A 121,896-nucleotide genomic window follows, 5' to 3' on the forward strand; every position below is an offset into this window, starting at 1 on the left:
ACAGCAACCTTTTCATCAGGTTTACACACATGTAAAAAACAGATTGTCCAAAATAGTCAGAATTCATGCAACATTGTCAGATGACCATTACCTAGCGCGTTATTTACAAGAGACGTAACTAGTTATTTTCTAATTGTTAGAATATGAATACAATTAATTTATTTAAGCTTTGCTTCACTTGATACATTACTAGTTTTCTGCCATTGTCTATTTAATTAGGTTTCAAAAATACTAAGGAACACAGAATGGTAGTCTAACTGAAAATATCAGAATATCTCATGCAGAGTTCAAATTTTAATTTAAAATTCACTTGAAACACCACACGTAAATATACAGCATAAAAACATTTTAAGATTGTCATTGTATGTTTACTTGAAAAGTCACAATTCCACATTAAAAGAGGAACTGTCATAACTTAAAGACTTTCTATTCCCACCTCCAATACTGAGACGTTTAGAATGGTTTATAACTTTAAATTAACTTTTAATTTGATTCTAAAAAAAATCACGAAGTCATCCACTGATGACACTGTTATGAGACTAGTAAACTAAACAGCGAACACAGATGTGCAGGAAAAATGGTTACTGAAATGATCTCTTTGCTAATCAGCTAAAAAAAAAAGAAATTACATAGTGGGGTTCTTATCTTATGTTTTTCTTGAATATTATAGAATCGGTTCAGTTCAGGCAGTTGAAATCAGCGGTTGAAGTGTTATACCTTCAATACTTGGCTTCATGCGGCTTGCTTTGTTGTCGTTTTAAGAAGTACTTTTAAACACAGGCATGTTATTAGCATCGAAATATATATTCCGTTGTCAGTTTATCATTTTCTGATCTCAGTTTCTCATGGAAATATTATGTACCGTACTAAATGACATCATGGACACCTTTGAAGTTGTAATCTACAAAGCAAATTAGAGATTACATGGTAAATAAATAGCCACAAAGATATAATAGATTCATCATGTTGGTTATAATGTCAATCAGAACATAACGTATCCTTTATTATTTTTTTTTTTGCTTAATTTGATTATCGTTTTCAAAACATAGTAACATATAGACGAAAGTTCAAAACTTTTTATTTATTTCTTTGCCCCCTTTAAAAGTTTGCAAATTATTTTGAGAAGTACATCCATGGTAAGGCCCAGTAACATAGTATACTAACCTAAATTTAAATTGTCTACTTTAACAAACTTTTAGAAATTCATCCTAAATGATACATTATTATAACACATTTATTATCAGTAAAATTGAAACAAGATGATGTAAATTGCCCAACGAAACGTTGTGTCATGTCATCTTGTAACTGATTTATTTGTAAGTGGTGATATCAATGAGAATTTTGAAGCATTGTTTGAAATATGAACGTTCTGATGGTTCGGATGAACAGCGATACGAAAAAATGCGCACACCAGTCATCAACTCCATTACTCAGCGGGCGGTTCGTTTTTACCAACATCTTTCTTTGTTACAAAACCAGGTTCAACATTATCGAAAGTATCATCGCCGGTATCATAAAATGGGAAATTCAGAGATAGACACAAAAAAAGAATGTTTTGCTATCTTTTTTTTTTCATTTTATAAATGTTTTGTCATTTTTCCTTTAGGTCGATCTATATTTATTATAGCGCGTGCATTTGTTTTGAAGAATAGATTCTCTTTATTTTAATATTCAGTTTAAATATCACTTTCTGTGGATCTTTATATGGCCAGTTACTGGTGATTGAGATACTAATAAGCGGAATTTACGAGACACAAAATTAATGATGTACTATTGCTGTTGTAGCTTTATCTTTCCACGGTTTCGCGAAAGCGTAAATACATGGCACATAGTTAGCATGCAACTGTCGAGGCGCTTTCAGCAAAGGCCTAAATAAAAAATTATGAAAAGAGGAATGATTATAAATCCCCCCACACCCCCTGATTTGGATGGGGATTTACCCAAGGCAACATCTTATGGGGTTTCATGCGCGAATCCAGCCAATTTTCTCCGGGGTGGGGGGTACGACCGAACCCTTAGAAACTGTGTGTTTTTAATCACCAAATAACTTGATGTGTTGGATTTTTTGTGGATGTTAGGCGTTTACAAGTACAAGGTTGTCAATAACAGGCTGAAATAGAAAAGTAGCCGACCAGGTAGTGGGGTCGGGGCATGACCCCCCCCCTCCCCCACCCCCCATTCTGGGGCATTTTAGGAGCATTTAAGAACACCTTTTCCATTGCAATTTATATATAATTTCCCCATATTTTCATATTTTTATGAGCTCACCTGTTAAATTTGGGAAAAATAATAAAATTAAGTTTTCATAAAGTTAAAATACTTTGTTTCTTTGAGATAATTAACATAAATATGACTTACGTCAGGGTCGTATGTAGCAGCAGCCACATACACTTTGAATGTGGTCGTAATGTTGCCTTTTCGAAAAGCCATTTTCTTTCCTTCTTCTCTTCTTTCCTTTTTTAAGGGTTTTCTAGGTAAAATTATTTTGGTCATTAATAATTAACTTGCAATGCAAGCATAGATTATAATTGTATGATAGACCATTTGTTTTGAATGTTTGAAATTGTGTACACGCAAAGCAATTGATCAGACAAAATTTGACGAAAAATTATTGATGACTTCAAACTTTGAATGAAACATTTTTTGTTGTTTGTACGCAACCAGAATACAAAGCTTTCCTTGAATACAGTCCATATATGGTATATTCTTCAAAACACATTTGCTAAACAACACTGATATAAACATTTTGTCAATGCCATATTGCTAATTTAAATATGCGTATCCCTTATTTGTGGGGGGAATAGAAATGTTGCTTCCTGCACAAAACTCCCCCGAAAGTGTACCATAGGTCTTGGCCCGTAAGCCCGAGAATAGGGTCCTGGACGTTGAGGTGCCCCATAGCATCATGTATGCGTCCCCTTTTCAGGTTGTGAGTGCCAAAACATAACTTTGACCTCTTATTGGGTGTAGACCTTTTTTACAGTCGTATTGATCCGATGAGATTAGTTGGTTAGTCATGCCAAACGTTAGAAAATTTCGATTTTACGCTCTTGAAGCGGCACATCCGTTATCCTGATCTTGTTAGGATGTCCGGAACGGCTTGCAAAACAATAACAGTGTGGGGAATCACGTGACCCAAAATGGTACGGAACACGGAAATCAACATGGCGGATTTTTTACTTTTTTACCAATTTTCAAAGGTAAGTAAAAACTACAGCATCTATTTCGCTCGTTTTATAGCGCAGTCTATGTGCATTTTAATGCTCTTTCCAGCAATGTATGTGTCTTGTCTACGTTTCTTCTAGTTTCTGAGTTACCTTCGAGGTTTTGACCGAACCGATGATAAATTTCTGTAAAAACGCAATGGTACGATACACGTAATTACTCTTTGCACACAAAAATCTATGTAATTTGCAGTTTTTCGTACTTGTTTCAATTTGTAACTGTTAGATCTTTATCAAACAGTAACCATGCACAGTGTTTGTTAATGATTTTACGTGAATTCTTGCGAAAATTGGACAAACTATTGAAATGGTACGCGACACGTGCTATGATACGCAACACGTACTAATTGTTGGCAGTCTGATACGCAACACGTGCATGTGTCACCAATGGCGATTTAGCTTCAAATTTGCGTCACAATTAATCTGTTGTACCATTTCAAACGTGGTTTTCAGTTTTTAAGATCGTTCAGAAGAACAGCAATCTTTATTTATGTTTAAAGAGGTCAGCACGCTAAGACTTTCATGTTTCAAAATTACATAAAATCTATTAATCTTATTTCAAAAATGCGCAGATGTTTAGTTTTCTAATCTTGTATACTTTTCTTTTACAGACATGGCAAAACCTAAGAAGAAACGGAGTCTGACACTTGGGAAAAAGAAGTGGATAAAGAAGCAAAACAAGCATATCAATATCAAAGTAACTTTCCAATTGCTGCAATGCGCCAGGAAATCACCGGCGAAAAAACAAACAAAAAACTGCTTACGTCATCTGAATCCCCTCTACAACTTATATCCAGCAAACTGAAGAAAAAAGGCATTGAGGTCACCTGTCGCTTCCAAAAAAAAACAAACATACAATAACTCTCGATTAAAGTCTTCAAGATCATTTTTTGGACCTGTAGAGGAAAACAGTGATATGTAAAGACAATGTAGAGCACTTCTTCAACACTGGATTGCAAGTGTGAAGAGATGCATAATACAGACAACGTAGTCCCCGTTAATGTGACTGATGAAGCAATTAATGAAAATTTATTGTCAGACGTTTTCTCGGTATTATAAGAGGAAGATGGACTTGATGAAGTAATGATAAAATTTCTAAAATTGGCTAAAGATAAAAATTCCCAGTGAACAGTATAGTATTTTTTTTTTGGTGGATGGAGGTTGTTTGTTGGTTTGGGTGCACTAATACAACGCAAATGAGATACTCGAACAAAACTAAGATGTTTTGATACTTGGCTGGAGAATGTTTGGAGAACGGTTTATTCGTTTTATGAGCGGATACAAAAATAGGTTAGAGAACGTATTGGGAATGTCAGATCCAGGTATCTTTGATAAACTTTGCCGTACCAGATTTGCTAGTGTTCATAACATTTAGTAATAAATAACATCATCTAAAATTTAAACTAATTATTGAACTCTAAATAAATGTTACTATATACCTTTCTGACGCATTTGTAGTTGATAGTTCCGATAGTTTCTTCATGGAAACATTTAACAGAAAACGTTGTTTTGTTTTGCAGTATCATTGGAAAAAAATACTACACTACATTTTGTATATGGGGTCTGGTAAACCTATCCCCCTTGGCCAGGCCAACATTATCTGATACCCCCTGTACAGTATATTTTAACGTTATGGTACATCCCGAGACATAAAACAATCATACACAATAAATAGTCTTCATCGGATGACGTTTTAAACAGTTCACCCGCCACACCATGTTTGCGAACTGGGTGAACTTTTATACATGTATTATGACCCCATGTGTCTGTGTGATATTTTGGAGCGAATAAATCGTCTTTGTATATTTGTAATTGTTTTATAATACTCTTCTCGAGATTTTAAGGATTTTGTGTTACTATGTTTTTAGTTGGCATTTTTTTATGCTTTTTATGTGACGGTATAACCATTTTGACATTGTTTCTAGTTTCAGTTTTGTATATCCGTATATATATATATACTTGAAATTTGCTCAAGTATTATTTATGTGTGAGTAAAGTGTTATTTAAACAGGTGTTCAAGTTAAGTAAGTATTTTATATTTACGTACAAAAGATAAACAATTAATAAATAATTATAATAATTTAAACTGACGTTGTTTTTGGTGGCTATATTGTCCATTGAAACAGTATTCCAGATACTTACGAGCGGAAAGAGGCTTTGGAAGAACCAACACAAGATCCTACCTAGTTTTCTCACATAAAGAGGCTGGTATTAGTGGGGCTATAACATAAACCTTCTATCTTTTCAATTTCACTGTGATTAGAAACTTGAATAACAGTCCGGTTATTATTAACTTTTACTTCCTCCAATATCAGAGAGTATATAATATTTACATCCATACAAAGATATACATACAAAATATTTACATACAAAACAATACAAAGCAATATGCGCAAGCATAAAAAAGTCATGTGTAATATAGATATAACATTGAAAATCAAATATTGTCGTACAGCATTATCAAATGTCAATTTTTTCAATTGACAAAAAATCTATCAAAGCTCATTTTCATTATCTGTACAGAATCCATACAGCAAGCTTCCAACAATAAATTAAAACTTCTTAGAATTTCTTTTTCTTAATGTCATTGAGTCTTTCTATTCCCATTTAGTATGTCAATTTATATCACATAATGTCCTTTTGCATAAAATTTAGCCCCATGATTTTAATCACACTGTTTTCATATTGTTCAAAATTTCCCTACCATTTACTATTAAATCATCGGTTCTTTTTTCACTCAGTATCTATTTCACTTCCCGTATTTGTTCTCATTTAGTGTAGATTTATATCACATTCCCTTTCACATTAAGTACTCGAATTAGTTTTCTTTACTGCAATTGTATTTGTATCATCTTCCTTTAATTTTCGGTACTGATATCGTAACTATTTCTTTTCTCGTTCATAAGCACTTCTCAGTCCAGTCCCATCCTCTTCATCACTAGCATTTTATTTCATTCGTCCTAGCCTTCTCCCACCTTATACCCTTATACACAGAGCTCCTTCCTGAACTGCGTTCCTTGATGTACCAACAGTTCCCTGTTTTCTTTTCATAGGAAGTCTCTTTCTGCTTGCAGTATCGAACATGTGATTTCTTCACATTTCTTCACACAGTAATTCAGTGTTTAAGAAGTGTTCTACATCGCCTCTGGTATCACTGTTTTCCTCTACATGTCCAAAAAGTGATCTTGAAGACCTTAAACAGAAATTATTGTAAATTGGTTTTTGGAAACGACAGGTGACCAAATTCACTTTATTTTTAATTTGCTGGAGATGAGTTGTACAGAGGGGATTTAGATGGCGTAAGCAGCCTTTTTGTTTGTTTTCTCGCTGGTGATTTCTTGACGGATTGCAGCAATTGGAAAGTTACTTTAATATTGACATTCTTGTTTATCCACTTCTTTTTCCCAAGTGTCAGACTCCGTTTCTTCTTAGGTTTGGCCATGTCTGTAAAAGAAAAGTATACAAGATTAGAAAACTGCGCCGTTCTGAAATAAAATAAACATTTTATGTAATTTTGAAACATGAAAGTCTTAGCGTGCTGACCTCTTTAAACATAAATAATGATTGCAGTGCTTCCGAACGATCTTAAAAACTGAAAACCACGTTTGAAATAGTAGTAAATTAATTATGACACGAATTTGAAGTTAAATCACCGTTGGTAACACATGCACGTGTTGCGTATCAGCCTGCCAACAGATAGTACGTGTTGCGTATCATAGCAAGTGTCGCGTACCATTTCAATAGTTTGTCCATTTTTCGCAAGAATTCGCGAAAAAACATTAACAAACACTGTGCATAGTTTCTCTATGATAAAGATCTAACAGTTAGAGATTTAAACAAGTTCGAAAAGCTACAAATTACATAGATTTTTGTGTGCAAAGAGTAATAACGTGTATCGTACCATTGTGTTTTTAAAGAAAATTATCTTCGGTGCGGTCAAAACCTCGAAGGTAACTCAGAAACTAGAGAGAACGTAAACAAAACACATACATCGCTGGAAAGAGTATTAAAATGCACATAGACTGCGCTATAAAAGGAGCGAAATAGATGCTGTAGTTTTTACTAACCTTTGAAAATTGGTAAAAAAGTAAAAAATCCGCCATGTTGATTTCCGTGTTCCGTACCATTTTGGGTCACGTGATTCCCCACACTGAATAAGTTACAGCTGCCACCCAAACGGAACGGCTTGCAAAACAATAAGTTACAGCTGCCAGACAAACGGAACGACGAGGCAAAGAAATCATTACAAGCACTCCCATTATTAGGAATAAAATACTATACAGTACCAATAGCACAACATAAAGTCACATGGTGCATCAAACTAAAAGAAGCCAGACAAATTTCCAATTAAGCGAGACAATTTACCAACGCAATGATATTTTAACCAATTATTTTTCAATTTGACTTCTCTCCGGCAATATATGATATATTTTGTGTCGAATTGAGGTAAAATCCTACTCGCACACTATTGAAATACATCACAATATTACACGTAAAAATCTTTTTTAAAAAAAGGACGTAAATACTTTTGATTGTTGATATCCCTTTTGAGACAAACGTGACGTCATACTTCATAGAGAACATATATGTTAGAAACAATTTGCAAAGGAAATAGTCTTTTGCAGCTGGACGCTACGTTTTTTCTCTTTGATTCTGTCTAATAGCACAAATGGAAAACTGCAGTTATTTGAAAACGTTGGAGTTGTAATGACTTTAATTTCAAGATAAAAGGTTTCTTTAAAACGAAAGTATTGGATTCTTTTTTATGTAGGGATAACGCATGTTTTTTTTTTTTTTTTTTTTTTTTCATGTTATAACATCTGCAGATTCCCGAGGGATTGGTTGGTACCGGAGCCCGTTAGGGCGAGGGTACCAACGTATCCCGAGGGATTCTGCAAATGTTATAACACGAAATGAACATGCACTAACGCTATTCTAGCATAAAACGCGTAAAAACTGATAAATGGATACAATGTCTCTCAACGTCATTAATTTTCCACGAAATGCGCGGGAATGTCTGAGTTGTTTTTTACGTCATTTCGTTTTGAATTATTCGTTTTGGGGTCGAATGACGTTTACGCTTTGCCACGGAACGCGCATATATAAAAAGGTGTTATAACAGCACGCGAGCGCGAGAATCTCTCTGTTTACACACGTTTTCTGTCCTGTTAAAACACCCCCGAAAAGTGACAAGAACGGCAGTTTTGTGCTAGAATACTTCTTACAGTAAATACGGATCTGTATTGAAACGCATGAGAACGTGTATGTCGCATGTATTTCCAACGTCCTTTAGGGCAGTTCGTATAAATAAAAACAAATAGAACAATCGGCGAAAACGTTTACATTATAAGTGTTAATGACAACGCGCATCATATTATTTTATGTGTGTACTTATAATTCATAACGTTATATCAGACATTGTTTTCAACTAAAATATTCACGAAAAGATGCTGCGAAGAAAGGTAACGTAAATGATTAAATTAGTAGTAACATACGTTTGTAAACATCTACATGTAAACATGTAAGTTGAATTTGTGATGTCAAAAATATATTTACAAACAAAACCACACAAACAAATAAAATATGTAAATAACTACAAACGTTTTCAATGAAATTGTATGTAAACATATCGACAGCTGGAAAGTAGAGATTTTTTCCCAACGATTTTAAATCATACAATTATATTATCTTTTACTTGCATGACATTTCTTTTTCACTGATGTTATTCTACCATTTTATATGAAAAGCTGAAGGTAATAATTTAAATGATAAATTATAAAATCATGCATGGTGCAATATGGTTTAGATAAAACTTGTCATACAGGATGTATGCGAAATTGTTTGAAAAATATTCGAGTTGTAACGAGTTTATTGTTGGAAAGAGAATTCTTTAGAAGGAAATACTGGCTTCTTTTTGATACTTTCTACGGTAAATAAATACTAAGACATAAGTACTGAGTGTTCATGTTTGTGTTGAGGAGGCTAATTGACAAGGAAGAAATTTAATTTTACTTTGTATTAAGTAGTTAATAACGGATGACATTAATTACATCATACATCAGAAACAATACTTGCCATCGGGAGATACAAGTGCAGAAGGTATATATTTATCATTTCTGTATTTTTAATAAAATTAACACTTAGGTAATATGATGACATTTATGTTTTAATGACGATTTCACTATTATACTTTCAATTTAAGGAGGTAGGTTACCTTTATATTTGTATGTGCGCATGTCCAACCGGAAGCTTACGTGACGATTTACGACGACGTTTACGACAAACTTAATGTGTTAAATTATTCATTCTTCTGAAAACAAATCATAGACGTGTCTCCGATCTGACGCTTTATGGTTTAATAATGCAGAAATAATGAATAAATTGCCGCAGAAACGCTTCAAAACAATGTTGCCTTAAAATGACGTCATTGGCGTCATGACGTTACGTGTCAGTTACCGCGCAAAATTAATAGCTTTTATCTTGAAAGTACGTAATTCTGTGCATTTTCTTTATTCAAACTATTTTCAAATAACCATTATTTGCTGACCTATTTTTTATGAGTCTTTTGCTCTGAATAATGATCAATATTTTGCTTCTTTTATGTAGTTATATTGAAATGTAATGCAGAATGTAAGAAAATGGATGATGGTAACCAATGTTATTTGGAATATAGTTGAGTGAGAGGTTACTTGTTACGGCCATTCTCAAATAAAAAATCTAGCAGTTTGATTTGTAATACCTATTTTTCGGGTTCCGTTGATAATTTGTTACTTATATACTAAAACTAAGATCTAAAATTGTTCAAATTTTAGTAGAAAACTGTGGTTTCTTGAATTGAACTGATGTTACCATGGAAACGAAGCCCGTGACCTATGTATCTAAATGTAAAATTCAAAAGCGTTGACACTAGTCTACTTAAGAAACACAGCTTCGGCTTTTTATTTTCATTTCAACAATATCCATGAGAATAATAGTAGCATGCTGAACGATTTTTCCATGAAAAATGCCAGACGAGGGGTACTGCTGTAAGTATTCTAAGCTCTGAAATTTGTTCGAATAAATGCAGATAACACGAAAATATAACTTACGTTAGAAATAATATGTTTTAAAGCTACATCAACTAGAAAGGTAATCTTATTCAATATCATTTTATCAGAAATTACGACAAAAAGCAAGATATAAGCCATTTTAAACATCTCTGTTGCCATGGTTACTTTAAACTTTAAGAAAAACAGGGTACCATGTATAGTGCTTGGTATTTTGCTAATAATATTACCCAAATATTCCATGTTGGTCATTAACAGAATGGCACTGAAGCCGTCGAAAACCCCTATTTTTATTCATAGTTGTTTAAAAATGAGGGAAAATGCGTTACCATGGAAACATGAGCCCCGCGACATATACATTTTAAGCTTATATTAGAAAGCTAACGTGCATACTATTAAAATTATAGATTATGCTGACTTCTACGGATATCAATGAAACTAAATTACACTGAAAAGTGTTAAATATCCGTATTTTCCTTCTTCTTTCAACATGAAATACCCTTGGAGGGTCATGTTCTTCAAACCTGGATAAAAATTTAACTTGAAGGGACAGAGACAAACGAAACTGAGATTTTAGCAGTTAAAACTTCATATTACACGAAATACAAAAAGATGCTGCGGTTCAACTAATTTGAATTTACCCTTGTAACAAGGTAACCTACCTCCTTAATATGTATTAAATTTGTATAAGCTTCTTTTATTTATTGAATGTTGTCAGATCCTTGGGCAGTTTGTTAAATTCTGTCTGTTTCCCGTGTGCAAATCATGATAACATATAAATAATCTAAATCGCACCAAATACGACATATTAAAGCCTTTTGCAGAGCAAGTCATTTATGTCATATCCGGAGTATGATGAAACAACTGAAGTACAGGTTATAGGTCATTTAGTGACCCTAATGAAGTTAGGTTTTTGTCGTAACGATATGTGACTAAGTGATTTATTAGAAAGTGAATTAGTGATTTTTGACGTATCTATAATTATTAATCTATTCAATTTGGATGATGTAATCGTTTCTAAAAGGGTGAGATTTTATTGATTTGAATCACATTTGATAGCACTACATGAATTCATAAGATTTAAGCTGTACCTTCTGAATTCTATCAGAAATCGTAATCATATATCAATAAGGATTGTATCTGGGTCTCCGTTCATTCAATTATTATACACTTGTATATAGTATGTATCATATTTGACCATGAGTCAATTATTCTTACAGATATATTTCTTGTAGTTTGATTTTCATATAAACGTTTAAAGTTTCGTAGGGTCAGGTGCCCAAATATACATATAAATGGAAACTGTAACGGAAAATATTTTATGATCTGTTTATAAGTAATCAATTACTTATTAACAATGTAACGTTTCCTGCTGTCTATATAACGCAGATGTACTTTTAGTTCCATGAACTACAGGGTGGTATCATGGGATCTATTGAAAGTTCAGTTCATGTCATTAAGTTATTCAAATAGAAATATTAAAATTGCAAATTAAAGAAGATTTTAATATCATTTCTTGTCTACGGTAAAGAAATAGCTGACTCGGCATGTCCTTAAAGTGTGTTATGCTAACAAACTGCAAGCGTTGATGAATGTTATAATGCAACACAGTCAATTAGACTACATTATAATTAAACGTTAATCTTACGTTTCAGATCTTGAATACATTAATTGTTTTATGCATAATGATTGTTAGTTTAGCTGGACTTTTTCAAAGAAAATGGAGAACTATTCTACTTACCCGAGCGCCAGCATCGGCGTCAGCATTAGCGACACTTGGTAAGAGTTAAGCGCGCAATTTCATATCTCAGTACCCATTGCATTTATTGAATTGAAACTTTACACAAGACTTCCTTGTCGTCAAACGTACTGTGAGATTATGGCCTTGGTCGGTTAAATTTTGCGTTTAAATAACTATTGAGCTGTATCTCAGTAACGACTGAAATTCCCCGCAATCTTTTCCTGTCATCAAACATACTGAAATAAACAAGCTAAAAAATTTTAATCGAATTAATTTTAAAAATGGCACTTTTTCGACTTAGAAACTATGTTGAAGTGTTGCAAGTTCTGGATCTGTGTGTTGAGCTGTATCTCAGAAACAACTGTGGTGTATTTGATTCATTGCTACGCTGTCACCTGACCTATTTAAACAACAAAGTTAGATATTTTTGTTGGATTTTATGTAAGTTATACCCTTTTCGATTCAGAAAATTCGATTAAGCATTTGCGATTTTTTACAATCAAACAACCCCTCAGTAGCAGTACAAAACTGGAGAGAATCTTACCACAAAATATCCTTCCAATCAAACTGCTTGCATACTCAATTAGAAAAAAAACAATTGTTAGAATTATATCAACATTTTGTCCTTGTTTGACTTAGAAACTTTAGTTGAAGTTTCCCAATTATTGCCATAATAAAGTTAATAACATAAGATATTAAATACGTCTTGCCAAGTTTTGGTCCTTGTTTCACCTGGAAATTGTCAAACAGTGGATGTTTTATATATCACTTCTTTCAGATGATGATTAAACAGTCCTTATATTGTTAAGTCGTTAAGTTATTCTGATTCGTGCTGTAGAACATTGCATTGCATCTTATTCATCTTTCATTCCTAATTGGTATGAGGACAGTATGGTGTACAATGATAAAGGAATGTTAGATCGTTATTTATTGTACTAGTTAAATAATGAGACTTCACTATGCGTCACATAAAAGTGCAAAAAAAAACGTACAATATAAAATGAAGGATGTGAACATTTTGTTATTTGAGTATGCGTATTATTTGTTACATAAACCTTGTAGACTTTATATCAACAGCTATGGCATACTCGTCATGATCCGAAAAAAAGCCTTGTTTAGCGTAGTAAAACATTTTCTTGTCAATGACATAAATTGTCACATTACACCAAACAACTGCACTGAGTTTGGGTTTGACGCAACACTGAAAATACCGCTCAGTTAAAAAATCGTTTGTCCAGTTAACGATAACTACAATCATTTGTGAAAAATAGAGATAAATTTCTAATTGAATAAACGTTTTAATGCGTGTACAAAATAAGTGAAAATTTCGCTGGAATTTCTAATTCTTTCTAATAGCACGGATTTAAAATCTTATATACTTTATCAAAGTTCTTTCTAAAGATAAACTTTACTGTATAGAACATCCCTTTGAAGTGAAAGAAATAATTTTCTTTTTTATTATGCCAAATATAATAATTACATCTTGAAAGCTATTTAAAATGAGCCGTGCCATGGGAAAACCAACATAGTGGTTTTGCGACCAGCATGGATCCAGACCAGCCTGCGCATCCGCGCAGTCTGGTCAGGATCCATGCTGTTCGCTAACGGTTTCTCTAATTGCAGTAGGCTTTAAAAGCGAACAGCATGGATCCTGACCAGACTGCGCGGATGCACAGGCTTGTCTGGATCCATGCTGGTCGCAAACACACTATGTTGGTTTTGTCATGGCATGGCTCAAATATAATGATGATCCATCAGTTGTATTAATTAAACAAACAAGCGTTTGAATAAAAGAGCGATGCATAAAATAAATGAGATTCGTATATTCTTTTATTTTACTAATCAGTAATAAATCGGAGCTTTCAGAGTTCATTTAGAGGTAAAGGTTTTAATTGCCAAGAAAATACAAGTCTAAATAAAAGTCGTATTTTGCTCACTTCGGAGATCAAAGAAAATGAATTAAGACGGGAAACTATCCATTTTCGATTCGTTTCAGGTACATTTAATTATATCAGTCAGGAACATCGTGCGTCAGAACACAACATAATTTTATGTAAATAAACCTATGGAAGATTGCGTGAGTATCCGTTTTATTTCTGTCTTGATAATAGAGTTAAGCATAAAGTGTTAAGAATGCACTTCAAAATTATCTTTATTTTTGATAAAACAGACGTATTATGTGATAACGCATGCTGTCTCATTGTCCATCATATTTCGCGTTAGGAGCATAACTCAGTAACCATTTAAGATATTGACTTTAACTTTCGCATGTATGTTGGTTGGGATGAGATAAGATCACAAAAGGAGCTCAAAGCTCAAATTTATCTCTCATATTTTGTGTCTGAAGCTAAACTTTATTACTTTTGAACTTAGTGAATTTAAACGTGGCATATTGGTAAGTGGCAATGAGACGATTTGCAGACAATATATGATGACACATGCGTCTATCCATCTGTCTGTCTGCCCGCCATATATCGTGTTCGAAGCAGGTCAAAGGTCAAAGGTCACAAATGTCAAACACGTCTCTCACATTTCTTGTCCGGAGCTGAACTTAATAACTATTCAAAGGCTTGACTCTAAATTTTTGATAAGGGTAGATGGCAATGTAAACGCATGAACCAGGTCGGGAGATAAAAGCTCAAGGTAACAAATGGAGCTCAGGGGTAAAATTTATCCTTCATATTTTGTGTCCGGAGAATACCTTGATAACATTAAGCTATAGATTTCAGTCTCGACATAAAAAAAGGCATGATGAGATGATGCGCAGAGCGCATGAACCTTGTCGATAAGTCAAAGGTCAAGGTCACAGCAAGGTCATTCGGTCATATTTTATGTCCAGAGCATAACTTAATAACCATTCAATGTATTGACTTCAAACTTGGCACATAGATAGGTGGTGTTGAGAGGATTAGCAAATAACCCATAAAATTGGAGAATTCAACAGTCCACATTACCCTCCTGCTGCCCTATATTAACCATCCCACACCTACCACAAACCGGGAAAACAGAAAATTCACTTTTTGTTTTCTTATGGTAAAGTATTCGAGCGCATGAACAAAAACAATGTATTAGTTCTATTTCTTGAAATTAAACACTTAATTTTCATCCACTACGTGAACTCGCTCTAACTCGACAAATAAACAAAAATGAAACCAGAATAGTGATTTTTATGAAAAGGAGTTCATTAATACTTGCGTCTGGCTACGAGGTTGTTCAGAAAGTTAAGAAAATGAATATTCAGGTAATAGAGTGAAAGAAAGGCTTGCTATGCTACGGGATGACACCTACTTTCGGAATTACATAACATTTTTCGATAGAAATGTTTGTAGCAAGATTTCTTCTGATTATTTCTCGATTCAGTTAAACAAAGTAACTAGATCACAGATCCGTTATGTCACTGAAGAGTTGTAGCACATCTGGTGCAAAGCACGCATAGAATTTGAAACAAACATTGATTTACAAAAAATAATTTCAAAGAAGTTAAGTAAAGCATTTATCTAAATGGAGCAACACTTTAATTGTTGCAAAAGTAACAAATTACGTATGCAGCAATAAATTAAAAAGTATCTTCCTAATGAAATGACATTAAAAACACATCGCTTTACAGTATACCCCATAAGTCGCCGTATGTCCTATATTTGTGTCGGTGTGACAATCAAAACAAAAGGTATCCTGTATATTTGTTTATATCATATTTATATCAATGGCACTGTCTTAGTAGTTATATGTCTAATTCCTATATTTTAGATAGTTAATATAGAATTTAATTAGTGGTAAAAGTAAATATGAGTATGTTTTAAAAATTTTGTCTGGCTTTTTATAGTGGAAATCAATTTTATCTCAGTCTCTTATAATTCATACATGAATGACATTGTACATTGTATTATTGTTTCTATAACCTATGTTGTATATTAATGTACTGTACAGCGAAGAGACTATAATAAATAAATAAATAAACATCATAAAAAAGATTGATCGATATAGATCTATAATTTAAAACGAAATTTAAAAATTGAAGGAAAATGAAAAAATAATCCTTTATCACAGTACATCTAGTTATTTATCACTTTCTGTAACTGTAACTTGAATTGAGACGCACCATGAGAAAACCAACATAGTGGCTTTGCGACCAGCATGGATCCAGACCAGTCTGCGCATCCTCGCAGTCTGCTCAGGATCCATGCTGTTCGATAATGGTTTCTCTAATTGCAATACGCTTTAAAAGCGAACAGCATGGATCCGCAGTCTGATACTAAACGACCTTTATGTCTTAATTTACTTAATATAGTGATTTATAGTTTATTTATGTCTCATTCATTCACAAATATAAAAATGTATATACAGCATAAAACAATTGTAAATGACCGTTCTAACTAGAACTACAAGAGACAATCTACAGATTCAAATTGAAAACATACAAATTCATATTAAACATTTGGAAAGTGTACAAGTATATTTAGAAGTATTATTGATAATATAAGGACTCGGTTCACAAGTTTTTTCTTAGGCCTCACCAAATTATAAAGTTGTTTATCGGATTTGCCGCTCGTATCCTTTCAGAAACACACACAATTTTTTTTTTTTTTATTTGCGCTCGCCCCATTGAAAAAAAAAATCAAACCAAATTTTTTTAGTGCGCTACGTTTACAGACGTAACAGTGTACAAATGCTTATAATTCCAGTCCCAGATTGTTCTGAATTGGACTTTAATCACAATAAATATATACTACGCACACATCGTCTATAATATACCATAATGTTTATATTTAGTTGCATTAAAGTTATTTCCCCTCGATGCAGTTACGCCATTTTCTTCAAATGTTTACCAAATTGTGTTGCTACAAAAATTCGTATTTATTTCATTGAAAATCGGATGAAAAAAAACATACTTATTTGTTTGATAACATCCATCTACATTATTTTGGTAAGGGTTTATACATATTGATGCATGCCACTTTTCTGTAATCTGTTTTTCCTGTCCAAATGATCAGCATTTGTATACGAAAATGGGTGGGGTAAGGAATTTACATTATGATATACGCGAGTTGTGTTCAGACCAGTTTAGATATTCAAATTTTCCAATCCTCAAGAAGGATAATGTTAATCCACATTAATATCCATTTCAGACTTTGTTTCAACAAATTTAATGATAAATCTGTTAAGAAAATTTAAAGTTAGAACAAGGGCTGTCCGTTAGACACAACACTAAACTTTTCTAAGTGCTTGACTCTGGATTACAGCTTTGCCAGTTAAAGGGGCATAATAGCCAAAAGCTTTGAAAGTAACAGAGCTATTTGACGTTATATAAATCTTAAACGAAACTATTCTAAGGTAAAAATGGGCACAGCTCTGTCAAAAGTCAGAGTTATGGGGATTGTTTCTTCTGATGAAGACTTTGATAGTAAATAGCTATTTTAACTTTCAGGTCAAAAGTTAAAACAGAGATATTTTATCAAAAACTTCGAAAAATCGAGCTAAAAATGCTGCATTTTCATAGCAGAAAATATTAAGTCACATATCTATGTCATGACTATGGTTAAAGGTAATGAGTTGTTGTATATTACATATTTTCTAACAGCAATTTCAAAAGCATTCTTTATTTGATTACACTGTACTATATGCCAATGTTATAACCTTTTGACTTTGCTTTGTTATACCATGTAAGCCAAATTTTCTCAATCCCAAGTGAATTATTTTTGATGTAAAAGGGCTGTACATTCTATTTTAAGGTTTTTATTAGTCAACCGAGAGCCAAATTAAGACAAATATATTTCTTCGCTCGCTCCTGATTTTCTCAAAAAAAAAATATATTTAAATTATTCTTTCGCTCGCCGCCTCATTTTTTTTCAGAAAAAAAAATCCGATGAACAACTTTTCAATTTGGTGTGGCCTTAGTGAACTTTGTAAATATATTCTAAAAACTGAAAACGAAAAAAAATTCTACCTTCATGTGGGGACATTCAACATTGAAACTGTGGTCAAATACGATTCTAATAAGCGGTATAATTAGATTCTTCTTGTGGTCTTAATCGTCTGTTTTAACACAACAAATGCTCTTATTCCTTAATATTCTCACGCAGACCAAATGTTATTATAGACTGCATTAAATAAAAGAAAATAAATATGGTTACAACATTGGTAATAATATCGCCATAAAACTCGAGTGTGAACATATTAAACCTATTAATAGACTTTGGTTTCAGAGAATTAACTTTTCCTAGAAAGGTTGTAAAATGATTGATTTATTGACCTGAAGCCGTCTGTCATTTTACCATAAAATTTTACACTTGAATGTTTGTTTTGTTGCTTTCGTACCTGTACTCTGACCGTTAAAGGTGGTTAATTAGATTTTGGTCAGCTTATCGATTTTTATGAAACTTTACCAACTGATCATTTAAACGTATTTGTGTTCGTCAAGTTCTGAATATATATCAGATTTTCACTGGAAGTATTTTTAAACATTGACTTTCCTATCTTGGTTGCCCATCCAAAATAGCATTACTTTAGCATAAGTATAAATTTAATAAACACACTTTGCCTATAGAAAATATGAATATAAGCACCACTGTATTAGAGTTGTAAAAGATTTGCATTGACAAGAACATATTTTGTAAAAATTCATTAGAAATGCAAGTTTATAACATTATCATTACCTCCCTGTGTCTATCTTGGTTGCGAAAAATTAATTCTGAGCTACAGGTTGTTTCAAAACTTGCCTTTTGTTTCAGGTAGTTGAAATATTTCAATATATATCAAATGCAAATGTACAACTAGAAATTATACTGAAACTAAAAGAAATAATCCATTTTTTAAACACTTGTATTAAGGGGAGATAATTACAAAGCTCATAAAAAGTATTAAATCATACATTTCCAGGAGGGATCTAAGTCTGTAATTGATCTTGTTGTTCCTTAAATAAATCTCTTACATAATATGTATAAAAACTGAAAAATGTCAGAAAATGGTGCTCAAATGTGATTGACTACCTTTAAAGTCCCCGCTACTTTTTAGTAAGCGTCTCGATAAGATATAGCATTCAATCAAATGTCCGCTTTTATTAATAGAACATAATCCATATTGATGTAGTTATTACCTTTGTAGTATAATAGCATTATCACTTTTATGGTTACCTTAACGGATATTTATTTTCTCGCAATGATTTTTTGAATATAACAGTAATGACCATATAGTTATTTATAACATAATAATCATCGCTGCATATACAATACCAAAGACAGTAGCTTCAGAAGAGGATATTTTAGAAATTAATGTTTAATATAAAGTGCCGTATGTTCTCTTTATTGATAGCTTGCTGGTGATTATTATAACCGGAGAAACATACAGTCAGAACGTAAGTTATAGGGACATTATTCTTCAATATTTTAAGACCTGTGGAGGAATATTAAGACTAAACGTACATATGAAATTTCAACTTTTATGTTAACTATGAACAGGAGAAATCCATTCGTTATTAATTTTAGTTAGTTTTAGGTTACTGAAAATAAAATATATGATAACTCTCATAATAAAATGGAAGATTTTCCAGCTGAAGAGATCACCAGTCATCAAAACAATAGTGTTCTGCCATAACATTATAAAATTGAGATATCTTCTTTTCTAAAATTCAGTTAAGTCAGCCAACCGAATATTTTGAAGTCTGTTTCATTTTAAAATAATTTTGTGAAAATTAACATCTTCGGGGCTATCGCGAAATAGCTTATTTTTCTGAAATTATATCCAGCATGTTTTCTCCGGTGGAGAAGATTAAGTAAGTTTTAGTTATGTAATACAGTCATTTTAATTATGAACTTGCAAAACTTCTGGATTTAGAGGTTCGTTTAAGTTTGGAATATTTTTGTACATACACATGTTAATCGGAGAGTTTACAAATGAACGTCATAAACACACTTGAAATCAGAGTTCTTGTCAAGGTAATAATGCCTTGTTGTCATGGAAACATATGTAGATTTCAATGAATTCAAAGAAAGTATCTTTCAAAAGACAACTAACAGAAACCATGTGCGCAGTTACCTTATATGTTATATGTTGTTATATTTTCACATAACCCCACATTTCGCTCAAGACGACAAAAATGAAAATCTTGCAGGCTCGGTTTTATTGAGCCTGTTCATGGACGGTAGTGGAAATGCATGCTACCGACCACGCCCTCTAGCCGAACTCAGCATTCACACATGTTACAAGATACAAAACAACTTAGAGACAGCCGCAGATGTGTTCATACAGCGGTGCACGTGGAACCTTCAATAATGCACTAGTGTGTAATTCCATGAAAAGCGGCCTATGGTCCCCAGTTAAAATGATGGGCTTGCCCTAAACGAGAAAACAATGGGCAGAACTAAACAAACTGGAATTTAGAAAGGGGATCTGAGCCTGCATATCACAGAAACTGTCAAAAGACAAAATTAAAAAGCAGGCACCATATCCAAAGGGTGATTATACAATACCCAAAGCAATGAAAGCGGAAGTATGTGGAACCACCCAAACCGAAATGTTCAAGCTAAAAAACTATACAGTACCAATAGCACAACATAAAGTCACACGGTGCATCAAGCTAAATGAGGCCAGACAAATTTCCAATTAAGCAAGACAATTTACCAACGCAATGATATTTTAACCAATTATCCATTTGACTTCTCTCCGGCGATATATGATATATATTGTGTCGAATCGAGGTAAAATCCTACGCGCTCACTATTGAAATACGTCACAATATCACACGTAAAAATGTAAAAAAAAAAAAGAAAAAAAGAAAAAGGATGTAAATACTTTTGATTGTTGATATCCCTTTTGAGACAAACGTGGCGCCATACTTCATAGAAAATATATGTTAGAAACAATTTGCAAAAGGAAATAGTCTTTTGCAGCTGGACGCTACGTTTTTCTCTTGGATTCTGTCTAATAGCACACATGGAAAACTGCAGTTATTTGAAAAGTAAACGTTGAGTTGTAATGACTTTCAAGATAAAAGGTTTCTTTTAAAAGAAAGTATTGGATTATTTTTTATACTTCCCAACGACTTGAATATGATTTTAAATCATTCAATTATATCATCTTTTACTTGAATGACATTTCTTTTTCACTATTGAATGTTATTTCAATCATTTTAAATGAAAAGCCGAAGGTAATAATTTTAATGATGAATTATAAGGTCATGCAATATGGTTTAGATAAAACTTGTCATACAGGATGTCAGCGCAATTGTTAGAAAAATATTCGAGTTGTAACTAGTTTGTTTTTGGAAAGAGAATTATTTAAAGGGAAATATTTTATTCATATTCTTACTTCCTACAGTAAATAAATACTAAGACTTAAATACTGAGTGTTCATGTTCGTGTTGAAGAGACTAATTGACAAGAAAGAAATAAAATTTTACTTTGTATTAAGTAGTTAATAACAGATGACATTAATTACATCATACATCAGATACAATACTTGCCATCAGGAGATACAAGTGCATAAGGTATTTATCATTTCTGTATTTATAATAAAATTAGCACTTAGGTTATATGACGACATGTATGTTTTAATGATGATTTCACTATAACAATTATACTTTCAATTTGATATTTATTAAATTTGTATTAGCTTCTTTTATTTATTGATGTTGTCAGATCCTTGTGCAGTTTGTTAAATTCTGTCTGTTTCCCGTGTGCAAATCAGGATAACATATAAATAATCTAAATCGCACCAAATACGTCATATTTAAACCTTTTGCAGAGCAAATCATTGATCATGATGTCATATCCGGAGTATGATGAAACAAATGAAGTACAGGTTATAGGTTATTTAGTGACCCCTAATGAAGTTAGGTTTTTGACGTAACGAGGTGCGACTAAGTGATTCATTAGAAAGTGAATTAGTGTTTTTTTGGCGTATCTATAATTATCAATCTATTGAATTTGGATGATGTAATCGTTTCTAAAAGGGTGCGATCATATTGATTTGAATCACATTTGATAGCACTACATGAATTCATAAGATTTAAGCTGTACCTTATGAATACTATCAGAAATCGTAATCATATATCAATAAGGATTGTATTTGGGCCTCCGTTCATTCAGTTATTATACACTTGTAAAAAATATGTATCATACTTGACCATGAGTCAATTATTCTTACAGATGTATTTCTTGTAGTTTGATTTTCATATAAACGTTTAAAGTTTCGTAAGGCCAGGTGCCCAAATATACAAATAAATGGAAACTGTAACGGAAAATATTTTATGATCTGTTTATAAGTAACAATTACTTATTAAAAATGTATCATTTCCTGCTGTCTATATAACGCAGATGTACTTTCAGTAGTATGCCCTGCAGGGTGGTATCATGAGATCTATTTAACCAGACGACAGTTCAGTTAATGTCATCAAGTTATTCAAATAGAAAAATTAAAATTGCAAATTAAAGAAGATTTTAATATCATTTCTTGTCTACGGTAAAGAAATAGCTGACTCAGCATGTCAAAGTGTGTTATGCTAACAAACTGCAAGCATTGATGAATGTTATGATGCAAAACAGTCAATTAGACTACGTTATAATTAAACGTTAACCTTATATTTCAGATCTTGAATACATTAATTGTTTTATGCATAATGATTGTTAGTTTAGCTCGATTTTTTAAAGAAAATGGAGAACTATTCTACTCACTCGAGCGCCAGCATCGGCGTCAGCATTAGCGACACTTGGTAAGAGTTAAGCGCGCAGTTTCATATCTCGGTACCCATTGCAGTTATTGAATTGAAACTTTACATAAGACTTCCTTGTCGTCAAACGTACTGTCAGATTATGGCCTTGGTCGGTTAAATTTTGCGTTTAAATAACTATTGAGCTGTATCTCAGTAACGAATGAAATTTCTCACAATGTTTTCCAGTCATCAAATATACTGAAATAACCTAGTTAAAAATTTTTTAATCGAATTAATTTTAAAAGATGGCACTTTTTCGACTTAGAAACTATGTTGAAGTGTTGCAAGTTCTGGATCTGTGTGTTGAGCTGTATCTCAGTAACAACTGTGGTGTATTTGATTCATTGCTAAGCTGTCCCCTGACCTATTGAAACAACAAAGTTAGATATTTTTGTTGGATTTTATGTAAGTTATACCCTTTTCGATTCAGAAAATTCGATTAAGCATTTGCGCTGTTTAACAATCAAACAAACCCTCAGTAGCAGTACAAAAACTGGAGAGAATCTTACCACAAAATATCCTTCCAATCAAACTGCTTGCATATTCAATTAGAAAAAAATATTATTAGAATTATATCAACATTTTGTCCTTGTTCGACTTAGAAACTTTAGTTGAAGTTTCCCAATTATTGCCATAATAAAGTTAATAAAATAAGTTATTAAATACGTCTTGCCAAGTTTTGGTCCTTGTTTCACCTGGAAATTGTCAAACAGTGGATGTTTTATATATCACTTCTTTCAGATGATGATTAAACAGTCCTTATATTGTTAAGTCGTTAAGTTATTCTGATTCGTGCTGTAGAACATTGCATTGCATCTTATTCATCTTTCATTCCTAATTGGTATGAGGACAGTATGGTGTACAATGATAAAGGAATGTTAGGTCGTTATTTATTGTACTAGTTAAATAATGAGACTTCACCATGCGTCACATAAAAGTGCAAAATAAAACGTACAATACAAAATGAAGGATGTGAACATTTTGTTATTTGAGTATGCGTATTATTTGTTACATAAACCTTGTAGACTTTATATAAACAGCTATGGCATACTCGTCATGATCCGAAAAAAAAGCCTTGTTTAGCGTAGAAGAACATTTTCTTGTCAATGACATAAATTGTCACATTACACCAAACAACTGCACTGAGTTTGGGTTTGACGCAACACTGAAAATACCGCTCAGTTAAAAAATCGTTTGTCCAGTTAACGATAACTACAATCATTTGTGAAAAATAGAGATAAATTTCTAATTGAATAAACGTTTTAATGCGTGTACAGTATAAGTGAAAATTTCGCTGGAATTTCTAATTCTTTCTAATAGCACGGATTTAAAATCTTATATACTTTATCAAAGTTCTTTCTAAAGATAAACTTTACTGTATAGAACATCCCTTTGAAGTGAAAGAAATAATTTTCTTTTTTATTATGCCAAATATAATAATTACATCTTGAAAGCTATTTAAAAATTTGAGCCGTGCCATGGGAAAACCAACATAGTGGTTTTGCGACCAGCATGGATCCAGACCAGCCTGCGCATCCGCGCAGTCTGGTCAGGATCCATGCTGTTCGCTAACGGTTTCTCTAATTGCAGTAGGCTTTAAAAGCGAACAGCATGGATCCTGACCAGACTGCGCGAATGCACAGGCTGGTCTGGATCCATGCTGGTCGCAAACCCACTATGTTGGTTTTCCCATGGCACGGCTCATTTTAAATAGCTTTCAAGATGTAATTATTATATTTGGCATAATAAAAAAGAAAATTATTTGTCATGGCACGGCTTAAATATAATGATGATCCATCAGTTGTATTAATTAAACAAACAAGCGTTTGAAATAAAGAGCGATGCATAAAATAAATGAGATTCGTATATTCTTTTATTTTACTAATCAGTAATAAATCGGAGCTTTCAGAGTTCATTTAGAGGTAAAGGTTTTAATCTGCCAAGAAAATACAAGTCTAAATAAAAGTCGTATTTTGCTCACTTCGGAGATCAAAGAAAATGAATTAAGATGGGAAACTATCCATTTTCGATTCGTTTCAGGTACATTTAATTATATCAGACAGGAACATCGTGCGTCAGAACATAACATAATTTTATGTAAATAAACCTATGGAAGATTGCGTGAGTATCCGTTTTATTTCTGTCTTGATAATAGAGTTAAGCATAAAGTGTTAAGAATGCACTTCAAAATTATCTTTATTTTTGATAAAACAGACGTATTATGTGAAAACGCATGCTGTCTCATTGTCCATGATATTTCGCGTTAGGAGCATAACTCAGTAACAATTTAAGGTATTGACTTTAACTTTCGCATGTATGTTGGTTGGGATGAGACAAGATCACAAAGGGAGCTCAAAGCTCAAATTTATCTCTCATATTTTGTGTCTGGAGCTAAACTTTATTACTTTTGAACTTAGTAAATTTAAACGTGGCATATTGGTAAGTGGCAATGAGACGATTTGCAGACAATATATGATGACACATGCGTCTATCCATCTGTCTGTCTGCCCGCCATATATCGTGTTCGAAGCAGGTCAAAGGTCACAAATGTCAAACACGCCTCTCACATTTCTTGTCCGGAGCTTAACTTAATAACTATTCAAAGGTTTGACTCTAAATTTTTGATAAGGGTAGATGGCAATGTAAACGCATGAACCAGGTCGGGAGATAAAAGCTCAAGATAACAAATGGAGCTCAGAGGTAAAATTTATCCTTCATATTTTGTGTCCGGAGAATACCTTGATAACATTAAGCTATAGATTTCAGTCTCGACATGAAATAAAGGCATGATGAGATGATGCGCAGAGCGCATGAACCTTGTCGATAAGTCAAAGGTCAAGGTCACAGCAAGGTCATCCGGTCATATTTTATGTCCAGAGCATAACTTAATAACCATTCAATGTATTGACTTCAAACTTGGCACATAGGTAGGTGGTGTTGAGAGGATTAGCAAATAACCCATAAAACTGGAAAATTCAACAGTCCACATTGCCCTCCTGCTGCCCTATATTAGCCATCCCACACCTACCACAAAACGGGAAAACAGAAAAGTCACTTTTTGTTTTCTTATGGTAAAGTATTCGAGCGCATGAACAAAAACAATGTATTAGTTCTATTTCTTGAAATTAAACACTTAATTTTCATCCACTACGTGAACTCGCTCTAACTCGACAAATAAGCAAAAATGAAACCAGAATAGTGATTTTTATGAAAATGAGTTCATTAATACTTGCGTCTGGCTACGAGGTTGTTCAGAAAGTTTAGAAAATGAATATTCAGGTAATAGAGTGAAAGAAAGGCTTGCTATGCTACGGGATGACACCTACTTTCGGAATTATTTTCGATTCAGTTAAACAAAGTAACTAGATCACAGATCCGTTATCTCACTGAAGAGTTGTAGCACATCTGCTGCAAAGCACGCATAGAATTTGAAACAAACATTGATTTACAAAAATAATTTCAAAGAAGTTAAGTTAAGCATGTATCTAAATGGAGCAACACTTTAATTGTTGCAAAAGTAACAAATTACGTATGCAGCAATAAATTAAAAAGTATCTTCCTAATGAAATGACATTAAAAACACATCGCTTTACAGTATACCGTATAAGTCGCCCTATGTCCTATATTTGTGTCGGCATGACAATCAAAACAAAAAGTATCCTGTATATTTGTTTATATCATATTTATATCAATGGCACTGCCTTAGTAGTTATATGTCTAATTCCTGGATTTTAGATAGTTAATATAGAATTTAATTAGTGGTAAAAGTAAATATGAGTATGTTTTAAAATTTTGTCTGGCTTTTTATAGTGGAAATCAGTTTTATCTCAGTCTCTTATAATTCATACATGAATGACATTGTACATTGTATTATTGTTTCTATAACCTATGTTGTATATTAATGTACTGTACAGCGAAGAGACTATAATAAATAAATAAATAAACATCATAAAAAAGATTGATCGATATAGATCTATAATTTAAAACGAAATTTAAAAATTGAAGGAATATGAAAAAATAATCCTTTATCACAGTACATCTAGTTATTTATCACTTTCTGTAACTGTAACTTGAATTGAGACGCACCATGAGAAAACCAACATAGTGGCTTTGCGACCAGCATGGATCCAGACCAGTCTGCGCATCCTCGCAGTCTGCTCAGGATCCATGCTGTTCGATAATGGTTTCTCTAATTGCAATACGCTTTAAAAGCGAACAGCATTGATCCGCAGTCTGATACTAAACGATATATGTCTTAATTTACTTAATATAGTGATTTATAGTTTATTTATGTCTCATTCATTTACAAATATAAAAATGTATATACAGCATAAAACAATTGTAAATGACCGTTCTAACTAGAACTACAAGAGACAATCTACAGATTCAAATTGAAAACATACAAATTCATATTAAACATTTGGAAAGTGTACAAGTATATTTACAAGTATTATTGATAATATAAGGACTCGGTTCACAAGTTTTTTCTTAGGCCTCACCAAATTATAAAGTTGTTTATCGGATTTGCCGCTCGTATCCTTTCAGAAACACACACAATTTTTTTTTTTGATTTGCGCTCGCCCCATTGAAAAAAAAAAATCAAACCAAATTTTTTTAGTGCGCTACGTTTACAGACGTAACAGTGTACAAATGCTTATAATTCCAGTCCCAGATTGTTCTGAATTGGACTTTAATCACAATAAATATATACTACGCACACATCGTCTATAATATACCATAATGTTTATATTTAGTTGCATTAAAGTTATTTCCCCTCGATGCAGTTACGCCATTTTCTTCAAATGTTTACCAAATTGTGTTGCTACAAAAATTCGTATTTATTTCATTGAAAATCGGATGAAAAAACATACTTATTTGTTTGATAACATCCATCTACATTATTTTGGTAAGGGGTTATACATATCGATGCATGCCACTTTTCTGTTATCTGTTTTTCCTGTCCAAATGATCAGCATTTGTATACGAAAATGGGTGGGGTAAGGAATTTACATTATGATATACGCGAGTTGTGTTCAGACCAGTTTAGATTTTCAAATTTTCCAATCCTCGAGAAGGATAATGTTAATCCACATTAATATCCATTTCATCCTTTGTTTCAACAAATTTAATGATAAATCTGTTAAGAAAATTTAAAGTTAGAACAAGGGCTGTCCGTTAGACAGCACACTAAACTTTTCTAAGTGCCTTACTCTGGATTACAGCTTTGCCAGTTAAAGGGGCATATAGCCAAAAGCTTTGAAAGTAACAGAGCTATTTGACGTTATATAAATCTTAAACGAAACTATTCTAAGGTAAAAATGGGCACAGCTCTGTCAAAAGTCAGAGTTATGGGGATTGTTTCTTCTGATGAAGACTTTGATAGTAAATAGCTATTTTAACTTTCAGGTCAAAAGTTTAAATAGTAACAGAGATATTTTATCAAAAACTTCGAAAAATCGAGCTAAAAATGCTGCATTTTCACAGCGGTAAATATTAAGTCACATATCTATGTCATGACTATGGTTAAAGGTAATGAGTTGTTGTATATTACATATTTTCTAACAGCATTTTCAAAAGCATTCTTTATTTGATTACACTGTACTATATGCCAATGTTATAACCTTTTGACTTTGCTTTGTTATGCTATGTAAGCCAAATTTTCTCAATCCCAAGTGAATTATTTTTAATGTAAAAGGGCTGTACATTCTATTTTAAGGCTTTTATTAGTCAACCGAGAGCCAAATTAAGACAAATATATTTCTTCGCTCGCTCCTGATTTTCTCAAAAAAAACAGCTTATCGATTTTTATGAAACTTTACCAACTGATAATTTAAACGTATTTGTGTTTGTCAAGTTCTTAATACATATCAGATTTTCACTGGAAGTATTTTTAAACTTTGACTTTCCTATCTTGGTTGCCCATCCAAAATAGCATTACTTTAGCATAAGTATAAATTCAATAAACACACTTTGCCTAAGGAAGATATGAATATAAGCACTGCTGTATTAGAGTTGTAAAAGATTTGCATTGACAAGAACATATTTTGTAAAAATTCATTAGAAATGCAAGTTTATAACATTATCATTACCTCCCTTTGTCTATCTTGGTTGCGCAAAATTAATTCTGAGCTACAGGTTGTTTCAAAACTTGCCTTTTGTTTCAGGTAGTTGAAATATTTCAATATATATCAAATGCAAATGTAAAACTAGAAATTATACTGAAATTAAAAGAAATAATCCATTTTTAAACACTTGTATTAAGGGGAGTTAATTACAAGGCTCATAAAAAGTATTAAATCATACATTTCCAGGAGGGATCTAAGTCTCTGTAATTGATCTTGTTGTTCCTTAAATAAATCTCTAACATAATATATATAAAAACTGAAAAATGTCAGAAACTGGTGCTCAAATATGATTGACCACCTTTAAAGTCCCCGCTACTTTTTAGTAAGCGTCTCGATAAGATATAGCATTCAATCAAATGTCCGCTTTTATTAATAGAACATAATCCATATTAATATTGATGTAGGTATTACCTTTGTAGTATAATAGCATTATCACTTTTATGGTTACCTTAATGCATATTTATTTTCTCGCATTGATTTCTTGAATATAACAGTAATGACCATATAGTTATTTATAACATAATAATCATCGCTGCATATACAATACCAAAGACAGTAGCTTCAGAAGAGGATATTTTAGAAATTAATGTTTAATATAAAGTGCCGTATGTTCTCTTTTTTGATAGCTTGCTGGAGATTATTATTACCGGAGAAAAATAAAGTCGCAACGTAAGTTATAAGGACATTTTTCTTCAATTTTTTTAAGATATGTGGAGAAATATTAAGACTTAATGTACATATGAAATTTCAACTTTTATGTTAACTATGAACAGGAGAAATCCATTGAATCAATTTCGTAATTAATTTAAGTAGTTTTAGGTTACTGAAAATCAAATACATGATAACTCTCATAATAAAATGGAAGATTTTCCAGCTGAAGAGATCACCAGTCTTCAAAACAATAGTGCTCTGCCATAACATTATAAAATTGAGATATCTTCTTTTCTAAAATTTAGTAAAGTCAACCAACCGAATATTTTGACGTCCGTTTCATTTTAAAATAATTATGTGAAAATGAACATCTTTGGGGCTCTCGTGAAATAGCTTATTTTTTGGAATTATATCCAGCATGTTTTCTCCAGTGGAGAAGGTTAAGTTTTAGTTATGAAATACCGTCATTTTAATTAGGAACTTGCAAAACTTCTGGATTTAGAGGTTCGTTTTAGGTTGGAATATTTTGTACATACACGTGCTAATCGAAGAGTTTACAAATGAACGTCATAAACACTTGAAATCAGAATTCTTGTAATAAAGCCTTGTTGTCATGGAAACATATGTAGATTTCAATGAATTCTGAGAAAGTATCTTTCAAAAGACAATTAACAGTAACCATGTGCGCAGTTACTTTATATGTTATATGTTGTTATATTTTCTGGTCCTTTGGGATCATGGAGTCCATTCAACATGTGTGTAATAGAGCTCCGCATAAATTGCACATTTCATTACCGCTCATGAACAGACTTATTCAACCAAGTCTGCTATAATTCTTCTTGGTTGCATTCTTTGCTCCCAAAGGGTCTTTTTACAGATTTTATTAAAACTTCATTCTGAATAAAATCTATTTTGCCTCACAAATGTACCTTCCACATTACCAATCTTACTTATTCACTTTCGCTTATTTTAAAGATTCCTAGCTGATGTTTAATGATTTTTATATTCAGTCACTTTTACTGCAGTGAAAAATTGTGTTTATTTTTCTATTTAGTCTGTGTTGTTCAACACAAGTTACTGTATAAACAGTCATCCATATTTCTCATATGCGAAATTAAAACGGACAAGAATTATTAAATTAATATATGAGACTGGTGGTCATAAAAACTGACAATAATAATTAATAGTGATTACACTTCTGAATTAAGTGTCTAGGGAAATGTAATTATTAGCTGATTCAGTTTGGAATATTTATAACTAAAGTAAATACATATGATACCGTTTTTATTTCTTCCTTGGAAGATGTGAAAACATTGGAATAGCTAGACTGGAGGAAAAAATAACTGAGAAATTAATTAGAATTCTCTGTCCTATTTTTACATGAAAATTGATCAAAGATTTGAATAAATGAATAGATGCTTTTAGTTCGAAGTTGATTATTTCCACCACACCTTAAATCGTTGAATCGTGCAAATATAATCAGATTTGCAACAGACTGTTGTTCTTTATCTTTTTTACCTGTGTCTGTGATTTCCAAGAATTGTAATTCTGGTGTACATTGATACGAAAGTTTGGGTCATTTGTCATGAAATATTTCACATAACACTTAAACAGAGTATGAATTACTATTTACATTTTACAATAACTCTGACGTAGAGTGCAAAACACTTATTTTTACGATACAGGATGTAAACATATTCCTATTTGGTTGTTGATATTACTTGTTTGAGAGGTCACTCATGTTAACATGTATGTGACATTTCTTATGAAACACAAATGTTACTAGTAGACTTCCGTGAAGGAAAGACACATTCTGCATACAAATCATCTGTTTTTTCAATTTCCCGTCTAAGGCATTGGAATTGGCATACATCATATCGATACCCATTGAAATATATATACGAAGTTTTACTCAATTTCACGTCTAAGGCATTTGAAATGGCATAAATCGTAATGATACCCATCAAAAATATAGATACACGCCAAAATTAAGTCGTACTATACTAACGGACGCAATATCTTATACCCCAGTCACACATACGGCGCGGATAGCTACGTTCAGCTACGGATAGAAACGTAGAAATCCGTATCGATCCGTACCTGAGCCGTACGGATTGGTACGGACTGATACGGATTACCACTTTAAGGTACGGCTCAGGTACGGATCGATACGGATTACTACGTTTCTATCCGTGGCTAGACGTAGCTATCCGCGCCGTATGTGTGACTGCGGTATTAGATAAATCATATCTGTCTAAGGCTAGCAGAATCGGCAATATAAAAAATATTTGTTCAGATATTTATAAAAGTGAATTAGTATTCTATAGAATAAAAACGTTTTGGGGTTTTCTGTAAAATCGCGAAAAGCTTGAGAGAAGAAAGAAAAGTTCATAATTAAACATTTACTCGACTTGCCAGTTCTTTTTTCAAAGCATGGAGTCTAAATATTATCAAGCTTGTAACAGGCCTTTTGCATTTTATCTTACATGACATTCATTTTCGACAGTATTCAGTAGAAAACGTAATTTTAATTACCGCTCGTGAAAAGTCAAAGGAAATACTTTTTCACAAAATTTAGATTAAGGTGCAAGATGTTTTGAATAAAACGATGTCATATTAGATGTGTGCAATTACATAATACTTAATAAATTTAAATAATGTCCCAATTATAAATGCTTTCGTGATTCAAGCCGTTTCTTTATCAAAATTTAATGGTAAACCAATTTTAAGTCGGAATGCTCAGCGTTTAAGAAGATCAAAACAGTGTGTAAAAGTTATTTGACAGGAAGGACAGTTATTTCAAGAACACAATATAAATGACAATTAATTTCCTGAGCAAGGAAAATAATTGAGTTCAATTTGTATCATTTCTGAGGTGGATTACCTTTATATCTTGTTAAAGGTTGCAATGTTCAGATATATTCACGCAGAAACATTTTCTTGTGATACTGAACTTACAGTGTTCAAATAACCGTACTTTTACCTTATTATTCCATCAAAGAAAAGTTGCAGTCTTTTATTTTATTAACATTTGTTTTTACATGTTAAAGCACTACTTGAAAATATATCAAAAATGATGAGGGATCATGGTTTGATGACAAGAATGTAACAGGTTTTGTTGATATCAGATTTGTGTCATTGTTCTTTCCCTCAATATGTTTCGGTTCTGTGTCACCTTGTAGTGAATACCTTTGAAATGGAAAATGATATTCATAGTCTTCAATGTCATTTAATCACATGAATATCTGGTGAGCAACTGCAGACCATATCACTGTCCGAGGAACAGAACTTGCAGCACAAATGTTTATGTTGTAACTCACTTTCAACAGAAAATAAGTTATGCAAAACTGTCTTAACGCAAGTTACAACAGTTTTCCATGAAATGATTCTGCCATCTAATATTAATTTCAGTTACAAAACTGTCGTAACTCTTTTTTTTTATAAATAACATTTTTATTAATCATAATTCTAGTAACTCTTTTTAAATTTTATAGAAATAATGTAGGTTGCCATTAATTTACATTCAAATTTGAAACACTTTAAAAATATGCTAAAGTTCAATAGGTAAAATGTTTTTCCTTCTCCTGAACAATTTTGAAAATATGAGTTACGACAGTTTTCCGTTCAACGTTTATGATTTTGAAAGTGTTCCTTGTAGGCCTTCAGTGGTGGAAGATTAATCCTTGTTCCGCCCCATCTCCTTACAACTTCAGAAATATTTTTACCATAAGGTAAAGTCCATATTGATATAATATCACTTTCAAAACTGCAATTTGAAGCAATTTACTATAAAAATGTGAGCGAATCACGTTGATGTGCAATTTATATATTATTTCGTTTTTGCAACTTTTTTTTTTAATGGATACGATATAGAATAATACGACTGTACTACTTGATACTGCTGTACTTTTGGTATGTTTTCAATAACAGATTTTCCAAAATGTATGTAAGAACAACAAAAGAGTTGTATTAATTGAGCAGTTTAAAAGATACATGTATTGGCAAAAAAGTATTGTGTTAAAAGGAGTGAATATTTTGTGATGCAAAACATGTTAGTTTTGCATTAGAAATGAATAACTCATTCATCAAACAAAACAAATACGTTATATTTGTCACTTGAAAAAAATCTTGCGTGTTCCGTGTACAATTTCGTGTAGAGCTGCATCAATAGATAGTATATAGTGTGACAGTGTTCTAACTCGAGTACTAAAGCCCTCTACAGACGGTAGGTTTTTGTTGTACAACACTAATTATCTCAAAGATGTACAATTTTAACTAGTAAACATAGTGCATCAGGTACTCAAAAGAATGTAACTATTAATAATAAAAATAATATTCACCTTTTTATGTCCCATAAATTTGATTACGCATGACACAAATGAGCCACGCCATGAGAAAACCAACATAGCGGCTTTGCGACCAACATGGATGCAGACCAGCCTGTGCATCCGCGCAGTCTGGTCAGGATCAATGATGTTTGCTTTCAAAGTCTATTGCAATTAGAGAAACCGTTAGCGAACAGCATGGACCAGACTGCGCGGATGCTGGTCGGAAACGCACTATGTTGGTTTTCTCATGGCGCGGCTCAAATCATTTAACTTTTCAGTGTCATCCTTTTTCCATTATACGTTAGAAGCCATTTTATATTCAGATTTGTGTTTATTTTTTGGGCAATTGTTTCTGGAATTTCATTCACTTGCCTCTTATCAACTAATTATTTACCAATTTGTTGCTTGTCAACGTGGGTGGTACGTAAGGCAAAACTTACGAAATAGAACATGTCCTAATCTGTAAGTCAAGACTTAAGATTTACGAAATCAAGGAATAGCATCATACACACGATAATATTTGGCTGTACATCTTGAATTTAATTGGTGTTGTACAACAAAAACCTACCGTCTGTAGAGGGCTTAACTAAACGTTCATACACCTTTTTTACAAAACAAAATAAGTAGTGAATATTTTTTACCATGTTAGTTTTGCATTAGAAATAAGTAATGCATGCATTAAACAAAACAAATACGTTATATTCATCATGTGGAAAGAAATTGTCAGCTCTCGTGAAATAACATTAGTCGACGCAGCATTAAATGTTAATTCATGAAGTAAAAGAGATAGATAGACAAATCATTTTAAAGTGAAATAAAAAGAGAAAAAATAACTTTTAATTTACAATTCTCGTCTGACACTGAAATCGTCACATTGTAGCAAATGTTGCCTGTCAAACATTTTATCTGGGCTAAAAGTTAACGCTACGTTGATACATAGCCAACCCGCTTAGCTAAATAGGGAGAGCGCAGATCTACAGATCGCGGGGTCGTGATTTCGATCCCCCTGCGGGGCATATGTTCTTTGTGACGATTTGATAAAATCCATTGTATCTGAAATCATTCATCCTCCTCTGATTCATGCGGGGAAAGTTGGCAGTTACTTGCGGAGCCTGAACAAGTTTGTACTGGTACAAAAGCCAGGAACACTGGCTAGGTTAACTTCCCACCGTTATATAACTGAAATACTGTTGGAAAACAGCGTTAAACCAAACACACACACACACAAACGTTAATTCATCTCATCACAGTGCCGTCTAAAATAACAATTATAGTAAAATTAGCATCTAGTATATAATGTTAGTCGAATCAGGTTAAAATTATAAATTGAAATTAGACATAAATGAATTGATAAATAGATAAGAGCATCGTTCAAAAACACATTACCTCTTGCAATAACTTCGAAACTATTTAGCAAAGTCGTATTGCATTTTAATGTTTTGAAATCTGCTACAAATAGACCAAATCTAAAATTGTCATATTGCATTATATCACGATTTTGTTTTATGATATTTTCGTGATAAAAATATCCTTCAGTGTTCTTTTCTAATTAAAAGATTGACCATCTCTTTCAGAATCAGAATATTACTTTTTAAAACATATCCATCTCTATTAACGTAAAAATACATTAAACTTAGGCATTATACAAATTTTCAATTGACTTTTTATCATTTATTTTTATGGAAAACATAAACTTATACATTTCTTGTTGTATTCTGCCGTATTAAGTTTTTACAATAATCACTAATGGATGACTGAATTCACTTTCTCGAATGTTCAAGAAAACCATCTACCTCCTCAGCAGGGCAGAAATTCCTAGTAATGTTTTCCCAATTTTAATGTTGTATTTCTTGTGACAACATTTCATGTTGGATTTCGCATATTAATAAACCTCGATATAATGTTGCTTATATCAGACTCGAAGAACCGATTGGCTTTAAAGTTTCAGAAAACTTTATAAAATATAGGCTCGGAGTTGAGATGATTTCCTACTTCAGATGTTTATAAAACCGTTTTGCAGTTATTGGCGATTTATATTTATGTCGTCAAAATGTCGAACGAGTGGATACTGCGATGCTATGGTTGATAAATAAATCTGATTTTGAATTGAGTTATGTCATACTTTTTTATGAGTACTGTAGCTAGCGGTATTTATAAATTCAGTTGAATAAAACAATATATACAATAAATCATAAAATTGAAAAAATACAAACCTTAGACCATGAGACACTTCTGTAACAACCATTAAATGTATATGTTTTGGTAGAATTTTCAGCTGGGTGGCAGTATCTTTCCAGGTATTTTCAGCTTGGAATGAATCCTCTCACAAACGGTTTTTGGACAAATTTTGGCCAGAGAGCTATGTAAAAACTGAGATTCGACTCTTTTATATTGCTGCGATTCCGTTGTCTCATTTCGCGACAAGCAAAACTGTGAAAATAACCCACAATTCTATGTCTAAACCTGAACTAGTTACACACCAATAAATTCAAAGGTTTGGCAAAAGAATACTGGGTCTAGAGATTTGGTGAGGCTACTGTGTTTGATCTGGTGATTGGTCAAAAATGACACTGTAGGTATAACTACATAAATAAAATATCAAATAATGTATAAACATAGTGAAACTGTTCCGGCTTCGGCTTTAGTAACTTGTTGAAATAATGGATATCTGAAACAATTACCCGTTTTGAAGAAATCCGCAGGCAAAAATTATACAGTGTAGACAGTTGTCATTCAGCCACCAAACATTAGAAGAAACAAACCCTTGGACTCAATATAAAATTCTGATGACTGTATGTAACAAAGTTTGTTCTGCAAAACGAAATTGTGTTGCAAAACTGTACTAGAGCTAGGATTGTCACAATAAAGGAAGTCTAAATCTATTTTCAGGACTGTAACAATGGTTCATATTTCTTCTAGTCGAGAAAAAAATACGAAATTGCACAAATGTTAGAAGTAAATTTTTGCTGTAATTTCTCATTATAAGATATATGATAACATAAAAACGTGACCAGAAAGACAAATAGCAAAAATTCGTTGTATAATTAAAAAATTATTAAATGATGGCATGAAACGAAATATCGCCAATGAAAGAAAAATAGTGTATTGTCGAATGTAACATTTAGTAAATTAATACCTAGCAAAACGTGACTGTTGCGTCTGTTAGGGATTCTTCTCGCGAGGATAAAATTTCTTTTACATTGGCCTGTGACTTTGAAACATGGTGGGTGAAAGAGTGGGGTTAGATTAAGCTCTCCAGTTGTGTTTTGCCACTGACCGTTTCAAGGCGGTGCCCCACTGTGTTCTTTCATTTGTTCGTTTTGTCCTCGTGTGTTTGCTTTGAGCGAGTGTGTGTGTTTTTGATTTTGAATGTTAAGAGTTATATAATAGCATATGTCCGTGAACTTGTTTACCAGACTTTTGGGTATCCACGAGTAAATTTTCATCTATTTTACAGCAACTTCCGGAACATTCAACTTTCCCGTTCATTCTCAGAAGATTTTTACTAACACATTTGCTTTCTGTAGAATGTCGTAAAATATCAGCAGTTTATAATAAAGTATGTGGCTATAATAATATTTTCTATATTGCTAGCGACGTTAGATATAAGTATAATAACGTGTTTACCATCTCTTTATTTTCATATGATACGTATCATAGTATTTCCAACCACGTTGACCATGTATAGTGTATATTTTGTATGTATGTTGTACAACGAGGTACCTTGTGTACAAGTTGAGAATAAAACTTCTGTTCTGTTCTGTTCTGTGTTTTTACGTGTGTAACAATCTTACCTGATATTATTGATTTCTCTTCGATAGACTGACCACATCATTTGGTTCACTGCTTTATTGATGTCCTTGGTCTGTATTCAAACCCTATGTTTTGTGCATAGGAGATAACTCCCAAGGCCTTTATAATTTTGTATAATTATTTGTGCATAGGATATAACTCCCAAGGTCTTTATAATTTTGTATAATTATGGCCTTTTTCTCAAGTTAAGAGTGTTTTTTTTTTCTGAGACAGTAAAGGCGAGAAGGTAGAAATTTAGGGAAAATATTGTAAAAGTTGAAATGAAAAGCCAGACGGCAGTCATGTGATTCTGGAAAGCTTGTTTATATAAAGTCTAGTAACTACAGCTTACCCTTGCAGGATCGTAAAAGACGCGTAATATGGTCTCTGAACATTTGATTTCACTGTATGTGGATATAAAAGTTTTGATAAAATACCTACTTTTCCCCCCATTTAAATGAGATGTGAAAAGTTTAAGCCGAGTTGGGCGCATTATAGCCTGCATTAGGTTGATGGCCCGAAAAGTTTCATTGAAGAGAAATTCATATTAAAATAGTCGGTTAAATGTTTTTGCGTATATATAAACATACTGTATTATTTCAAACACGACTTACATGCGAACTTTACCTTACCTTTTAATACAAATGTAAGTTTACCGTATAACTGCCTCAAGATGTAAATCATCACGGCTCCTTAAAGCGCCCTGTCATTTCGTCTAAGTTTAAATTTTTGACTATACAGAACAGGTGGAGTGTGTAGTAATAATTATATTTCATAATTAGGCTAATCTGCCTTCTTTTCCATTAAAACAGCTGCTAAATGTAATATAAAATAGGTCGCATTTGTTAGTCCTCAAGTAGCAAAAAACAGTACTTCATAAGACAATTGCGCACGTGTAGAAAATCTACTAATCACGGGACATCTTGATTTTAAGTCGCGTACTTCTATTTGTGGTTACATATGTAGAAATGTAGTAATTGAGTTTAGGCAACTAATTACCCGTGCATCAAACAAAACAAACGCATTTATTTTGAATCATAAGAGAAAATTATCTGACCTAGTGAAATGACATCTGAAAGACATCACTTAAAATGCTTTAAATGATACTTTATAAATTCGTTTGTACCAAATAAAGACAGAGAGATATATATCATTTAGAAATGAAATGAAAAAAGAATATTCTATCCTTCTTCATGGCTGGTTATTTATCGCTTTCTGAAACTAAATATTTCTAGCTATAACATAGCGCGTCCTAAAGTAGTTTTATTTACACAATAGATAAATTAATAACCTTTTCATCTCTACGGGTATTATAAATACGACAGTTCATTTTATTTGCCGACGTATTATATAACTCATTGCAAAATACTTATTTCTTTTTAAACTGTTTATTTGAAAGATTCTCTTCATCCAGACGAAGACATAAGTGAAATGTTCTTCTTATGTTACCGCTAGGACAGGTTATTAAGGCAGTGGGACATACAAGTTCACTTTATGTCATTTGGTATGACAGCAATTTAAACAGCAATTTAAATTTTATTGTTGACAGAAAACAATTGAAAGCCTTTCATAGTTGTTTAAATTTAGTATGTGAAGTAACATTTGCTAATTTTAAGTACATGCCAGTTTTTAAAATACTGAGTCCAATATATCAGTCAGTCCAAGTCATTTTTATTACAATTGAATGCTTTTTATCTTGAAGTATTAAACTTTTAGTAATATTAATGTATCATTTGAATTCACGTTTACTGTGGTAATTTTGTTATTTATTGACCATTGTATAAAACAGCTAATGTTGACAAAATCATAAGTACTACTTAAGGTACTTCGCTTCAACCTGGCGTTAACTCAGGACAATATGTTTTGATAAAATGTCAAACTTTAATAAAACCATGCCGTCGAATAAATTTATTTATTTTGAATATTTTGAAAACGTTACATTAATAAACTAAAATGTGTACAATATACAAACTAGCAAAAAATTTTATGGAGAAAGAAACTGAAACTACGTTTTTTGCTCTACCTGTGAAGATCATTTAACCCTAACCCTGCTAAATTTCTGTAATGAACTTATTCATCTTTCAATTTAGACAGTACCATTAACTTTTAAAGGGTTGCAAACCAAAAAGATACTGACTGCATAGCAAACAGTGCAGATCATGATCAGACTGCACGGATGTGCAGGCTGATCAAAATCTACACTGGTCTCAAAGGCAGAATCAGTCGTGTCAGCATGATAAGGGTTAATATTATATATGATATTTCAGCATTAGTTCGTAAAAATCAATATATCACCTTTGCTTTCGTATATTATTTAGTGGAGTCAGCGCGTTGTCTGTAAACACAACTTTCTTTTGCATTTAGTGACATTTTACAAAAAAGATAGTTGTAGAATGACAAAATAATCTTTGCTTATTTTGATATTTTTAAAACTTTTATGTCTTATATAAAAAAAAAAACCTTGTCATTAAGGTATGTCTTATTTCATAACTGTAGATAAAGATTTTTTAGATATTTGCAAATTACGGAATCCTTGGCCAAGACAGTATGAGAGAACAGAACAAATTTACTTTTTAAAAGCTGAGCTCCGAGTAAGAGAGCTACTGGTACCATTTTGCATGTCCTTGATATTATTAAAATTTGTAAGTAAACATTCTGGTTTGACATCTAAGATAAGCCATTCAGGGCAAATATAAGAAACTTGTTAAGTTCTGACATTACTCTCAATATAAAACGGAGAAAAAATCCCTTTGTAAATAAATATTTGGGAGAGATAACTTATGCCAAAACTATAAAGGTCTTCCGTAAAACATTTTGAAGAAGAGATGCCAATTTTCTGAAATTCTGTTAATTCAAAAAAACATTTTTCTGAAATGTAGAAAGTAAATTACGCCAACAACGTCACGCGAGATCTTTTATTTTAGCTGTTCGCTAACGGTTTCTCTAATTGCAGTAGGCTTTAAAAGCGAACAGCATGGATCCTGACCAGACTGCGCGGATGCACAGGCTGGTCTGGATCCATGCTGGTCGCAAAGTCACTATGTTGGTTTTCTCATGACACGGCTCATATATGAAATCATTTAATAATCAACTAAAGTTTTAAGTTCCCCTCAAAGGGGAATTTCATAACTTTTAAATTCAAAACAGGTCTTCCAATGTGTTTACTTGACTTTACGAGATGTGATAATTGCATGTGAGAGGTCAAAGATAATAGTTTTTCAACATGACAAAATCATTTTTTACATTTTTTATGTAATTACACAAACGGATAGTTTTAGGAAAAGGTCGATATATAAGAATATTAGATTCGCACTTTTCACCCAACGCTAAATTAGTAATGAGATAGAGTACTCAGTGGTTGATTTCATAGATGCGATCAATTTTATAGGACGAAGATGCTCGACAGATTTTACGTGAAAAAAAATCCCGACAAATAATGATCGCCAACTCGACAGATACTTTTGTCGAATTTTTGTTTTGGCGGGTAAAAATGTCATTTAAGCACCCTTTATTTGTTTGTTGAGCACGACATAACGGCACTTTCTGTATTTGTTATGTTGTCATGCTGACTTTCTCCCTCCAATAACGGCAACTCTACATGATAGAAATCAGCAATCAAAGTAAGTGAGATTTTCGTAATGTTGAGTTTTTGATTATGAGGATGTCTGTTTTATTCCTTATTATGTTTCTTCACTTGAGATAAAAAGTGTACTCTAATGGTTTTATTAAATTTTATTTTGTAAAATGGTGCGCTAACTGAGCACGCGTTTAGAATTACAATAAGAAACACTTCAATTCTTTAAAATGTCAAACAGAATAACTCTTTTATGGTCGAATATATAAGAAACAATTAATACGTGAATGCTGTTTAAGTAACAATCTACGCATATGTCAAACAATCTGGTCTCTTTAAAGGACACTAAAAACATTACTTAAAGGACAACTGATATATTTGTTTATTTCTCGTTAAGAGGTACAAGATGAATCTGAAATACTGTTGAAAAACAGCGTTAAACCCAAAACAAACAAACAAGATAAGTCATTTAGAAATGAAATTTAAAAAAGGAAGATTCAATCTTTTGTCACGCCAGGTAACGCGATATAGATCTGTACTCTTTTCATCTCAACAGGTAACATAAATATGATATTTTAATGTATTAACTTAGGTATTACATGACTGATTACAAAATACCTATCTTGTTTATTTGAAAGAAATCGTTCATCAAGACGCAGGGATAACTTAAATGTGTACTTATGTTACAACTAGGACACATTAAATGAGGCAGTGGGACAAATAAGTACACTTACTATAATAATTTTAACGAGTCTCCATTCGGAATATACAAATGTAGCTAATATTTACCAGCTGACCGAAAAAAATTCAATGTTTCCTTAGTAACTGTATTTTCACAAAAATTTGCTTTATCACTTCATTCTTATCTTTTTAGTCTGTGGACGAACATTAAGTTTTAAAAGTACCGTATAATAAAACTTTGCGGAAACAACATAAAAATTCTGACCCTGATTACCTAACTAATTTTAAATTCAGTACCCATTATGATCCAAATTACTACAAATTTTGTTTAGTCAGTTTATAGAAACAAACATCTTAAATGTAAGTACCCTAGTAACGGTGATAACAAAGGATATATGAGCCGCGCCATGAGAAAACAAACATAGTGACTTTGCGACCAGTATGCATCCAGACCAGCCTGCGCATCCGCGAAGTCTGGTCAGGATCCATGCTGTTCGCTAACGGTTTCTCTAATTACAATAGGCTTTAAAAGTCATTCTTGTATCCGACCTTTGACCTCTAAGTATGACCTTGACCTTAGACCTAGGGTCCTGTTTCCCTTTAAGGATTGTTGAGTTATAGACCGGACAGGAAAAAAGCCCGTTGTCGTTTGACTTCGTTTGACTTCCAAGTGTGACCTTGACCTTTCAGCTAAGGGCCCAGGTTTTGTGCATGACACGTTGTTTCATCCAGGGGAATATTTTTGCCAACTGATATTTAAATCCTTTTTGCATGACAAAGTTATAGACCGGACAGGAAAAAAATCCCATCGACCTTTGATCACCGATAGTGACCTTGACCCTTTTAGCTGGGTGTTGCGCATGACACGTCGTCTCATCATGGGGATCATTTATACCGAGTAATATTGTAATCCCTTGATGGATGACAGAGTTCTGGACCGGTCAAGAAACAAATCCTGTTCACGCCATGTTATGCCAAGTGTGACATTGACCTTTGAGCTAGGGGTCTGAACGTTGTGCATTGCATATTGTCCTATTATGGGTACATTTGTGACTAGTAATATTAAAAATCCCTTGATGAATGACAGAGTTATGGACGGACGATGGAATGACGGAATGACAGAATGACGGACGGACGGAAAAGCACATTCCTATAGTCCCCGAAACTGGTTTTTGTCAACAGGTTGGAGCCTAATAATTAACATTTTATACATTGTAGTTGGTATCTTAAAAAGAATTTATATACATTGATATTTGTTGATATGTATGTACATCAAAGATAAAAAATAAATGAAAACAACACATATAAGGACATCATTTTTAAACACGTAGGAGATCGTTAAGACATGTGCAAAAATATGCAAGTACACATATATTTTGACATTTTAACTTCTCTGTAAAAATAAATACATTCGCTTGATGGGTTCTAAACAAAGTAATAATTCCTCGTTCTAGTGGAAACATTGGTAGATGGTAATGAAACACAACTGCAAAAGATCTACTTTCAAAAATATGATTTTATTGACGTTAAAAATCACTTTATACACCTTGTTTGATGAAAAATGATAAATCCATTTTCATTGGATGGTTCAGCCTTCTGAACATGTTAATTTCCGTTTTCAGTTGGCAGACTCAACCTTCTGGACATGTTATTTTCCGTTTCTAGTTGAAAGATACAACGTTATGGATAGGTTATTTTCCATTTTCAGTTGAAATGTAAACCATCTTGAAAGACGAGTGTCTGTTTATTAGTTGGATGGATCAACCTTCTTGAACGATTATTTTCCATTTTCAGTTGGATGTTTAGACCTGCTGACAGAAAAATGCCATGCCATTCGATTCTACATGAAATGCGTTTAAAGTTAAATTCATAATGCACTTGTCTGTCTTCTATATGTTACAATGTACCATGTTAATATTTTAGATGTATATGTTATGTATTGTTTTGAGGGCCTCATGGAAGATAGATGTTGTTCGTCAAATGAGTTTTCCTCGTTAAATAAAGGCCTTATTATTATTTTTATTCTTACATTTGTTTCCATATTTACTGATTTTTACATTAAGTACCATCTACCACATTACCGCATACCGCATTCGTATTTCTTCTCAGGATTCTTCAGACTTAAAATTCAATAAGAAGAAGTTATCATTCTTATCTGCATCGTTTGTTTTCATTTCTTTCCTAAAAGAAAATGTATTCATTATTTTGTAGACAAATCCTCTTTGAACAAATTGGCACTGTTTTTGTAATACTCTTGCTAGTTATTTAGGTGATCTCAATTTTGTCATTATATTTTTTCTTCAGTTATCTACACACTTCTCCTCTTAGTGTCTTATCACTAAAAGATACTGTTTTCCTCTATTCTTGTTTGTATTTATTTCATTGTTGCGTTTCCTTTCATCTATTCTTATTATTCAAAGTTCCTGAGGCTTAAAATAACTTGTTGCTTAATTAGCGTCTGGAACAAAATTGAAAAATTCGTAACGTATGTGCAGTCGATAGGTTGTACCTGTCACCTACAAAGTAACAACAAAGAAAGCAGGTATCCTCAAAACACAATATAAAGTCAAAACGGCCAGTCTTGAACATGGTAATTGTTTATTGTACAAAATAATAAAAAAAATCAATATTTTATCCTTGGTAAAACCTGATTATACTAGGAGCAAAATTAACGTTAAGAACAAAACTGAAAAAAAACTAGTTCAACACGTATTGTACGTGCAGTCGATAGGTTATACCTGACTCCTACAAGGTAACAAAAACGATAGCAGGTCCCCTCGAAACACATTTTAAATCAAATGTCCAGTCTTCCCGTACTTGGATTCAGTGTGGTTTTATTTTCTGGTCCTTTGGGATCATGGAGTCCATTCAACATTGTGTAATAGAGTTCCTCTTAAGCCTGTTCTAGTGGGCGTGAGGAGATGTTGCACATTTCATTACCTCTCATGAACAGACTCAGTCAAACCGAGTTTGCTATTATTATTATTGGTTGCATTCTTTGCTTCCAAAGGAACTTTTTACAGATTTTATTGATAAACTGTCCCATAAATGTAACCTCTTCTTGTTGTGTATACTTGTAGGTAGATTCTAAACACTGCATGCTTTTAAACGTTATTTTCATGCCACTAAGGTATAGTTTGTTTAAACACGTTATTTGATACGTGCTATTTATTCCACTTTCTATGTTTTTGTCTTTTTACTTGTCACAACCATTTTGTTGAGGAATACATGTTACCATGGTTACATGTCAGCTTCTCAAGAAATGATGAACTCAAGACATCTTTTTCTGAATGAATTAATCTAAGTCCTAGGTCACTCAAAATCATGTCTTGATTAACTTCTATTCTATAACAGGAGACAATTCCAGCAGAACCCAATCTGTAGAAGAGATAACTTGTCCCAAAAAGATAGAGTTCTCCAATAAAATATTTTTTAAAATAATATAGCAATTCCCTGAAATTCAATTATTTGAAGAAAGTTTTGGAAGCATTTTCGTCTTAAAATCTTGGCAATAAATTCCACCGAGGCTCAAGTAAGATCGTGAATTGTTGCAGAGGTGATTTCTCGTACAATTTTCCTAATAGTTTCATTCTTACAGCCGTATACATGAAGAGAAAGCAAGTAATATTACAGGGCAAAGATATTCTTGAAGTTGTCCAATGGCCACCTTTCACTAATATATTGTATATTTAGATCTTTACTTCAAATGTATAAACTCCTCATCAAATGTATTAAACTTTGCTAAATACATAAATCAGATTTGCATGCAGAGCTACATTCATAATTTAATGTCATGTAGTAACAGCTGAATGTCTAAAACAGTCAGTTTTTTTTGTGGTAGTACACATTTATACTTTGTATATCTATACATACATACTGTGTGTACTATTTTAAATTTCATGCATAGAACTGTTAATGCACATCAACTTGTTAATTTAATGTTTACATAAACTATATGAAGTAAGTGTACATATTTTGAAATAAAAAGATTGGATTTAATTTACCTTTAAATTGTTTACACATATGTTTATGCATACTTTTGTGTTTTGATTAATTTGGGGGGAAAAGAATGCAAGTGAGTTCTGATCAAAGTTATGATGCCTCGTTATACTGGAAACGTGTAAGAAAACCTTTGAAGAAGCTAATGAACAGTGAGAAAGCATTTTATATAAAATAACTAACAGTAACCATGCGCAGAATAGTCTGAAGTTCTTTGCGAATATAATTTTTACTGCATATTTTACACACTGTCCTGTCGACATATAGAAAATCATAATTTATGAGTTTGTGGTAAATTTTAAGTGGAAAACAGTATGCATTTTATCTTAGTACAATCTTTTGCTCATGAAGGTCAGTAGTAATGAGTTTGATATTTATCCAAATGTGACGCGATAGCATGGGTTACAAGAGACTTTTGGTAAAAATTGAAATTCGCCATGTTCTACCCCTTGTCTCTATATAAATTATGGACTGTGTTAGTAAGTATAGTCGATTATGTAATATAGATTTCCATTTGTAACAAATGCTTATTGACATGTCATCCTATAGTAGATATTTAATTGCACACATCAAACCCTAATTATAGTCAACACACTGAGAAAACATGTACTAAATACGAAGTAAATGAGAGAAATTTTTGCAAATCTAACTATGAAATGGCAAGATTTAACCACATACTGTGGTTTCTCTTTATAGGATTAAATGTTACAATGTATACCAATTTAACCCTTACCCTGCTGAATTTCTATAATGGACATATCCGTCTTTCAATTTGAATAGTACCATTAACTGTTAAAAGGGGTGCTTACCAAAATGATACTTACTGCACGGATGTGCAGGCTGATCATAATCTACACTGGTCGCAAAGGCAGAATCAATTGTGTCCAGCATGATAAGGGTTAAGGCCAAGAAAAGATAAGAAAGTGTTTACATGTACGATTCGCTCGCATATAGATACCATGAGATATGTACAACGATGTTGGGAAGTGCTTGATTAATTATTTTAAGTAAGTTAACAACTAGAATGAAGTAATAAAAAATATAAAAAATATATGCTCATAGTTTCTACGAATATGAGATATACTCTAGGCGAATACTTGCCAACAATTGTACACACGTTTGAAAATAGTAATTTATCAATCGGTTTCTCTAGTATTGATGGAATGGTTCAGCCGTTCGCTCTGCCTATGTAAAACAATACATTCGGCGTGTTCGGAAAAAAACGTAAACAAAATACTTAGCAAAGGTTAGTCCGAAATCATTTTGGAAAAATCATAAAAAAACAGTATAAGTCCGGAAAGTGTTAACGCTGATGACATGTACGCTCATTTCAATGGTTTATACGGATCGGAATCAAATGGATTCTAAAAGCAAACCGACTCTGAAACAGAAAATCTGTACGATCGAGAATCAGACGCAAAATTTACGTATTCAGAACTCCATTGTGCAGTTTTTTCCCAGAATAGTTTTCATAGTCCTGGTACTGCCCATTTGACACCTGAAGATTTTAAGCATTTTTTTAATCATACCGCCATTTCTAATGAAATTGTACAATAAAATTTCCTCTGATTGTGTATTTCCCCCATTTTAAGGGAGAGAACTTGGACGAAGAGTGATAACATTGAAAATATCCTTTCAAAGATTTACTAAAATTATAAGATAATCGACTAACAAAACAGGCCGACAAACATATAAACATCATTGACAACCAATTTGAATTCCAGAAGAATAATTCCACTGTAAACAGTATTTTTATTCTACACGCTCTTATTTCGAAAAAGAACTGTACGTGGCATTTCTTGATTGGGAAAAATGTTTGACAGAATAAATAGAACATACCTATAGCTAAAACTATTAAATTTATTTACTTTGTTTGTTTTAACGTCGCACCGACACAATTATAGGTCATATGGCACTTTCCAGCTTTGATGGTGGAGGAAGACCCAGGTGCACCTACGTGCATTATTTCATCACGAGCGGGCACCTGGGTGGAACCGCCGACCTTCCGTACGCCCCGAGTGACCGGTGAGGGGCAAGTGATTTGAAGTCAGCGACCTTAACAAAACTATTAAGGGAAAACGTCAGCTATAAATCTATTACAGCAGTTAAATCAATGTATGATAGTGTTAAATTTTACGTGCGCTATGGAAGTTTACCAATTCAAATATTAGAGTTAAACAAGGAGATCCGGTCAGTACTTTATTATGTCTCCGTCCGTCCGTACGTCACACTTCATTTCCGACAAATAACTGGAGAACCATTTGACCTAGAACCTTCAAACTTCATATTCTACTGATTTTGGGGTCACTCTGTTAAAGGTCAAGGTCACAGGGGCCTGAACATGAAATCCGTTTCCGATCAGTAACTTGAGAACCACTTGACCCAGAATGTTGAACCTTCATAGGATGATTGTTCATGCAAAGTAGATAGCCCCTATTGATTTTAGGGTCACTCTGTTAAAGGTCAAGGTCACAGTGGCCTAAACATGGAAACCCGTTTCCGGTTAGTAACTTGAGAACCACTTGACCCAGAATGTTAAAACTTCATAGGATGATTGGATATGCAGAGTAGATGGCCCCTGTCGATTTTGGGTTAACTCTGTTAAAGGTCAAAATCACAGGGGCCTGTACATTGAAAACCATTTCCGATCAATAACTTGAGAACCACTTGACCCAGAATGTTGAAACTTCATAGGATGATTGAACATGCATAGTAGATGACCCCTATTGATTTTTGGGTCACCCCATCAGTGGCCTGGCCATGTAAAATCATTTATGCACAGTAACTTGAAAACCACTTGACCTAGAATGTTGAACAATAGGATGATTGGATATGCAGAGTAGATAACCCCTATTGATTTAGGGGTCTCTTGATCAAAGGTCAAGGTCACAGGAGCCTGAACAGTAACTTGAGAACCACTAGGCCCAGAATGTTGTAACTTAGTGGGATGACTGGACATGCCAAGTAGATGATCCCTATTGCAGCCAACCATCAGTGACTCTTTGATTTTCGCTCCTGGTCCATATTGACTTCTTGCCTATATGACTATGCATTGGGGGAGACATGCGCTTCTTTACAAAAGCATCTTCTAGTTATTTCTAATTTTGCTGATAATGTCAATAGCAACGGAAATGGTATTCTTCAAATAGATGAACTTCAAGTGTTTTTGTTTGTTTGTTCGTTCGTTTTTTTTTCTGTTGTTGTTGTTGTTGTTTTCGTTTCTTTTATTCTATTTGCTGAGGGTGCTTATATGTACTTGATGTCACAAGTTTGTATTGAAGAAAAACTCGCGTTAAATATGAACAAACATGATACTTGTCACAATGACGCTATTTATGAAAATGTGTGTGGTTATTAGCTTATCTTATTCGTATGAAGGGATTTATTAGTGCTTGAATATTATACATGCATCTATTAATTGATTAAGTATGGTATAATGTTTTATGCAATAACTTGTATTGTTAGATAATTTTGTGTATTATAGGTTGTTTAAGTTCTTTGTTGGAGTATTAGACGTGTAAACTATAATCACCACTCGACCGAGTCAAGTAGATATTTACTATTTCGAGACAGATTAATTTCATAATAATTTTATGTTTTATGAACCTAATCACACCTATGTCTGATAAATGTTTCAGCTTATTTTTGATTAAAGAGTTTTAAAAGTTCATGTACAAATTACAAATTGCTAAAACTTGTTTCATATTTTAACAGCTTAACCTTTGTTAAATCGACAATTTAAGCCGCTTAAACTGTAAGCATGTTTCATTTACTATTCTTAGAGTACTTACAATTGTGTGCGCTATTTTAATTTATATAGATGGTTCGTATATATATCGGTAGGAGTGACGGCAGTAAATAGGATACGGTTGTTGAGTTGGGCGGCAGTTTTAAGTGAAAATGAAAGTAAAACAGTTTGATTTACTTTAATATATGTGATGTGTACGTAGCGAATCTGTAGGAGATCAGTTGCATATTAAAGTAATTATATAATATCAGGACATCGTTTAAAATATTGGAATTTACGTGTTTTCAAAGGGACGAAATTACTTGTTCAGGTAAATTTAATTTATAACATAAAAAAACATTGTAGCTTCGATTTCTGAACTTTTAATATCTATAAATCTGGTATAATATATAAATCTTGTATAATATATAAATCTGGTATAAATCTGGTATAATATGTTAATACAAGCTTCGTTGTTTACGGCTAATATATCACTTACTGAAATAATAGAGTTGTTTGTTGAAACACTTTTTGCTCAGTATAGAAGAAAATAATATTTTGTCGAATATCTAATAGCCTTTTGGAAGAAAATGCTTGTAGTGTTTTATTAAGCCCACGTAACGTTTAAATGTAATGAGAAATTGTGTTTTATTCTTGTAATGGTATTTTTTTACAAGTGACGACATGTAAAAAAAAACACCTGCATACCTGATTATTTGTTTGGTTTAATGTCGTTTTTCGACATTATTTCAGTAATGCAACGGCGCCGTTTATCGTTTGTTTTTGTTTTGTTTTTCTCAAAACTTCACAATTTACTTTATATAGATATCAAACTTTTAACTTAAAAGTATATGAAGAATACTAGAAAATTTTACAAAAAATTAATCTTTCTCTTAGACTAGCAAAAACTTGAAATTATTCCCTACTAATAAACATGTGTAATAAGAGATTTTCAGCGGGACATCAAACAGTTAAATATATTTTTAATGACATTACACGCGGGGCGGCACCTTGCACGGTATGAAAATAGAGCGTGAACGTTCCACATACTGAACAAAAATACTGATAATTATCATCAGAAACCCAGACAGAAATCACGTGGGATGATTAAGTTTTATGTATAAGTGTAAATCCAATAAAACTAAAGCCTCATTGATGTAATCATTTTTTTTCCGTACGGGGCAAAGAAAGGCTATCGAAATTATGCATGAAGTGTGTCACTTCGACATTTCAGATGATTTTACTGAGGATATCGGCTGTATTTGAATGAACGCTGTTAATGTATATACAACATATTCATATTGTGATAATACAGGTCAAAATACCTCCCAGAGCCTCACCCCACCCACCACATCTCGCCACACCTCTCATTTTGCATAGATGGTCATAGTCTTAAGTTGTTCTCTGCAACTCATTCTATTTCTAAAGCTGCCTATTTGAACTGATGTCATTGCATTTTATGCATTTCTGAGATTTTTTTTTGAAGTCCCAACGACGTTTTTACAGATCATGTACGTCTATGTTAACATAAACTTGAGTCGGGTAGGGAGTTTTCAGCGTAAGGTTTTATTGGGGGGAAGAAGCTGGGGGGAGGGGTGCTCGTATTAATGTTGTTTAGATTTCCTTAATTTCACTTTTTTGCATTCTTGCCTAAAATCTGTGTTATGGATTTTGAAATTTTTAAGCATATCTTCAAAGGTGGCCAGTCATATTTAAGCAACATTTTATAACATTTTGTAATTTTGTATATTCTTTTAGAGATTTATTTAAGAAACAAAAAGAAACAAAACGACCCATTACATAGAGTAAGAGCCCTGTTAGAGATATGTGTTATTAAATTTTATGAAATTTTATAACTACCCCCACCCCCAGCCCCCTCCACTGTAATTTTAAGATATGTAAAAAATGGCCTGTTTCTTTTGGTTTCATTATATTATCATAAACGCCTGAATTTCATATTGGGTGCGTGACGTAATTTTATTATTATTATTATTATTATTATACCAGATTTATATAGATTTAATGTGTGTCGTTGAATTAATTCTTTTATTTAGTTCAGTATTTCCAATCATATTCAGGCTATAAAACATTCGTGTTTACATTACATGTAGGTTATTATCTTTGCATCGGGACATACGCACTCATTATTCACTACAGAACTCGTGCATATTTCCCGATACAAAGCTAATAAACTATTAATATGTTTTCATATATGTAGAGAATCCTATATGTAAATTTAACTTTAATATACATGCATTCACGTACATGTAGTGGATCCTATATGTTATAGTATCTAAACAAATGCATGTACAAGTACAACTGAGCCACGACATGAGAAAACCAACATAGTGCGTTTGCGACCAGCATGGATTTAGACCAGCCTGCGCTTCCGCGCAGTCTTGTTAGTATCAATGCTGTTCGCTTTCATACCCTATTGCAATTAGAGAAACCATTAGCGAACAGCATGGATCCTGACTGCGCGGATGCGCAGGCTGGTCTGGATCCATCCTGGTCGCAAACGCACTATGTTGGTTTTCTCGTGGCGCGGCTCAACTATAGTTTAAACTGTTAAAAACGGATTAACTAGTGATGTGTCTAAATTTTGCTAAAATTTACACTGTTCTGAACGTTTAAACGGTAAATACACGTAGATATAACCGTATCTAGAAAGAAATCTTAATGAGACATCGCAATATGTCTTTTATCAATACCGATGAGTATTACATATGAGCCGCACCATGAGAAAATCAACATAGCGGCCTTGCGACCAGCATGGATCCAGACCAGCCTGCGCATCCGCGCAGTCTTGTCAGGATCCATGCTGTTCGCTAACGGTTTCTCTAATTGCTATAGGGTTTGAAAGCGAATATCATGGATCCTGACCAGACTGCGCGGATGCGCAGGCTGGTCTGGATCCATGATGGTCGCAAAGTCACTATGTTGGTTTTCTCATGACGCGGCTCATATGTGATTGACAGCTATTACGCACTTTTAATAGCTATTCTTTTTTTGTATTATATTGTTTGGTGATACATTCCCTTCTTCATTTATCTGTTTCATCGGATCTGGGCTCTCAGATGTAAAAAGCCAACGTCTTTTAAACGACGTAATGAACAGCTGTACAGCATTTGCCTGTCTCGTATAGAATTTAATGTATATTTTCAACAAAGTCTAAACACTAAATACGGATATATAAAAACTCTGATGACTTAATCTTTTAGTGTTTTTTTTCTTACAGATATATAAACATGGTTCCTGAAGATTGAACTTAGCTATTAAATTCGCGATGAAAAGTTGCCATGATTTTTACATGTTACATCAAATTGAAAATTTGACATTTCTTTGACGGGAATTTCTATATGTGACATGTATAATACTGGATATAAATTGTGAAAGTAGATGTGCCATAAATACTGGATTTTACTTTAGTTACCAGTTATTGCAAAGATTCGACGCCAAAGTTCACATTTTTAATATAATACAGAACAGTGGAAGTACTAACTATCATATTGAAAGTCCGTAAAAGCAGGTATGAATTCATACATTCTACTTAATAAACAAATTATCGAAATCTGTATTTATATCTTTTAATTATTATTGTTTAGCTTTAACCTAAATGTGTTTTTTTATAATTTAACTAAATATCTTTCACTAAACTTAATTTTTTAACGTCTCGCCAAATCGAAAATTTGATCGTAGTGTTTGTAGCTCCGCGCTTTCCACCCCCCCCCCAGACTCATAGGCAGATGTCATGAATGTCGTTGGACAGGTTCCCGAACGGACAGCATCAAACTTTGGTTTCCGCTCAATAATTTGAGTTAAGAGTTATCGATTGCAATGAAACTTGGTATATAAGTAGCTTGCATATACAGAGTTTGGGCTGTCATATCAGATATCTAGGGTAAAGATCAATGTCACTGTTAATACAAGAAAATGAAAAATGGTTTCCAGTCTTTATACCCCCACAAACAAAGTTCGGGGGGGGGGGGGGGGGTATATAGGAGACAGTTTGTCGGTCGGTCGGTTTGTCGGTCCGTTAGTTTTCATAGTTTCCGGACAATAACTCATGAAAGGCTTGACAGATTTAAATAAATTTTGGTACACAGGAATAACATCATAAAGTACAGATCAAGTTCGACTTTGCCTACAAACCACCATTTTGTGACGTAATTATGGCCCCTTTTCAACTTAAAATTTGCCAAATTCATGGTTTCCGGACAAAAACTCATGAAAGGCTTGACAGATTTAAATAAATTTTGGTACACAGGTATTACATCATAAAATACAGGTCAAGTTCGACTTAGTCTACAAACCACCATTTTTGACGTAGTTATGGCCCCTTTCCAACTTCAAATTTGCCAAACTCATGGTTTCCGGGCTCATGAAAGGGTTGACAGATTTAAATATTTTTTATACACAGGTGTAACTTCATCAAATATAGCACACGTTCGACTTTGACATTGGGTACAAACCACAAACATTTCACATAGTTACCAACCATGGCCACGACAAATTTTTTACGATTGTCCACGCATTTAAGTTTTATACAACCAATGGCCGGATTTTGATAAAATCTCTCTATGGCCGCGACTAATTTTTTACGCTTGTTCATGAGCTTTCTTTTAAACCAATTGCCGGATTTTGATGAAATCTCACCTGTGTTATCATTTTATTTTTTAAATAATTCTATAAAATTTAACAATAATAGATAATTTCCAGCCTTAACTATTTTGTATGCTATTAAAACAAAACATTTACATAATTAACTGTATAATAACTGGAATCATTCTAGGCTCTCAGTTTTTTCACCTTCAACTTAACGACTGAAATTTCACCTTCTTCTGGCCATTTCTTTCTTATGGTTGCCATACTTTTTTGACAAGGCCGTATTGTAGGGGTAGTATTCGTCACTCCTGTGACAGTTCTAGTGACAGATATATTGAAATTAAAGTTGAGCATAACTTTTTTAATCTGCAAAATTTCTATAATGAACTTGTCCATCTTTCGATTTGGTCAGTACCATTAACTGTTAAAAGGGGTGCTTACCCAAAAGATACTGACTGAATAGTGAACAGTGTAGGTCATGATCAGACTGAACGGATGTGCAGGCTGATCATGATCTGCACTGGTCGCAAAGGCAGAATCAATCGTGTCCAACATGATAAGGGGTAATCTGCAAAATTTAGAAAATTCCTCCGTGGCGTTGGTCTCAATGAACAATATTTTTTAAATTTCACCTTCTTGTGGCCATTTCTTCTTATGGTTGCCATACTTTTGTGACAAGGCCGTATTGTAATGGTATTATTCGTCACTCCTGTGACAGTTCTAGTGACAGATATATTGAAATTAAAGTTGAGCATAACTTTTTTAATCTGCAAAATTTCTATAATGAACTTGTCCATCTTTCAATTTTCATTAACTGTTAAAAGGTGTGCATATCCAAAAAGATCCTGACTGAATAGTGAACAGTGTAGGTCATGATCAGACTGCACGGATGCGCAGGCTGATCATGATCTGCACTGGTCGCAAAGGCAAAATCAGTCGTGTCCAGCATGATAAGGGGTAATCTGCAAAATTTAGAAAATTCCTCCAGGTCTCAATGAACAATATTTCGATTTGGTGTGGCCTAACATAATTGTTGTTTAATATTTACAGTGCAGTTTGACATTCATCAATTATACATTCAAACATTAAATGAATAGGTATTATAGTGCAATATCCCAAGCAATAAAAATAAACGCATGGTTTAATCGCCAAATTAGAGACATCTTATTTGTTTAATGAGAAGACTATTTATAACATGTTTTGCGCTAAATTTAGAAAACTGCGGTTGACCGTTTTTTGATTTTGATACATTTATCAATCAGTCTGCAATTTAACATTTGAATAAGTCGGGATGACATTGTACAAGTATCAGTCATAATAAAATAAGTTTATTGTCCTCTACACATGACAAAATATTTACACGGAGCGGAAAATTTGCACACACTATAAATTCATCACAATACGGGATCGTTTGGAACCTTCGAATTCATAGATTGTGACATGTTAATATATCCAGGGCCAGAGCCCATCAGGGTATTGGCGGGGTCACCTGAATCCAGTCGACACAACAATTCAAGTTATAGTTTAAAAAATACACAGAAAAAAATGTACACCTCTTCATAATGCCAAATGACTCTCAGAAAAAGAATAAACGCAGTTTTTTATTTTTTTTTTTTTTTTTGGCTTTTATTTCAGTCAGATTTTTACTGTAACATATTTTTTTCGTTTTTTTTTTTGTTTTTTTTTTTTTTTCATTTTGTGTTGCTTTTTTGTGGGCATTATGATTTTTATCATCATTCTCATCAAAGTGCTGTATGTTTTACATCAGCATCATCCTTATCATTAACATCATTTCTTCCACCATCAGTATTTTTATGGTCGTGACCAGTTTCATCATCATTAACACCATTTTCATCATTAATTTAATCAATGGCACTGTTATCATCTTCACCTTTATGGTTTTGACCTTTGACCTCAAGGAGTGACCTTGATTTTTAATTCCTTCAAAAAGCGAAGTTGTTCCATTGTTTTTGACTATGATAACGGACAGACCATCGTATCGTCAACTATTGTAGAAGTTAATCTCTTTATTTCATTTTTCTTACTGACCATACAAACTCAAAATATAATCTGATTTATTCATAGAGCAATACCGTTCTGGCTTAAAGACTTAAATATTTGATCATTTGATGCTGTATTTGGTGGTGAATGTATTACTAGCGGATTGTGTCGCCACGGCTCTAAATGTTATGTCAGACAGCAACATCGTGTAATGCATTTCAATTTATTATAGCTTTTTGTTTGTTTGTTTTTTTTTTTTCTTTTTTTTTTTTTTTGTTTTTTTTATTTTCTTTTCAACAGTTGGAACCAAGAGTGTGTGTATTTTGAATTTATATATTTCCAATTCATTTTGGCCGCGCAGCCAAGATAGACAACTAGAGGTATGATAATGTTTTGATATTTGCATTTCTTATGATTTTCAGCTGCATTTGTAGTTGTTTTAGCAGATCTTGAACAAATGTAATACAATCGGTCTTACGTCTAATTTTCCTTAACCTACGTATGTTTACCATTTATATTATATACTAATGCCGAACTAAGTCAGTTTTATTTGGGCGACCAGGAGCCGGTTGTTCGAAACTTTAACAATTGATTAAGCTAACAGCCGATTAACTTTTAGATTAATATTTTTACACTTTAGAAAACTTAGCAAAACAAATGTATGACTTAAGGTTTATAAACACTAAAATGTCTTTACAGTAAAATTAAAACATCATAATAGTGTTTCCCACCAAGACTAGTATTTTGAATCCAAAATTTAACAGGCGATTAGTTTAACAGGCTGTTAAAGTTTCGAACAACTGGGCCCAGGATAGGAAAATCAGATTTAATAATGCCAGTGAAAATCTGACTTGATGGTCTTTGTAAAGCCGTAGAGCTTGTATGTAAATTTATAATAAAATATCCCCAAAACTAAAAAACAAAATCAAAAAAAAAAATCAAAAGAAATCTGTTTTTTGCCCCAAATCAATTTCATTTTCAATAGTTTATTTGGCAAAACATATAGATTCTACAATGTTCATCGCCAATACTGTATGGCGAAGTTAAACAATTACAATGAATATGGTTATCGGATTAACTACTTTTAAAGTGCTAAGAAGGCAACACTCTATTACACTTTTTAGATCATAAATCATTTTCAATTTTGGCAATAATCGATATTACCGGTTTTTGACACATTAAATAAAAGACGGATAAAGTTGATTCATTTGTTATAGCTTTTAAACGTTATAAGATTATGCTCTTTTTTACCCCTCTATCTTTGAAGCATAACATCAGTTCCATTGTAACAGTCCTTGTAATATTTACTGGTAAGACAAACATAACATTCCTTTTAAAACTTTATTTGAAAATGTGTTTTTTCTAAGTTTTGTGAAACTTGTAGGAGCGTAATATTGTATCTGGGTCTCAGATTAATCTGCATTTTTTTTTCAAACGAAAACATCACTAATTATACCACAGAGACTTGTCAAAGGTTTTACGTCTCCCTACTGAGTTTTAGTCGGATATTGTTCCATCAAGAAACATTCTGCTTTATTAGGCAAATATTTAAATCTGTAAATTGACGTACAAAAGATTATGTCTTGACATTATCAAATAAACTGTGTTAGACGAAGATTAGAGAAAGCCAGGTTATGTCAGACTGGTATGTACGCTAATCAGAGGGTTACTTAACACGCAAGCTGTGAACATTGAGATTTAACTTGTTAACTTTTTAATGGTCCGAGAGCTCACGGACTTTTATTGCAACAATTGAGGCCAAAAGAAGTTTATACATTTTTGGAAACAATATTTCATATCCTCCATGAAAACCCATTTCTTAAGTGTCAAAGCCGTGCCTATCTATATTTTGTTCACTTATGTTTGTGATAGGGGTGGTAAAACTCACTTGTAAAAATTTAGGGGGTAGGGTAAAGTTTACGTCTACCAGTTTTTTCACTGTTTAACTACAGTAGCTATATGATTGTCATTTAATGTATATATGTCAACCAATGTCAGCAAAAAGAAATTCATCAAAAAGGAATGAAGGGCAAACTTGATATTTAAGGTCAAAGGTCAAACTTATGTATAACTCACATAAATTGGCATATTTGAAATTTATTTTTATTCTTAAAAATTTAGTTTGTTATTCATAAGGTCACTCAGCTTTATTTATGTAATGTGTATATATCGGTCAAGTCAGAAATACAAATCTTATTACAAAACGCTAGGTCAACTTGATAATTAAAGGTCAAATTTCATTTTCATGCAAAAATATGAAAAAATGGTACATTTACTTTTCTAACGTTTTTAATTTGTATTCACATTGTTAGTCAATGAAGTTAATTCGTTTTAATGTCTGTATGTCAGGTTAAGTCAGCAGTGCAAAGGTAACCCCAAAACTGCCAAGGGTAAAGCTTATATCAAAGGTCAAAGGTCAAAAGTTTGTGAAAAATTGCATGAATAGTTTCCTTTTTGAATTATAACAGCTATTTCTGATCATTATTTGTAATTGCTCGTAATTTATTTTAATGTATATTTGTCCGACAATATCAGTAATAAAGATATCGTCTAAAATCAGACAAGTTCAAATGTGATATTAAGGGTCAAATGTCATTTTCAAGTAAAAGAATGAAAAAATAGCCCTTGAACTTTTCTTCTTGTTTATGATATTTTGTCGATATTAATCAACAACATCAGTTCATTTTAATGTATAAAAAGTAGGCGATATTTGGTATGCACATATTATTTCAAAACTTTCAAGGTCAACCGTAATTTCAAAGGTCAAAGGTAAAAAAAAAGAAAAATTTTGCAAAAATATCACCAGTTTGTAATAATTTTTATTGTTTTAAAGTATTTGTTTCGTCATTTTTAGTAACTGATCGTTGTTCATTTTACTGCATATATGTCAGACGATGTCATGAAAGAGAAAGTAAGTCAAGGTCAAACCTGGTATTGGAGGTCAGGGGTCACTTTTGTATAAAAAATTACAACCTTTTCCATACTTACTCATTACTTTGATCAAAAATAGCTTGTTGTTATAATTCACTGTAGCAATTTACTTTAATGTATACATGTTAAGCAAGGTCAGCAATGTAGGTCTTATCATTATAAGTGAAAAGCAAACCTATTTATCAAAGGTCAAAGGTCAAATTTGTGTAAAAATTCGCAAAATAACAAGAAATTTGCACTGATTTTGGATGCGGGTTTATCCCGCTACAAAAGATAAAGTGTATTTCTGACAACCAAAGCATCTTTATTTGATTCCGAATCACATCCAAAAGATGTTCATGTGCTGCACAAAATAGTCCCATTCATGAACAGTGCGGATGACTTATCAATGAACAAGCAGTTCTTATTCAACCTGTATACACTCACACTGACCATTTAGATTACATAAGATCTATTAATGAAAGGTATTCCAGCCATTGTTACATCACAATCTGGGTGTGGCAGAGTTCATCTTAGATATGAGGAACATTAAATTTGTATTTGTTTCTCATTCATGTACATTCATAGACTGGCATTTAAACAGAAACTAAATCTACCAAAAACCCGCAACCATCAGACATTTCAAGGCTTTTATTCTTATTGTGTAGGTTATTTTGTCACTACTAGTAAAACTGATTAGTATTCATTTTAAAGTATATACAACTGACAATATCACTGTTGAAATAATAATGGAAAATAAGTCAAGGTCAAACCTGACATTAAAGGTCAAATGTCATTTTCATGTAAAAATTCAAAGTACAGCATTTTTTATTTTTTCTTCGTTACAAATTATCTTGCCATTTTGTTCATTGAAAATAATTCTGTCTTATGTTTATTTGTAAATCAATGTCAGCAATGCAGATCTAATTTCAAAAACAGTGATTGGTAAAGCTTATATCAAAGGTAAAAGGTGAAATTTGCGTGAAACGACCGCAAAAATAGCATTTTTGCAATACTCTTCACTGTTTAAAGGTATTTTGTATTATTAATATTCTTGGTTATTCCTTGAGGTTTCATACATGTATATTATGGATCAAATCAACAATGGAGATATCATAAGACATGGGTCTAGATCAGCCTAATGTTAAGTTTAATTCATTTTCGGGTAATAAATTCAAAAGATATCACTGTTATTTTATTTTTTTTGTTCAAAACATATCTTGTTGTAACTTGCTGTTAATTTATTTTAATGTTTGCCTTTAATTACTTACTTCCTTATGTCTTCCATCTTCTTTGGCCGTTTTATATTTTATGATTAGTTGCGGCAATGAACTGCACCGTATTCTGCAGGTCGCTGATATCTCTCCACGGCTTGGTCTCAAATGGGATGTCTGTTGGCCAAACTTCTGGCGTGCTTCTTCCAGATAGGAACAGCTCAGAAGAATGTGAAACTGTGTTTGTTTTCTCTGATCCGCACTGACATTTAGCTTTCTCTGCATCTTCCAGCTTCTTCATATGTTTTCTCAGGCCAGTCTTCAGTGCGTAGACAGAAGACAGTTAATTGGCTGTTTAGCTTGTGTAGACAGTCCTGATTTGGCAGGTAACCTCCATTTATGTTCTTCCAATCTGACGCAAAGCTGTTCTTCCGCAGAGTCTGAGCTTCTCTGTATGAAGTTGGAGGTTTGGGGCTGTATTCGCCTGGTTGCTGTCTTTGCAAGTTTGTGCGCAGCTTCATTTCCAGCTATGCCCACCAACATGTGCAGGAATCTATCGAAATGCTACATTGTTGTTCTCAGGCAGGAGATTGATGTTTTTCAACAGCTGTCTGATTAAGTTGTCTGATGGACCTGCTGAGAGAGCCTGAAGAGCTGATTTGGGGTCTGTTAAGAATATATTGTCCCTTTTCTCCTCGCTCATACTGTTCGAGTGTTGCCGATGTGAGGGCTTGCATCTGGATCTGTAGCATCTCTTGCCGACTGTATGAGAGAGTATGAAGGTGCAGCTGTCTGAAAATTTGATGTAGGCACCACCCCAAGCTTTCTGAACTGCCTTTTCCACTGATCCATTGGTATATTCTTGGATCCAAGAGTGTGCTGGACAGCGGTTATTGATCATTTCTACCGTAAGAGACTGTTGGTAAGCCTGATGTTGCTTTCCCTTTTCTTCTACTCTTGGCACCTCCAATCTGATTTTGGGAAGCAATTGTCTGGGAACCCATTCTTTGGGTCTTCGGCTCTGCCTCTGTGTCCAGTGCTGCTGCTTTCCCTTTTTGCAGTGTTTTTGACGATGTGGTTAAGACTCTGTCTTTTCAGTCTGTTCTTGGTTCTGCTCTCGAATTTTGAGTGGAGTGGAGTGGGTGGGATGGTAGTCTCTTTGCATTCTCTGCATGGACAAAAGCTTTGTACTCTCGTCTTGTCTCTAATGGTTCAGGATTGGCTCTCTTTTCGATTTAGTTTATTTGAGTTGTTTTCATTGCCCCGGGATTATCCTCAGACCTGAAATTTAACCTTGCCCAGTTTATCTTTACTGGTTTTAGAAGCAGGCACCAATGAGGTTGATGCGTACTCTGCTATGTACCGTACGTTGCCTGTGTAGACTTGCAGAGGATCTTTGCATTTACTCCGTTTTGTTTTCTTAATATCGAGTTTTTTTTTTGAAGGCCCTATCCTTTGACCTTTAAGTCAGATTTGACCTTGACTAATGTTTCATTATTATTTCAATAATGATATCATATGTTATATATATTTTAAAATGAATAATAATTAGGTAATAGTTTTTAAATACCTCAAAAAATAATGAAAATCATTGCAAAATACTAGATATTTGGCTATTTTCACGCAGATTTTACTTTGACCTTTGATAATAGGTTTGGCTTTGCCTTATTTGGATTAAACCTACATTCCTGACCCAGCTTGACATGTATACATTAAAATAAATTGCTAACAGAAAATTCTAACAAGAGCTATTATTTTTGAACAAAGTAATGAGTAAGTATGCTACAATTCGATTCTTTTACACAAAAATGACCCTGACCTTTAATACCAGGTTCGACCTTAACTTATTTTTTCTTCCATGACATCGTCTGACATATATACAGTAAAATGAAAAAAGACGATCATTTACTAAAATGACAAAACAAATACTTTTTAACAATAAAAACTTTTCAAACAGGTGATATTATTGCACATTTTATTCACTTTTTTGACCTTTGACATTTGAAATTATGGTTGACCTTGAATGTTTTGAAATAATATGGGCATACCAGATATCGCCTACTTTTTATACATTAAGATGAACTGATATTGTTGATTAATATCGACAAAATATCAAAAACAAAAAGAAAAGTTCAAGGGCTATTTTTTCATTCTTTTACTTGAAATGGACATTTGACCCTTAATATCACATTTGAACTTGTCTGATTTTAGACGATATCTTTATTACTGATATTGTCGGACAAATATACATTAAAATAAATTACGAGCAATTACAAATAATGATCAGAAATAGCTGTTATAATTCAAAAAGGAAACTATTCATGCAATTTTTCACAAACTTTTGACCTTTGACCTTTGATATAAGCTTTACCCTTGGCAGTTTTGGGGTTACCCTTTGCACTGCTGACTTAACCTGACATACAGACATTAAAACGAATTAACTTCATTGACTAACAATGTGAATACAAATTAAAAACGTTAGAAAAGTAAATGTACCATTTTTCATATTTGCATGAAAATGAATTTGACCTTTAATTATCAGAGTTGACCTTGGCGTTTTGCAATAAGATTTGTATTTCTGACTTTGACGATATATACACATTACATATATAAAGCTGAGTGACTTTTTGATAACAAACTAATTTTTAAGAATAAAAAAATTTCAAATATGCCAATTTATGTGAGTTATACATAAGTTTGACCTTTGCCCTTAAAATATCAAGTTTGCCCTTCATTCCTTTTTCATGAATTTCTTTTTGCTGACATTGGTTGACATATATACATTAAATGACAATCATATAGCTACTGTAATTAAACAGTGAAAAAACTGGTAGACATAAACTTTACCCTACCCCCTAAATTTTTACAAGTGAGTTTTACCACCCCTATCACAAACATAAGTGAACAAAATATAGATAGGCACGGCTTTGACACTTAAGAAATGGGTTTTCATGGAGGATATGAAATATTGTTTCCAAAAATGTATAAACTTCTTTTGGCCTCAATTGTTGCAATAAAAGTCTGTGAGCTCTCGGACCATAACCTTTACCCTCCATTTTTAAAATGGACTGGTCCACCATCCAATTTGGGCAGTACCACCTATTACTCAAAGGGCTGTTCACTGAAAATTTACTGCCTGAATAGCGACCAGTGCAGACCATGGGGATGTTGGTCTGCATTGGTCGCAAAGGCAGAATCACTTGCCGCCACCAGGCTAAAGGTTAAGCATACATAAATGAGAGGCATTGATGCACGGATACTAATTTATTTTAACTAACTTCAACCTGTAAAGAGAATTTCTGTTTGATTCAAGCGTTTATTTATTCTGATCAGCTAGTTGATCAAGCTCGTAACAATATAAGTGATACCCATCTCAATTTTAGTGAAGGAACATCACTATTTTCTGGCTTATTTCCCATGATATTTTTTATACTAGTGTGTTTTTTCTTTTCAAAGCTGAGAACCAATGCACTACACAGTAAATATATAATTTACAATCACCATTTTGGATTTTAAACACCCGTGTCAGTAACATAATTTGAGCCGCGCCATGAGAAAACAAACATAATGCATTTGCGACCAGCATGGATCCAGTCCAGCCTGCGCATCCGCGCAGTCTGGTCAGGATCCATGCTGTTCGTTTTCAAAGCATGTTGCAATTAGAGAAACCGTTAGCGAACAACATGGATCCTGACCAGACTGCGCGGATGCGCAGGCTGGTCTAGATCCATGCTGGTCGCAAACGCACTATGTTGGTTTTCTCATGGTGCGGCTCAATTCTTATTTCTTAACAGTTACCGATCAGCATACAGTCGAAAACAAACAAAAAACGCGGGTATGCACAAATTGACGGTGTGGTTTGCAAGTTTTGGACAGGATATATTTTCAAACCTAACTATACACACTAAATTGCCGATTTCATTCTGACACAGATATTAGAAAGTACGTGTTCATGTATGTATGTTTTCAATGTGCCTTTCATTCATTTGTAGGATAATCAATGCAAGCACACATGTTTGCTAACCTCATTAAGACCAGACAGTCTGCTAGCTAGGGTTGATCAATAACCCAAAACCGCTCGCTTTTGTTCGAAGGAAATCATATTGTTTCATGAGATGACAAAAACGCAACGTTTAAAAGAATATTTTTGCGATGAAAAATTTCTGATAGCGTTTGCTCACAAGTGTTAACAATTTTTTTTATCGATTTACTAATTTCTGCATGAGAAGTTGCCGATATCAATGTCACACAGTGCACTGTAGCATGTTGCAACAACGTTGCAGTCATAAAGACGTGTGTCCATAATTGTCTTACACGGGCATTTACAGGAACTTATAATCGGGTCTATTATGCACTTATATGAATCTTACACAATTATTTTCCCGTTGTCGAAGAAAAACTGTGTCTGGCGAAGATTAGTTCAAGGATAAGGAAAATATCCCAGTTATATAGCACTGTTACAACCACATTTGTAATAAAAACCAGATCTGTAATAATTATAACATTTCTCGTTTTTATTACAAAAGTGGTTGCAAAGGTTCAACCACATTTGTAATAACAGATTTGTATAAAAAATCGCAAACTTTTTTTTTCGAGAGAGATGTGTTTTTTCCCCGTGATATTCAAGCTAATGTATGCGTGTTTAAGCACGTGCAGGTCGAATTGAACTGTCCTGGGTCATTTAAGGGCTCCAAATGTTTTACCTGAAATCCTTGTTCATGGACATATTTTATTTCAGAAAATTATTACATTTCTCGTTTTTATTACAAAAGTGGTTGCAAAGGTTCAGCCACATTTGTAATAACCAGATTTGTAATAAAAATCGCAAACTTTCCTTTTCCGGAGATGTTTTCCCACGTGATATTCAAGCTTATGCATGCGTTATTAAGCACGTGCAGGTCGAATTAAACTCTCCTGAGTCATTTAAGACTCCAAATGTTTTACCTGAAATCCCTGTTCCTGGACATATTTTACTTTAAAAAATTATTACATTTCTCGTTTTTATTACAAAAGTGGTTGCAAAGGTTCAACCACATTTGTAATAACCAGATTTGTAATAAAAATCGCAAACTTTTTTTTTCGAGAGATGTGTTTTTCCCCGTGATTTTCAAGCTAATGCATGCGTGTTTAAGCACGTGCAGGTCGAATTGAACTGTCCTGGGTCATTTAAGACTCCAAATGTTTTACCTGAATTCCTTGTTCATGGACATATTTTACTTAAGAAAATTATTACATTTCTCGTTTTTATTACAAAAGTGGTTGCAAAGGTTCAACCACATTTGTAATAACCAGATTTGTAATAAAAATCGCAAACTTTTTTTTTCGGGAGGTGTGTTTTCCCTACGTGATATTCAAGCTTATGCATGCGTTATTAAGCACGTGCTGGTCGAATTTAAACTGTCTGGGTCATTTGAGACCCAAATGTTTTACCCGTAATCCTTGTTCATGGACATGTTTTATTTCAGAAAATTATTACATTTCTCGTTTTTATTACAAAAGTGGTTGCCAAGGTTCAACCACATTTGTAATAACCAGATTTGTAATAAAAATCGCAGACACTTTTTTTTGAGAGATGTGTTTTCCCACGTGATATTCAAGCTAATGCATGCGTTATTAAGCACGAGCAGGTCGAATTAAACTGTCCTGAATCATTTAAGACTCCAAATGTTTTACCTGAAATCTCTGTTCCTCGACATATTTTACTTTAAAAAATTATTATATTTCTCGTTTTTATTACAAAAGTGGTTGCAAAGGTTCAACCACATTTGTAATAACCAGATTTGTAATAAAAATCGCAAACTTTTTTTTCGAGAGATGTGTTTTCCCGTGTGATATTCAAGCTTATGCATGCGTTATTAAGCACGTGCAGGTCGAATTAAACTGTCCTGGGTCATTTAAGACTCCAAATGTTTTACCTGAAATCCTTGTTCATGGACATACCGGGTATTTAACTTTAAAAATTTATTACATTTCTCGTTTTTATTACAAAAGTGGTTGCAAAGGTTCAACCACATTTGTAATAACCAGATTTGTAATAAAAATTGCAAACACTTTTTTTCGAGAGATGTGTATTCCCACGTGATATTCAAGCTTATACATGCGTTATTAAGCACGAGCAGGTCGAATTAAACTCTCCTGGGTCATTTTAGAACTCCAAATGTTTTGCCAAAAATCCTTGTTCATGGACATAATTATGTTACTTTAAAAAATTATTACATTTCTCGTTTTTATTACAAAAGTGGTTGCAAAGGTTCAACCACTTTTGTAATAACCAGATTTGTAATAAAAACATAAACTTTTCTTTTCCGGAGATGTGTTTTCCCACGTGATATTCAAGCTTATGCATGCGTTATTAAGCACGTGCTGGTCGAATTAAACTGTCATGGGTCATTTAAGACTCCAAATGTTTTACCCGAAATCCTTGTTCATGGACATATTTTACTTTAGAAAATTATTACATTTCTCGTTTTTATTACAAAAGTGGTTGCAAAGGTTCAACCACATTTGTAATAACCAGATTTGTAATAAAAATCGCAAACACTTTTTTTTTTTCGAGAGATGTGTTTTCCCACGTGATATTCAAGCTTATACATACGTTATTAAGCACCTGCAGGTCGAACTAAACTGTCATGGGTCATTTAAGACTCCAAATGTTTTTCCCGAAATCCTTGTTCATGGACATATTTTATTTCAGAAAATTATTACATTTCTCGTTTTTATTACAAAAGTGGTTGTAACATAGCACTAGTATTAACACTAAAGAGATGCATACTTAGCCTATATGCTGTCATTTTTTACCCCTAATTACGCAGATAGAAAATAAAGAAGAAATTAGAGAAGCTGACGATAGAATACTAATTGAGCCGCGCCATGAGAAAACCAACATAAAGCATTTGCGACCAGCATGGATCCAGACCAGCCTGTGCATCCGCGCAGTCTGGTTAGGATCCATGCTGTTCGCTAACGGTTCCTCTAATTGCAATAGGCTTTGAAAGCGAACAGCATGGATCCTGACCAGACAGCGCGGATGCGCAGGCTGGTCTGGATCCATGCTGGTCGCAAATGCACTATGTTGGTTTTCTCATGGCGCGGCTCAATTATTATAACTGACGCCAACCTAAATCAGGAATCTCTCTTCCGTCATTCATGTGTAATAAGAATATTGATAATCATGATAATAAGGGTAAAACATATTCGTTTGTTTCCTTTGACCAACCAGTGCAAGGAACGTAAAATACTAATTTTTAATTAAATTGAATATTACTTTGGATTCACCATAATTATTATTAAACATTTTGACATTTCAAGCTTATTTGTCCAGTCCTACTATCAACCTGATGTTTTCATGATATTATGTTATAGTGATCCAATTCACTTATAATTTGAAAATACAATTTTGGCTTTCAAATGAATATCAGTGACCGAAAAGAATTAAACATTTCCTGTTATTCTAATGCTACTATGTAAATACAAAACAGAAACCAGTTTCGTGCATAAAGTTATTCTATTGTTTTAGTCTTCAACAAACAGCTGCAAATAAGATAATGAAATGAAATATTTGCAACTAGTAAATTAAAAAATAAAGGTTAATCAATGTAAGCACATGCTGTAGGTTAATCAGTGCCAGTACGTTGTGTAGTTAAACGGTGTAAGCACATGATGTAGTGTAATTAGTGTAAGCACATTATGTATTAATCAGTGTAAGTACACTATGTAGGCCAATCAGTGTAAGCGCATTTTGTAGTTAATCAGTGTAAGTACATTATGTAGGTTAATCAGTGTAAGTCTATTATGTAAGTTAATTAATGCAAGCACATTATGTAGGTTAATTAGTGCAAGCACATTATGTACGTGAATCAGTGTTAATACGTTATGTAGGTTAATCAGTGTAAGTCTATTATGTAAATTAATTAATGCAAGCACATTATGTAGGTTAATTAGTGCAAGCACATTATGTACGTGAATCAGTGTTAATACATTATGTAGATTAGTCGGTTTAAGCGTATTAATTGGGTAAATCAGCGCAAGCACATAATGTAGATAAATCAGTGTAAGGACTTATGCAGGTTAATCAGTGTTTGCACATGTAGTTAATCAATGCAAACGCATTGTGTTCATCTGTAACGTCATTGATTGTTGCAGCAACATATGTTTAGTTTTAACACTTGACTGCCTTTCAGTACTTACAAATTCACAAAAAGTATGCAGTAACTGATACTGTAAAATCATTCATTTTTTGTGGACATGACATTTCGTGGTTTTTGGCAAAAACGGCTATTTCGTAAGGATATGAATTCGGAGAATTCAACTTTTCAAGATAAAATGAATGATAATTTTATTTTTTTTTTTTGTTGGGATTTATTTTATTTTTTTTTGTCTTATACAACCACGAAATTCATGAAAGTTAGTCCCCAGGAAATTTAATAATTTATTGTATCCATTTCTTTTTATGAAGAATTAATAGACACTTCAAAAGGATAACATGTCCATGAAATATTTGTAATTCTTGCATGACAGAAAGGATTTTCCCGTGCTTTTGCCGGTGCTAGAAAAACTCGTCTTACAACCTGAGGTGTAAGATTACTCACGTGCTACAATTTATGAATGAATGTGTAAATTAATACGCGACTACACTATACTAAGATAGTGCTCAAAAGAAAAGCATTCGTTTTACTTCATTTCTTCTATTCATTAAAGAGTACGGCATGCAAGAAAAAGAATCTATCACTAGTTGAAGGTGCAGATAGAAATATCTGGCTCAACCAGTGAAAGATTCTTATGGAATTGTCGTTACTTAACGCAAACATAACACGTTCCTTTTCTTAGTCGAAAGCAATTTACAGCAGTTGCTGACTGGGAAGTGGCACGTTTTGCAAATGCGGATTGAAAACACAAAACACAGTGATTTATTCGAGACGAGTACAAATTGTCAAGTGGACACAATCATTTCCAATAAATAACGGCTTGATAGTATAACAGCACATTAACATGTTTTTGTTTTTATCCTACCCTCATACAAGATATAACACAATATCGGCCTGCCTAATAAACTTTGCTTTATCTAGTCAGTGTCAAGATATCACTTTTGCGGGAACTTTTGAAACCACTTATTTTATCAAAATTTTGCATTTAAATCATCACCATTGTATTGGAAATGTCTGAACTTGGAAAATGAGTGGTTAATGTTATTGCTATGTTCCACTTTTACAGCACCTCAGTCGGAAATTTTGAAAACATTTTTTCCGATTTTTTTCACTGAAACTGTTATCATTGTATTGGAAATGTTCAACTAAAAAAAAGTGGTAAAATCAAAAGTTTTTATCCGGAAACAAAAAAGTTATTGCATTTTTTCAATTTTCCACAAACTGAATTACGCTAGCAAACGTGATATTATATGACGTGAAGTCTGCACGCTGTTGCTCTTTCCAACGACTTTTTCCTAATTTTCTGAACAGGTAGGATAAATAGAATATTAGATTACTGTCTGAATAAATTTAAACTTATTAGGCTCGTCTACGAAAAAATATAAGGCTCGACAGAGCTTCGCCTCATATATTTTCTTCAACTCGCCTAATAAATTTAAATTTATCAGACAGTAACCTAATATTCTCTATATCTATTATATTTCCCCGCTTAAATGGCATACCTAGACGTCAATGCTGTATCCTGCCACCATTATACCGGGAGTTATAATAACGTCGTTGTTTATAGTTTATGACATACCAGTTTCTTCATTCGGCGAGAATTACTAAAGAGAGTGCAAATTTAGACAGCTAAGACCTTAATAATAAGTTAGCTATGTTGCTAAGACATTTAAGCTTAGGTAATTAGTACAGAAATTCTGAAGAATCAAGATGAATGTGGTTATGTAATGAAATACTGTGAACTGACGTCAGCTGGTAGAATCATTATTCCGTTTATTATTTTTCACCATATTATACTACGTATAGGCTTCTAGCTTTATATTTGTATCCCTCTTAATCAATTGTGCAAACGTATACTGTATAATTTTCATTTAATCAAAATGTGTCTGTCAAAATACTATTTTGAATGTAATGTTAATTTGCAAACTACAAAGAACAATGTGTAATTTAAGATGTATTCAAACTGACATAATGCCACTGCACTGATATTATAACGATGTACAGTGTTTTTGTCTAAATTGATGGTTTATTACACTAACCAAACGAGGTAGTGTTTTGCTTCATCTGTTATTTCGTCCCAGACAAATTAAGATAATAGTTTTACCCTACAGAAAAAACTGTAACTTTATGCAATAACAATGGCAAAATAAGTAAAAAATAACATGTCCAAGTTTGCCTGACAGTTAAACAAGGTGTAAACCAAGCATTGTATATTCTGTGATATACAACGGTGACACAGAACGTTAATGGAGTCCATTTTAACGTCACGTACGGTACGGTTTAATACTACTCAGATTAATACAGTTGAGTATCCTTTTATCAACACATTTCAACGAGCATGCAAGAATTAAAATAAAAAATGCATTCTGGTGGTTTATCGTTTGATTTATAATAGTTAAGAATTCAGATGCCTGGATATCTAACCACTCGGGCTGAGGGCCTCTTGGTTCACTTTCAGCGCATATTACCTTTGAAGCATGGTAAATGACACGATAAACCACGTTCTGCCCCTCGAGAGTTCTTGGCACTCTTATATTCTAGTTATATCAAGAAAATCTAATTTCAGATAAAAGCAGTAAGTGTGACTGTAAAACTATTCACCTATCTATGTAATCACAAGAATAACTGTAGAATTAATTGAGGAAAAAAACTGTTGCTAAGTATCCCTATACCACCTGAGACTTATTTTCAACGTAAATGTTGACCTACTTTTGTTGTCTTGCAGAAAATAATGATAACATTTTAGCAAGTTACAGCAAACTCATCACAATGGAAACAAGAGTACCGCCTACAGTTTCTAACACTCGTCTGTAAATACTTAACATATAACGCAATATGCTAAAAAAGAGATGTAGTTCTAGGCTTCCTTTTCACCTGTTGATGACGAAAAAGGTATAATGTTTCAACGCTGTAGTATTAATGAAAAGCGGACCTAAACAAAAAAAAATAAAACTAACCTAGTAAATTAGAATTTTCTAAGATAATTCTGACAAAATGCAAAGGAAAGTTATGGTTATTGGCCACATAATAATAAATATACGATGCTGCAAAGTTATAACTCTTATAGTGTGCAAGTAAAGTGGATCTGAAAAAAAAGCAAACAATCACAAAATTTTAAGATTGTTTAGTGAAGGCATACCATTGAAGTAAAATATCCTTAACAATCTTTAAGAAATATACAGACCTCTAATACAATACAGTTGATATGTTTCTGAGCAATTTAACAGACCTCAAGCCCGTGTGCAGCACAACAAAACATCAAACATAGTCATTGAGCAATGCACAAACTTTAAGCTCTGTCTAGCAAGAGAAAACACTAATTATATGACTGAGCAATATACAGACCACAAACCTTTCTAGTTTGACAATATATAGACCTCAAAACATTTATCTAGCATGGCATTACACTAAATATGGTCTTTGAGCAATAAACCTCAAACATTTGTCCATTATAACAATACACTTTATATTGTTACACATGCTGAGGTTTTGAGTAAAGCAATTCTTTGCTTCTGGCATAATTTTGGCAGCAAAAGTCGTGAACAATCACTTGCGGAATAAAAACAGCTTTTCAAAAATGTTCGTTTTGCAAGAGGGTTCATCCTTATAAACCTTTGCCAAGCATAACAATACACTAGATATAGTCTTCGAGTATTATAATTACAATAAACATTTTGTCTAGCGTATCAATGCATAGATAAAGTATTCGGGCGTTGGGCAATAAACATAAAACATTTGTCTAACATGACAATACACATATAGTCTTCGAGTATTATCCAATAAACATCAAACACTTGTCTAGCATAAAAATACACCAGATATGATCATTGGACATTATTATTTAATAAACTTCAAACATTCGTCTAGCATAACAATACACTAAATATAGTACACTTAATAAAGTCAAAAAAGTCAAAAGTCAAATATTTTATTGGAATAAACATACATATGTCCGTCGCCAAATAACTTTGTGGCAGTTTACACATTTATCTACAATATACAAGAACAGAAAAGTGTTATATAAACAATTTTCATGTTATAACAAACATATCTCTATGACATAAATTTGACATACATAGTCTTCGAGCATTGTCCAATAAACCTCAAACCCTTGTCTAGCATAACAATACACTAAATACAATGTATAATCTTTGGGCATTATGCAATAAACATTAAACATTCGTCTAGCATGTCAATACACACTACTAAGTAAATTAAGTGTGCAATGAACATTAAACATTCGTCTTGCATGACAATACACTAACTATAATAGCCGTGAACGTCTGAAACTGTATATAAATCTGGGTTCTAATGAAGCTCAAGATTTTAATTAGCAGTCATAATGCCAATATTGCAAAATTTCAAAACGTTAGAAAATTTATTCTCCATGGATTGAATTCATATGTACAAGCATTCTGGAAACGAAAAAATGTTGAAGCTGAGCGGTTTTTTATGGTCATGTTATACTACGTTTCAAGTAAATTACACAAAAGCTGTTCTTGACATTTTTTCGATAAATTCTTGTAGATCTCTTTACAGTAGCGTTAGAAAATAGTGTTAGGTGAAAACAAAAGAATTTATCGAAAACATTGGACATCTTATTCATTTTGCCATATTTGTATGTCCGTGGTGTCGAATTATTTGTCATGAACCTCCGTTCACCAGTCTACAATATCACCCGTCACGCTATCATCCGTACTTAATTCTTCCGATAGTTGCAGTGCAATTCAAATGAAACGTCATGTGCACCATTGCCGTCAAATGAACTTGCACTTCCTGTTGAGAGTTTTATATATTCGATTGTTTAGTTGTACATTCTTCTGACTTTACGAGCATATTCAGTGAGCATATGTCATACAATTTTGACATTGGTTTTGTTTCAATAATCTCTCGCTTTGTGCCGATGCATAAGTATCCAAAAGCGTGTGGGTATTGTTTTATAACAAGTAATTTTATTGATCTTTACATTGTTGCAAAGAAATTTACATGTATATCAGAATCACTATTCAAGTTTAAAGTAACATTTAATGGTTATCGATTGAAGAAAAAACTGCGTTGTACCAGCTTGTTTATAATCTGAACATCGGAAAATATTGTGAGCGGGTCACACAAACCTAACAATGTGAGAAGTCTGGCTGCTAAAAGTCGACGCGATATCTGTTACTCTGAACAAAGGAATTGTTATTTATTTCTTATTCTACTTTCTTTATTTTCCAGAAAGCGGTGGTAAAAATGTGAAGATGCTATCAACAAATAGATAAAGACAGTGAAAGAGAAAATATCGCTATAAGAGATAAGGCTACATTTGCTGCCGGACAATACAGATGAATTTCTTAGAAAACGTGTTTGCAATTTTTGCAAGTTTTCTCTATCTTCTATGTTCTGGAAAGACTAATGTTTTTGGTGAAAGTCATGGAGATATTTTTACAAATTGCGGAGGTTTATACGAAGAGCCTAAAGGTGTTTTATCGACGCCGAATTTTCCGGGGCCTTATCCTACCCCGTTATACTGCGAATGGTTGATACACGCCCCGAACCCGGGGAAGAAAATTGTTCTTTATTTCACCCAGAATTTTATGAAAGACTCTATCTACATTTCTTCATATGATCACTACCAAGACATTAACCTATACGTTGGACGTACAGAATTGGGACAAATTTTCTGGGAACACGATTTGGCTTTTTTGGTGGAGTACAAACCGTATATCCTTATTCAGTTTTCAGTGGAGTCCATTGGAAATCGTCATTTACGGGTTATAGACCATTTACTGGATGTTTATGGATTTAACATCACTTACGAAGTTGTGGACAAAAATGAGAATTTAATCAAAAATACTTGTTCTGTTAAAACGTGTTCATATCTCGGAAACTGCATTGCTTCTGCAGACTTTTCCAATTATTCTTGCCAATGTTTTGACAAATTCTTCGGTGAAAATTGCCAGTATGGGCCTTATTGTGATCCAGAAAACGGAATTAATTTGTGTTCAAACGGAGGACTTTGTAAGTAAGTAAAACTTTTGTATTCCGCAAAATTTATAGTGATCAGACAGATAATTCAGTTAGATTTTTGCAACAAGCTCTTTCAAAAGAAAGCCGGGTGTCCTCTGTATAAACTTATAAGTAGCACATTTTTATGATTTTTTTTCTATTTTACCAGGCAAATGATTAAAAGTAACTCTCTGAACGAAGGTATGAAAATGAAAAGACTGTATCAACAGTATAAAATCGCTCCGTATTGACACCACCCACTCAGTTTAACCTGTCAAAATACTTAAATCCCGTATTGGATCTATTTTCTCATATTGGCGCAGCCGATTTTTGTGTTGGATCAATCTGAAACATACGCCATACACAGATTATCAAATAGAACTGTGTCAAATATTGCATAGTTAAATACTAAAGGCCTCTCAGAACAATGTGCACGTCCCTTTCATAATGAAGGGTAGGAATGATATAGGATCAATTTCTTTTGTAATAAAAATAAAATATATCTGTAAACAACACACGATTATACATGCATATTGGAAGCAAATCATTCAAAAGGAATTACGATATTTTCTCTATTTTTTTGGATCTACAAAAGTAATAAATAACAAAAGTATTTTTTTAAAAGAAATGTTGAAGTGTGCCTGTGAAATCTTCAGTGCAGTATAAATGTATCGATCTGAGGGAAAATAAGCGGAAAGTCCGTTTTCGACAATTAACCGTTTTAATCAAACATAGAATATATATATCGAATAGCGGACAACTTCACCACATATGATATGATTTTCCCGTATTCATCCCAGTGTTCTCAATATCAGATTTTTTTATATTTCTTAACAGAACATTTCATGGAAACAGGTGTCACATTTAGTATTATTATATCGAGCGCTCGACACTGAGGTACATGTATATATATAAATGACAAACGTTTCTTTATGAGAATCAGTTTATGCACAAACCCCTTGGAACTGTTACCCAGTTATGTCCATACTAAGCGATCATATCATTCAGTAATTTATTGTTTCTGCTGCGGCGTATCATTCTATTTATATAAATATTTAACTTACACACGACGGCCAACTAACCTAGATTCGTATATAATTCATATACGAGTAGACGCATTGTTTCATTATCGAGACAATGAGGACATGATTTGAAAGCTGGAAATAAAGTGCTCTATTTGTTTGGTTGTTACGTTTTGAGAAATAAAGAGACAAAATTTTGTTGAGAAGATACCTCCTACAAATTCGTTACTCAACTTTTATAATCGGCGACCTAGGATTTTCGGATACTTTATAACATAAAAAAGAACTCCCATTATTTTATTTAATGTCTTACCAACACTGTGTAAAAGTTACTTTTCTTTCAATATACATGTAAGCATCACCGGCTTACAACAGTTTTAACATTTCTGACCGCCGTCAGCATTGATACCCGCCAGATAACGGTACCACTTCAGTTCATGCAAATTGCGACATATCACTGGCATAATATAACACACATGTTACCCAGACCACAATGTGAAATGAATCGACTGGCCTTCAAATTTGTCAGGGTTTAAATCCTGTCCTCGAGATGGACTTTTTACGCATCCGAAATCCGTCCGCTTGTTATACCCCTCCATTTTAAAATTGGTCTTATATCTGCCCTTGAGTCCGTGCATGCGTGTGTGCGTATATTTGTCTGTGTACAAGATTGTGTCCGGCTGATAACATTTTGTCAGATTTTAAAATAACGAGGCACACACAACCACCATAACAAGACGATATGTCGCATGTGTAAGACTTAGGCTCTTTAATTAAAGGCTGAGGTCTTATTTAGAGAACAATGATTAAAGAAATTGATATATTATTTATAATGGAAAAATAAATGCGTAAAGTCATTTTTGTTTCCAGTCCATACCTTCTATTTGTGTTCTAACATAACATCGTAACATGGCGGAGGAATTCGTGTCCTATATGGACACATTTCTAGTTACTGTCTGATAAAATAGGGTAACAGGGATCTATTTATGATGTCTTAATCTAAACATATGTTTGCTCCATGTAATGCCAATTTGTGCGGGCGAAGAGTATAAGTGTAACACTATGGTGGCTTTCACTGTAATGGGTTCAGTTGTTTAAACTGTTGTTTTCCGATGATCGCTGCATTTAATGAAATGAACATTTTACACAGTATTGGTAAGATGTCAAATAAGGTGAAATATTGATTATAATGTTTATATGTACTTATATTCAATATCAGAAAAGCCTATGTGACCAATTAATGTACAAACAACAGCTGTTTGTATGGTTCTAAATCAGTTACAATCAAACACCAGCAAAGTTATATGTGAGATAAAATATTGGATATCACATGAGTGTCTTTTTATATTAGTATTGAATTTATTAAACGAGTTTGATAAAATAATAAAATGCGAGGCTCTGCCGAGTATCTTATGAATTTTATTCAACGACTTTAATAAATTCATAGTTTAAAGTCACAGTTGTAATATTCTTTTTATCACATGTTAGATTTTCCTGCCGAAACATCAAATGAGCCGCGCCATGAGAAAACCAACATAGTGGCTTTGCGACCATCATGGATTCAGACCAGCCTGCGCATCCGCTTTCAAAGTCTTTGGAATTAGAGAAACTGTTAGCGAACAGCATGAATCCTGACCAGGCTCCGCGGATGCGCAGGCTGGTCTGGATCCATGCTGGTCGCAAACCCACTATGTTGGTTTTCTCAGGGCGCAGCTCGAATCTTTTTTTTTTAATTTTCTTTAACTATTATAAGCAAGTTAATTTGGCCAACGTCTCAGATACATTAAAACGACGTCGACGTCAAAGCATTACACTAACTTTCGCGGTGACTAAGTGTATTATCAATTTTATGCATTGGCTTTATTTCACTCCCGCGACGTCAAACACGTGATAATGAATATTTTTCTTTGTAGTACGGATTATCATATGAAATAAGACCTGAAATTGTGGGATTTTTATGAAATATAGAACGATTAAGATTAGTGACCTTTAACCCCAAGACCACAAATCATTTTTACGTAGCTTTATAAATGTTCCTTATCCCTCATTCGTTCCTAATCTGGTATTGATGGGCATTAAAAAAGGTGAGTTAAAAGGCTTTCAAAATATGAGTGACAAACAATTCGTAACTCGTTTTGATTTCCTGAACAAAATTTGTGTCAGAAAATTACAACGAAAGTTAAAGAGTTAGTGCAGTAACAGGAACACAAATAAAGTACAACCATGTAGTAAATATGCTACATTAAATGAAGTCAAAGAGTTGTCTTTTATTCATAATTAAATCATATAGAAACTGTATTCAGTTGTTTAACACTGAATGCGGTTTAATTTCAGAAAAAAAATAGATAAAAATATATTTAAACACATGGCTGAAAGTACTATTATTAAGTCAGCAGTTAATAACACATTTTTTAAAAAAGATTATACAGTATTACCGTCGGCGGAGTAAACATTACAGATTAATCTTTTAATTTTAAATTTTATTCTTTGAAAGTTGACAAATCCGCATATAACAATAATCCTAATCTCTGAAAAGTTTCTATATGGTGAAATGTCAAAGGTTAAATATCGTACTGAATGGATATTAATACAGACATGTTACATTTTTCTCCACATTGACATAGTTATAGGATACAGAATAAAATCTCATTTGCTTTAAGGGCATAATTTCAGGCGCGAATCTGGTACCTTGTGAGGACCGCCAGTCTCATCATAAAAAAGATTGGTGGCCGCCGCATGTCCGTACCCGCATTGTTTGGAAAAGGAATTCAAATTCAGTGACCATAACTTCTCGGCCATGGAATGAATAAACATTCATAAAAATGTCATGACCAGTATGTAAATGGGTTGGTAATTACGTATACACTATAATAACTCAATATACTCATTTGAATAAAGATGACATCACTGTTCTTACTTTCTTTTTCAATTGTTTAATTTTGCAGGTATTTCTTTGGCTCTTTGATAAACCAATGCGAGTGCCCGGATGGCTTTGGAGGTGCTTACTGTGAAAGGGCAGCAGGCGAATCCCTTAATGTCACAGCCATGCCCGAAGGTAATATTCATTTGAGCCGCACCATGAGAAAACCAACATAGTGCGTTTGCGACCAACATGGATCCAGACCAGCCTGCGCATCCGCGCAGTCTGGTAAGGATCCATGCTGTTCGCTTTCAAAGCCTATTGCAATTAGAGAACCGTTAGCGAAAAGCATGGATCCTGACCAGACTGCGCGGATGTGCAAGCTGGTCTGGATCCATGCTGGTCGCATACGCACTATGTTGGTTTTCTCATGATATGGCTCATTTATAAATATTAAAGAAACGACTGATCTACATTTGAAGATAGTTTAAAGGTGAAGTTTGCTTTATCAAGTTTGAAGACAATCGTGAGGTACATATATTACAATCTGACTTAAGTACTTGATCTTCTAAACGAAGATCTGAAAACGACCCATTCACATTCGTCTTCTGTATATTTTGGATTTCCAGTATTGCTATTTTTATTTTATCCAATCAGACGACTTGTTCGAATGTCAGAGAGTAAGAAAAATGTGCAATCATTCCAGGGCTCGAACCCGGGACCCCTCGCTTACAAAGCAAGTGGCCTACCGACTGAGCTAACCGGCTATCTGATATATTATGATATAAGAATTGTAAATATCAAAAGTCAAGGCTACAGGTAGATTTGCAAGATGTTGTAAGTTAGGCTCTGATTGGTTAGCGAAAGGGTCGTCAGAACGAGGCAATGAATAGGTCGTTCTCAGATCCTATGCGTAGCGTTATAGGATATGTACTTTAGTCAGATTGCATATATTAGACTGTACGCTTGCGTGCAGAAAAAACTCTCTACATAATAACAGCGGTGTAGAACTTGCTACAAGTGATTCTGAACAATTATGATTCAGATTTAGGTTTTACAGGACAATTTTAAACATGTACGGCAAAATTGGGTGAAAATTGTGTTTTGAATTTTGACATCTCAGACCGTGTTCTTGAAATAAAGACTGGGATGCTACAGGTATGCGTACCTGTGCAAAAGTGAATTCACAGCCTCTGTGATTATAGATCAAGCGTCACTGGTTATAAAGTATTTTGAGCATTTTAACACCACAAAGTGTTGCTAACGCATTTTGGTACTTAGAAGAAATTCGACCGAGATTTGATAGCCACTACAAAAATTCGTTTGCAACAATAAATTGTATCTAATGATCAAATGAATATATTTTCAAGTGTCAGATTTAAATTTGAATTAAAAGACAGTGCGTACTCTGTACATGCGCGATTTGGCTTCTTTTAATGCCCCAATTCCGCTGACTGGTTTAAATGCAGTGAAGCTCCCAAAGTACCATTATACAAGAAATGTATACAAGGAAAATCGCGGCCGGTGGGGCGGGGAGTGTTAAACTGTAAGCTTTTCCGATCGGACCAAGATAGAAATTGACCTGCAGTTTCTTGGCATACATAATCTGTCCAGAATTATTAGGTGATAAAGACAAACAACGGACAGCCAATGATTCTAACAACCACAACAACAAATAAACATCACGTGCCCATGTGTGCCAAATAACATTTAAAAATAAACGCGTTAAAAAAAGAAATATACTAGTAATAATAAAAAATAATCAAAGTTATTCGTTAAATCGGTTTAATATTTTAATTAAAGTCACGGATTAATGTATACACCAAAACTCGTTCCATTTGACAAGTCATATTAATCTTTTCCGACCAAAACTCGGTCGCATTTCGATTTTGTGGTGTGAAAAGACGTATTGCTGAACTGACAATCGGTCGTTCACCTTTTAGATGTCATATTAATAAAAATGTAACTAATGTAGTATGCGAGTGCTTTTTTTCTGTTCCTTTTTTTTTTTTTTGCATTGATACAGTATGTGAGTCTTTATTTTAGGTCAAGCAGTTGAAATTCTTAACTAGTAAAATCTTTGTCTGCGAGGTCATATATCTGTAGGCTGAATTCGAATTCGCGGTTAAGGTGATTAAAATACAAGCAGGGCGTATAGAACTTTAGGTACATTAGTCAGTAATAAAAGTAATAAACAGGTGTTATATACCAGCTGTTTCAGGCTAGAGGTATATCGGCTTTCTAAATCTTGTAATGTTATTAACGACATTTTTTATATTGTCGCGCCGTTGCCATATCAGTGTGTGTGTGTTTTTTCTTTTCTGTTCATACTTCTTTGTATGCTCTTCAAGTTTTTGTCTTTAATCTATAATGTTTAGTTTCTGGGCTGTATGACTATAAGACTTTTTTAGGGTTTGTCAGTCAGTCTGTTGTTGTAGAGCTGCTATTTTGCGAGGCGTTTGATTCAGCTGTGTTGTAATAATCTCGTTTTACACAAACTAAGAGCAATTTGACTCACAAGGATCTCATTTTATGTTTAATTGATTTATATGTATACATTAGACATTGTATCAAACGACCACCCAAGGCACTTCCAATATGGTCGCTTAAAAATGCGAGTTCTTAATACAATTTGCTAAATACCAGCTCATGTGTTTAGTTACAAAAAATATTTAAACATATTGAACATGTTTTATTTCATTGAAATCTATCAATTATCTCTAAAATGTCATAGTGTTTGAAATTACTTTTTTGTCCAATGGCATTGCAGTATTTTTCAAATTATTGGGAAATTTTTTTTTGGTAAATCAACATTTACTTCCAGTCGTTTCTTAACCCGGTAAGTCGCATACTGTAGGCGGAGCTGAAATTTGTGAACAAAAACTAATTTCAAACACTAAACAGGTTAGTGTTTATTAGTATTCAAATGTTAATTACTAATAAACATATTCCGCAACCATGAAACGATAATTATGACTATACTGGCTCCAATTTAGACATTCCCTCTCTGTTTCAACGCTTGATGAGTCAAACATCGCTCTTCTGGAATAAAAAAAAAATCCGACAACAGTCTCAACAGTATTTTTTATAAAAGAATATTTTACAACAAGGCTAGTGGTCTGGATAAGATAAGCCGCCAAATGCTTAGCCAGGGGTCTTCCGCCAACGCTAGAAAGTCGCCATATGACCTATAATTGTGTCGGTGTGATGTTAAACTCAACAATAAAAACGACAAATTAAATAGGGCAAAGAAATCTTCGTCATTAATTATAAACGTTTTTTGTTCAATAAGTTGATTCAGCAAAAGTAATGAAAAGAATTTTCAAGAATATGTTTAATCACCCTGTCTTCCTACCTGGTCATTTCACGGTCTACCAGCTTATTGATATCAATATCCATTTACGAAAAATAACCGAAATTTATTGCGTTTTGTTGGGCATTTGATAGAATGTGGCATAGTGGATAATATTTTAACTCAAACAATATGGTATCTGGGGCAGCAGTCTCCGCTGGAAAAATAACTATGATTTCAAAACAGTTTTCAAGAGATATTCGTTACAGAATTATTTTTTGAATGCTAGGGTTCTTTAGAATAGTAACCGGTTTAACACGTTCCGTACCTTGGTATTGTTGTCATATCGTAGAAAAGTTTAAATGTTAAATCTGACTTTGTCTGTTGTTTGTAAAAATGCAAAGCTTACAATAATTTCAAATTACTCTCTCTTTCCATCTACCGAGCCCACGCGAATAGAAATTTGACGGATTCACAAAATGAAAACGTCTTTAATGACCTGCATATATATAAAGAATATAGGTTGGTTAAAGTCTCCTTAGCAAGTGTATAGCGTTTCCTGTATACAAAAAAAAATGTATTGCTAGGTCGTGCATCGTGCGGCAAAAGTCATGTATCAGTCGATCGGGACTTTAGCGTCATGATTTAAAAAAAAAAAATACCTGGAGTTATGGCCCTTCATCAAAACATTTGAATGTCTGTGTTACATTTTAAAGACTTGATTAAAAAAAAAAAACTTTATGTAGAGGACCATATGATAGACTGGCTATAGCCAGGTCTGTTACCCTCGTTTTAAAGTTATTAGTATGTTATTATTTGTGATTATTACGACATGTAAATGTTACAGAATGTTTGACGCTGAAATGTAGCCACGAGTGCGAGATTGATTTCACCGGACAACCAAAATGTTATTGTCCTGACGGCTACAGTATGGATGAAGATAACTTAACATGCATACCCATAGGTAAGAAGTTTTAACTAGGTAATTATATGTGAAAATAGAAGAATTATTTTAATCATAGTTCTATTTACTATTTTTGTACCCCCCGACAACAAAGTTGTAAGGGGGGTATACTGGTTTCAGGATGTTTGTCTGTCTGTCCGTAGACGCAATCTTGTGCGCACCATCTCTCCTTATCCCCTTGACAGAATTTAATGAAACTTCACACAAGTGATCGGTACCAACAGTAGTTGTTCATGGGGCATGTTAGGTTCTTTTAGAAAAAAAAATTTGCAGAGTTATGGGACTTTGTTTTTTTGTTACTGTACTATATACATAGACACAATCTTGTGCGTACCATCTCTCCTCATCCCCTTGGCACAATATAATGAAACTTCACACAAGTGATTAGTAACAACAGAAGTTGTGCATGGGGCATGTTAGGTTCTTTCAGCGACAAATATTGCAGAGTTATGGGACTTTGTTTCTTGTTAACATACTATGTACATACAGTCTGCATATGCAATCTTGTGCGTGCCTAATCTACCAAACCCTTGCACACAATTTAATGAAACTTCACACAAGTGATCAGTACCAACCCTAGTTGTGCATGGTGCATGTTACATTCTTTTAGATAAATATTCTGCATAGTTATGGGACTTTGTTTTTTGTTACTATACTGTATACATACAGTCTACATACATACAATCCACATAATTATGCAATCTTGTGTGCGTCAGATTGCAATGTACTGTGTCAGTGCATGCGGGGGGAGGGGGGGGGGGGGTACATTCATCACCTTTAGTGATAGCTGTAGTTATGCTTTAGAGTAAATAACTTATTCTGTATTCTCACATTACAAATATAGTTGATAATTCAGCATTTTAAGCAGTCTTGTGTTGACATGATTGATCCTTCATCACTATATATTTTCCATTTTCGTTCCATTGAAAATATTAACGTTCGTTCTGTATGAACCGCAAAAGTTACGATAACGCTACTTAGTGGTAACGTGCCGCTGTTTTGACGGCGTCCACGTGTAGTCAGGGAGAACGTTCCTTAGATGATGTCGCAGTTGTTCTATCTAGTGAGCTAAATGACCATTTGGCTAATTCTGATGTTAAATATAACTAAATATGTACAGTTCATGATAAAACCTAGTTTACAAATGGAAAGGAAATGTAATGTATATATAAGAATTGAACATGTTTTTAGCAGTTCATGCAAAATGAAAGACAAATTAATCGAATTCAGTAATCTTGATCGCATGCGCATGACATATTTCAGAACAAAAAAACTGTATAGTCTAGTATTGATTCAAAATATGTCATACCAACAAAGAAAGACTTTTAAAAATGTATTTTTCTTACATATAGTACGATTACCGGCGTAAAGTAAAAGGTTTGTAAAAACTGTTTATATCATTTTCAAACAGAAGGAAACAGCTTGCCTGATATTAATCTCGAACTTCTTTTCCCTATCAAAATAGTTTTCTCTTTTTCCTTTTGGTAATGAAAATGAAAGCTGTTGCAGACTCAACAATGCTAACAAAAATATATCACATAGTCATGAATGGGCTAAATGGGCTAAATGTTATCTTATAAACAAATATATTATAGTAATGTTTAACCATTTGAACTATCTAGAGTCAATCTTATTTCGTAAAGATGTGTCACAGTGGTAAAGATAAAAATCAGAAAAAAATTATATTTTAAAAGGACCGTAAGTATGTCATTATTTTTCTTACAAAATTAGGTTATCGTCATACATAGGGAATACAGGAACTTTTTTACATTAGACCTTTTGGATGTTTTTTTTTTACTGTATGTGTATTTAAGAAAAGAAATTATGAGTTGCGAAATGATTGGCAAATCCATGAATTGCTCTCATGACAGACACATGGTTAAATTGCCAATAGCATTTATTCTGTTATTCATTTCGTGAACATCGAAAAAAAAAATCATTTTTAATATTTTCATGTTTATTTTGTGAATACCGAAAAAAATCATTTTTACTATTTTCATTATATTTTCTTTTCATTTGTTAACAAGTTCTATTTATAAAATCCACATAATTTAACATCAGAATCTGCTTTTCGGCCATTTTGTTCACTAGAGATAATAATAAGGAACTGTCTTTAAGCGGTGTTAACGATACCTTGGCGCTTTTCCCTTTGCGGTTTTTTACTGTCTAGATGTATCTTTCTTCTAGAAGACCGGCTTTACGTCTAATGCATAAGAACCCTTTAACTATTTTCAGATCGTTACCGGTTTGATGTGTCACTAGAATTTCAGAAGTTCATTAACATCCCATCCATAAGTGAAGTCGAGAAAATAAAAAATCAGGTAAATCTGTATCTCATGTGTAAGGTGTTTAATTTAAAGTGTTGTTTATCACTCCAACAGAAAACAGTTCCTGCTTTTATTCAAACAAGTGCTTATTAAAATTGAATTGTATCAAATATTTGATATTCCTTGAAGCGTGAATGAATATTTCGCCTTATAAAAATGCGGTTGCACATGCCAGAAATGGTCTGCTGTTGTTTATCACTCCAACAGAAAACAGTTCCTGCTTTTATTCAAACAAGTGCTTATTAAAATTGAATTGTATCAAATATTTGATATTCCTTGAAGTGTGAATGAATATTTCGCCTTATAAAAATGCGGTTGCACATGCCAGAAATGTTTCGTATTTTGATTGTGTAAAAAATAGTGTTGTAAACATATGAGTTCATATTGGCCATGTTACTTTTCCAAGGGATTTTGTATTGGCCAAGGCCGGAGGACAGATAAAAAGTGTAATTTAAATTCACATTATTTCAAATCCGTAGCGGTCCCCTCAGTTTACCAATAAAATGCTTGATTCCAATTTTTGCCCTAATTTCTCATAGTTATTGGTTCAGTTAAGTTTAGTATTGGCCCCGGTCTGTTTTATCAGATATCCACGATTTATCAGATTTTGTGTCTGATATTGCGTAGTGTTGCACACCTTGTGTGATTCAATTCTAATAAATGTCAATCCATAATTTTTATGCCAACTTTCATAACCATAATGACTTACACATGCCCGCATTCAGCAATACATCAGCGAATCAGTGATCAGCTAGTATTGAATCAGCAACAGCTGGTAATGTAAATTTTTAAAACGTAAATGTTTATTATATACATGTAGATGGTTAATGTATTAAAAAATGTTTTAAAAAACAACAATTTTTTTCACGCTACATCCGCCTTCTCTTGAATTAGGCACGGGTGTAGATGCCTGATCACTGATTTCTGCAGTCTCTATGAATTGGGAAAACATTGATGAAAGTACGAGGTTCATAGGGTCCCTTTGAATAAAGCCGGTTTGTTACAAAAGAAGAATCGTTTATATTTTTGTAAGCTGTGTATGTCTGTTCATCATTTAAGGATCCAAACGGGCAGATATGCAAGAAACAATACCCCACGTAATGAACTTTACTGTATATTTTGTAACCAACTTGATGTTGAAGACGAGTATCATTTTGTTTGTATATGCCCATGTTATACTCTTATTAGACAAAAATACATTAAGCGTTATTATTATATTCACCCATCTGTGTTCAAATACCGCCAACTTTTAAACTCTGATAAAAAGTTTGAATTGATAAAGCTGTGCAATTATGTCAAGGAAGCATTATGTATTCGTAATGCTATTTTAAATAATTCTGCTTAATATGTTCATCCTCTGTACGTTGTTACCATACTATATACTTCTAGCTTCATATTATTATCTTAAGTATGTACATGTTTAATTCATATTTCCTCTATCATATGGCTAAATGTTCCATTTGTATGTTACACTATTACCATGTATATACACGTGACATGTTAAAAATGTCTAAAGATGTGATTAGACGATGTACTTATGTATAAGTCTTAATAAAAGTCTGTTCTGTTCCGTTCTTTTCTGTTCTGTTTGGGAATGCTTTACTCATTTAAGAACTGAACACTCTTATGTGTGAAAAGGTGCAATTTAATCGTTTAATTATCATTTTTAATTATCCATTATTATCAATTCAGTTGTACAAAACATCAAATTTTGAATAGTCGGAATATTTGAACTCCCTATTTAATAATTTTAAAAACATGGTGAACAACTAAAAAGTAAATGAACATTATTCCCAAATTGCATGCCAGCGATGTCTGTTGTACTGGCCTGAAACCGCGGGTCGATGACCAAAACACGGTCTGAGGAAATTTTTAAGCGGGCCATTACATATGTCTATTGATAATTTTATTACATAACTAGGAATTTAACCCTTAAAATCAGATATATGGCAATAACATTATTTCTCTTGCCTAGACAATATCTAGAGCATTTCCGTTTAATGAAATTTGAAACGGTGCCGTAAAAAGTACACGTTGTGAGAAGTTAATGGCTGTACTGGACCGTGCATGCTATTTTACGAGAACATTGCCATAAGAGACCTGTCTAATAATGTGAATGCTACTCTAAAGGAATGAGTTTAACAGGACTTTTTTCAATAAATATGCAATAAAAAGTGATAATATTTCAAACAACCAGGCATTTTGTGTATTTAGTAGAAAATTAATGTCCTCAAATTACAATGTCAAGAACAGATGGATTTATAATAATGTTCGGCAATAGACCTTCGAAAGGCGTTCAACTTTACAGATATATTTTCTCAGTGATTCGTATTTCGTTGCAATGATAGTTCAACTTGAGATTTTTTTACTTTTCAAGAAGTCCCATTTATCTCGTTTAAACACACAAAAAAGTAGTATTAAATTCTTAAATACACAGCGTTTGAACTTCTTCTTTGTTTAACTGGCAATTAAATCGAGCCATGTTAGAAGAATATTTTATTAGATCAGTTTCTTCCATGTGTCCATAGAATTGATTCTAAGCCATGGAGAACCTTAAATCCTGCTCTTGTTTTGTCTGTCATTTGGATTCAACATGTACCATTGGTCATTGCGGATGCATTCAGAACATGTGTAATCCATTCCTCGAGAGCTTTGAAATTGCATTTTTTATAGTTTTAACCCTTACCCTGCTAAATTTCTATAATGAACTTGTCCATCTTTTAATTTCGGCAATACAGGGTTGCAGCCGCAAAACTATGGAACTCTCTCCCTGACAATCTCAGAAAAGATTCATCACTTGATTCATTCAAAAGAGCTCTCAAAACACACCTTTTCAAAATTTTCTACAACACATAGATACCAGCTGTGACTGTTTCTACCCATAATAAATATGCCATTGTTATTTTTGTAATACAGAACTACGGCAAGTCATTCGTCGCTGACGAAGATCTCTTAACTGTACAATTCATCATGTAATTAACTAAATTGACAATCCAGCTTTTATTTCATCATGTCACATTTTAAGGGTTATGACGTTCTATGTGTGTGTTTTTCGCAAGACTTGAGTTTCACTTGAAGTGTGTGGTATTTCTATCTAATACAGTACATGATGGCACCATTTACCGGGAGGTTGAATCACTATATGCAGCCCGTCTGGGCGTACCAGATGTTTAAAGCACTGGTATTGGCAATAGGGGTAAAACGACCTCAAGGGTGGGGGTGCGGTCATGGCTGTTTGTTACAATAAGGCTGTAAATATTATCATTGTTCATTTATGATATTGTTGTAATAACCATTATTTCTTATTATTATGTACAACGCCATTGAATATATCATTTATAAAAAAGGCGTTTAATCAAATTGTTCAGTTTCAGTTTTGTGATTGCATATGTCATGTTTTGTTATTTTCCAACATATCTGCGATGTGTCACATGTTTAATTGTAAAGCGCCTTTGAACGTATATTCCATATGAAAAGGGTGCTCAACAAATCTGGTATAATAATAATAATACCATTGACTGTTAAAAGGGGTATTTATCAAAGAGATACTGACTTGATTGGCGAACAGTGCAGATCTTGATCAGACTGCACGGATGTACAGGCTGATCATGATATGCACTGTTCGCAAGGACAAAATGAATCGTGTCCAGCATGATTAGGTTAAGAAGTATTGTTTAATTAGAAGCATGGCCAGATGTATTATATGGTGAAACATTAAATATTAAACGAAATATTCCTAAAACGGGCTAAGTATAGTTTTGTCCACAGATTGTCCAAAAAAGTTAAAATTTTAGTAAAACTTTTCTGTATAGCATTCTGATTTTGCTTTAGTTCATTTGTTGACACTTTGGGTGCTTCGATGCTTTATCCTCCAGAATACAGTTAAAACATTCTGAGAGAAACTCATAATTATGTCTTTAAATATGTAAACTGACTTTCGAGATCCTACGAACGATTGACTAAATAAGAGTAGGTTTTGCCATAGTAGGTCGGGTTTTCTTTTTCTTTTCTTTTTTTCTTTTTTTTTGGTTTTGTTTTGTAATATTTTGTTTTGTTTGTTCTGTGTTTTTGTTTGGTTTTGAAAATTTTCTGAATCCCACAAATACTATTTCTGTTGCATTGTAACCTAGTTTTAGGACAACCGTGTTAATACTATATCCGAGCTCATTTGTCACATTTGCTATACTCTTATACAAATGAAGAGTCTTTAAAAGCCTTAGCTGCAATATCAATCTCAAACACTCGCAATGAATAAAACAAATTACAAAGATTTATATCTCCTCTTTTTTTAAATTGATATTTCCTTTTTTATAGATTGGAGCATTTTAATAATAGCCTTAACAAATGTTTCAATTTAAAATATTCATTTGCTTCCACTTCGTATCGTGGCAACAGGTGATAAAAAATGATTGAATAAGTTATGGCGCGTTGACATACTTCTGAATTATTGATGTAACTGGGTCAAAAGATATTTTTCTCCTGTGATCTCTCTAACTCTGGGTTAACCTTTCTAGGATCCTAGGGTAACCTGATCTGTCTGTCTAAATCGTAAGTAAATATGATTTTAATAATAATGAAAAAAAAAAGTTAAAGGAGGGATGCTCTTATTGTCTAAAAAAAATATCCCATTTATTGAAATATACGAGTATGTCATGAAAACAAAAGTGATGTAATATTACGTATTGAACACTTAAAGCAATATTTTATTCAAGATATCATCACTGTTTGGGACACATTTTTCACGACATCTACCAAATATTTGCCTGTTTTATTTGGGTTTCTTTCCCAGCACGCCGCTATAACGTTTGACGGTACGACGTACCGTAATAAGTGTTACGTACAGAATGATTTTCTTGCAGAATTACATACAATTTTATCCGTTGTTTGTAGGAAAACAAATTGGGTCGTGGTATAATATAACGTACCATGCCAGTATCTATTAAAATGCTAGCAATTTGTTAGGTTTAGCCGAGGCGTATCATACATTATTCACCGTTGCATCATTCACGAAAGCGATAACAGTTATTAATCGAATATTCTGAGTCTTACACTAAGTGTTCAAGTAAAATATTCATAAGTTAAAATCTGCGTGAAAAAAAAGTAATGAAGTATAATTATATCAATGGTCTCTATTTACAGATTCGTGAAAGGTTGAAGTCAAATGGCATCAAAACTGTGTCGGACTTAGAAATCCATGGATTTAGGTAAAAGGAAGTTTATATTCACTTTAAACAAATAATTTTCAATGATACCAAAATGAATGACAGCCTAGCATCAACCCTTTTTGGTGAATCTGTTTTCATGAAAAAGAATGCTTATCTCTGTCTACATAGTGTAACTTACCACGGTATCACAAAGATAAATCTAAAATCATAAATAAGTGTAAGATAACATGAGAATTAAAGGTAATGTTTTCATCTGGTGTAAGCAAACACTTCATAGAACGTTTTCTTCTTAGATGTATGCATATAACGTTGTACCCTAAGTGTGCTGTTTCCAACGGGACTAACAGGGTTATGTTTAGTTCAGTCAGTGTGACTGTCTGCAGTGGAAACAGAATAACCAAGGGAAGCCCAGTTTGAGCTGTATCGAAACCATTAGAATAAATCAGTTTCAAGATTTGTCTCTGCATATTTTGACAAAAAGTATAGCTTTGCTCATAATACAACATTTTAGCCTAAAGTATCAGAACACTAAAATTGGTCCAATATGTCTCATGAATGATGATAAAAATGTTTGATTGAAATATAGTACATCAACTTATCGTGGTAAATTAGCAAATGTACGGTTTCCAACTACCTCCTATTTATTGCGTACACAGTAAATGTAACTCTATCATTTATATGGATTGTTTAAAGACAAACCATTATGCGAGAGTATCTTTTTACTAATTATTGGTTATTTTATAGTTCTTGATACTTTTACACTTATACAGTGTAACTGGTATTCTTAACCCTATATCAAACTTCATTTACAATATACAATTTGCATATTGTAAGTTTACACGAAAAATAGTGTCTAGTTACACCATGTTATTTCAAAAAAGATCACGCTTTGGTGTGTCTGATTGCCTTTGAAAAGTAAAAGTTATATTTTTATGTAAACGGAACGGTTCTCCGGTAGCGTCCACTAAGCCAAGAGAAGGCGCAAATTTCGGTGTATTTTATAATCAGATCAACAACAGACATGCAACACACCAGACAGTGGACCTATACCTTGTAGCTATATAGCGTATTTGAATATCGTTCAGATTTTTAGCGCTTATCCTAGTCTTCTATTTTGTTTAAGACAGCTAGATTTTAAATAGTCAATGGATTTTTTTTGCCAACAGAAATTCTACTGAAACAACAGTTCTGGAATTCCACTTTAATTGTTTGGTATCCGAAGTGAATTCGGTAAAAGATGCTTTGAAATCCCTCACCGATCTGGGTGACCTTGCTGGGTACCGGTTAAAACAGACTGTGCCTAAGTATGAAAGTAATCCAGGTAAAAATTTTTTTCTGTAAATAAATAATCAAATAAATAAATGGATTTAACCAGTAATTAACATGTTATCTTAATCTACAGTCGAACTTCGTTCACTCGAACTTAAATGATTTGAATACCACCCTTCGCTCGAACTTGTCCTCAGGCCTTTGCAAACTCCTTCTATAACGTGTATTGTTTGATGGTTCGATTAACCATTAACTCGTACAAGTTTTTCAGGTCCCGCAAAGTTCGAGCGAACGAAATTCGACTGCAGTACGTTATAGTCGACGATATTATTGTTCATGGGACGAATACATTTGAAAACATTTTACGTTCGGAAAGAGCTGTGTTTAACATTATAATAAATATAAACATTTTTTTACTCGCGATTGGCGTGTTTTGTTCTCAGTTGAGGAATTTCAAAAAAGAAAATCCTTCTTTCTCGTATCGACAAATATGTCGATCTTTTTTTATTTCCCCCTTTGTTTCAGGTTATTTTCAGATTCAGGTTATTTCAGATATAAAGTTGTGACAGCTGTTCTGCTATAGAATTGCTCTGTGTGGCTTACGTAGTTTCCTTGAATATTTTTAAAACATTTTATTTACGTCGTTAAATCTTAGAAATGATATATCGGCTTAAAGATAAAGTTTAAATTATGATAAAGCTACCGAAGAGGAGTGCTTCATTTTTATAGGTATAATGTTTATGTTCTTTCTCTTTTATCAAAAGCTTTCATTAATTGCATAGAAAATCTTTAGTGAGAAAGTGTTATGTTACACTTTTTATAAACAGAACTTATGTTGTCGGAAATTATGAATTACGACCCACACCCAACACTTCGAGGAAAGATGCTAACTCTGGTGTGCGCAGCCAAAGGGTCAAGTAAGATGAAGTTTCGTTGGTTCAAGGACAATGTCCGAGTTGATACTAGTCTTACATTGAGGAATGCATGGGAAACAATCGTCCCCCACACTGTTCATGGAATGTTCCTTTCTGTTCTAAATATAGACAGCGTCATGCCTATAGATCAAGGTATGTAATCAGAGAACACGATAAATTATGTTCCTTTCCTTTCAAAATATAGAAAGAGTCATGCCTATAGATTAAGGTATGGAGATGTTCCTTTCTGTTCTAAATGTAGAAAGTTTCATGCCTGTAGATCAAGGTGTGTAGTGGAATGCGAAAACATTAGATGTTCCTTTCTGTTCTAAATATAAACAGTTTCATATCTGTAGATCCTCTTCCTTTCTCATTTTAATATAGACCGCGTCACACTTACAATAAAGATCAAGATATTCAATTAGAGAACGTACTTTTATGCAAGGTCTTTAACATGTATAGGATGTATTGTCAGTTTTAACTTACGGTTTGTTTCAAAGTCAATTCTTGAATATATTTACAAAAATAAGCCACACTTTCAAATGACAAGGTGTACGCCACACTCGGACATGATCACATTTACACCTAGAATTTCTAACAATATAACTCGATTTATTATTCGAACTTCTGTTCAGTGTGTAAAGGTGATCATGCCTAAATGTGGTATAAGCGGGAGCCGTTGAAGGGGGTTTATTTTGTAATAAAACTGACAATTGACTTTGAAACAAGCGACCAATTTTACAAAAGAGTCGAAACTAGTTTTCCCTCTATACATGTTTAACAGAAGGTGAACGCAAAACTGGTCATTTCTTTGACCAGAATATTTGTATGGAATAAAATTCGGTTACCGTGTAATAAATTATACTGCAATCTATTTTCGACATTCGTAGTTGCAGTTATGTATAGAGACAGATTGGTTTATATATTTCTAGGTCTGTTTAGCTGCCAGGTTGAAGACTTCGGAAAGTCGGTAGTAGGAAGCGTGGACGTGACAGTAAATAATTACCCGAGAGTTCAGCTGGATCCAATGTCCCTTAGTGTGAATAAAGGACAAACAGTTGCTTTCAAGTGCCTTTCGCCTGATGACAGCTGGCAACATTTCACTTACGAGTGGCTAAAGGTGAATCGATTATCTTGTAAACCACAATATGGCGAAGTAATGATTATATATAATGTATATATGGAAAAATACAGAAAAGTGCCTCAGAAGGAGCTGGGTCCGTATTCATTAATATATTTAGACTAAGGAGAGGCAGATATTTAATTTTGCATAAATCATAGCAAATTGGCACTTATGAAACTGTGCTGAGCTGCCTGTAAATTGAACACTCATGTAAAGTTCTGTTTTCATTCTCTGGTAATTTGACATGTGAATTTAGCATTTTTAACTGCAATCTAAACTTCTATCATTTAACATTGATAAATGAAAGTCCAGACACCACATTTTTCATTACTGGTATAAATGTAGGCAGGGTGTATCTATTTCTGTGAATAAAAGCTGAACGGAAAATTGTCCTAACGACTTCTTGATTCAGTATGAATTACGATAGTTTTCCGTTCAGCCCTCGATTTGGTTCACACAAGAGTAGTCTTAATATGGTAAGATGTTTTGCAAATGTTATAAAAGAAGTAACTAGTTTTGGTACCGTAAACATTACTCGGAACCAGAACTGATAATGATATTATATCTCTTCATTTTTTTTCAAACATTTTGAAAATTTCTTCAAACTAGCATTTTTGAAAAATGACTACTATCCGCTAGTTAATGGTGTGGACAAGTGATATAAATCATCGCTATTGTCTAATTATTAATCGTCTGCTGCTTTACTTTTTGTACAGTAAGGTTACATCATGTTTCCTGTCGGGTTTTATTTTACTTTTATGGGTTTTTTTGCGGACACGAAAATAATTATGTGACTATTATCATATTAGTTTTAAGCTAGATGACGAAAATATTAGTGATAGCTTGATTCAGTACTTAGATATTGCAATGTTGAAGATACGAATAGTCTATTAAAGATACCCACTTGCAATATTTCACTAAAAATCATCTTTAAATAGTTACTCCAATGTAGAAAATTCCCATCAAAAGTATTTTATTTCACTAAACATATAAATTAATTAACCTTTAGCCTGCTTGCGGCAAACGATTCTGGCTTTGCGACCAGTGCAGACCAATCCGTGCAGGCTGATCATGGTCTGCACTCTGCAAATCCGTGCAGGCTGATCATGATCTGCACTGTTCGCTATTCGGTCAGTAAATTTTCTGTGAACACCCTTTCGAATAATAAATGGTATTTCTCAAATTAAATGATGGACCAGTCCATTTTAGAAATTAGGGTTAATGATAATTGTAGAGATTCGTTCATAATTAAAAGTCATGCAGTAACACATCCATTTTATGATGGTACGAATTTATACTGTGTTAATGGTGGTACGTATTTATACTGTGTTAAAATACACATGTATTCAGCGAGCTATACATAGTAGGTTTATACACAAAAACTTGATAATTTTATATTACATGAACATTTTCATATTTGCAAATACGAATTCTGGGTCATTTTTTTTTAATATAAAGCTACATTCTAATTCAGAATGGAATGAAAATCGCTGCCAACTCAAAGTCTGAATACTCAGAAGAATTGTATCCGACTGGTGTCCGGCTTGTTGTACCGGAAGTCAAAGAACACGCAGAATATACATGTAAAGTGACAAATGAGGCGGGATCAGCCAATGTGTCAGCCTTCGTTTACGTCATCGCAGGTATGCCATTATTTAGCAACGTGTTTCTAATACAGGTTTTTGTTAACATTTGTGTTACATTGTACACTTATATATCCAGTGACCCCATTTTTTGTCCCATGTGGCCCAGGACTATTTATTATGCCATATTAAAGTGACCCACACGTGTCAGACCCCTTTGCTATGTATTGCGTTTCTGATATAGGTATGGATAACAATGGAAATTAGCTAGTATTGTACTATTGCTGGAATTACTTTCCTTTATTCTCGATGATTGTATAACTTCCTCAAACCTGGATGTCTGTTTATTTAAAATGTGTTGTAACTCTTCATTTAGAACCTATGTCTACCAGCACAAGTCATTTTTGACATGACAGTTGTATGTTCTTGACATGACATTTGTTTTACAATTTACTCTCGTTCATACCAAACAGCTGTTGTATGTCATATGGCCCACGAAAAGAATTAATTTGAATACATTACAAGAAAATGTGCTATAAATGTACTTTTGTTGGGTTTAACGTCACACTAACACAGTTCTGTCAGATGGCGACTTCATACCTTTTAATTGTGGCGGAAGATCCTGTGTGTCGCTCCGTGCATCATTTCAGATACGGGCGCCTGGGTAGAACCAGCGACCTTTAGCAAGCAAGCTGGATAGCTTCCTCAAATGAAAGATTTTTACACCACCAGCGAGGTGGAGACGAGTACAGCTGTTTCCTTTTGTGTGTGTTTTAAAAGTGCAAGATATACCGTATAGCTTTGTTATAAAATTTCCTGTTTGTCTGTTTCAGTAAAGGCTCGTAATGCCTTTGTTTACTCATATTTTTTCCATATGTTTGGATATTTGGTCAACATAGTAGAACTTATAACAGGAACTATTTTTTATTACTTCTCTTTATGACACTGACTGCAAAAGTTCATTTGTAAATTGAAAGTAGTGTTTTCCTAACCAATTGATTATTCATATTTTCGATTTGGACAGCTGCTTTATCTGTTTTTAGTGTAAACTAAAACCCTTTGAGACTTTAATGTTACAGAAAGTTAAAATGAATTGTGTAGAATAAAACTCCAAATTATGAATTTTGTTGTTCCATCAGCTCGTCTTGTGATATATTTAAAATACTTTTTAAACAATTTTTCATAGTATGAAAAAAATTTTTACAGCTCAGTTAACCAAATAAATATCAAGTAGACGTATAGAAGTGAAATTTCCAAAGAAATTTGTGTAATTTTATCACATATTTGACGTCGCGGGAGTGAAATAAAGTCATTACATAAATTTGATATAGAGGATAATTGTTGGTTTCGGTGTAATATCACGTTATAATTTCACCGAGTGGGCACCAAAAGCGATATTTTCACGAGTGGCGCAGCCACGAGTGAAAATAACAACGTTTGGTGTTCACGAGTGAAATTACCGTGATATTACATGGATACCAACAATTTTTCTGTTTATTTTATGTCTAAAACTCTTTTTTTTTGTTGTGTTTATTTCAATAAAATGTCGAAATTTGCGGGAAACTTTATCAGGAAGCATCGCAAAGATGACGTCATTTTAACGACGTCATCGTCATATTGTTTCCGGCTTTCAGTACGCTCGGTAAACTTTTTGACGTTAATCCGGGTATCAGATTTGATAATTTTCACTGAGTGGCCAGTGAGTTTATCAGGATATAATTCACCGTTATACTTCGATAAACCACCGAAAAACATAAAATAAAATACAATAATGAAATATAGCTTTGACGTTTAAAAAGTATCGGAGACGTTGGTCAGATCGACTTGTTTATAATAGTTAAAGAAAGTAGAAATTTTATGTTTCGGCTGGAAAAGCTAATATGTGATAAAAAGAATATTACATTTGTGACTTTCCACATTGAATTTATTCAACTCGTTGAATAAAATTGATAAATGCTCGGCAGAGCCTCGCATTTTATTATTTTATTCAACACGTTTTATAAATTCAATATGAAAAGACACTCTCGTGTAATATCCTCTATATAACATTTTATTATTTTGTTTTAATTTTAGATAATGCCACCGCTCATTTCTGTTCGAGGAGTTATGTCGGGGAAGTGGTGTGGTTAAATACTTCCGGTGGTCATTTTGACGTCCAGCGTTGTCCTACTGAACAAGGAGGTATACAATTTATACATATGAAGGGAAACAACTCTTTAATCATTTAAATGTATTTAGATTGTAAGATTAAACGAACTTCTAACAATAGAAAATAAGTAAAATGCAACGGCAAATTCTGGGCTCAAACAGAAAAGAAATAGAAGTAACAAAGACAATTTTCAGGCCCCAATTTCCCGAAGAAAACTTAAGTAATTGCTAAGCTAAGTCTGTTATTTCAACTGCTTGTTTTTCCCCTTTATGCGTCTTCAATGTTGACTTTTTCATCTATATCAGAACCGTTTAGGATTATTTTATAGATCAAAACACAACAATTCTGAATTTTACAAAAAACGAAGAGTATAGAAATAAGAAATATACTTAATTGTCTAATTACATTGTAATTAAGTTCGTTATATCGTGCTTAAATAGAAATATCATATTTGCGAGACTGAAACAAATACTGCAGGCAATAACTGTTAATCATAGAATAACGTAGCTACAAATACATTGTTTTAGAAAAAAATCAGCATTAAATAACAATAACATAAGCAAAAGCAGGGTTTTAAAATAACAGACTTTCTAAGTAATTACTTAAGTTTTTTTCGTGAAATCGGGACCTAGTCTATTTATGTTATCAGTATACTATAATAAATGTTAAAAAGAACTACCTAAAATTATTAAAACAAATGGTATTTATTATAATATATACTGAACCAAAACAAATGTAGACAGTAAAGTCCTAGATTCCCATTTTGTAACATTCTTTGACAGACGTATCACGCTTTGCATGTTTAGAATTGATTCTTCAGTTCCTTTACTTTACGTTTTGGCTATTTCATTTTACATGATTATTAAATGTTATTTATATTGAATACCATTGTAAAAAAAACTATATATATGACAATTTTAAATTCTCAGAATCTATTAATTTATTTGAAATTAATGATAAAAATCGTTTTAAAAAAATAAATACACACCAAAGGCTGTTATGGATTCAGAGGTGAACCACAATATCTGCGATATATTTGCATTATATGCAATTATTGCAAAACGCTTTGCTACCTTTAGATAAAAATTTTGATAAAGAACATTTGGAAATTCTAACACTGAAAAAATGGCCATCTTTCCTTCGTGTCCCAAGGAATAAGTTTTACATGAGTTTTGTTTGAACCTTACATTAAGTTATATACGATATATGTCGATAAAATGTTGTCAAGCTTAAACAGTGAGGTTTTTACCGGTGTACAAACACGGTCCATATAAATTCCAAAGAGAATTGTTATTTCATGCCGTGCTACATTTGTTGTATCTTTATTGTTCATTTCTCTCTTCTTGTTACTTTTTATCGAACTTTCGTACACGTGTTGGCGTTTTCCCGTCATTTATATACACAAGAAAATGCACAATTTTTTGTCCTTACTCTATATCTAGGGCAGACTAGTCTGAGACAATAGCTTTAGATATTTCAACCACCTCATTTATCTGTTTTATTGTTACTTTTTAGTTTTTAGCTACAGAAGCTTCACTGTCTTATATTTATTATTGATACTTTGATGAGATCAAAACAGATGGCCGCCATTTTAAATATTTGTATTATTTGTAACAAGACTTATTCTGATATGGCCGATATATTTTCCTATAAAACAAAGAAGATTGAAACTGTGTGTTATTATGCAACCATGTCACTGTTTGTACGTCAAAGTTACAACGTCTTAGACTCAAACGTCTTGGTGGCGCTAGGAAAAAATACATAAAACGTGCGTTTATTAAATGTTGCCAATGATGTAGAAAATTATCCTTGATATTGTTTTTGAATCCAAAAGTTATATCTCAAACACAGGTTTTCTCTTTTCAATGAATACATTTGTTACTTGTTATTCAGCTGCACTTTCATGATATAATTCCTTTGCATCTTTACTCCAAACAATGATTTCATTTAACGGCAAATCACTGTTTTGATTATACTATTTTTTTAATTATTTCGTGTAATTCCCATATTTCTAGCGGATTTTTTTTTAGTGAAAGTTCGACTGTATTGTAAATAAAAATTTACCATAACAACAACAAAATTAATTTTAGATATCACACAATCGAGCGACTTATAACCGGCAGAGTCGGCTTATTTAACCCGAATAGTTTGAATACTTCGGGGACTTAAAGGTTTCTTAACGTTCTCAGTACACTGTTAAACAAATTGTCTGCATACACATCACATAGTATGTAAAGTTTTTGATTTTATCAATATTTTCATTTCAGATTTCGGCTTTAGATTTATTTTGTTAGATGTATAGAAAAAATGCATATAAAACAACAAAATTGTTTACTTTATCTTGCTTTTTATCGTAATCAAATTCTTCCGAAGATCCCGCAGAAATAGGCCTTCACATTGGCCTTTGCTAAGCAGTACACCTGGTATCTGAAATGTTTCAAATCCTCGAAAAGATCAGACTGTGATTTGCAAATATTTTAAAGGAATAATTGGAGAATATCTCCTTAAAATATCTAATTCAAAACTTAAAAAAATAAAAACTGGGGAATATCTGCAGACTATAGTACATAAATTAATATAAACTAGGGAATATATTATGAATAAGAAACGATAAGATTTGAGATGTTCAGCGGTTCTCTTTCAGCTTTCAGTTCAAATTCATTTGAAGCAATCTCTAGTTCTTGTTTAAGTCCTACAATATTCTCTACATTATGAAATCGCCGGTATAACATAGTAGTGTCTATTCAAAGAAAAAGTGTCGTATAATTTAATCATTTACTTTTATATAGGTTTTTTCTTTTAGGTATTCTCCAACGAAGCTTACAATGTTTTCTCTAAAAAGGTTTTATTTCTGATGGTTTGTCTTCGAAATTTAATAAATCTTAGGATGCATGCGACAGATTCATGCACGCATTTATGTATTTTTCTTTCAAATGACAGTAGATGGTACCCATCCAAATAGAGAAAAACATTGAAAGCGGGTATGGTAATGGAACTTGAAGCTAAACCTGTGTTATTATTTTTATTAATGATTTTAGGAGAGTATACACATCTTGGGACCATAGATTTTGGTAAGCTAGTGGAAAAGCCGGAACAAAGAAATTGATGTTGCACCAATGAATGGGAGATTTGTTTATGGTTTTGGGCAATAACACTACTAATATAACACTTGTTATAAAATAAAATAATGCTAGTTCAGACTGAAGTGAAAATGTTTATACAGAGATTTTAGAGTATTAGACAAAAATGCAGGAAGGTAATTCTGTATCAGTTAATTTTATTTGTCTGATTTATTTCTATTTGCTACATACATGACTTGTAAGTGTTATTTCCCAAAAACATGAACGTTGCTTAGGAAATACTCACCCAATTTCAATATATGTTATAAATGGCACTTTCTTTTGCGGTTTATGCGTCTAGTGGGTTGTTTTTTGTACATGTGTGTTACGTTCTATGTGAAATGTTAGCATAGCCAGGTATCATTGCTTGCCAGATAGCTTTTAGAGATAGTTCTAAGCATTTCTATAAAGCAAGATTTTTGTACTTAAGTTAGTTAAATAAAAAAAACTTCGATGAAGTTATGACACTACCATTTTATAAGATGGGGTATATCTAAAATTGCCAAACGAAATTTACATTGATGCTATTTCTATTTTTCCTACATGTGACACCTAATGTACAATCGTTTCATCGATATTATGAACCAATCCAACGTGCGCAAGTTTTGAGCACGCCCTTTCTTTGTAACGACACTTACATACCTGTCAGTTTCACTGTCATGTGATAAGTTATTTCTTTGCACCATGCTTTATTTGATCCGAAGATGTCTGTGTTTTAAGGTGGCATATTTCTGCCACCCACATATCCACTTATTTGTGTAGCCATTTTTCTCTGAAAATGTCATATAGGCAGTTATTATCTGGCAAGTGGTAAAATTGCCTGTTATCCAGATAATTATGTTAACAGGACAAAACTGCCTGTTAGTGCATAAATAAATGGTTATTGTGAAAGTTTTCTTGATATCAAGTTAATATTCGTACCCAAATTGGCGATTAACGGCTAGACTTTTCGTCCCACCGCTAATGGTTTGTGCAACTTATAGATATGATTTTTAATATTCAGAAGGAATGATAAATTTGCTTATTTATTATGCCCCTTTATGTATTTTCATTCATTCCGTAATAATAGGGGACGAATACGGGATATTGCCAATCATATCTGATTAAGTGACAAAAATCAAGATACCTAGTTAACGAAAGTGAATATGTGGATGGCAGCAATGGACACCAACAGACAGTTTTGTCTGGTTAAGATACTTATGTGGTTAACACGCTGATTTGTCACTTGCAAGATGATAACTGAATAAGTGACATTTTTACGAAACATTTCGTGATAAATAAGTGGATATGTGGTTGGCAGAAATATGCCACCATAATGTTCACATGTTCCTAAAATCTTTAAAGTTTTAACATGAAAATTATGCAGCTTTTCGGTATTAAAACTACTTGTTGGTTAAAGTTTGTAATGAGCTACAAGAGAGGGAATTGTTATCATATAAACTTGATGTATTGCCTATATTTTTATATTGCAAAAGAAAGTGTAACATGCTCTTTGCTTTTTTTCGCCTTCCGAGGAAATTGGTAGCTTTGGCGCAAAATATATATTGTATATGTTCAGCATTAATTCAATGTGTTATATAACTGCAGTTGAATATTATATTATTGAACTTAAACGTTTCAGGTGGCCCTTAAATATTGATATCCTTCAATTCTTTTTAAAGCTGTCTAAAGAAAAAACGACTTCCAGGACGGTGTTTTTTGTTTCGTGTGAACGGCAAGACTATGGATTCTTTGTATTAAAAAAGAAATAAATTTAGACTGAATTCAAGATAATTTGAATACTGCTATGACATTTGTTATTTTAATGGTTAATGTTTATGCCATGTATGGTTGATAGATTGTTATATATATTATTTCAAAAAAAAATAAAGTATGGAGATTGCATTATGTGATGTAAATGGTTAAGTTTCTCTGATTTGTGAAAAAGACCGAACAGAGCTATTTCATCTTCTGCAAGCATGTAGTTTACAAAGTTTAACTGAGCTTCAAGAAAGAAACACCAAAGTCCTGTTCTTTACTGATTGGACAATTCGGGAAAAAAATCGTTCAATTTAACTTTCTTTAATTAGTTCTTGGATTTTGTTTGTAAAATTAGTGTTTACTGCAAATCAACGGATCATTGGACTTGTTATAATAATTTCTTATTATGAGTCATTTATTTTGATAGGTTATGCCAGGAGACATTGTGAATGTGATGCGTCATATCGACATTGCAAGTGGGCGGAGCCAAACTTTTCAAAATGCCAATCATTACGGCTCATTCATACTTACGATGAAGTAAGAATATTTGTCTTATATATAACTTGCTATAATTAGATTGATTCATACCAAATATTCATGTAGGTATTATTATACAATTCAAGATTGTCCATATACAATGTCAATAGCTTCTGTATATGTTTTGTAATAGTGCCTCTCATTATGCATTAAGTTATGACAATCGGCAAATTACGTGGGCTTCCGATTCGGCATTCTCCGTTTCTTTTTACGGGAAGCTATTTACAAGGTAAGCTACATTAACATCCGAAGAAAGCCGAATTGCGTAATCACACGGAAATTGCCGAGTGTCCTTACAAATCTACTATTTAAAGTATTCGGTAGTATAACATCCTAATGTTTTCTTTTTTTTATAAAGAAATTGAAATGTGTTGCACAATCTTCAAAAACTTAAAAAGAAACACATTTTTATTGGTTTGCAATTGCAATTTGATTTTAGTAATTTAAGTGAAAATAAAATATTTTTGATTTTAGTTGGAACTTCTCCGCAATGGCTATCAACAGACGAACTTGTCAGACATATTTGATGACTTGTACAAATTTACCTTGTCGAAGAACAAAGATGCTATCCTGTTTTCGGGAGATGTAGATATGGTAGCTGGAATACTAAAAGAGCTTATCAGTCATATGAAAACATTTCCTCAGCTGGTACAAAGAGACAAGATGAAGATTGAAGCCGGGGTATGCTAAGATGTACATGCTGATAAGAACTATTCCTTAATAAGAATTAGATAGAAATGGAACGACCTTGATAAGCAATCACAAAACAACGCCATTAAAACAGTACAAGGAATATTGAAAAATATCAAATTTTAATGTAAAATAAAATCAGCTTCTTATACCCCCTAAAGTAAATGAATAAAGTGCATAATGTTTGTATCAGACATAAAATACATTTAAACAATAGAGCAAATCATTGGAAATAACATCAAACAAGCCCTTATTACGCGGTTCCAACAAAGAGGTATTGAGTCGTACTTGTGTTTTTAAACATCTTGAATATCCCACTACATCGTATGGGGATAAGGTATATTAGAAAATACAAGAAGACTTTTTAAAGATTTAAACTTTGATAATAAGCTCCCACATTTGTTAACAAGTTGCTGTCTGTAGGCAGTTCACCAGAAATATGAAAAAAACGTATTCAGCAGAACTATTAAAAAGTTTTCACAAAATCTTGTTGAAAATTTATATTAGGTAAATCGTCTAAACGTTTATGGTCTGATACCTAAACAAGAGATAAACAGGGGAAGGAGTTGACAAAAAAATAATGTTCAAATCTTATTTTTACCACTTTTCTCACATTTTACTACCATATGCAATTTAAAGAGTGTGTAAGATTTCTAAATTTGACGAGGGCCGTGCACGGTTGTAATATTTTGTAGTTTGTTTTGTTCGGTTTAACGTCGCATAGGCACAGTTTAGGATATATGGCGACTTTCCGGCTTTGATTTTGGAGAAAGATTAAAGAAGCCCCTTTGTGCATTATTTTATCAAGGGCGGGTACCTGAGTAGAACCACTGACCTTCCGTAAACCAGCTGAATGGCTTCCTCACATGAAGAAATTCAACGCCCCGAGTTAGGCTCGAACCCGCATTGGTGACGGGCAAGTGATTTGAAGTCAGTCACCTTAACCACTCGGCAGCGGATGCCCACATTATTTTGTAAGCCTGTTTTTTGTATGGCTTGATAAGAAAATCCCTATTTGCTACTTAATATATAATATTTCAGAATCGTTTTTAACTCTGTTGTTTTATACACTTGACACACCATAAGGGTGGTTTGACGATTCACCCAATGTTCCTGTAATTCCAAATATAGCCATTATAATAGCATGATTTTGTTCAATAAAATCACCTCTGTCTGTCTCTTTTAATTGATTAAGTATATCATGTATTTATTATATAATAGTACATAAAAATATCCTTTTAGGATCACTTTATTATATGAACCTGTATCAAACAGTTCAACCTAGCTTATTAAGAAGCCACTTACCTTAAGCATCTGGTCAGCTTACAACCCGAATATTAATATTTCTGATTTTCATTTCTCTGGAGCAGTCAGATTGTGTCACTTCTGTACTTTCTTTGCACTCTTTACTCATGTTTGACTGTAGCTATATGACTTATTCAAGCGTCTTGTTGATCTCCTTGGAGAAATTCTACATAGATCGTCAATGGCTACCCCTGATGAGAAGTCTGATATTCTGGTTGGGCCAAGTGTTGTACAGACAATTCACAACCTTGTTACAGGAGCAATTGAAGAACTCCAGTTTTCTACACCATTGAAAATTTTGTCATCTGTCTTAGGTAGAAATATTTTATTCACAATATCTTAAAAAGCGGATATTATTCTTTCATTTCATTTGAGACCCTCTTGCTCAGCGTTAGGCAATGTTTTCGAACAGGAAATCAGTTACGAATATGGTTGACCATAGACAAAATTCAAGCTGAGCATGCCAATTGAAGTGTCTTTGATGGAAAGATTTTATGATGCAACATTGTTACTTTAAAACTGTCCCATGAAAGCAAATGTTGAAAACAGTTATATTCCATCCGTTATCAGATGATATGAAAGGTAAAGTGACTTGGGACCGTATATCCAAGGACTTCTTATTTAAAGAACTCTGTGTTGAAAATATCTCTAGTTTACAAAACTTATTTGTGACTGTTCATTTATAAAATTTATTTATTTACCGCTGTGTTTGAAAATAAATTAACAATCTATCTCTTCTTTAACAAGATATGATAGAAGAAACATTGACAGAGGTTCCGTGTGCAACATGTGATACAGGCTATGCAACAAAGCATCAAACTGAAGACACTGGTAAATATAAGGACTTATTGCAGTCCAGTCTACAAGTAGGTCTTGCAGATATGGTGCAGCAAAATTTTTATATCTTCATTTTAGCATATTTTGATGTCAAAAGAGATTATGGCGTTAGAAGTCACGCTCAAACCGCTGTACAATATCTGTAAAAATTCGTCTAAAATGTTGAATTTGTTCATTCATACGAATCACCTTGTACAAAAAATTTATTAGGGGCACTATCTGTGTATAATTTATGATGCAAAAAATGAAAACGCGCAAATGATTGATAGTTTTGTCATTTTTTTCAGTTCTACCTATGAAAGTGAAGACGTTTACAGTTCGATCGCGATACCTTGTTGATCTGCTTTCTTACAGAGATGCGATCAACAACAAAGCAAACAGGTTTGTTTGTCAACTAGTTTTGGTATTCGGAATAAACTGGTTTGTAATAAGCGAAGTTCATAACCTCTAGAATGCAGTTGATGCATTTTCGACTATCAGTTTTGTAAGCAGAGTTTATGTTAAGAGTTTTATCTATTTTCAGTTTTTGCTCGCTTTGGAATACAAATTGCTGTCTTGTAATTCATCGATATCATGACATTGTAGTAAATATAAATTGATAGAATCATAGGCAACGCCATTGACTTCAATTAAAGTACTGACACGAGACTTAATTAGTTTAACATAGGCTAAAGACCACCAATGAACAGAGACCACCTGGTTGGAACTATCGCTGGATTTGTTTCCTATTTTAACATGTACAATGTATTTCAGCATGTGACTAAAGACAACAAAATTACATTTTGTCTCTCCAAGGGGTGGTCTTTATATATAAGTTAGACTGTAGTAGCTTTTGTTTGGGCGTGATTTGAAACTAGGTGGTTTATAAAGTTTAGTGCATTTACGTACATAAGTGTTATTATGATACAGTTAATTACACGTTATATTACTGAAAAAGGCCGGTGAGTATTTAAAGTATACATGCTGATTATTTAAATAATTTAAATAATCATTTGCTAGAAGTATTTAAATGCAGTGTAATAGTATGCATTTTATGATTAGCCTTTATCATTTTACAATTCGAGGGTTCAACGCAATAAGGGCGTATCTACATATGATTATTATATGTAGATACGCCCTTATTGCGTTGAACCCTCGAATTGACAGATGGGGTGTCAGTTACAATCTCACAATCGGCATACGTGGCATTAAATCATTGCCATTAGCATGGCACATCGGCCTTCCAAAAATTTACACTTGTTTACTTTATTTCTTTCAGGATTGAGTTTACGCCAGTTTCAGCAGTTTATTCTGTAGCACACCGAAATGAGGACATCACAAACTTCAGAAATCCAACTGCTAGAATCGTGATCAATCATAACACGGATGTAAGTAGTTTATTGTTCCCCAAAAAGTACTATATTGAAATAACACGTGTTCCTTGGCCAGCTCAATATCTTCTTAACCATTTCCGTAAACTAGCATCAAGCGATATATCTCATCAAGACGACGTGCAAGGCACACAACCTAGGTCATTAGATTCCAGGTCAAGGTAATATTTGGAGGAGGACAATTGTCGGTTCCGTATTATCTAATCGGCTTGGAAGATGACTTCAATTCAAGACGATGTTTAGAGACCATGACCCGGATTACTAAGCTTTGGGTCAGGGTTACACTTAGAGGTCAAATATTGCATCAGTTGTTTTCTGGCAACAATCAGAGTACACAAGCCAAGTCACTAGCTCTAAAGTCAATGTCTAGTATGTACATAGTGGTCAAAGGTCAAACGGCTTGAATTTGTATCCATTAATAATTATGTTCTTATCCACTGGAAGGATTTTCATAAATCTAGCATCAGTTGGTAACTTAACCAATATGATATACAAAGTGGTCAACCCAAAGTCACTAAATTCAACGTAAGGTTCACACTTGAAAGTGAAAGATACTACCACAACGCTGAACGTGTCCGTGTGTCAGAGTGGTGTACAGTGTTATTAATCGCCTTTGGCGTTAGCTCTAGTTCTATTTATTGTATAATGAAAATAGTTGCATCGACGGTCATAACACCTATTTTTCTTGAATAACATGCTTGCTATTTTTGACTAGGAAGAAGAAAAGTGTGTATTGATGTAAAAGAAAGCCGTAATTTGTTATGTAAAATCATAAAAATGTGTGAAAGAAAACACTAAATTAATTAGAAAAATCTAAAACCATATTATGTATAGAGTGCAGATATGAATAATACAAAAAGGAAAGATACATTCTTTTTTCTAAAGAAATTCAAATGTAATTTCAACCTGGCTAAATTTACCTATAACATGTATGTCAAGTAACCAGTTTTGGTGATAATACGCAAAAAAAGTGTCTTGAGCATGGCAATTGAAATACTATAATTGTCCTAATTATGCTTCCCAATAAAAGTTTATAAAATGTTTCTATGGCAATCAGGAAAGACCGATTTTGTGTTTCGTTGGTGATATCTTAATCAATCTTCCTTTACGTCAAAAAGTCATAACAAAATGCTAAGCTTTAATTAAAAAAAAGACTACGAAATCTAATCAATAAACGAAAATAATTTGATATTAATCCATAATTTTGTGTTTTTATTTCTATCTGCCTTTCAGGCAAAAGTTTTAAGATCTAACACAACAGTGTGTTTGAAGTGGGCATTTGATATCCGGTAAGTGCTTCCATTATTTGATTTAGATGAATTTGTTACCAAAATTTGAATATTAACAAAGTATTTACAATGATATATGAATTCGTATTCTTATATATTCTGGTCCAGTCCATTCAATATCTCTGTAATAGAATTCTGCTTAGGCAGGTGCTAAGGGCGTGAGGGGTTTTTCGCTTTTCATGAACAGACTCAGTTAAACCTAGTCTGCTTTTATTTCGCTTGGTTGCATTCTATGCTTCCAAAGGACCTTTCTACAACATACAGCATTGCCACATAAGAAACATTAGAATAAGCCTTTTACTATTTCGGAGAATAAAATTTGAAGCCAACATGGAAACATACAGACCTCTGTCTTGCAGACACATCTACAGTGGGATGTGGACTCAGGAAGGATGTGTAACAAGGGAATCTCACCGGGATAGAACTGTATGTGAGTGCAGACTGCCCGGTCACTTCATAGCTGGAATGATTCCATCAAATATAACTGTAAGTATTGTTATTTGCTGTCCAATATTTTTTGGTTATTTTCTTGGACAGTCACTTATAAAGCTTGACTTTGTTTTTGGTATTTGTATTAATATTGTAATGGTGAAGCATGAAAAGTTAGCTTATTTTAATACATCTAATAATGACATTTTCTGTTTCAGTGTCAAATTACTACTTGATGATATTTTCATTTTGTGTTATTTTACTTTTATATCTTTTGGATAGCTATAAAATGTTTTGATATATTTTCGTTACAGTTTTTCTTTGATTAATGCCATCCTAATCTTAGACAGCTTATGTACTGATGATGTATTTCCAATGCTGTGAAGACCCGTTTAAATTGAGAAATAGAAATAGAAAACGTCTTTTCTGACTACCGACGAGATATTTATGTTTTATAAAAAATAATCTTTTTCTATTTTTTCACTATTTCGCTTTACTATCTTATCAAATTCTCTCTTAGCTCTGAAGGATGATATTATATAAAATTTATGTAGCCTCATGAGTCTCTCCTATGCAGCTGATAATTTCTTTTTTTACTGTCCGCTATGAACAAAGCCTACGGTCTAAATACAGATAGTCTTTTTCAATCTGTTGAATTTTTTTTCAGGATGTATCTCAAATACATTTGGTGAACGAAATAAGCTTACCATTCATCATCAGTTATTCCGTTTCACTTGTATTAGTGATAATTGCATGTGTCGTTTATATTAGAACCATCAGGTAAGCGCTCATCTTTTGAACTCGTAATAATGTCTTCTTGCAAAGATAGTTGTCCAATTGTAATGAAGTTGTTGGCCGAGTGTACTTAATAAGGTTGCATCCAGTCAGAAACCAAGACCGACCTATTCTTTCATATTATATGATTTTAATGACAATCACTGTCCTTACACTATTATAACGGGGTAATTTAGTCAGTGGATAGGCGGACAATGCAAAGTCCTTATCAAATATCAAATAGTTCCGTCGTAATGCTGCATTAATTTCTTCTTCCAACTATAACAGACATGAATGTTCAAATAATGCAAATGTCGGTGTCAGTTCATAACATGTTCCTCAAACATGTTGTCTATCATGGTAGCACCATATTAATGTTTCCTTTGTGGATCAAATATATTATCTTCCTGCCTTAGCAATACATCACAGTAAGAGGTCCTCCATGACCGGGTGGTTAAGATCCCTGCCTTTTAATCACTTGCCCTCACCGATGTGGGTTCGAGCCTCTCTAGGGGCGTTGAATTCTTCATGTAAGGAAGGCATCCAACTAGCATACGGAAGGTCGATGGTTCTACCTAGGTGTCCACCCGTGATAAAATAATGCATGGAGGGGCACCTGGGGTCTTCCTCCACCATTACAGCTGTAAACAGTAATAAAAAGTTGTCTTACACATTATTCCATGTATTATTAATCTCCTTAGCAGAAGTTCTGATTGAAATAGCTTTCAAAACTTGAATTTTTATTTTGTTTCAGAAATTTGAATATAGAGATTCACACGGTACACTTCAGTTTTGTCATTAGCATTGTGCTTGCTACTGCGGTCCGTGTCATCTGCTTGATTCATGTCAATGCTAGCCAGGTAAGAAGAAAAATGCTGTTTTTACTGTCCATATTTGCCAAGCTAGTATAATGAAAATGTTTTCTTTTTTATTTGCTTGACGTTGATTCAAAACAGTAGAGCTATATTATGAAGATCGGTTAATCTAACCAGTATTCCTAGATACCAAATCAGAACTTCCATGTCCTCTACTAGTAAACATGAATTAGATCAGGAGGGCGAGTGATTTGAGATAATATTGTTTTCTGTAAAATCGTCACTTTTGTAGTTTCATAAATGTATTGTTAGAACAATACTAAAATGATGTGCTAACAAGCGTAACAACCAAAATATTTTAAGGTTAAAAAGAAAAAAGGGTACATGTAACTCCCTGCAGACCAAAACCCTACAACAGTATATATATATGTGACGTTGGTAACAGCCATATTTACGGGTGATTTTGGATACAATTTTACTAATTCCTATCGCTGTATTAACACTGGTCAGTGAACCCAGGCCGTTCTTTCTACAGTCTGTGATAGAAACGGGTTGTCTAGATGAAGCAAATTCAGTGTCATCCTTAACCATTTTTTCTTTTCATTACAAATGTTTCGTATTATAATACAAGCCAAACAATATTTTTTGTGTGTATAAACTATTAACAAACTATAGTTTCTTTTTATAGGTCCTAACCGAAGTTCTCGGAAGCACGCTGACGTTTTCATTTTATGTAGCAGTTACGGCCCTTTCTCTTGAAATGTTTCACCTTTTCGTCATAACTTACAACATCAAGTTGATTCTCATGACAAAACTGAAGTTTATCATCGTTTGTTGGGGTAAGTTGTGTGATTTTCCACTTTCGTTTTTCGAGTTTTATGTGCATTTGCGTTGCTAAACAAGAAACAATCTAAAACAAGATGTAGATATTCCAGATGTGTCTCCGCGGCTAGCGGAACAACTTTACAACAGCCGCCCTTATCTGAACATTATATTTCTTTTTCAGGCATTCCATTTATTTTGATGATACCAACAATTTTTGTTTCAAAGTACCTTGATAATGATGATCCATACTCCTGCCATGCAATGTAAGTATATGTACATTTTTATATTAATTTCATGCGTAAGTATTAACATAATGATGAAAACAGATTTGTTAATATCGTTAGTACCTATTTGAACATTGTTTTCGAAGCATTGCAGTAACATATATATATTATTATGTTCTGTAAAGCTACATACAGACATTGTAGAGATATACTGTTAAGAGAATATGCAGTAAAATCTCCGAGAAGGAGGGAGCTTAGCGACTGGCCGCGGTTTTCTTATATATTGTACATTTAACCTCTTTTTGATTTAGTCTATCTACTGCATTAACAATGCAGGTCTGAATAGGTGAGCCTCGTAACAAAGTTCTATCTGTTGAAAAGGCTTTGAACATTTTGAAAATATCTGGCATATATACGCCACTCTTTCTTAAATGATTAGCAATTGAAGACGCAGGGTGAACACTTTTTGTTTAATGATAAGTACAGTGATTATAGTAGTTATCAATGTTCATTTCAACATGATTATTGGCCGGCTTGTAAAAAAAGATGTAAGGCGACTTTTATGTCGTCTGCTTTCGAGTTTATCCACATTTAGAAATCACAGTATATTTACGACAGACGACTTTCTAAACAATAACAACCTTACATTATGATATACCAACAGTTGCTGGATGTATCTGGGATCGAGGCAGTTGTTGGTGTTCGTTTTAATACTGAGCTTGAACCTAAGTGTAAGTATGTACGTGATTGTCGTTTTTTTTTAATGTGCTTCATTTTCAAAAACAAACGCGTCAAAAAAGTAAAATTGGATTTTTTTTATTGAATATGATTATAATGTTTCTAAACGTTTTGCATCATTTTCAAAAACAAACACACATTTAAGGTAAAGTAGATGGAAGGCAGTATTCAATATTTAAAGTTTCTTCAGCGGTTGTGCAGTCTGGATGACTACTGCTTGCGTATTGTGTCTAATTCCCAATTTGCACATAATTATGATAGGGGACGTTTTTTCATTATTTAAATGTTGCCTTTATTAACATTTTAAGATATGTTCAGTTGGTTATATTTCGTCTTTTCTCACTTAGAAATGAACCTACTCATATATTTTTACACTTTCACATATACATTGTGCTTTGTGATTAAACTAACTGATTGATATTTTTTAGATTTACATTCTTTTGCTCATACTCTGCATTTGCTCACTTCGAAAGTGGACAGAAGAATGGCGGTATGCAGAAAAACAAACATATGTGTAAGTTATAATTACTGTGTGAAATTATGACTTTGGACATTTTATTGAACGTCACATTTATTTTATACTAATTGAATTTAAAATGGACGTGAAAGGTCATAAAATATCACTGTTCCACAGAAAATCAATTTTGATAGAATTGCATTAAGTACTAATCTTGTTTTGAAATATTATATTTTAGTACATTCACAGAGCAAGCATATTGCAATATTACTTTCTTTTCATCCTTTTATTATTGAATCGAAAAACAACCCATAATCATATTTCATCTTAATGTACAGTAATGAGATTTAAATGAAGGTCCTTTGGAAGTATAACTAGCAACCAAAGAAAATAATAGACTCGGTTTGATAGAGTCTGTTCATGAGAGGTAGTGAAATGTGCATCACCTCTCACGCCCCTTAGCACCGGCTTAAGCGGAATTCTATTATATAGATACTAAAGGGACTCGATGATCCCAGAGGACTAGAAAATATAACAAAATAAGTCTTATTAAATTGCAAGATTTTAATTCAGTACAAAAAACATAAAATATCATGCCTAAAATCTATAATTTTATTTCAACAGGAAATCCATTCTAAAGAATTCCATTTTATTCCTATTTTTGTTGTTGACGATCGGATCCGGTGTGGATCTAGAGCCATGGAGTAACATGCCACACGTTGCCTGCAATATTACATTCCAGTTATCTTTAGTGAGTTAACATTAATATTACTTATTTTCGGGATATCGAGTACGATTGAAAATAATACATGTAGAGATTAAATCACCATTGCTGATGTTCAACAAGGCGGGAAAAGCTTTTTTTAAATAGAAAAATTGGTAAGCACAACTAAATTTAATGGTGAACTGTTGTGATCGCTTTACACAATTCATTGTCAGTCCACCAGTTTTAATATTAACACTGAGGACCTATTTCTGAGAATCACGAAACGCGCAAAGACAGTATATTGCCAGAGCTTTTGGAGGCAAGACTGTGGTTATTTCTCATTTGTCAAAATGCTTTTTGTTCCATTGCGAATATGTTTGATGCAACATTTTTTCTGAATGATCTTCCGGATATATACAGAGCAAATATCAACAAGGAGGTTTTTCTTAACGGGCAAAAATGCTATGACGTTGAATTGCATTGTAGCTATGGTTGCTCTTTTCGATAAGACACTGTCCAGATTAACAGGAGCTGTCGAGACCTTTAAGAACCCGCAATAGTGTGCATAGATGTACCAGGACCTAAATTTTTAAGAGGTGATAATGTATCTCATGCTTTTGATGCGACTTCAAATCCAGCAGAACAAACTTCTGTATCTTATACGTCTGTATCTAGATATGAAGATGTAACGCGGCTTTATTTTGTGTTTTCAGTGCATGTTGGTGCTTATAATTCGCTGCATTATAAATAAGCATGTAAGTAAAAAATCAAACACTTTGTCTTTTTGACCATATTTTCCACAGATCATATTCTTTACACTCCTGTTCTTCACATTTCTAACGTGATGAATGTTGCTAAGCAGATAGGGGATTGAATCATTTATGTAATAGCTCAGTAATATTTTTTCCGCTAAAAATCATGCATATGTGAGCTGACATAGATATGGCATGCCGATTGAAAGTACTTCTTGTAAAATTCAATATTTTGACAGTCGTACATGGTTTTACTATATTGTTGTTTTCTTCTATGTAATAATTATAAGCATGACTTTAAAATATGTACTCAAAATGGTTTTTAGTCTATGAAACAAGCAATCAGTAAAGTATTTAATGATCTTTCAGTAATAAGAATAATTTGATGAAACGATTGACAGCCGTAAACATTGCTCGATTCAGACAAATTATGATTGTGTTGTTACAGTATCATTACCTACCTTTCATTATATTTTCGTTGGCTTCCAGGTGCGATATTTATGCATTCGAATATGTTGTGGAACTCCCAGACGGGAATCTACATTAAAGGTATTATCCCTGCGATAACTTATTCTCGTGACTTTCGCATAAGCCAACAAACCAAAAATCGTATGCCGATATTTCGTAAGAAATTGTTGTTCTGTGCAATGAAAAAATAATTTGACATGTACATTGATAAATGTTAGTCATATAGTTTGTTTGAAGCAGTGTTATGACATCCAGATTCATCGGTAATGAACTTGTTTAGTTACGGTCAAATATTAAAGCTAGCTAGTTATTCATACTTTGCCGACGATGCATAATACCATAGTCTAAAATCATTAATAAAGTCATTTTACTTTCAGGACCAGGCCAATTACAAATCATTCCGTGGTAAGTCCTAGCTTAAGATAATAATTGCATTGAGAGATAAACACGGAGAGAGAGAGAGAGAGAGAGAGAGAGAGAGAGAGAGAGAGAGTGATTATTGGTTCAAAATGCTTTAATACCTAAAATAAGTGACATAAATGGATCTTACATAGTTCTCAAAAGGCTGAATTGAAATTTTTTATCCTACTACACTCCCGACAGGGGTATATAAGCTTTGAAAAGTCTGCAGCAGTGGAACTTTCGTTTTATACTATAGTTTTGAATATGCGTAGTAAATAGTAAGTTAGTATTTCAGATAATATTGGGTCTTCCAATAGTGTATTTAAACAAACAAAACTAACACTGTTTAACTGTACACCAAATGTCGTCGTTAAGGGCAGTGATAGGGGTCTATTAAATCCTGTTGTAGTAATTGTGTCTTTCTCAATTCTTAAGGTTGAATGCGTTATTTAACTGAAAAATTAGTACGTATGGCGCAGCTGAGGCCATCGATTCATTTCTGATTGATGTGTGTTATGACATGTATTTTGATTCTCTTACAGCCTTTATTGAACCTACAAGGGTAAATAATGTTGTGATAAGCCAGGAGGAAGACAATGTGTCGAAGTACTATGATGAAGTTAATAGAACAAAATATACGAAAGAAAGAAAGAGGATGTTGTCCTCCCTGCTTGGAAGCGGTTCCAATGGTTCAGGCCCAGAATCGCGCCGCTCGGCGTCAGGCGGGAGTACCGCAGAGACTTCTGTAAGCTATAATTCTAGCAGTGGTGGATCAAAGGAGAGTACATCGCCTTCTTTGCTGATGAATTTCTTTAGCCATAGCGGAACTGACTGTGGCATTTTAATAAATGAATACTCGAAAAGTACATCGAGTGTTGGCGCTAGTGGTAGTGTAAAAGACGATATCCAACCAGCTTTACAAACTAATGATTCCAATATCATCATTGATAAACGTGACAAAAGTAAATCGGTCAGTTCCAAATGCAATAAAAAAAAGTCTAACGTTATTATCGAGGGAAAATGTAAACACACTAATCCTAAATTGGAGGTGCATTCCTCGGCTATGAATGAACTGTCGTTTACACATATTGATCATGAATTTAGAAATCAACCGGAAGATACTCATGCTACTGAAAGCAATAATAAACAACAGTCAAGTAAGAGTATATCAGAACCTAATAATAGTCATTCAAACCAGTATAACATACATCATATCCCTCTTATACATGGAACGCCTGAAAAAGATTTTTTGTGCAATCAAGAAGACTTAAGTGGACATGATGACTCATGCGAAGAAATCGATAGCTTAGAAGGTGGGGCAGATGATAATGTCAGAGAATGCTGTGCCCTCTTAAATCATAATGAGGACGACATAAGTGATCTTGAAGATGACAAATCCTCTTGCAGTTAAAATGTTTGTGTGTCAAAAGGATAATGGTATTTCCTTTCCCTGCGATAAGTGAGGAGACAAAGTGTCATTGCACCCTGCTTTTTTTCATTACAGCATCTTCCTTTCAGGTACAGTTAATATCATGAAAGTGATTGTATTGAAAAATGTTCTGTGTACAGATTGGATTCTGATATTGTTATTTCTTTATTGACCTGAATAAATTGTAAATAACGGGTATGCGTGAAGATATGTTTTTATACAATTCTTTGTGTTCATTTTCAATGGCATATTTTAAAGTGGCATTGGTATTTTAATTCTGGGTTATAGTTATAATTTTCATATTTTGCCTTTTAATTGAATGATTTCAGCTTGCTTGTAAATTGTTGTAACAGTTATAATAACATTGGGGTTTTGTACTATTATTACTTAACATTTTGGTATTAATGTTTGATCTGTGTTCGTTACCCGATTCGAATACTACATTTACGTGATGGTTATCATAAAATGTTGAGTCTGAATAAAACTGTTATCAGAACTTAACCTACCGGACTTATATTGTCAACACTGTTAACCGAAGCATTGTTTACCTAACGGTAACAGTCGAGTTGCTACATATCGCTAGAACTGAAAAACAGCACGTGTGTACATTTAATTAGGAAATAATGTATAGAAACCCCATGTTTTAACGTTATCAAAGCCCGAAAATAAATAGTTATACATACATGTACATTTAACCAATTTGAGTGCATTAATTTAAGTCAAACACGATTTTGCTATACATTATTTCGATTCTTATATGCTCTTAATATAAAACAGTAGATAGAATGTACTAGCGCTCTCTCTTGGTCGCAACAAACATGTTGCCGTCATCGCACGTTAATGTGACGTCATTTTAGCGTAAGCGTGTTTTAACAGATGCAAGCATATTAGAATGACCATTTAATGAAAAAAGATGATGAGAGTAAAACATTTACTGGATCTTGGTCGTATATGCCGTTTACCTTAAATATAACAATCATGTTGTGATATTATTATGACACCGGTGGAACTGATGCTTAGTATTAAAGAAGACTGTTTCGTTTCAAATCCTATTTTGTAATGTCTTTAACACCGCAGAAATGTACAGTATTACTGCCTGTTCATTGACAGATCTGTAAATCTGTAGTTCTTTAATTTTCGAAACTATATTAAGAGCCGCGCCATGAGAAAACCAACATAGTGGCTTTGCGACCAGCATGGATCCAGACCACCTGCGCATCAACGCAGTCTGGTCAGGATCCATGCTGTTCGCTAACGGTTTCTCTAATTGCAATAGGCTTTGCAAGCGAACAGCATGGATCCTGACCAGACTGCGCGGATGGTTTTCTCATGGCGTGGCTCATTATATCTTTTATGCAGTCTATGTACGCTGCCAGTTATTGTAAATTAGTGATTGATTTATACTGTTCATGAAAATGTCATAGATAATTATGATTTTATGTGTTCTTTTGTGTAAGATTAACACCGATACATATATTTTGCATAATATGTCTACATATTGCTTTTTAAAAAAAGCATTACAGTGCTTTAATATTTATTTTCTAACTTTTTTGTATACATTGTACACTATAACTTAATTGTTTTGTTGAAAAATTGCGTTGTCAAGTGAATTTATGTTATATGTTTTTCAGTCACAAATTGCTACACTTCAGTCTATTCTACGCTGGTTGGCAAAATACATGTAACATCGTTACATAAACAAAATCGGCGCTATTTAATTAAGCATTTTCTTTCTTAAAGTCAAGTTGATAGTCGCTACAATTAAATCTCAAGCAGATAAGTGTTAAAATGTATTTCTATGACTCTGAGGGTTGTTATCTTGCAAACCAGTAGTATCGCAATGTTTTACGCTATCTTGCCACAGATTCATTTATACATCGTTATACATCGATTGATTACTTTTTTGTGGGGAGGGGGACATATGAAATGTGCTTAATAAATAGGTCAAAATACATTGTGCTTCTTGCCAAGGAGTTTGGATCCACTAATATTTTGGGTTTGTTTTATGCCTAAGACTGTTAAATGTGATATTCTGTTAAAAAAGTTTTGCTTGTTATATTGACACAACTGAGGCTACATGACGGGAGATAAAGCCATTTAATAATTTAGTTATTATACATGCTGATTATTAATTTCCTGTGATATTGTTGTTATGTATGTATTGCTTTTCCATTTACATACTTTATTATGTGTTTACTTACTTACTTTGCATAATTCATTATATTCCTTTATGTGTTTTAATAGAAGCAGATGTTGTGAAGTTTGTTGTATCAAAACTGGCCATGTTAATTCATAATTTTAACATGTCCGAAACATTGCGGAATGATACCAGTTTCACTTGGTTTATGATTACATTTTTACTTGGACTTTATCAAAAACTCCTGTGTGTATCTTAAAAAATGAAACTTTTACTTTTTATAATATGAAGCACCCTTTGGGTGTGCATGGTCAAAAAACTGCATTTGATTTCTGAAATTGCTTGATAATGAGTCTAAAGTCGCTATATTTTTATTTTAAAAATGTTTCGTTTTTAGCAAGTGGAAACATGTATGTACTTTAGAATATAGGTTTAGAATTCCTGACGTCATGTTGAAATTATTAATTGCAGTATTGTAATATCAATTGCCTATTTCTGTTTATTACACATACACAAATATTCATTTGTTCTTTGGGCGCTCTTTCTCGCTTTGGACATTGCTAGATTTTACTTTTTTCTTGTCAGATATCTTCTTGTATTTATGGAATGCAGTTACGATACAGATCAGATATCCTTATTTTTTTCAGAGGTGGATTAATAAAATCCATTTAGTCCGTGGTTTTAACTTGTGCTACTGAATTTTTAACAAATAAATATATGTTGATAAAATATTCTTGCAACTAATAGTACTGTATATTTCAGTCGGTTGACGACTGAGTCGATATTCGGATAAACATCATTTTTACAAAATTTAGAAATTATTTCATTTCTTAGAATCTGAAAATCAAAATATGTAGATAAGCAGTTAAATAGTGTACAAAATGTTCTATGTAAACTAGGAGTTACGCTATACTACAAGGTAGTGGAGCCGTAATGACACTCGGCAATTTTCGTATAATTGCGTGGTCTGTTTTGGCAATTCGGCCTTCTTCGGAAATACTTATAGCTCAACGCGCACATGAATATCTGTAAAACCGGAAAATTCCGAAAAAATACGTAATTTGACGATTGTCATTTAGGACCAACTACCTTAAAAATTCCGATAAATGAATTCCGCTATTTCATAGACGATGTAATGACCCATTTTAGTGGTCGCATGTCCGATTAAATAGCATTGTTATAAGGAAACCTGCTTTTTGGTTTACGAATAAATTTAAAATTACGCTTTTTTTCTTCGTTGTATAACTTTTAGTCTAAGATAACAAACTATAATTATTGTCATTTTGATACATATGTTGGGTTAATACTCGTACAATGCTTTCTCCTCTCATTCTATATTTTAAGTATGCAGTGGGGGTTTAAGAGCTTTTTTTGCAAATTTTCATTCTCTTGAATAAATAATTACTTTTTGATAATAGTATGTTGTTATTTGTACATATGGTTAAATTGTAAGTTAAAGTATGCATATTTATGAATGTTGATGTTAAATAAAATGTCAGTTCATAACAGATGTGTTTTAAAGTTGCCCTATTGCTATTTCGTTGCCTATAATTATGTCCAAATGTAGTGACTTATGTTTAAACCTGCTAGGGTCTTTTTTCCACTCCCTGTTATATTATCCGCTGGAAATTGCAATAATGTCTCGTGCACATATACCCGGACACAAAAAAAACCTTCATACTTGAATCTATGATCGTGAAACATCGAATATTTCTATATTCTTCGTATAATACACTTGCGTTGCATAAAGGCCTAGGTGATCAGATTGGACTTCTATTGATTTCTTTAGTTTGCACTTGTCATGCAGGACGGCGATAACTCGACATCACTAGGGACGTCATGCTTTTGACACGAGATGCAGATAAAATACGAAGACATAATACAGTAAATAAAAAAGTTATGACAAGTACAATGAACAGTTTCTTCAAATTCGTCTTACATTTTGTTAAATACTTCATGCAGGATGGGTTCTACATCAGGATTGTAATATTATAATATAATACGCAAGAATCATGCAAAACGAAAGCTCTTCTACAAAGTGCACAACCTTTCGGCTTAGAGCCTACACTATTACACAGATTTGCTTTGCGTTTCCCAACAAAGGCGGAACAGTGCAGATATGGTTACTGTTATAACAAGCAAATTCGATGAATTGGTATCCCCTACCGAAAGGTTTTTTGGTGAGGAATGGCAAAAAATATATATCCGGCAAAAAGTTAAGGATGTTACTTGGAAGCAAATAATTTTAATAGTCAAAATCAATTTAACAGAAAATGAATGCTTTTGTTTTTGTTTGGGGTAGGGGGAGGCAGCGGGGGTGACCGGGTGAGGGTACAAAACATCACATGTTGATTATAAATATTGATGGAAAATTAACAATGAAAAAAATTAATGGTGGGAGGGGTGTTATGCATGATCGGGGTGGTGGTCATGACTCAGCGGAGTGGAGGAGTGAGGTTGGGGAACAGTACAACTTTGCATGTTGATAAATATTCATGGAAGGTTTGAAAAAATAAATAATAAAAAGGAATGATTTTTGTGGGGTGGGGGGTGGGGGGTGGATGTGAGGAGGAGGGGTGTGACCAAGGCAAAGTGGTGACCAGATGTGGGTACACAACTTGACATTTTTATAATAAATGTTCATGGAAAGGAATGAAGTTTAATGAAATTCTATCAATTGGTTGGTTTGTTATGTACAAATCTGAAGATTTTTAAACAATTAAAGGGCAATAACTCTAAGGAAAATTGACCAGTTAAAAAAATGACAGGCATCATCGAAGTATGTTGGTTCATATTTATTTCAAGTTTCATGAAATTTTACCAGCTTGTTACTGAGAAATGGCTGCAGACGTGGATTTTTCATTAAATCAAGGGAAATTGACTAATCCAAAAACATTGACGGGCATCATCGCAGTATGTTGGTTCATGTCATGTTTATTTCAAATTTCGTGAAATTCTACCTGCTAGTTACTGAGAAATGGCTGCGGACGGACATTATTTGGGCATTTTTTATTAAATCAAGGGCAATAACTCTAAGGGAAATTGACCAATCTAAAACAATCTTTACGGGCAACATCGTAGTATGTTGGTTCATTTCAATACCCCCTCCCGATTTCATCGGCTGGGGATAATAAACTTACATACTAGATAATGAGTAAGTGATGGGTGAACAGTGGGTTAGCTTAGTGAGTAGTACAGTTAAAGGTGTAACAGGCTGGTTATGAACTAGTAATTGGTTAGTAATAGATTAGTAATGGTTTATAGGTCAGTCACACTACACCGTATAGTGTTAACGGACGCCCAACGTACATAAAAATTGCGACGGGAAATGATCCGGCGAGGAAAGGCATCTCTCGCTGCTGCTCGGTGCTTTCGCGGTCGATGTATGGAGCGCATAAGACGCACAATGGCAGCAAGATTAACGCACATATATAGGACAGCAACGTTCAATTAAAGGATATCACCGTACTAGTTACGAACTTGTACATCGCAAAACGTAAGCGCAACGCATGAGAAACTGACAAAACGTTCTTGTCAGTTATTGTCCGTTGAACATACGTTACATCCGTTGCATGTCCGGTAGTAGTCCGGTCATAAAACAGGTCCACCGGATAAGATCGGATGCAAACCGGACAACAACAGAGTAACGAACAAAACGCATACCAGCCCATTGCTACCGTACATCTAACGGACAACTTTGTCCGGTTGTGTACGTTCTAAATTTTGATCA

The 121,896-nt window shown here is 33.3% G+C and overlaps 1 protein-coding gene across 2 annotated transcripts; it reads left to right on the forward strand.

Moving 5' to 3' along the window:
- The first annotated feature begins 49,590 nt into the window (after positions 1-49,590).
- LOC123525613 (adhesion G protein-coupled receptor L2-like) lies at positions 49,591-119,683 on the forward strand. 2 transcript variants are annotated; one of them, XM_053539195.1, is made up of 32 exons: positions 49,591-49,924; positions 52,832-53,122; positions 73,685-74,471; positions 78,423-78,532; positions 82,477-82,593; positions 84,829-84,914; positions 90,060-90,124; positions 91,252-91,406; positions 92,182-92,421; positions 93,201-93,388; positions 94,866-95,034; positions 97,048-97,155; positions 100,162-100,194; positions 102,410-102,519; positions 102,994-103,200; positions 104,654-104,828; positions 105,262-105,345; positions 105,639-105,732; positions 106,610-106,718; positions 107,955-108,010; positions 108,370-108,496; positions 109,107-109,219; positions 109,968-110,073; positions 110,717-110,867; positions 111,035-111,116; positions 111,742-111,808; positions 112,244-112,329; positions 112,897-113,023; positions 113,692-113,733; positions 114,220-114,279; positions 114,576-114,603; positions 115,143-119,683. In XM_053539195.1, the coding sequence occupies exons 3-32, from the start codon at positions 73,792-73,794 to the stop codon at positions 116,009-116,011; spliced, it is 4,644 nt and encodes a 1,547-aa protein (XP_053395170.1). In that variant the 5' UTR covers positions 49,591-49,924; positions 52,832-53,122; positions 73,685-73,791; the 3' UTR covers positions 116,012-119,683. The 2 variants fall into 2 exon arrangements, with proteins under 2 accessions (XP_053395170.1, XP_053395171.1); XM_053539196.1 differs by lacking the exon at positions 100,162-100,194.
- Positions 119,684-121,896: the final 2,213 nt, after the last annotated feature.

This window comes from Mercenaria mercenaria, chromosome 3 (assembly GCF_021730395.1).
Source record: "Mercenaria mercenaria strain notata chromosome 3, MADL_Memer_1, whole genome shotgun sequence".
NCBI lineage: Eukaryota > Metazoa > Mollusca > Bivalvia > Venerida > Veneridae > Mercenaria > Mercenaria mercenaria.

What these genes read in the sequence shown, in the direction of transcription:
- LOC123525613 (XM_053539195.1), top strand. Translation starts at nt 73,792, where the DNA reads ATGAATTTCTTAGAAAACGTGTTTGCAATTTTTGCAAGTTTTCTCTAT. An exon ending in TCTTGGGACCATAGATTTTG is followed by an intron (nt 100,195 to 102,409) that starts GTAAGCTAGTGG and finishes TTATTTTGATAG; the next exon opens with GTTATGCCAGGAGACATTGT. An exon ending in TGATCAATCATAACACGGAT is followed by an intron (nt 106,719 to 107,954) that starts GTAAGTAGTTTA and finishes TCTGCCTTTCAG; the next exon opens with GCAAAAGTTTTAAGATCTAA.